We start from the raw sequence: 112,158 nt of genomic DNA on the forward strand, positions 1-112,158 counted from the left end.
CACATTGGAGCCAGGTCACGATGTGGTTGACATATTCAAAGAAACAATGAAGGCTGCTGAGAGCCACTGCCCTGCATTTTTCCTCACTTCCATGGTTATTAGGATAAAATTTCTTCAAGTGCTGATATGTAAACAAAGTATTGGGATTACTGAACTAGTCAAGTAAAAACATTGGATAGAAAAACAGAGTTAATGTTTCAGAACAATAACCTTTCATGACTTTTTAACTGATAAATTAGAAAGTCCTTGTGATCAGCAAAACCAAGGTGTGACAGTTACATCAAGGTCCCAATAGAAACAACAGATGTCCAAGTTTAACATGTAAATTGACATGCAAAGCATCATGCCACTGTTTTTCCTTTTGTTACACAACTTCACAAGAAACTACTGAGTACTAAAGCATAAAAACAGGGTCTTTGGCTCATCGAGTCCATGCTATACTATTAATCTGTCTAGTCCCATCAATCCTCTCTTGGACTATTGCCCTCCGTACCCCACCCATCCATGTACCTATCCAAACTTCTCTTAAATATTGCAGTCAAACCCACATCTATCACTTCTGCTGGTAACTCATTCCACATTTGCACCACCTTCTAAGAGAAGTAGTTCCCCTTAAATAGTTCACCTTTCACCCATTACTTATGAACTCTAGTTCTAGTCTTACCCAACCTCAGTGGGAAAAGTCTGCTTGCATTCATCCTATCTATACCCTTCATAATTTTGCATACCTCTATCAAATCTTCCCCACCCCTCCGTTCATCTATATATCTACTTTCCAGGTAATACATCCTCAACCTATTCAAATACCAACATCTTGTAAAGTTTCTCTGTACTTTTTCAATCTTATCGATAATCTTTTCTGTAGACAGATCACCAGAACTGTGCACAATACTCCAAATTAGGCCTAACTGATTTGCATACAACTTCAACATTCATTACATCCCAATTCCTGTACTCCATACTCTGAATTATAAAGGCTAATGTTCTATAACATGAGGAAATCTGCAAATGTTGGAAATTCAGTGCTTCTCCCTATAGATGTTGCCTGGCCTGCTGCGTTCCACCAGCATTTTCAATGTACCATAAGTTCTCTTTATGAATATATCTACCTGTGATGTCACTTTCAAGAAATTTTGGATTTATATTTCCCGATCTCTTTGTTTTATTGCATCCCTCAGTGCTCTGCCATTCAGTGTGTAAGTCCTACCCTACATTGTTCTCACCCTTGTCTGTGTAAAATTCCAGCTGCCATTTTTCGGTTAATTTTTCCAGTTGGTCCAGATCTCGCTGCAAGTTTTGATAACCTTCATTGCTGTCTTGTGCATCCCCAGTCTTGGTGTCATCCACAAAATTGCTGATCCAGTTTACTACATTATCATCCAGATCATAAATATAGACAACAAACAACAATGGCCCTAGGATCAACCCGTGCAGCACACTACTAGTCATACAAACTCTGTACTCTCAATATTTCACTTTTGAATGTCTCCCACTTGCAAGAAAACAACCTATCCTGATATACACCTGCAAAGTCCTTTCTGATGCCATCAAAGCTGGCCTTGCTCCAACTTGGAATCTCAACATGAGGAACAGTCCTACCCATCTCCATAAGTACCTTGAAGCTAGTGGAACTTTGATCACTATTGCCCTATACACACTTATATCACCTGCCCTGTCTCAGTCCCCAGTAGGAGGCCTCTAGTTGGGACCTCTATATATCGATTAAGGAAACTTTCCTGAACACGTTTGACATACTCAAACTCATCCTGTTCTTACTTTGGAAGATATAGGAGTTGTGGTAGGAACATACACAATGCATTTTGTGCACAAGAATGTGTGCTTGATTTTTGCCATTTCCTTTGATTAGTGATAAGAGTAAAGCATACAATTTAATGTAAATATTTTGTGAGCATTATTAATCACTGTGAAAAGCTGGTTCAGCAATTGTTGCATGGTGTCCAGAGCTCAAAAGTCAGAAAGGATTTGTGTTGTGTCCAGAACTTATATTGATAAGATATTATTTTAAAGTTATCTATAATCTACTATTTAATTGCAACAAGAACTTGTCGTAATGAAGTCGTCCGGCTTGTCTTCCAACTAGGGACAAAGGCAAGTCAGAACAAGCAAAGCCATAACGACATGTTTCAGAAACAGGTTGGTTGTGATTGCAAATTTGCATAAAGGCTTTGTTGACTTCTAAGTAATAATTTGTTCTTTGGATTTTATAAGACTTTACTGGAATTGGTTTTTTGCTGAAAATAGTTTTACTAATGTAAAAGTACAGCTAATAGAAATATTCTTCTGCTCAAAATTGTGGATAAGTTATGTTAAAAGTATTAGAATATCTTTTTTTAAATGGCTGAGAATAAACTAAGTATTTATGTTTGTCATTAAATAATAAGTTTCCTTCAAACAAAAACTTGTGCTTTTTTTTAAAACAACGAGGTCAGTTTTATTCCATTTGCAAGCTCTGTTTGGAAGCTCTGCCACACAACTGAGAAGGTTAGAACTTAGGTGCACCAAACTATAGGAACTTACAGTTAAACTCAATTGTTATTCCACAAATTAGCTAAAAGGGATTTGGATAGACAAGGGATAGAAGGATCTGGACCATATGTGGGCAAAAGGGATAAGGATAGGCATGATGATTGACAGGTGCTGTGTATTTCTGTTATTCTATAATTTGCTAGTCACAAAAGCTGTTCACAGTACAAGTTTAAAATAATCCTTTTTCTTCCTTTTAACTAATATATTTGGAAGATCATATTCATGCACAGGTAAAATTCAGCCTAATTCAGTACACTCCAAGTATGATCTCAGCTGCACAATAACCTTTTACTAAATCTGCCTCTAAGTTGAATATTTGAAAAAAATATATAAAATAAGATGTCTCCACTGATGTCAAAGGAAAATTAAATCATGTTCATCATTGATGTAGTGATGGAGCAATTCTTGACAATCACTGTTTAGCTTTATACATTAAAAAAATCCTTGAATGAAGTAAGGAATACTTTCTTTCTTCTTGGTGTATCCACTCATATTTTGTTTAGTAAGTTTTTGCTTTTGAAAATATTTCCTGGACTTTTCTGAATATTATCATGTTGAGAGTACAGTATTTTAGAAACAAATATCAAATACCACAGTGTTCAAGTATATTTTGCTTGTATTGAATTTTAACACGCATTTTCATGATATTTAAATTAGCATGCATTACCTTGTAATTCTTCACATATATTTCAATATACAGATGCTTATTTGAGAATGCTGTTCTTGGACAACAGTTCAGCATTCAACATCATGATTGCTTCCAATTTCGACAAGAATCTCAGAGACCTCAGCCTTCACCCTGCTGACTGCAGCTGGATCCTGGACTTCCTGTCAGATTGCCGGCAGGTAGTAAGAATGGGCTCCCTCACCTCTGCGCCTCTGACCCTCAACACAGGTGCCCCTCAGGGTTGTGTCCTGAGCCCTCTCCTTTACTCTCTTTATACCCATGATTGTGTTACTACACACAGCTCCAATCTGCTAACTAAATTTGCTGACGATACTACATTGACTGGCCTTATCTCAAGTAATAACTAGGCAGCCTACAGAGAAGAAGTCATCACCCTGGCACAGTGGTGTAAAGAAAACAACCTCTCCCTCAATGTCGCAAAAACAAAGGAGCTGGTTGTGGACTACAGGAGGAATAGAGACAGGCTAACCCCTATTAACATCAATGGACCTGGGGTTGAGAGGGTAAACAGCTTTAAGTCCCTTGGATCTCACATAGTCTGTGCATACAGGCTGTGTGGTGAAAAAAGCACATCAGCGCTTCTTTCACCTCAGACGGTTGAGGGAGTTTGGCATAAGCCCCCAAATCCTAAGAACTTTCTACAGGGGCACAATTGAGAGCGTCTTGACTGGCTGTATCACTGCCTGGTATGGGAACTGTACTTCCCTCAATCGCAGGACTCTGCAGAGAGTGGTGCGGACAGCCTAGCACATTTGTAAATGTGAACTTCCCAATATTCAGGATACTTACAAAGACAAGTATGTAAAAAAGCCTGAAGGACCATTGGGGACCCGAGTTAACCCAACCACAAACTGTTCCAGCTGCTACCATTCAGGAAATGGTACTTCAGCATAAAAGCTAGGACCGACAGTTTCTTCCACCAGGATGTCAGACTGATTAATTCACGCTGATACAATTGCGTTTCTATGTTATGTTGACAGTTCTGTTGTACATACTATTTATTATAATTTACTATAAATTGCATATTGTGCATTTAGACGAAGATATAACATAAAGATTTTACTCCTTATGTATGTGAATGATGTAAGTAATAAAGTCAATTCAATTCAATTCAGTTCAATTCAATTCAATTCAACCTTAAGCTCTAAAATAGACTTTTTGTCAGTTACATTTAAACTTGATACAATTTCAGTTCATTGATTTGTTTTTAATCACATTGCTTTGCCATTTTCATTTCCAAAGTTTAAACAACTACTACTGTCAGTGAAGGCTGCTCTTGACAACAGATTATCTAGGGTGTTGGTCTATTCAATTTGCAAAGCAGGAATACAGATGAACAGTTATAAGCCTTCAAATTTCAAACCAAAGGATTGGTTTCCAGTTCATAATACTGATATTGAGTGATAAATTTTTTATTTTGCTTGAGTCCCTTCAAGAAATGTTTAAGGAATTTGAATGATGGCACTTTCTGTGACTCAGTGGCCAGGTACACATTCTCACAGGGTAGTTACAACATTATTTTTCTGGCACTAAAGAATGTTTGCACTTTAATGTCTTAACCAGCTTACACCAACTAATCACTGAATTTTTAGAGCATAATAGTCAACTATTTGGGCCATCATATCTGTATGAGCATGCTACTAGAGCAATCCTATAGTCCCACCCACTGGCCTTTTTGTCTGTGTTATGTATTTGGCCAATTCCCTTTTGATGGTTACATGGAAGCTACCTCCAACACATCTGCAGAAAATGCATTCCAGATTCCAACTGCACGCTGCACAGAAAACATTTTCCCTACATTTCCTTCATTTTATTCCCATTTATTTATATTGATGACTTCTTCATCCAAAGGCAACAATTGCTCACTGTTTCTTCTGTACAGAATCTTCATAATTTTGTCTACTTCAATCAACTCTCCCCTCAGTCTTCTCAACACCAAAGTAGTATTGGTGTAAAACTTTTCTGAGCCATCTCTAATGCTGTCACATCCTGCCAATAATCTAGCATTCATAACAGAACACAATTATCTAGTTGAGGTGGGCCAGTTTTTACTAATAATTGGATTAATGATCTTTTTTGTAGGAACTACATTTAGAGAGAAAAATTATAAGTTATCTAATGTGTTTTGAGTTTTAAAGAGAACAGGGACACATGTTGCTCTTTCATGAGTCTTAGGTAAATAATGCATTAATTGGGGCAAAATGAGTGTCTTGATGCTTAACAGTATAAAAGTTTTCAAGATTTTCAAAGAGATTTTTCATGGTGCTCAAGATAAAAGCAGGACCTTAGGGGTGGGGAGAGCCAGCTCTGGATAATTAAGGAAATAAGAGGAGGCATCAAACTAGAAGTCCATGCAGAGAAAGTTGCCAAGAGTAGTGGGAAACCTTTAAAAAGCAACAAAGAACCACTAAGCAAACAATAAGGAAAGAGAAATTTGATTATGAAATTAAAACAACACAAATTATAAAAATACAATAATATAAGTCATCATAAATATAATTATAAAAGAGTGGCTAAAGAGTGACCCTTGGAAGATGGGAAGGGAGAATTAATATTGGGTTATATGGAAATAGTCGAGGCCTTAAATGACTATTTTTGTTGGTCTTCACTGTGGAGGACAAGTCTAACATGCCAAACAGAGATATTGTAGATGAAATGGAAGGTGAGAACTTTGATACAATCACTGTCCCAAAGGAGTTAGTGATGACCAAACTAGTGAGCCTTAAGACAGACAAGATACTTGGTCCTGTTGGGATCCAAACCATGGTAGGAAAGAAGTGACAGAAGTTATAGTAGATGTATTTATGATAATTTACCAGGGTAGGTCCCAAAAGTTTGGAAGACAGTGAATATGAAGCCACTGTTTGAAAAAGGAATTAGGTAGGTTGGCCAGCTAACTTAATGTCTGTAGTCAGGAAAATGCTTGAAGCTGCCATTAATTAAGCAATAATGAGACATCAGGATAGAAGTGAACTGACTTGCTGGAGCTTTGTGAGTATATAATGAGCACAGTGGATAGAGGGGAACAGGACGATGTTGAATTCTTGGATTTCCAGAAGGCGTCCAATAAGGTTCTCCACAAATGACTTAGCAATAAAGTAAGGATGCATGGATTTGGGGGTAAAGTGTTAGCATGCATAGAGGATTAGTTAACCAATAGAAGGCAGAAAGTTGGGATAAATTGTGATGCTCTAGTCAGCTGCCAGTCATGAGTGGATTGTCACAGTTGTTGGCGCTGGGCCCATAACTGTTCATGATATAAATTAACAATTTTGAGAGAAAACTAAGTTTGCTGATGACACTAAATTGGGTGGGAAAGCAAAATGTGCAGAGGATTTGGGAGAGTATTTAGACAGATATGGATAGGTTAAGTGAGTGGGCAAGGGTCTGACAGATGGAGTACAATGATGGTATGTGCAAAGTCATCCACTTTGGAAGAAAAATAGAAAAAATATTCTTTAAACTGTGAAAGATTGCAGCATGCTGTTGTTCCAAAGAACTTGGGAGTGCTTGTGCACAAGTTGCAAAAAGTTGGTTGGCAGGAGCAGCAGATTATCAAAAAGTCATAGGGATTGCTCCAGGAATTGAATTTAAGAACAGGGAGGTTATTCTGCAACTGCACAGGGTTCAGGGTGAAGCTAAACCTGGAGCACTGGCTGCAAATTTAGTCTCCTTGCTTGAGAAAACAAATACTGGCTTTGGAGGCAGTGGAGAAAATGTTTATCAGGTTGAATCTGGGTGAAAAGGGGTTTAGCCAATGAAGAGGGACTGGGTCACATGAGACTATATTTGCTGGAATTCAGAAGAATGAGAGTAAGTCTTATAGAAACATCCAAAACTATAAAAGGAATATCCTAACCATCATCTATTGTATTTTCTTACAAAAATGGTTAGGTTATGGATTCGATCAACAAGTGTGCAGACTGAGAGTTCTCTATTAGCCTTCCTGGTAGTTAAAAGTCAAATATTTTGCAAAAGTCTTCCACCACTTAATAACTAGAATGAACTATCTACGTGTGAATGAATGGTGAGGTTATATGCAAGAGGTACTCTTGTATAAAATGAAATCTAAATTCAGGTGAAGACACTGAGGGATTCAGTTTTAACAGCAGGAGTGCCGCTTCTCATGTAAAATGGTCAGTAATTCAAAATGAGAGAGCTTTTAAACTGAACCATTATTCCCCTGTGACAGTTTTTAGGTAGGAATGTTACTATCTATAAAGATGCTTAATTATGAAAATGATCTGCAGCAAGCAAATGGGAGGTCAATTTGCATTGCTCAAAGCATGACCTTGAAATGTATCAGTACTTTACTAGACTGGAGTGCCGCTGTTAGCTTATTGGAGTCTGGCCTGATAGATTGCCTCAACCTTCCCGGCCTGACTTGTCTGCCAGCTGGTGGTTGTGTGGCAGCCAACTATCTTCTCACTCTTGCAGTGCCAGAAATCTGCAGTGATGAAGTACACTAATCAAGTCTAATACTCGATGTACTCTGAGTGGCCACATTATTAAGTATAGCTGTACACCTGCTGGTTAATGTAAATATCCAAATCAGACTGTCATGTGGCAGCAACTCATGCATAAAAGCTTGCAGACATGGTCAAGGGGTTGTTGTCATTCTGACCAAACATCAGAATGGAGAAGAAATGTGCTCTAAATGACTTGAACCATGGAATGATTGCTGCTGCCAGTTAATGAGAGAAGTCAGAGGGAAATGGCTAGACTGGTTCAAGCTGATGGGATGGTGACAGTCGCTCAAATGTTTTACAATAGTGGTGTGCAGAAGAACATCTCTGAACACTCAACACGTCGAACCTTGAAGTGGATGGATTAAGCAGCAGAAGATTGCATTGTATTCCACTCAGGTACCTAATTAAGTGGACAAGGTGTACATGTGTGCTATCTAAAATAAGTAACAAGGTGAGGTCAGGAAGTCTGATTGTTCTTTTTTAAATCCCAGGCATGTTGAGGCAAATATTATCCCTATGACATCAATGCCATACGACCCTGATTTTCCAGTAACTCCATTTCACTTTTGTCAGATGAACCACGTGGATAATAGAGGTACATAGTCCCATAAATATCAGAGTATTTGAAGGATCTCTTTGATCATTTCATTTCAATTGAAATGTTCAAATAATTAAGTGATCTGCATAATGGATAATAATACTGTTAAAAACAAGTCTTCCAGTAATTCTATAACACAGGAATCAGTAATCGTTGCTTTGTAAAAATTATATATATATTTGAGTGTTTCATACGAATGTGTTGAAACACCATCAATAAATTTATCTTTATAATTTGCGCTTTAAAATGCACGCCTTGTTCAGTGACGCTAATGATATAAATAAATCGTTTGTTTTGATGAGTTATAATTCATTGTGCATTATTCTACATATGCCTCCACGTTCACAACTTCCTGTTGGGAAAATCGCAAGAGCGACTTCGTTTGCAAGGTGGCGATCAGCGGGACGCTGCTGGATGAGTCCCGGCCGCCGCCGCCGCCGCCGCCCCCGAGAGCGACAACCGCGCGCAGCGCCAGCCGCTCGCCCGGCGCACGCGGGTAATTGACAGCCCAAGCAGCTGCGCGAGACCTGCCCTCCAAACATCTCGAGTTTCGGCTGCCCGCCGGCGTCGAGTCGCGGCTCTCGCGATATCTGGCCGCTGAGAGACCTGCGCACTGAGGGTAGCGGCCGCCATAGAGCCGGGCTGGTATTTTCGAACAGATTTTTTTTATATTGAAACCAATTTCATGGTGGAGGGTCCCGCCGCCTCTTTGCTGAAGGGGTCGGTTCGAGCCGAGCCTTAGGCCGGCTATCCATTCTAACGGGAGGCGGGTAGTTGCAGCTTATACTTTCATCAGGACCTCCCCACCCCCTGCCCCCTCTTTTTTTTCCTCTCTTCCCCTGTAAGTGAGTCCTATGTGAAAGAAGCCATCAGCCAACATGTCAAACCTGGGCAAAGCTGTGACGAAGAAAGACACCAAGATGAGGATACGAGCCTTTCCTGTAAGTAAGGAGCCGACCAGCGCGACTTAACCCACCGAGGCACTAGCCTCGCCGCAGAGCAGACAGAGAAGTTTCAAATCGAGGGCCCGGGCTTTGCGGATGTCAACATAGCAGCAGGCCCCTTGTCGTTTGATTAATATTCATGGATGGCTGTTAAATGTGACGATGTCTTCATTAGAGAGTATGGAGTATTTGAATTTGTTTGTTATTACTTAATTATACTTCCTCCGTCTGCCATCCAACCTACCCAAAAACAAAAATGAAAATCAAGTAATTTTATTTGCCTTGTCTGTGACAGATTTTTGGGACAATAGGATGTTGCTAGTGATTCAAGACCCTGACAAGGGAGGCTTACAGCATAGTATTTTTTTAAATTTTAAGTGTTACTACTTAGGGTATTTTATGTATGAAGTTAGTGGAATGTTGTCTGTTTACGTTGTTTTCAGTGTAGTTGAAAGACCCTTACCTTTAACGGATGATGTGTAACAAGGATCAATCAGCTCGCTACTAAGTATTCCAACTTGCTGCCATATTTGCATTTTAGTTACAGTGTAAAAATTCAAATGGTGGTACCTTATTTGACCTTGGGCTCGTTCACTTTGGCGATTTGGTTCTCTAACATCTACATTATAAGCAAATAAAAAGGTGTGTATAATATTTCTATCATTTGTAGTGCAGACAGTCAAAATACATTTCATATTTTTAAATATTACAAAATATAGACTTTAGGTTGAAATCTTAAATATTGTAGTTTTATATCATGTGTTACTACAATAAGGTTCGCAGTAATTCATTAAACTTTTTACCTAATGCAGATTATAGAACACACTATTCCCTGATTTCACCTTTTTCATCAATTCAGAAATGTAGTAAATTGAACATGCAAAATAAACTGGATATTGTGGTAAATGCACTTCAGTTGTGACATTAGATGGGAAATCCTTTCATTGATGTTTGCACGTGCAGATGTTTTTCAAGCTGCTTTTACTACTTGTATCCTGTTATTCTGAGTTGGGTTTGAGGGTTGTGCAGCTGAACGATAGACCTGTCAGTGGAAGGTGGTGGGTGGTGACAGTGTTTAAGGGAGAATTTGAATATATACATTTTCAAAACAAATGCACTAAGTACTGTTGATCATGTAGATATATCAAAATAAAAATGCTTGCTATTCTTGAAAATAGCATCAGATATAATTTCCCTGTTCCATTGTCTTTTGAAGGATGCTATACTGCATCCATTAGCGAATAGATTACCATTATCTAATCTACAGGGATATAGTTACCCAAGTACAAATACTGGTAGTAAATGCACTGGGAATATGAGACTTTTAAAGCATGGTTTCTCTCTAAAATTGGTCATCTGCTGTTTTCATTTGTGTATGAGAGATTTTCTTCTGATTTTTATGGGGAAATACATTGTGTAAAATCAGTACAAGAGATTCTGCAGACGGTGGATATCTTGAGCAGCCCACACAAAATTTCTGGAAGGGTCTCAGCTCAAAATATCATCCCTTTCTTCCTCTCCAAAGATGCTATCTGGCTTTCTGAGTGCTTCCAGCATTTTGTGTGTTTTGTGTAAAAATCAAATTGTTTTGAATGCATTGAATTTTCTGGTAGTCTCAGCTCTAGTTCTCAGCATCTCATGGTGTATTCCATAGATTCATTTCTGTTTGGGTGAATAAATGCATGGTGTGCTCTAATTAAAGACCAATTCTTTGTTCTAGGCACTTCAAACATGGAGGCATCATACCTGCCCTTGCTAACCCATAAAGAATATTATTTATTTATTTTATTTAGAGACACAGCACACTAATGGGCCCAATAAACCTGTACTGCTCAATTGCACCCATGTGGCAAATTAACCTACTAACCGTATGTTTTTGGAATGTGGGAGGAAGCTGGAGCACCTGTGGGAAACGCATGGTCTCAAGGAGAATTTACAAATTCCTTGCATACATAAGAGATCACTTTTCTAAAATTTATCTTGCTCCTTGTATGATAAGTCAATCATAACAGTGATTTAATCTGGTGAACCCTCATTGCCTTAATAATAAGTTTGCCCTACTTATTTAGGTAAATGTTGCATGTACAACATTATAACAAAACAATTCAGCTTAGTAGTACGTCCTTCCGGCCCAATAAGCCTGTCCTGCCCAATTGTACCCAGTGGCAAATTACCTGACCATCAGTATGTCTTTCAAATGTGGGGAAACCCTCACAGTGACAAGAACATACAAACTTCTTACAGAAAGTGGTGGTCAATAAGAGATCACTTTCCTTCTAAAATATAGCTAACTAGATAAACCCAATCATACCAGTGACTTAGAAAAAGAGACAACTTGCCCCACAAATCTCCTTTCAATTGACCCTTCTTAGTATTAGGCATTTTGATCCTGATGAAAATACCAGCTGTTTCCTCTACACCTCTTGTAACCTTATAAGCTTTTATTTGATCTCCTGTAAGTCTCCACCCCTCCAGAGAAAACTGAGTTTATGTAACCTTTCCTCTATTCCAGGGAACATGCAATTAAATATTTTCTGCACCTCTTATAATGGGACAACCAGAATTGGATGCAGTTCTCTTGATGTGGACTCACTCAAGTTTTATACTAGATGTGATTTCAGCAAAGCCCTCCATATTTGGAGGAAGGTCTCCCTAACTATGTACTTAAGTCCTGTTGATCAAAAGAAAGTAACCAGATATATAGGCCTAATTGATATATCTGCATGTTATATTTTTGTAATTTGTATACTAGGGTGTTTGGTCACTGAGAGCAAGAGTAGTTTTGAAACTTTTAACATTTCAAAACAGGAAGAAATGTACTTTTTTTTCTGCCAAAGGGGTAAAGTTCACACTTGTTCATTGTATTGCAGATGTCATGTTCTCGCCATTTATTTAAACTGTCCAAATCTCTGAAGCCTCACAGTTACCACTGCCATCCTGCTTTCTGGTATCCTCAAGCTTGGATGTTTTACACTTGATTCCCTCATTCAATTGTGTATAATTCATCTGGTCACTGCCTTCTAACAAAAAAGTTTATTCCTATTGCTTTCTGTTTATTAACCAATACTCATAGTGTGTTACTCTGGAGCACTCTGTGCTCCAGCATGATTTCTTAATTTATGGAGCAAAAACAATCATCCTAGGAAATTAGCTGGCTAGTGGTACGGTGGCATCCACACCGGACTTCAAGGCGACTGGTCGGATTCGAATCCGGCCGGTTCCTTTTATGCTTTCCAGCTTTATGCTTGGTTTAGCAATCCAGCAACTCTGTCTCATTTAAAAAGAACACAGACAAAACGCTGAAGAAGTGGCAAGGTTGCTGCTTGATGCCCCACAAGACATGGAAAGGAGCCACAGCATCCTAGGATATTACCCATTAAGCACAATTTTGCAAAAGAAAATGGCTGGACATCATGCATTGAGATTTTTTATGCAGTAAATTCCCCTGCTGGAAAAGCGGCCAGCGACTTGTAGAGAAACGTAGCTTTCTAAATTAGACCTATTTCTCAAAGAACTGGTGTTGTTAATAGTTCAAATTGAGAAGTTGTGATCTCTTGAATTGAAGGCTTTCTGTAAGTCCAAATACATAATGTAATTCACCTTTTATTTGTTCTGATCGTTACAACCTTAAATTCCATTAGATTAATCAAACATGCTTTCTCTTTCAAAAATCTGATTCTGCATCTGTTATCTTTAAGATGCCCTGTTACCACTTAATTAAGCTCTAGCATTTACCTTAACAATTGATAGTACATTAACTGGTCATTAGTTTGCTGCTATCTCTCAAAATAGTTTTATCAACAGAGTTTGTATTGATTATCCTCCATATAACTAATAGTGCCCTTTAATAAGAAGTGGAGCAAACTCTTACTTACACAATCAATTTTATGATGGAGCAGATAAGAGATTTCAGCTAATAAATGATTGTGCTTCAGAGTTTAACTGGCACCATCAGTAGATGTACATCATCATTGCACAACATTTAAAAAACTCTAGTTTTACATATTTGGAGATTTTTATTTCTCTTTTTAAAAAGTTGCTTTCCATTGACTATTTTCTGTATTAATATAAGTTTTAATCAACTAAATTCCAGAAATTCCCTTAGTAGCTGAATATTAGCTATAAAGGGCCAACCATATTATGCACGAATGGTGATAGATTATTTTCATGAAAAGTCTTCTGAAATGTGTTCCTGTTTTGTGCTGGAATGAATCATTTGCTATACTACCAATTTTGGGAATATTTATTTGCTCACAAACTAACAATATGAAATTAGTGCATTTTCTTATCCAAAGTAGTTAATTTTTGTGATAATTGTGCAGGTATTCAAGTACTTGATTTCATCTCAAAGAAAGTTTGTTTCTTTAATGCATCTGCAAAATTTGTCTATTTCGGATTCCGATAGTTTTATTTGCAGAGTATATTTTAATATAGAAAAACTGTCCTGAACAAAAAACATTGAAACGTGTTTTTGTAGCAGCGCACACAAATGCTGGAGGAATTCAGCAGGTCAGGCACCATCTGTGAAGATGAATAAACAATTGATGTTTCAGGGCGAGACCCTTCTTCAGGACTGGAAAGGAAGGGGGAAGATGCCAGAATCAAAAGGAAAATAGCAGAAGATGATGGGTGAAACTGATAGGGGTGGAGAAGATAAAGGGCTAGAGAGAAGGAATCTGACCATGGGGGGAGGGGAAGGGTATGAAAGGGAGGAAGTAGGCAGATGAGAAGAGGCAAGAGGCCAGAATGGGTAGAAGAAGACGGAAGGGGGAGGGATTATTTTTTTGTTACTTGAAGGAGAAATTGGTTGGAGGCTGCCCAGAATGAGTATGAAGTGTTGTTCTTCCACCCTGAGAGTGGTCTCGTGTGGCACAATAGGAGGCCATGGACTGACATGTTGGAATGGGAATTAAAATGGTTGGCCACTAGGAAAGTCTGCTTTTGGTGCACAGAGCAGAAGTGCTCAACAAAGGGTCCCCCAATTTATGACGGGGTCTCACAGGAGGCCGCACAGGAGCACCTGACATGATAGATGACCCCGGCATAGTCGCAGGTAATGGATGGTTTGGGGCCCTGAATAGAAGTGAGGAACAAGGGGAATAAGCAGGTGTAGCACTTTAGACACTTGAAGAGATAAGTGGCAGGAGGGAGATTAGTGGGGAGGGACGAATGAACAAGAGAATCATAGATGGAGCGATTCCTGCAGAAAACGGAGAGTGGGAGTGGTAAAGATGTGTTTGGTAGATGTTGCCTGACTTGCTGAGTTCCTCGAGCATTTGTGTGTCTTGCTTTGGATTTCAGTATCTGCAGAATTTCGTGTTCATTTTTGTAGCAACTTGAGCAAGTTTTTGTTTTGTATTTCATAAAGGACCTAATAGTTGCACTTCAGTGTTGACATTTGAGTCAGCATTGAGCAGTAATGTGAAATGTTGATTTAGTAACAGAAATCTGCAGTGTCAGACTATAAGTATGAGATTATTTTGCATAGGGGAGTTTATAGTCATTTACTGTACCCTTAATATTTTATACAGTACTGTTCAAAAGTCTTAGGCACCCCAGATATTTTATAAATTTTGTTTTAGATGTTTATTTTTTACCTTTTGCAGTAGTGTCAGTGGAAATGGGCATATTTTAAAACGTCCAAACATTCTTTTTTCCAAAAAATTAAACGTTACTAATAATTTTTTGTATTTTGTTAAAGAAAGTGATATTTTAAGTAATAGATAACTTACCAAATAAAAATGATTGCTTTGTAGGTGTATAGCTCAGTGCATGATTAAACAAAGGTAACAAACAGGATGCAAATGATCAATAGCATAATGAATTGAATGAACTAAACTGATTAGCAGAAAAGAGTGTAGAAGGAATCAAGCTGAGCGAAGTACAGCCAAACTAAAAGGTGCAAGTATGGCAGATGTGACAATTTAACCTTTATATCATAAATTCTTAAACTATGGCAAGAGTGAGCATAGCAATAAGACAACTGGTTGTCATCTTGCATTAGCAAAGTCTCTCCCAAGCAGAAATTTTTTGGCAGATAGAAATTTCAAGATCCACTGTCCAAGCTTTTCTGAAGAAGCACAAAGAAAAGGGTAAGGTTGAAGACCAGAAACGCAGTGATTGGGCAAGGAAACTAAGTGCAACAGACGAGAGATACATTGAACTGACATTTCTTCTGAATTGGAAGAAGTCTGGCACTGCTATCACCTCTGAAATCTCAGAAATGACTGGAACCCATGTGCACCTCTCTACTGTCTGGAGAAGTCTTGTCAGAAGAGGTCTTCATAGAAGAATTGCTGCCAAATAGCCATTCCTCCGAAGTGGAAATGATGCACAAAGACACAAGGGCTGGGGTGTTGAATGATGGCTGCAACTGCTCTGGGCTGACAAGTCAAAATTTGAAATTTCTGTAGAAGAGCTGGAAAGCACTATGTGGATGAGTTTCTGCAGCCAACAGTGAAGTACAATGAAAGTTCCCTGCAATTTTGGGGCTGCATTTCTGCAAATGGATTTGGTGATCTGGTCGGAATTATGGGATCCTCAATGCTGAGAAGTATAAGCAGATTCTCATCCATCACATACTACCATCAGGCAGATGTTCAATTGGTCCTACCTTCATTCTGCAGCAGGATAATGATCCCAAACACACAGCCAGGGTCATAGAGAACTATCTTCAGTGAAAAGAAAAGTAAGGAGTTTTGCAACAGATGGTATAGCTTCCACAGACCCCCAGACCTTAGCATCATCGAGGCTCTCTGGGATTACCTGATGAGACAGAAGCAAGTGAGGCAGCTAAAGTCTGCAGAACAACTGTGACAAAGTTTCTAAGATGCTTGGAGCAATCTACTAGCACTTTTCCCCCCATAAAACTGCATGATAGTGTACCCACAAACAAGAGGAAATCTTCAGAGCCTGAAATCTGATCAACACACAAAATGCTTAGGGAACTCAGCAGGCCAGGCAGCATCTAGGAAAAGAGTACAGTCGATGTTTTGGGCTGAAACCTTTTTGTAGGACAGTGTACCTATGGCAGTTTTAAAGGCAAAGGGTGGTCACGCCAAATATTGACTTAGATTGTTACTAGTCCTTATAGTAAATTTTGCTAGAAACTTTTCATTCATTACTTTTGATAGCACAGAATTTTTTGTGGTTAAGACTTTTGCACAGTCCTGTACAGTTGGAAGAAATTTGTATTCATTAACTGATATTCAATAATGCAATTGAAATTTTGCATTTTGGGGAGAGAAAAGCATGGATCTGAGAATGTTTCTGCATAGAGTTTTTGAAAATTAGAAGCATAGTGCTTCTAATTCATATCATTTAATTTGTGTACACTTTTCAACTTGCATTATTTCCTCAATAATAATTAAACTCTGACCTGAATATTTCCTTTGGAATTTCAAGCAGTGATAGATTTTGAAATCACAAGGTGTAACTGCATAATCAAAGATCACTTGCCATTGAAACAGCAGGCCTCTACTTGCCTCAAGTGATCAGGAAAATGATCACCTGACAATGGGTGTGTATCTGTACATACATGTACTAATTAAATAGAAAAATAATTGGCCCTGAGGTTTAACGTCATAAGTGCAAATATGTGGATAGCAAATCAGAGGATGATGAAACTTAGGTGTGCACATCAAGATTTTGTGTAGACTAATTGATTTAAAAAGTTGGAACATCTTGCAAAGAAGCTATAATACATGATGTATAGATTCAAATTTGGTGTAAAGAAGTGTTCCCATATAAGAGGGGTACATTAATGGGTAAGCCCCCCCCACGTTACTAGAATATGGGTCATATTGTGATTTTGGTTTTTTTTCCCCCTCGTAATGTGAGACTGCATCTGTGCACCTGTAAGAAACATTGAAAGGAAATGTGTTGATTTATTTACTATTTCCCCTCATAAGTTCTAAGAACTTATGTTGTATCTCATTTTTTTAAGGAGTGACATGAATTCCCATAACCCAAATGGTCATAACATGGGGGTCATTGGAATGCATACATCTTTATGAGTTTTTTGCACACCAAAACCCAAGGTATAAGTTTGTAAGTTGCACTGTCCATACAAGACCTTTCCTCATCAATAAAGGAAAAAAAGAACAAAATGCTGTATACATAGATCACAGTTTACTATAAGGAGTAGTAACAATGTAAGCTTTTCTATTCCACTCTACAATTCTCACCTCTCTTCACCTCTTTCTTCATTTCTAATTACTAGCTTTCTCAAATTGATTATTATTGCGGTCAAACAGGCTAACCCTATTGAAATCTCCGGAGTGATGAGTAGTGCCAGCTTGGGGACTTCAGCCACTCCAAAGCTTGAGTTTATTCAACCAGATGCACTAAGTGAGGCTTGCAACAAGAGGGTACAAATAATACAGAGTGAAATAGGGGATAATTTACTTGATTTGCATTTAATTTTGTTCATTGTATTAAGGATTTAAAACTCTGCTATTGGTTTGCAGAAGGCTTAGGAAAAGTGGGACAATCTTCCCAAGTTATATGGATTGTATAAATTTGGGGATGCAGCTGTACATTATTCAAATTGGATAGTTCTTTTACATCTTGAATGCAAAACAATGGTATTACTGCAAAACATTACTTGAGGTTTTCAATGTGATTCTGGGACCCTCATTACTGGGGAAAAAAGAGCTGTGGGAAAACTGGAGCATAAATTTGTCTGTCGTGACTCATTATTACATTTTAAAGAATAGCTCAAACAATTTTAACATTTTTCGTTAGGTCGGAGCTTAGAAGTCAGAGGGAGATGGAAGAATTTCCCACAAATGCCTAAGAATCTCTTGTGTTGTTATTACTGTTGTATGACTAATTGTGAATGACTACTTGATTGCAATAGTTGTTTCTAATATTGCAAATGGAAGGAAACAGCAAATGATTAGTCATGCTGTATGAAAAGGAGTTCACCACTATCTCATTTTATTTGTGGGTTTATTCAAGACAAGATACTGTAATGTTCTCTTTTCTATGCTTGAGAAATTTTTTTAGATGTCGAATTTATTTTATTGCATCCATCTCACAACATGAAGGAAAAATCTTTATGTTGAGTCTCCATTGTAATCTACAAGCAATAAAGAAGGAAAGTATGGGAGGATATTGCCCAAACAGTAAGATTTTATTCATACCTGTTGTATACATGTATGTACAGTTAGATATGCAATCAGATCAATGTGTATTGATAAATCTGATGGCTTAGTGAAAGAAGATGGCCTGTTGGTCCTGGCCTAAATGCTGTAGTATTGTTTGTCAGATGAAAGCAGCTGAAACAGTTTGTGTTTGGGGTGACAGTTTCCCTGATGATCGATCCTCCAGGCCCTTTTTGTGCACCTGCTGCTGTAAATGTCCTGACTGAAAAAAGGAAAGGTCACATCCACAGATTCGCTGGGCTATCCGCACCACACTCTGCAATGCCCTGCGAATGAGGGTAGTACAGTTTCCGTACCAGGCAGTGACACCGCAGTCAGGATCCTCTCCAAGGTGCCTCTAAAGAAAACCTTTGGATTTGGGGACTCATGCCAGACTTCTTCAGCTGTCTGAGGTGAAAGAGACATTGTTGTGCTTTTGTCACCACACAGCTGATAGATATAGTCCAGATGAGATCTTCGGTGATGTGTATACTGAGGAAATTGAAACTACTCACCCCTCAACTACAGTCCTATTGATGTCAATAGGAGCTAACCTGTCTCCATTCCTCCTATGTTGTTTTGACATTGAGGGAGTGGTTGTTTTCTTGGCACCACTGTGTCAGGGCATTGACTTCTCTGTAGGCTGTTTCATCATTGTTGGAAATGAGGCCTATTAATGTGTCATCTGCAAATTTGATCAGATTACGGGATGTTCATGCTAGTTGGTGCCATTGTTTTCCATTAGATATTCTTGGAATTTTTGTGCAAAGTTGCTGATCAGTATTTTTTATATTGTGTTGAAGGCAGTTGAAATTTACTACTTCATGAGATGGCTGACAATACTGGCATTTATTGTTTATCCCTAATTGCCTAGATGTAAGAATTTACTTAAGAATTGACCACATTAGTGAGCCTTTAGTTGCTTATAAACAAGTCTGGGTTGGAGGACAGAATTCCTTCCTTAAAGGGCAGTAGTTTAAATTGATCTTTTTCATGGCAAACGTGTTCGCTGTTTCTGAGATTTAAATACTGAAAATGCTGGAAATACACAGAAGGTCAGGTTACATCTTTGGGAAAGCAGAGTTAGCATTTCAGGTTGAAGGTGCCATAGAAGCTAGAAAGGGGACCATATCTTGTTAAGCTGTGTTGAGGGTGGAGAAGTGGAGTGAAGTTGGAGTTGTTTAGGCTAAAGTCAAACCAGGGACAAAAGATTATAAACATTTGATGAGTGAGACCGTTGTCAAAATAATGGATTTGTGAAACGCAGAGCAAGAAAGATGCCTGGAAATTCAGATAAGTTTGTCTTCAATTACCAATGGGTGAGGAAAGAGAAGGGTCTGAGCAGAATAAACAAGGTAAGCCAATTTCACAGATGGGTAACTGACAGACTCAGTAAATTGCAGTTACTGAGACTGGAGTAATCTGGGATTAAAACTAAATTCCTATGGTTGTGAGGGGGAATGAAAGGAAATATGACACAAATATCAATATTCTTAATGGTGGAGTTTTAAAGAATTAGAGAGGAATATAACTTAAATAGATTTTAAAGTTGTAACCATTAAAAAGCTGTATGTAGCTTTTTTATACTTCTAATGAAAATAGAATGCTACTGCAATACATTGGGTAAGTTGTTCAATGAAATCTGGAACTTCATTATGGAGAAAGAGTAGGCTGTTGAAGAAAACTAGGGTAGGGATTTGTCTGTATTTACATAGTGTTACATTTTGAAGACATGCTCAAGTAACTGACATTTTTTGTAAGGACAGAATTCTAGGACCCAGAAACAACAAGAATTTGACCATTTAAAATAAGGTAAATTGTGGAGAAAGGACAGTTATGAGTTGGTTATTGTATGACAGAATTGAACAGAGTGTTTGTCTTTGGATATTATAGATTTGGGAGGAGCTGTCATGCACATAACAGCAGTGTATTTTGTAGCTATAACATATTGGAATCCCAGTACTGCTAATAAGGGATGAATTAATGCTTTGGGTCATGGTTGGGATATCAGTCAAGGAGATTGCTTAGTTTTAAACAAAGCTGAGATTTCTTATTGTTGCTGGAGCTGTAATCATTCAAGTAAGTGGAAAGAATTCCTTCGCACACCTTTCTGAATCTTGGAAAGGTTTTGGGAAGTCAGGAGTTGCAGGGAAAATTTCATGGGAGAGTGGAATTCCTCTGAACTAGCATATATTTAGGCTGACATGGACCATATGGAAAAAGAACTGAATCTGGTCCTAGAAAATGCAGCTTTTGATTTGCTTTGCTCGTCATAGTATTTCTGTGGGTTGTTGGTCCTGTTAACTTTCTGGTGAATGTTGACCTCTGAGGCTGTTGATAGTGAGGATTCAGAGATGGTAATGGCGTTTAATGTGGTTGGACACTGTTCAAGATGGTCAGTGCTTCGTATCAGGAATGTTGCATGCCACTTGTGCTCATACCTGAATGTCATCTGGGTCATAGAGTCATACTGCATTGAAAAATTGTCCACTCAGGTCACCACATGCATGCTGACCAGAGATACTTGGACTACGGCCTTCAATGATTAGGTGATTACATATTCATTTAGACACTTCTTAAATGCTGTTATGAATCAGCTTCTATCTCTCTAACAATGTATTTCAGGTATTTATCATTCACTGGGTAAGGAAAGGTCCCCTCAAATTATCTCTAAAATTTCTAGCACATTTCCTTAAAACTATGTCTAGTTTCATTCACCTCTAATAAAGGCAGAAGATTTTTGGCTAAAGGCAAGACTATCTAGTCTATACCCCTCATAGTTTTATATACCTTAATCATGTCCCCACTTTACCCCCTCTGTTCCAGGGAAATCTATTCTATCATAACTAAAATGCTCCTTTCCAGGCATCATTCTAATGAATGCCTTCCAGTGCTGTGATTTCCTTTCTAAAGCTTGGTGACCAGAATTGAATGCAATACTCCAGCTAACATCTGACCAGTATTTTATAAAGTTAGAGCGCAATTTTTGCTCTTGTATTCAATGCCCAGTAAATGAAGGCCAGCATCCCTGCAGTAGCACATTCAAGGATCTTTAACCTCCCACATCAAGCTATCTCTGTTCCTCATTATTCCCAAAGACCTTTCTGCATATAATTGTAAATTGATTCTTACTGAGGAGTTCTGAATGGAACTGAACATGGTATAATCATCAGCAAGCCTCCTCTTCTGACCTTACACTAGTGAAATTTAAGAGACTACTAGACAGGTATATGGAGGAATTTAAGGTGGGCGGTTATATATGAGGCAGGGTTTGAAGGTCGGCACAACATTGTGGGCCAAAGGGCCTGTAATGTGCTGTACTATTCTATGTTCTATGTAAGAAACAAAATCGTTGATGAGGCAGCTGCCCTGATGATCTCTTGATATGATGTCCTGAGGCTGAAATGGATGAACTCCATCAACAGCATTCATTCCTTGAGTGAGATATGATTCCACTGAGTTTATTTCTAGGATTACTTTGACTTGCATTGTCAAACATCATCTTGGAATCAAGTTCAGTTACTCTTATCCCATCTCTTGATTGTATCTTTTCAGCCCATGTGATATCTGGAATGGAGTAGTCCTGATAAAGCCCAAAATGAGCTTCAGTAAGCAGACTTTTGTTGATTAAGTCATTGACACCCTCCTCACCTTAATTAAAAGTAGACTGCTAATTCAGCAATTGGATTTACCTTTTTTTGTGAAGTGGACAAACCTGGGTAATTTTGAGCTTGTAGTAAGGTGTCAGTTTTGTAAATGTGGAACAACTTGGACAGGGATACAGCTTAATCTGGGACGCAGGCTTTAAATACTTTAAGAGGATGGAGGTGTTTCGGGACCTCTTTGTATTAGTTATTTAGTTCTGCACCCTTCATGATGTGATATAGCAGGATTGCAGAACTTTAATCTACTGAATCCTGGTAAGGTTGTAAATGTCTGGGTTATGTGATGTTTTGCATTCTATTTTGAATCTGAATTTCAACATTGAACTTTATGGTACCTTGAATAATTCTACTAAAAGTATTCAAAAACATTGTTTTTTTGTGATGTAAAAGCATAGTGGTGTTCCTGAACCCAAATGTTCTTTTTGCATCAGATATTTCAAGCTTCCCTGACTTGAAACACATTTTATTTTTCAATATTTTTATTGATTTCTTACAAAAAATAGAGTACAGGAGGATATATATCTCAATTACAATATATTTGAATCACACTTGTAATCTCATTACCCCATATTCATGTAAATTAAATTGAATCGTAATATTGAAAAGTAATAATTTTATTATACAAACAAAATCTAAACCCATTACCAAGAAAAGCTGTTTGGTAAAGAAAGAAAAACTGGAAAAAAATCCTTATCATATAGTAAGACATAGTATTAACCAACATCTGTACTTGATAACAAATCAAAGATTTGTTATCAAGAAATAATTCAAAAAAGGTCCCCACAATGTTAGAAAGTCTTGTCTTGATTCAGAAGTTGAACAATGAATCTTCTCTAAATTTAACCATGACATAACATTGCTTAGCCATTGAGCATGAGATGGCGGGGAAACGTCCTTCCACCTAAGCAACATGCCCTCCTAGCTATAAGAGAAATAAAAGCCAAAATGTGTAAATCAGGTGTCTCCAAGATAATATCTTTTTCTCCAACAATACTGAATAAGGCAGTCAAAGGGTTTGGTTTAAAATTTTCTTTAAAAAGTACAGAAAAAGTTTTAAATACTTCCAGTATTTTTCAAGACTCTGGCATGTCCAGAACATATGAATTAATGAAGCCTGTCCATTGTTACATCTGTCACAATAGGGAGATATATCCGAATAAAAACGACACAGCTTATCTTTAGTCATGTGGGCCCTGTGGACCACTTTAAATTGTAGGAGGGAGTGACGGGCACATAATGATGAGGTATTAACCAATTTAAAAATTTCATTAGCAAACACGAGGAAATCTGCAGATGCTGGAAATTCAAACAACACACACAAAATGCTGATGGAACACAGCAGGCCAGGCAGCATCTATAGGGAGAAGTGCTGTCGACGTTTCGGACGTCCTGATGAAGGGTCTCGGCCCGAAACGTTGACAGCGCTTCTCCCTGTAGATGCTGCCTGGCCTGCTGTGTTCCACCAGCATTTTGTGTCTGTTGTTGTAAAAATTTCATTCCAAGTTTCAACAGAAATTGAAGACTGTAAATCTTGTTCCCAGAGAATTTTAATTTTGTCTAAAGGCACATTTCTCATTCCCAACAACATACTATAAATATTAGATATTGATCCATTATGAAATGGTTTCAAATTAAAAATTACATCTAATAAATCCTTATCAGGACTTTTAGAAAACTTATGTAATTGAGATCGCAGAAAGTCTCTAATTTGTAAATATTGAAAAAAGTGGGTTTTTGGTAAGCTTTATTTAGCTGACAACTGCTCAAACGAAAAGAGACTTCCTCCAACAAATAAATCCTGGAAAGCATTTAATATCCAGTCTATCCCAATATTTAAAAATTACATCAGTCATAGAAGGTTTAAAACAAAATAGAACACATTTGAATTGAGAAGCAGTGGTATATAATGTAATATGTTCAGTCATATTCTACTGGCAGTTATCTGTTGGTTATTGTAAAACGCCTGGCACTCCAGCAGTACTCACTCATGCTTTCATTTAAAGAGATTTGGAATTCAGTGGTGGTGCCAATTATGTTGGTGTTCCCCAAAACTACATTGAGACATTTTCTCTCACATGCCGGTTATTTGCATGTCGTGCAAGATCTGAGACTCCATTCACTTGAATAAGGACACTAAGTTAGGAATAGGAGGAAAACATTTTTAGCAATTATTTTTCTCTGATATTTCTATGACCATTTGTATTTTCAATTTCTTTAATTCTTGAACGTTTCTTTTGAATATTAACTTTTAATAATTTTTATCCCTATGTCGGAGATTTGAAAATTGTTACAATGCACAACAGTTTTGTCAGAGGCATAGCTGTAATCCCAAGATTGGCCTTTATGGAAAGACTAGACTTTACTCCAATTCTGGAAGTCCAGTGAGATCAGTTTTCTTTATCTGACCTGGGGAAATACAAGGACCATGAACAGCGGGTCAGATTAAGGAAGATCTTGTCTCAATTGTAGGCAGAATTTACATGACATTTGTAAAAACAAATGCCTTTGATCAGCAGTGTGAAATGATCAGTATAGGATTCACCAGCCATTGTTGCTTCCTTGACATTTAATTACATTGACTTTAATAATTCTGAAATTTAGGACTGGGAATTTTTGTGTTGGAGCTGACATCATGGTTCTAGTTTGGTGTTGGCGAAAAGACAAATTACTATCTAATAGTCTTTTTCTTCAGCATGCACCTGAAATTATGTTTCATGAAAACAGCCTTGCTTTCATGGATTAATGATTATAATACCAAAGTCCACTTGGTCACTTTATTAGGTACAGTTGTACGCTAGCTTATTAATGCAGGTATCTAATCAGCCACTCAAGTGGCAGCAGTTAAGTTCATAAGAGAATGCAGGCCTTGTCCAGAAGGTCATTTGTTCAGACTAAGCATCAGAATGGGGAAGAAATGTGATCTAAGTGACTTTGGCTGTGATATAGTTGTTGGTGCCAGATGGGGTGGTTCGAGTATCTCAGAAACTGCTGATCTCCTAGGATTTTCAACCGTAATGGTCTCTAGAGTTTACAGAGAATGGTGCAAGAAACAAAACATCTATTGAGTACCGATCACAGTAAAACTCCAGTAATCTACCTTTTGATTTTTTTTTCTGAAATTCCAATAATCAGCAACTGGCTCATCTTGTTTTGGTTTCTGTATTCCCCTTGCACTCACAGGGGCCATCACATACAGCTCTTCCTTTTAAATTCGCCTTGGAGTCATGTATTTGCTACTTTTCAATATGTTCCAGGAACCAAGCTGCCATGCTCTTCATGAACTTGCTTGGTTCACTGGAAAGTACATCATGCTACTGCGTAAGGTGTTAACAGAAGTGAATTAAAATGCGTTGTTGTATTAACAGGAGTATTATTTAATAGATTAGAAAATCTGCTAGTCCAGTGCAACCAAATTCTTAAGTGTTTTTCTGCAGAGATTTCAAGGAATCAAGATTGAACAGAATCCTCCCCATGGAAGACTAAATTGTATGCTGTCTGTTGCATAGTCTGTGACTACAATGTGGTCTGGTCTCAAATTTCCTAATAATCTTTTATGCAGAACCTTTATTTAAAAACCTCGTTAAAGCATAGACAAAATTGATATTGCTGGCACTTTAAGTCCTTGCATCCTCCCCAATCAGAAACATAAGTTTTCATCTAACATTTAACTTCATTAACAATGGTAGATTCCGCAAAGCTAACAGTACTCATGCTCTTTTATGAGCCTTTCTAAATGTATTTGCAAAGGTATTTTCCTGTACTATTTCTTTACTACTTGTAGTGGGTTTTTTTGCCCAGATTCTCTTGATCATTTGTTACTTTTGATAATTTTAATCTGCATTTTTACTCTCCTTGCATTTGTCCAAACCTTGTTGATTCTCTTTTAGGATAGACAGTGTTAATGATATGAGCATTTAGTATAGAGCTCTAATTTACCCTAAGCCCTGTGGTGTATCGATCAATTTCAAAGTCCATTTCAGAGTTGACCACGTTGTTTGGATGCAGCTCCTTAAGTTCCAACTGCATAAGTGGCATCTTTCCTTCCTGAAGGGTGCAAATGAAGGTGATGAATTTTAACAACAATCTGTCATTAATACTGTGCTCTGGAAGTGGTGAGGATTAACAAGTACCTGGGGTGCACCTGGATGACAGACTCGGGTGGAGCCCCATAACAGAGGCTATGTACAAGAAGGTCCAGAAACGTGTCTACTTCCTGAGGAGATCCTTTGGAGTATGCAGGCTTCTCCATCACATGTTCTACCAGTCTGTTGTTGCCAGTATGATCTTCTGTTCGGTGGTGTGCTGGGACAATGGTGTCAACATGGTTGATGCCAACAGGCTCACTGATTAGAAAGGCTGGCTCTGTGGTAGGAGTCAAACTGGACACTCTGGAGACTGTGTTGGAGCAAAGGACCCCATGGAAAATTGTGTCAGTGCTGGACAATGTTTCTCACCCCCTGCGTGCCACCTTGGCTGAACAGAGAAGCACTTTAATAGACTAAGGCAAGTGCACTGCTCCAAAGAGTGCTATATGAGGTCATTCTTGCCCTTGGCCATTAGGTTCAAAAATGAGTCAACCTGCAGCCAGGGAAGTGATGACACCCTTTTATTTTTTTTTATTTCTTCTCTTCCAATATTTGTATATCCATGCATTTGTAATGCTACTGTAACACTGTAATTTCCTTTGGGATCAATAAAATATCATCTTAACTCCAGGTTTAATTACTTGAATGTAAGTTCTCCAGCTGCTATGGTGGGACTAAAAATTCTCTGTGCTGGTTGTCTAAGTCTTGGATATTAGTCCTATAACTTCACCACTGTACTACCATGCAGGTTGTCTCTTGTGCACAACATCCATTGGTAATTTCTTTGGGAATATTTTTGAATGTTTTCTCATGAAACGTAAAAGCTTAAAAATCCATCAATCATTCAAAAATGAATATGTTTATGAATGTGATAAACCAAAAGCATAAGTGCAAATAAAATGTTGTAATTTTGCTGCAGTTTCAAAGTTAAAAGCAACTTTATTATCAAGGTACATATATGTCACCATATACTACCTTGAGATTGTGGGCATTTACAGTGGATACAAAGAAGCACAATCAGTGAAAAACTACACAAAATAGGATGGGTAAACAATCAATATGTAAAAGACATTGTGCGAATACAAAAAGAAACTAACTATAATAAGTAACAAATAATATTGAGAACCTGTGCTGTAGTGTCCTGAAAGTGAGTCCATAGATTGTGGAATCTGGTCCGTGTCAAGGTGAGTGAAGTTATCCTAGCTTCTAAACCATGGGTGCACAGTCTCCTTTGAAATTGATGGGGTTTGGTATTCTGGAGTTGGGTTTGGTATTCTGGAGTCTGATTAGGCACAGGATCAGAATTGTAATTTCATCAGGACAATGATGGAGCCAACTATTAGATGAGCCTTTGGAATCTGCCAGTAAGGTTTCAGGCATCCATGTTCACAGTGCATACAGTGAATTACATTTAAAAGGCTGACTGGTGCAATTCACCCCACTATTTCTAATTGGCACCAAAACTGCATGTTTTGTTTCAATCAGATTACAGTTTGAATTCTATTTAACTTAAGGTGATTGACATGCTAAGAGCTCATTACCTTGACAATGGTATGATTTAATTTGCATCTTGTGGTATTATCCATATCTACCTGGTCTTGATAATTCTCTCATCATCTCTTCATTCCATTAAAACCATCATTCACTTATAGTGTAAATCTAGATACTGTCTTTTGGAAAGATAGATTCTTTATTGCTCCCAAAAGAAATTACAGTGTCACAGTAGCATTACAAGTGTAGATATATAAATATTAGAAGAGAAGCAGAAAGAATAAAAAAATAAGTTGCCACAACAATCTAGCAGGAGGGTGTCATCACTTCCCTGGCTATATGTGGACTTGTTATAGAGCCTAATGGCCGAGGGTAAGAATGTCCTCATAGCGTTCTTGGAGCAGCCCAGTTGTTTTAGTCTATTACTAAAAGTGCTCCTCTATTCAGCCAAGGTAGCACGCATCTGTGTTGATGCCATTGCCCCAGCACACCACCGCAAAGAAGATTGTACTGAAGGCGACAGACTGGTAGAACATGTGAAGGAGAGGCCTGCATACTCCAAAGGACCTCAGTCTACTCAGGAAGTAGAGGCAACTCTTGTCCTCCTCCTACACAGCCTTTTACACAGATTTGCTCCACTCAAATCTGTCATCCAGGTGCAACCCAGGTACTTGTAGGTCCTCACCACATCCACATTGTCACTACCAATAGTAATGAGGAGCAAATCAGGCTTACTCTTCCTAATGTCCATCACCACCTCATTTGTCTTACTAATGTTGAGAGATGTAGTTGATTCAGCTTGTACCATATGACAAAATCCTGCACCAGGTCCCTGTATTCATCCTCCTGTCCTCCCTTTATACATTAATTATTGCTGAATCATCAGAGAATTTCTGCAGATGACATGCCTCAGTGTTGTATTTAAAGTCTGAGGTATACAGGGTAAACAGAATGTGGGGCCCTAGTGCTGATGTCAACTTTAGGAGTAATGGAATGAGATAGTCAATTAGGAAATAACAAGACACAGATGAGGGTTTCATTCAAATGTAAAGTAAGAGTTAGGAGTTTTTGAAGTGTTAACAGGCAATGTTAAGAGTGTGGATATGCAGTTTTTAGATCATGTATGAGATCCTTGCATTATTGAACAGGGCAAATGTCCATGCAGAAGTACAGTACTGTGCAAAGTCTTGGGCACATGTAAAAAAAATCTGTAAAGCGATGATGCTTTCAAAAGTTATGAAATATTTCTAAATATCACAAAAACACTTTCTGAAAAGCAGTCAAATCAATATTCAGTGTGAGCATCCTTTGCCTTTTAAACTGCATCAATTCTGTTAAGTACACTTTTTTTTCATTTTAAAGAAAGCCCTTAACTCTGAATGGAGTCATCAGGATGCCGTTGTGACAGTGAGTTTTAGCATGCTTTCTTATTTTTACGAGGCAGAGTTGCTCGCTCGATGCTCAACCCAGCACGGATGGAAAGCGTGCAAGGGAGCCGGCTGGATTCGAACTCAGGAGCCTCCACTCTGAAGTCTGGTGCTGATGCCACCAGCCAGCCACTTTTGTTCAGTTTTATAATAAATTTGGCAGGTAGATGATTCCAAGCATCTTGGAGAACTTGCCATAGTTCCTCTGCAAACGTTGTCTCACTTGCTACTGTCTCCAGGTAATCCCAGACAGACTTGATGTTGAGGTTATGGCCTTATGGAGGCCATAATTTGTTGTAGAACTCCTTGTTCTTTTCACTGAAGATATGACTTTGACTTTGGCTGTGTTTAGGGTCATCGTCCTGCTGCATAATGAGATTGGGACTCATCAGATGTTTCCCTGATGGTTGTGTGATGGATTAGAATCTGCTTGTACCTTTTCTACAGTGAAGATCCCATTTAATTTTGACCAGATCACCAATTCCATTTGCAGAAATACAACCCCAAACTTGCAGGGAACCTCCACTGTGCTTCACTGTTGGCTGCAGTCAGTTATCCTTCTGATCTCTATCTCTGCAGATAAACTGACTCCTGTTTCAGCCAAAATTTTCAAATTTTAACTTGCCAGTCCAGAGCACTAGCTGCTATTGTTCAACACGTCAGTCCTTGTTTTTGTGCATAGGTTTGTCTCTTGGCTTTGTTTCCATTTTGGAGGAAAGACTTTTTTGGCAGCTGTTCTTCAATGAAGACCACTTCTGACTCCACTTCTCCAGACAGAGTGGTATATATGTGTTCCAGTGGTTTCTGTGAGTTCAGAGCTGATATCCGTGCTTGACTTCTTCCAATTGAGAAGGGACATCAGTTTGTATCTCTTATCAATTTCTATGGCTGCCCACTGTGGTTCTAGTCCTCAGCCTTGCCTGGTTCTTTGTACTTCTTCAGAAGAGCTTAGATAGCACAACTAGAAACTCCTGTCTGCCATGAAATTTCTGCTTGGATGCAGGTACACACCTTGTGTCTTCTTGTTATGTTTGCTTTTGTCATGGTTTAAAAGTTGATGATTTCAAGGTTAAACCGTCACATATGTCACACTCTCATCTTTTAGTTTTGTTGTCCTTCACCTAGTTTGATTACTTCTACACCCGTTTTTGTTTCAATTCATTTGTTTAATTCATTCAACTCATTATGTCATTCATGGTTAGCATCCTGTTTGTTACCATTGTTTAATCATGGACTGGTCTATGTGCCTATAAAGTAATCAAGTTTTTATTTGAAAAAGGTCTATTACTTGGTGTGTTAACGATATAAAAAAAATCTCTTAACATGTCAGTATTTGGAAAATGAATGTTTGGAAATCTAAAATTTGCTCTTTTCTACTGACACTAATGTAGAAGACAAAAATAAATATCTGAAACAAAATTTATATGAACAATCTGAAGTGCCTAAGACTGTACAGTACTGTAGCTCTTTGCATTTTGTCCCTTATTTCATCCATCATTGGCAGTTTTTATGGGAATATTTCAAGGAGGCTTCATCTCATATTCTCTGTTGCTATTTGTTTTTGATTTCGTGCACAATTTGTTGTTGTTTGCATGTTGGTTGTTTGTCCATCCTGTTGGATGTGGTCATTCATTGCTTCTGTTGGGTGCATTGTATTTACTGGGAATGCCTGCAATAAAATGAATCTTTGGATTGTATGTGGTGACATATATTTGGTGATAATAAAAGTACTTTGAATTTTGACAAAATTATATGAAGTTTTGGATTGGTACTAGAGGGCTAGAGTCATAAGTTCAAGATTTTGAAGGGAACTGAAGAAAATAGTTTATCTGGCTTGTTGATGTTCAGTTGAAGAAAAATTCGGCTTTTTCAACTTGGAACACTGAACAGATCGTCTGAGCCTCTAAGTTGTATAGACATTGTGTAGGGGTGAGTGTGTAGGCCTTCGTTAGTCTCGATAGACCATGGATTTGCACCTTGGAGTTTCCAGGGTGCAAGCCTGGGCAAGTTTTTTTTTATGGAAGACCGGCAGTTGCCTAAACTGCAAGTCTCCCCATTCCAAGGGAAGGGCATTAGGACCCATGCAGCTTGGCACCGGTGTCGTCACAGAGCGATGTGTGGTTAAGTGCCTTGCTCAAGGACAAACATGCAGCCTCAGCCAAGGCTCGAACTAGCGACCTTCAGATAACTAGACAAACGCCTTAACCAATTGGCCATGCGCCAACACTTGTAGGTAGGAAGTAGTTCTAAAATAGAGATAAAATCCTATTCTTTTTCAGACCCCAGATAGAACAGTATCTGAGTGAGGTTAAAAAGTCCTTGTATGTTTAATTCTCGATTCATTCATTCCTTTTCATTGTTTGTTATGCCATTCATTTCAACTGTTGAAGGTGATTAATTGCAGGGTATTTAAAATTATTAAAAATTATAAGTAAAATTAATCAAGTTACTTTCGAACATCATGCTAACTGGCATTTTAGTCAACTGCTCTGGTCACTGTATATTTCTGCAGAATTGAACAATTATCCATTGTTCAGTGGTGTAGGCTGCGTTGCTAGTGAATGAGCTATTTTTACTTTGGAAGGTTGTCAGTATTGAGCATTTTCTGACCCAGTGGAACTTTTCTACGTTATTGTTAAGTGGAAATGTTGTTCTGCAGTTTCACTGAATTAGGCTTTGCGATTGAATTTTGGTGTCATTTACATTTTATTAAAGCAAGCCAGTTATCTAATACAATATTTTTTTGATTTGTCAATGATTTTCTTTTCATGTGTCTTAAAATGTTAGGTAGTTTAATAATGTGGAAGTCTAAATGCTGCCTGGTAAAATGTTAGCTGCTTTGACAAAGCTGCTACAGTCACTGATTGTAGAATTCCTCAACTAAGGTAATGAAAGCTCAACAATAACAGTAATTTTGCAGTTATGTATGGGCCTGACCAAATGAGGATAATGCATTTTCTTTTGTGATGGACATTAGTGAATAAAATGACTTTTTTTAACCACGATCCTACAATTTTGACGAGCATTTTATTTTAAAATTCCAGAACTTGTTTAATATATGCAAATTTAAATTTTATTGCCAGGATGGAGTTTGAACATAGTTGGATCAAAGGTTTAGTGCTCTGACTACTTAGTCATGTAACTTAACCATCCTGTATGTGCTCTGTACTATGAATGAATTTTCATAAAATTTCAGTTTTTGTAATTAGATAAATTAATATTTGAAAAATGGGTGAAAGTGCTTCAGAGATGTTGCATTTTTAGAATTACACAAAGATTTCTTGAAATTTAGTCTTTGCTGGGGCATAAAATCACAGATTTGAGATACTTTACATGCTTGTAGATATCTCGTATGCAATAGGCAGACACTGAGTTTATCTTTTCTCAGCTTGAAGGATTTTTATTAGTTTGGTTATGGCTGAGTATACTTTTTCTGCTTGGCACACATAGTCATAGAGGAATACAGCACAGAAGCAGGCCCTTCAGCCCATCTAATCCATGCTGAAGCCATTTAAACTGCTTACTCCCATCAGCCTGCGCTGGGGCCATAGCCCTCTATATCCTGACTATCCATGTATCCAAACTTCCCTTAAACATTAAATAATCGTGTAGGAAGTAGAGGTAGAGGAAGTTGCCGTACTTTCTTCTGACAGGTCATTTGAAGTAATAACACGAAGGAATTTAAAGTTGCTGACCCTCTACACCTCTGGTTCCTTGATGAGGACTGGTTCATGGACCTTTGGTTTCCTCCTCCCCAAGTCAGTAATGAGCTCCTTGGTCTTGCTGACATTAAGTAAGAGGTTGTTATGGTAGCACTCAGATTTTCAATCTCTCTCCTCTGCTGATATTTCACCACCTTTGATTCAGCCTACAACAGTGATGTCAAATTGAATATGACATTGGAGCTGTCCTTAATCACACAGTCATAAGTATTAAGTGAATAGAGCAGGGGTTAATAACACAACCTTGTGTTGCACCTGTGCTGATGGAGATCGTGGAGATGTTGTTGCCAATCCGAACTGACTGGGCCTGCAAGTGAGGAAATCAAGGATCCAGTTGCACAAGGAGATCTTGAGGACAAGGTCTTCAAGCTTATTGATTAGCTGAATGTTGAGTTGTAATCGAGAAAGAACATCTTGATGAATGCATCTTTGGTGTCCAGATGTTCTAAGAATGAGTGAAGAGCCAATGAGGTGGCATCTGCTGTGGACCTGTTACTTCAGTAGGCAAATTGTAGTGGATCCATGTCACTTCTCGGACAGGAATTTTGTGTCCTCACCAACCTCACCAACTTACACTGTGGGGGTAAGTGCTACTGGACAATAGTCATTGATGCAGGTTACCAGGTTACCTTGAGCACCACTATAATTGAAGCCTGTTTGAAGCAGGTGGGCACCTCAGACTGCCAAAGCAGGTGGTTAAATATCTCAGTGAACACTCTAGCCAGTTGATCAAGTACTGAAGACCTGTACTGATCAATTGCCTGGAGTGTTCATGAGATGTTTAACCTCTTGCTTCAGCAATCTCAGGTTCCCACCTGCTTTAAGCAGGTTTCAATTATACTGATGCCTGAGGAGAACATGGTAACCTGCCTCAACAACTATCATGTACAAGACCATAAGATAGTAAGATATAGGAGCGGAAGTAGGCCATTCAGCATATTGAGCCTGCTCCATTCAGTAGTCATGAGCTGATCCAATTCTTCCAGTCATCTCCACTTCCCTGCCTTCTTCCCATACCCCTTGTGCCTTAGCTAATCAGGAACCCATCTATCTCTGCCTTAAATGAACCCAATGACTTGTCCTCCACAGCCACTCATGGCAGCAAATTCCACTGATTTACCACCCTTTGACTAAAATAACTTCTCCGTATCTCAGTTCTAAATGGACGTCCTTCAATCCCAAAGTCTTGTAGCACTTTACATCAGGGATTCTTATCCTGGGGTCCATGGGCTCTTTAGTTAATAGTCAGGCTTATTGAAACAAACACAGTTGGGAACTGCTGACTTGCATTACAATGATGAAGTGTTTTGAGAGGTTGGTGATGAAACATTATCAGCTCCTGTCTAGAAGTGACTTGGATCCACTCCAATTTGCCTACTGAAGCAACAGGTCCACAGTAGATGCCATCTTATTGGTTCTTCACTCAACCGTGGAATTCTGGACAGCGAAGATCCATACATCAGGGTGCTCTTTATCGATTACAGCTCAGCATTCAATACAATCATTCCCTCAAAACTAATCAATAAGCTTCAAGACAGCCTCAATTCAACCTCCATAACTATTTTCCCATTTTACTGTCTTATTTTCTAAATTTAATATATTGAAGTAGGATTTTTTGAGCTAATCTACAAAACATTGTTCGTCATGTTAAATCAAAAAAAATTCCAAAATCTGTTAATTTACAAAAAATCAAAAACCAAAAATTGAGGCTGTGAAAGTGTTCATCCCCATTGTAATTACTGCGCTTACTTTCAGGTCCGATGCTGTATATTTCCTTACCAACTCACCCAATTTGATGATGTAGAAAATCAGGAGATCATATTTTTAAATAAATTCATAAGGATAAATAACCTACACCAAATGGTGGAGGAAGTCAGCAGGCCAGGAAGCATCTATGGAAAAGAGTACAGTTGACATTTTGTGTCGAGATCCTTCAGCAGGACCCATCTCTCCAAAAAAGTCCAACAGTATAGTAGATTTTCAACAGACCAAACCAAAATGTAGACAAAAGAACATTCAAAGCAAGTCAGGGAAATGATAATAGAGAAGTGCAAATCTGGGAAAGGGAACAGGACCATCTCAAAGGCATTGGACATACCTCTGAGCTCAGTGCAGTCCATCTTGTGGAAAAATATGAAGCCACAGCCACACTGCCTGGGTCAGGCCATCCCTCTAAACTTGGTCACAGGAGAAGAATGACACTTGTAAGAGGCTGCTGTATTGCCAACAGTTACTCTGAGTGAGCTGCAGAAGTCAGTGGCTGTGATTGGAGATGAAGTTTATGACTCCACAATTTCTAAGACTTTGCACAAAAAGGTTATTTATGGAAGAGTGGCAAGGAGGAAGCCCTGGCTGAAAAAAACACATACTTGCCCGTAAATAATTTGCAAAACGTCACTTAAAAGATACTGTAAAGATGTGGAAGAAGGTCTTGTGGTCAGATGAGAATAAAGTGGAACTTTTTGGTCTCAACACTAAGCAGTACTTGTGGCACAGCTCTAATACTGCATATCAGCTATATAACACCGTCCTTTTGGTAAAGTTTGGTGGAGGTAGCATCGTGCTTGGATGATTTTCAGCAACAGGGAATGGAAATCTGGTCAGGATTAATTGAAAGGTGAATACTACTAAATACAGAAAGATCCTGCTAGCCTCGGCCAGGAAGCTTAAACTAGGGAGGAAGTTTGTCTTTCAGCAGGACAATGTCCCAAGGCACACTGCTTGAGCAATCTTGAAGTGGACTCAAATGAAAAATATTCATGCCCTTGGGTGGCCCAGTCAGAGTCCTGACCTTAACCCAATTGAACATATTTTGGCAAGACCTCAAGATTACTGCCCACTGTCGCTCCCCAACTATCCTAGCTTGGGCAATTTTACAAGAAGGAATGGGCTATTCTAGCTGCATCATGTTGTGCAAAGCTGATGGAGACTTAACCAAAAAGACTACTGGCTGTAAAAGCTGAGATGGTTCAGCTAAGTACTGAGCATAGGGGGATGAATACTTTTGAACTGCTGACATTTCAGTTTTGAAATTTTAGTTTTTCATGCATTACAATTTTCCATTTTTTGGGGGCTCTACTGTGGTGGGGGAAGCATGTGATTCACAAATAAAAATTCTCATTTGAATAGATAAAAATCCCTGGTTGTAATACTAATGTATGTGAACAAAGGGTTTGGGGCTGAATACTTTTACAAGGCACTTGTACTTGATTTGTTTTTTCGAAATACATTCTTCCTCTTAAGGTAAGGATGCTGATTTCATTGCTGTTTAGACTAAAGACCAGAAATGTTTGCTTAATCATTTGGGAAGATGAAATAAGATGCTAATTTCTGACTGCCTTTGCTCGTTTGCTCTTCTTCAAGAATTTCCATGAATGATTAAATAGCCTTTGTTTTTAAGTATGATGCTAAAAGTATGAAAGAAAGTTATTGTAAATATTTATTAGATGCACAATTATTGACAGTTTCAGAGTCTGAGGCTGGAAGTGTGGCATCCAAGATATAATTTCTCAGTTTTAAATTGCATCCTTATTTACTGGCTAATTAGTTTGAAACTCATTTGAAACCCATGATTGTGAATATGAGTAAGAAATGAAGGAAGATGTCAAATATCATTTTTGCCAAATGTAATGATTAATACTTAAATGTGAAAACTGTCCCAAGTTTCCACTGTACCTATTATTTTGAATTATTGTTTTGATTTTACTTAGATATTCATTTACTGGGGAGATGAAGAAAATGAAATTTTGCAGTGTGTGTTAATTAGAATTGGTCTGTAAGATAGAAAAATGTAGGTTAGGAAAGATTTGCACATGAATGTGTATTTCAGAAATGTGTGACAATATTAACCTGTAAAGTTATAGAAACTGAAAAACTGACATAATGACAAACATTGTAGAATGAAACTTTGAATTTTTAAGTAAAAGCTGGGATATAAATGTGGATCATTGGGTTAGAAGAAGTAAAACATGGAGTGAGGACTTTTGGAGAGGTAGCTTCATTATTTTTCCATAAACAATGCCTGGAAATTTGACATTCATTCAGGTGAAAAAAACATTATTTCAGTGCCTATAGCACAAGTGGAAGCTATGCTTGTTCAATTCAGAACTCCTACTAAATCTAAATACATCTTTGTGCACCTGGGTCTTGGATTTCCTTAAAAACACACCTCAGATAGTCAGGATGCACAGCCTCTCTTCCCATCATTCTGTACATGGGTGCCTCTTGGGGCTGTGTGCTGAGCCCAATGCTGTACACTCTGCTCGCACATGACTGCATGTCAAACACATGAGTAATCACATTGTCAAGTTTACTGATGACACAACACTGGTGGAGCTCATCACCAAGAACGGTGAGATGGCGTACAGAGAAGATATGGAAGAGCTTGAGACCTGGGCTACGCCCACACTAGACCGGATAATTTTGAAAACACCGGTTTCGTGTAAAAATGATAGGTGTCCACACCAGGCATTTTTGAAAATACCTCCGTCCACATTAAAGTGAGTATTTGGGTGAATCTCCTCCTACTGGGCATGCGCAAGACACATCTACAGAAAACAAGCAACATGTTTGGTGTCGAATCTTGCCGTGAAAGACTTGGTGGACATTTGTCCAGTTGCAGAGTAGAGAAACTTAAAAGGAAATTGCCAAAACGACAGATAGCTGTTGGCTCTTGCGCAGGAGGACTTAAAATTTAAAAAATAACAAGTAGTGGACCATATGGAGGCAACCAACAGGGAGTTCACGGACAGTATGACCCGGCTGACGACAAACATTGAAAAACTGACAAACTCTGTTGCATTAATAAAGCACCTTGTTAAATATATAAAATGTGTCTGCATCAGTGTTTTCTTGTAATTCCATACAATGTTACATTAGGCTGTTATACATCTATTGTCAGAGAAGTACTTGCATAAATAGGTAAACCTCCTTCATACAAGCAAAGACAAAAAACAGGGCAAAGTGAGTATACTTATTTATTCAGTAAGTTATGGGTCAAAGTATTTGGTGAGTACATTTCTAATTCTTCTGACTTCAGTCTTGTTGCCGTCTGCTCTGAAATTGTTAGGTTGTATGGGGAGTTGCATTCAAGGAAACAATGAAATGCCACCATCTGTTCATGACGTGACGGCGTTTTCAGAAATCTTCACTTACCCCGTCCACACAGATCTGCCCAATTGGTGTCTTCAAATTTACACACTCTGGAGGGCGTTTTAGAAAAGCTCAGTTTTTGGGGGAGGAAACCGCCGTTTCAGTGTGGATGGAGGGTCAAAACGACGAGAAAAGGCTTCGGTTACAGATCTATCCGGTCTAGTGTGGACGTAGCCCTAGTGTCAGGTAACTAGTCTCTTTATAAATGTCTACAAGACAAAGGAGGTGGTTATGGACTTCAAGAGAACTCACCCCCTTTTTATGTTGGTGGTAGCGAAGTAGAAATTATGAGCGGTTTCAAACTCCCGGGCGTGCATATCTCCCGCAAACTCATGATCCCAGAACACATTCTACATGTTCAGGAAAGCTCATCAGCACCTCTCCTTTCTGAGGAGGACAGAGAGCTGGACTATGAACATCCTTATTGCATCCTTCAATGAATCAGAATCAGGTTTCGTGAAATTTGTTGTTTTACAGCAGCAGTACATTGCAATGTATAATTTTTAAAAATGCAGATTACAACTCAGAAATCTGTCTTCTCAAGGTGGCCATAAAATACAGAAAAATCATGGAAGTGGTTGAGGCTCCTCTCCCACATGAAAAAGAAAAAGAAACAAAACTCGTAAACCCCAGCCCTCCTCCCCCGCCAACCTCTTCCTTGCACAGAAACTAACAGATCGCCCACCTGGACATGGCAGCTAAAACATCAAACTCATAACCCTCAAGATCATTTTGTGCAAAAAAAAACACAGTATATGCCCTACCCGAATCGGTAACAAGAAAGAAAACACAGAAAAGCTGAAAGAGACCAATATAAACTGCAGTCCACACTGATGATCACATCTCGGAATTTCGCAAACCTCCTCCATCAGCATCGAGAAGAGCAACAGCTCGAAATCACTCCTGCAGGGCCTTAACCTGACACTGACTTCTTTGGGGAGTGACCTCTGACCCAACAGTTTCCCATAGGGAATGACCTCCAACCTAAATTGTTGAGATCGACCCAGTCTCCTCTGCATTTGCCTTCTTGATGTTTCAATCTCTGCTTCAATCAGCAAGAAATGTGATCGATCATGGCTCCGAACCCAGATTCCGGTCTTATGTTCAGGGTAGGTTATGCTTGTGGTCCTCTCCTTTAATTTCTTGGCAAACGTCAGAGCCCTAGGTTACTTACTTGATTGAATGCCAAGCTGCAAGTCATAGGCTCCAACAGTTTCTAAAATGCAACTAACATTAAAAAAAAGTAAAAGGTGTAGAGAAGGTGAAATAGTTGACTATCTGGATGATGTCGCCTGAGAAATCATTGTTCACTGGCACCCTTGTGACTGGAAGTAGTGTAAAAGGAGCAAAAAAAGTGTTAGTGTGCATGAGTTCATTGTCCATTCAGAAATCTGGCAGAAGGGGAAAAAGCTATTCCTGAAACTTTGTGTGTCTTTGGGCTCCTGTACCTTCTCCTTAATAGTATTAATGAGAAGAGGGCATATCCTCGGGGATTTGGTCCTAAATGGTGGATGCCGCTTTTTTGAGGCATCACCTTTTGAAAATGTCCTTAATGCTGAGGAGTCTAGTGCCCATGATGCACAATAAAGAGCATCGTAACATATTTCATCACTGCATGGTACGGAAACTGCATTGCAGTGGATAGGAAGGCTAAACTGTCCAGCATATCAACAGCACCAGCTTGCCCACCATCAAGGACATGTATAGAAAGGTGCCAGATAAAGGACAATTACATCATGAAGGATCCTACCTATCCTGCTTATGGATTGTTCCTCTCATTCTCATCAGGGAGGCCGCTATGACATAGCATCCATGCCAGGACCATCTGAATCAAAAACAGTTACTTTCCCCAAGCAATAAAGCTGATCAATGCCCCCAACCCCCACGATACCTCCACTCCTTTATCATTTCCTGTCAGTCATCTTATGCACAGCTAGTCCTGTGTCCAGCATCACTTTATGTACGTACAATTAATCTGTGTATATAAGCTATTTTGTGTATATTATTTTTTATTATTGTTTTCTATCTTTTGTGCTGCATTTGATCTAGAGTAACAATTATTTCATTTTCCTTTCATTTTCCTTTACACTTGTGGATTGGGAATGACATTAAATGTTAAACAATCCTGAACTATTCTCACTGTACACACTTGCATCTTCCACTCTTTCAGGCAGATGCAAAAATTTGTTTAAAGGTATTATTCTCTTCATCAACCACCACTGTCTTGCATACTGAAAGTTTTCAAGTCATGCAGATAAAATTTTTGATTCAGAGCTCCATTTATTTTTCAATTTAGTCTGGAGTAGTAATGTGAAAATATTTGTGAATTAATAAAGGATTTCTTTGTTATAAAGGGCATGCAGCAAGGATTCTTTGTCAGCTTTGTTCAGATTCTACCATCAACACATTTTCTCTGCTATTTCAGTATTTTGGTGCGACTCTTTCATTTGTGACTCGGTGGTCTGGCCTACTGTCTCCCAGTCAATCCCTATTACAGAATTTTCCTACTTAGGAGATCCCAATTACGCCTTTTTTTTTAACTCTTTTTTTCCTCTGCACAACCTGAAAACCAAACAAGGCAGTGATTCACTTGCATTTGGTGTTCACAATATGGCCTCTTTTACTTTGGAGAATTGAAACACTGGACTTCTGTATTGTAAACACCTGCATTCAGTCATCAGGGATGACTCATTTTCTGATCGCCTGCCATATTTTAATTATCCATCCTTTTACCATTCTGACCTATCTGTAGCTTTTGACATGAACTTGAAGAATTGTATCTTGTCTTTTTGGATCCACGTGAGCAAGGCTATGACTTGCTCATTATCCAAAGTTGCAATGTAAGGAAACTCACTTTCTCTGTCTGAATCAGAGGTAGCCATTTCAACTGTAAATCATCTATTTGTGATATCGTCTTAGTTTGTCTCTCCCTGTTTACACAGGAGGAGTTAAAAAACAGTTTTTATATTCTTTGGTTTGTATTCTCACCCTCTGTCATCAGCTTTTGTTCCAATTTTTAATCCCTCTGACTGCCGTTTATCTAAATGACTGGATGATTTTAACATTTTATTCCCCTATACCGGGGGTCGGCAACCCGCGGCTCCGGAGCCAGATGCGGCTCTTTTACATCTGTGCTGCGGCTCCCTGTTGCTTTGGGAAATAATTGGTCAGTATTTAATTAAAATGTATTTTATGTTAGTTTGTTAGTTTTTGAAATGTAATTCTAAATTTGAAGATTATGGTGATCTTGTACAATCTAAATAAGACGTTGTGGCGACATTGGAACCGGCTCACAATTAGCCAGCGTTCAGGCTAAGGGAGATAGCCTACGGGGGTTTGTGAGTACGTGTCTTTTGCAGCATCCGCGCCCACAGGGGGGCGGGTTGAGGGAAGCTTAAAAGCAAGGCTGTTTAGTTCGAATAAAGCTATCTTTGACTGCAGTTTACTGACTGCGTGTAGCACACCGCTACAACGTGTTTTTATCGCTGGCTGTCCAGAGGGGAGGTGCTGAAACGCTTTGTCGCGTGTCTGGAAGAAGTGAAAACTTTCCTGGGCAGCAAAGGGCTCACCTTTCCTGAGCTGGAACAGCCAGAGTGGCTGGAAAAGCTACACTTCATGGTAGACATGACAGCGCACCTGAACACAGCTCTTTAGGGGAAAGGACGTACAGCCCTACACATGTTGGAGGATGTTTTGGCATTCGAGCGCAAGTTGACAGTGCTTGCCAGAGATCTACAGAAAGGCACATTGTCTCACTTCCCCAATTTGAGAGAGTTCAAACAAGATCACGACATGATAAATTCGGAGTATTTACATTCTGCAATCATTGCAATGCAAACATCGTTTGGGAAACGCTTCTGTGAGTTCAGAGAGGAAAAAAAACACATTATCCTTCCCGGTCACTCCCCTAAGCATCGATCCATCCCTACTGAATACGACTGCATTGTCAGGTGCGAGTCAACCTGACCAAGTATGATAAATATTTTAATTGCCTATTATTTTATGTATATTCATATGTTTTCATTGTTCAGTGAAATAGTCCTTTTATTTTTCAGGTTGACAGCTGGCTGACGTTATTTTTGGTTTGCTGCTGGTGGCAAATTTAAGTTTGGCGTTTTTCATAAATACAAGAAGGACTCAAATAGACATTGAGTATTTTACTTAAAAGTAACCTTCAACCCAACGTCTTTTTTTCGGAGTTCAAAATGTTTTTGTTGCATGCAGAAATGTAATTTCGTTTTCTCTGCAGGAGTTCATCAATTTCATAAATGCAACACATTATAGTTTGTTTATACATAGCATAAAGGCAAAAAAAAACGTTGTATGCAGTGTTATTTCATTTTAAATGTCAAACGGGTTTTGCGGCTCCCGGTGTTTTCTTTTCTGTGGGAAACGGGTCCAAGTGGCTCTTTCAGTGGTAAAGGTTGCTGACCCCTGCCCTATACCATCTTGGCTTTGCCAAATGAGAGGGATTACCATATATCTCACATCTTGTCTTCAACATGTGACTAGCTTGCAACGTCTTTTCAAGTTCTGGGCAAGCGATTTTTCAGCTTGAAACATTAAATATTTTTCTTTCCATGGATGCTGCATAACCTGTTGAGTAATTTAGCACATTGTTTTTCACATTTTTAACATTGACTTTATTTTTTATTTTCCTTTAACATTAATTTTGGAAAAATTGTTAAGATTTGTTATCAAGCCAACTGACTGAATATTATAGCAAATGCTATATTAACTTCAACATAAAAATTTTAAAGACTAGAACATTTCTGTTTTTACTTGCACTTTTACAAAAATACAAAATTTCGGATCACCATGTTATTGAGTAAATTATCTATATGTGGTTCAATAAGCAAAGTGATTAAGCAAAACTGATATGTGAAGTTTCATCTGACAGAATAAGCAGTTATCAATTTTAGATTAAAGACAATTTAGAAAATTTTCTTCCTGCTTAGAGAGATTCTGCTCCCAACTGGGTTACCTCTATTGGCTCATCGGACACCTACAGAATATATATACAATATGGGGAGAACAGTGTAGGTACATAAGAATAACTGATAGTTTAATCCTTTAAGCATTTTGCAACTTGATGGCAAAAGGTAAACTTAATGAGAAGTGATCTGATTAAGCTATTGAAAATGACAAAATTGGGTTCATTATAGATTTTATTCTGAAGAATTCTGAAGATGTGTGCCTTTGACTCTCAGATATTGTTCAGTAAGTTTTCTGTGAAACTCCTTGGAATGTTTTGTTATATTAGAGGCTATAAAATTGCAAGCTTTTTGATGTTTAATATATTTGTGCGTTTTGAACTGATTAAACAAATAGACTTCATGTATTGTGCTATAGTCTGGGATGTTGCAGTAGATGTTTGCATGTGATTCTATAATTTGTTTTGTTCACCTATCATTGTTGGTGGTTGAATTTTAGACATTTTGCACAGTCTACTAATAACATCAATTTTTAATGTATTCTCGAGCTTAATTGTTTTTACTCAATGTGAAAAATTCTCTTCTAGTGATGTATTATATATCTTCAAAAAAACTACCAAAATATACTGGTAAACTGCTAATGACAATTCCACCATTCTCTGCCAACACACCACCACCATCACCACACCACTCTGGTAATGGTGAATGATCCCTGACTAGTAGAAAAGTCTTCAAAATAAGTCATTTTTTTCTGTTTTGTTCAATTTTTGGAAATAAGCAATTATCTGAGAGATTTTTGAAATTAGTAACTTTGTGTATTCTTTCTTACAGATGACTATGGATGAAAAGTATGTAAATAGTATCTGGGATCTATTGAAGAATGCCATTCAAGAGATTCAGCGCAAAAATAATAGTGGGCTCAGCTTTGAAGAACTCTATAGGAATGCATATACAATGGTATTGCATAAACATGGTGAGAAATTATATACTGGACTAAGAGAGGTTGTAACTGAACATCTGATCAATAAGGTACGTGTGTCAGGTATTTGAAGAGGGGTAAAAATGAGGAATTTAAGTAAACAAAGGTGCGGCTATTGCGTAAAGCAACACACTTAAAATGCTGGTGGAACGCAGTAGGCCAGGCAGCATCTATAGGAAGAAGTACAGTCGACGTTTTGGGCCGAGACCCTTTGTCAGTCTCAGTCCGAAACGTCGACTGTACTTCTTCCTATAGATGCTGCCTGGCCTGCTGCTTTCCACGAGCATTTTGTATGTTGCTTGAATTTCCAGCATCTGCCGATTTCCTCGTGTTTTCTCATGTTTGTGATGATGTGTAAAGGTTGAGTTCACTTTAGATACATTGTATGAATAGTACTGTCCATAAATTAAGAATAATTTTAGTGCACATTATGCCTATTATGTCTTGGATGTAATGTTGAATTTCTTCAGGCAGATTTTGATATTATCTTTGAAGCATTTCCATTGCTCACCAAGGACTTGCTGACCGTCCTTCAATAGGAAGTAATGGATTTGTTTGAAGAGACATGAGTTAAGCATCTGAAGAACATGACCTGTCTGTTGAAGTTGCTGTTCATGTTGGCCTCCTCCAGTGTATAGTGCACCTGTCCTTCCAGCTGATCCTCAAAATCTTTCAAAAGGTTCTTTGGTGGTATTGTTCCAGGGTTTTCAGGTGTCTAATGTAGGTGGTGAATGATTCAGCTCCATACAGTAATGTAGGAAAGACGACTGCTTTATACACCAGAAGGTTAGGACATGTAGATAACAGTCTTCAAAGACTTTTTCTTTAATCTTGCATAGACTGCACTAACACTACTCAGGTAGTGGTTGATCTCTGAGTCGATCTCTGCTGCCAAGGTGGGGAAAGTCATTAACATTTTCAAGGGCGATATCATCAACTTTTATGGAGGGCTGGATAAATTTCTGTTTGGGTGGTTGGTGATAATAGGACCTGAGCCTTTTTTGTATTCAAAACAAGTCCCAAAGCCCTATATGCAATGACAAAGGCATTAGGATACGCTGGATTTTTTTTCCTGTTGTCCATTCTATACACGATTGGAATTCCCTGTGACTGGTCTTGGCCTTGAGGTGAAGAATGGCAGCAATAGGATGGATACAGTGATAGAGCTCTGTTTGACTTCTGTCCTGACATTGAAGGGTTGTGGTGTAGCAGAACTATTGCTGATTACTGTGGCTGGCATGCCATGATGCAGTAGCCTCAGTATTCATAAGTACTTGTCAAGACAGCCATGTCCTGATATATGCCAGAGAGTTTAACAGTCTAAAGCATCAAATGCCTCTGTCACTTCTATGAACATTAAGTACAAGGGTTTTTTTTCTGTAATTGGTGTGTTGTGAAAATCATGTCGTGCTGGGAAGACATCGCACTCAATTGATGCGCCTGGAGGAAATCTGTTCAAGAGGGAGCTGTGCTTCATGAGAATGACCTCTACTGTGTCGCAGAGAGCAAGTGGCAGCTGCGAAAGGAGAGACTGAATAACCAAGAGACCTAACCATTAGCCGCAATACCAAATACTCGCGTACACCAAATATATACCATGTATACTCCATACCAAATATGCAGTTTAGTTGCATGTATGCCTTTGCTAATCACAAACGTATGGATGATCTCTACAAGTTATTCTGCTTTCTTAGCAGCTGCAAGGTCCTTTTTGAATATAATCATGACTTAGGCTTCCTTTTTGTAAACATGAGGACATTTTAATGTTAATTTGAGCAGTTATTCTCAGACTTCACACAAGAAAAAACAAGTGGTCAAATTAAAGTTGGGTGCTAATCCTTCCTTGGCCAAGTCAAAGGCAATGGGATCAAGTATTCATTGTGAAATTGAATTGCCGTGCTCTTACTTTGTAGCAAATACCAGGAAGAATCTTCTGTTTCAACAGTTGATTTGTACGAATACAGATTACGGGTTACTAAGTTTGCTGGTCTTGTTGGCAAAGTGTTTATGTTAACTTGGTCTTGAATCAGTAATACAATAAGGAGCATTGAAGTTAAAGTGTATAGTCCACAATTAGTCTATCTTAGATTACATAATGCATTGGAAACACCTAACAAATTTGTTGCTTTAATAATTAAAATTCCAGGAAATGAAAGTAGAAGCAGTAGTACTCCCATCGTTACCTTTTCTGCGCTGGTCCTAAATCATTTGGTTTGCTTGTTATTTATAAATATCATCAGTCTGTATCTTGAGTGTACTTGGTTATTACAAACCCCATTTCCAGAAAAGTTGCAATAAAAACAAAAATCTGTGATATGTTAATTCACGTGAATCTTTATTTAACTGACAAAAGTACAAAGAAAAGATTTTCAATGGTTTTACTGACCAACTTAATTGTATTTTGTAAATATACACAAATTTAGAATTTGATGGCTGCAACACAATAAAAGTTGGGACAGAGTTAAAATAAGATTGAAAAGTGCACAGAATATTCAAGTAACACCAGTTTGGAAGACTCCACATTAAGCAGGCTAATTGGTAGCAGGTGAGGTATCATGACTGGGTATAAAAGTAGCATCCATCAAAGGCTCAATCTTTGCAAGCAAGGATGGGTCGTGGCTTACCCCTTTGTGCCAAAATTTGTGAGAATTGTTGGTCAGTTCAAAAGGAACATTTCCCAATGCAAGATTGCAGAGAATTTAAATCTTTCAACATCTACAGTACATAATATTGTGAAAAGATTCAGAGAATTCAGAGACATCTCAGTGCGTAAAGGGCAAAGTCGGAAACCACTGTTGAATGCGCGTGATCTTCGAGCCCTCAGGTGGCACTGCCTAAGAAACCGTCATGCTACTGTGACAATTATAGCCACCTGGCCACTCCTATCTCCTATTGACAATGTATGGCACATCATGAAGAGGAGAATCAGACAACGGAGATCACGGACTGCTGAGCAGCTGAAGTCTTATATCAAGCAAGAATGGACAAAATTTCCAATTGCAAATCTTCTACAATTAGTATCCTTAGTTCCAAAACGATTAAAAAGTGTTATTAAAAAGAAAGGTGATTTAACACAATGGTAAACATGCCTCTGTCCCAACTTTTGTTAGGTGTGTTGCAGCCATCAAATTCTAAATTTGTGTATATTTACAAAATACAATTAAGTTGGTCAGTAAAACTATTGAAAATCTTTTCTTTGTACTTTTGTCAGTTAAATGAAGGTTCACATGAATTAACATATCACAGATTTTTGTTTTTATTGTATTTTGGAAAATATCCCAACTTTTCTGGAAATGGGGTTTGTAATTCTTTACAACTTTCTGCGATACAGCAGCAAATTGCAAGTATTCACCACAACAAGAATTTTAATCTCATCTGTGTTAAAAGCAAACACTTTATTTTGAGACTCTGAACCATGGTTCTAGAATCCTAGACTGGAAAACACCAATTCCACATCTCTCTCATTACGCCCTGCAAGGTTTTTGTACATGAGACACCTTGTATTCTGTTCCTGAGAGTATTAGTTTGGTTTGCTTAATCTAGTATAACAAATTGATCAACCCAGAAAACAACATGGCAAACTTTCAGTGCATGCCTTCCAATCCCAAATATATCCTTCCTTGGTTTGGGAGACCACATGTTTAGATGGTATTCTAGAAGCTGCTACGTATAGAGTTCCGCACAATTGGCACTCCGGTTCTCAATTTTTTTTGCCATGAAAGCAACTATACAATTTACCTTTCTAATTGCTTGTTAACCTGAACATTACCTTTGAGTGATATCTGTACAAGGGCACCCAGGTCCCTCTGGATGCAGTCTCTTGCTATTTATGAAAGAAATTCTACCTTTTATCTTTTCTAGCAAAGTGGATAGCCTCACACTTTTCAACATCATATTCAGTTTGCAATGTACTTACCTACTCAGTTAGCTAAATCCTTCTGAAGCCCCTCTGCATTCTTTTTAGAGCCCACAGTACCACCTAACTTTGTGCAATTTGGATACATTTCACCTGATGCCCATGTCCAGATTATTGATATAGATTGTGTAAAACTCTCCCCCCACCCCCCGGAAATTTTCATGATTTATTGTTTTACAACATTGAATCACAGTGGATTTAATTTGGCTTTTTCGACACTGATCAACAGTAAAAGACTATTTCGTCTCAAAGTAAAAACAGATCTCTACAAAGTGATCTAATTACAAATGTAAAACACAAAATAATTGTTTAAATATTCACCTCCTTTAATATGACACACCAAATCATCACTAGTGCAGCCACTGGTTTTAGAAATCACATATATAGTTAAATGGATATCAAATGGTGTGCATTCTAAGATTGTGAATTGTTTGTAGTAAAATATACCTGTATCTGGGAGGTCCAATTGTTGGTGAGTCAGTATCCTGGCAAAAACTACATCGTGAAGATGAAGGAACACTCCAAGCAACTCTGTGAAAAGATTATTGAAAAGCAAGTCAGGAGATGGATACAAGAAAATTTCCAAGTCACTGAATATCCCTTGGAGTAGTAAAGTCAATCATCAAGAAATGGGAAGAATATGGCACAGCTGTAATTCTGTCTAGAACAGGGCATCCTCAAAATCTGAGTGACTGTGCAAGAAGGAGACTAGTGAGGGAGGCCACTGAGACCTATGACAATTGTGGAGGAATTGTAAACTGCAGTGGCTGAGATGGGAAAAACTGCATACAACAACTTACCCTGGTGCAGTTTTATGGAGGGTGGCAAAGAGAAAGCCACTGGGGAGGGGGGGGGGGGGGGGATACTCATGTGAAATCTTGGCTAGAACTTGCCAGAAATGCTGAAGTCAGCTTCAAGAATGTTACATGGTCTGATGAAACCAAAATTGAGCTTTTTGGTCATCATACTAAATGCATCGTACATCAAAAACACCATCCCTACCGAGAAACATGGTGGTGGCCGCATCATGCTGTGAGGATGCTTCACTGCAGCAGGCCTTGGAAGGCTTGTGAGGGTAGAGGGAAACCTGATGCAGACAGCAAGAGAACTGTGACGTGGGAGAAAAAAATTGTTTTCCAACAAGACAATGACCTCAAGCATAAAGGCAAAGCTACACAGGAATAGTTTAAAAAATAACAAAGTTAATGTCCTGGAGTGGCCAAGTTGGAGTCCAGACCTCCATCCAATTGAGAATTTGTGGTTGAACTTGAAAAGAACTGTTCACTCATGATCCCCATGCAATCTGATAGAGCTTGAGCAGGTTTGTGGAGAAGAATGGGGAAAAAAGTTGTAGTGTCCAGAGGTGCAAAGCTGATTGAGACCTATCCACAAAGACTAAATGTGGTAATTGCTGCCAAAGGTGCATCTACTAAATACTGACTTGAAGAAGGTGAGTAATTATGCAGTCAATTATTGTTTAATAATTGTAATAAATTTAGATCAATTTGTAGACATCTCTTTTCACTTTGACATTAAAGTGTCTTTCTCTGTTGATTAATGTCAACAAAAGCCAAATTCAATCGCAAACTAGCTGATAATATAAAGCAGAATATTGTAAGTTTTTTCAGTTGTATAAAGAACAAAAGGGAGGTGAGAGTTGATATTGGACCACTGGAAAATGATGCTGGTGAGGTAGTAATGGGGGACAAAGACGTGGCAAATGAACTTAACAAGTGCTTTGCTTCAGTCTTTACTGTGGAAGACACTGTTTGCCAGAGGTCTGTGAGTGTCAGGAAGCAGGAGAGAGTGCCATTGCTATTACCAAGGGAAAAGTGCTAAGCAGACTCAAAGATCTTAAGGTGGATAAGTCATCTGGACCAGATGAATTGCATCCCAGAGTCCTGAAAGAGGTTGCTGAAGAGATAATGGATGCATTGGTCATGATATTTCAAGAATCACTCGATTCTGACATGGTCTCTGAGGACTGGAAAATTGCAAATGTGACTGGACTCTTTTAAGAAGGGAGGAAGATAGAAGAGAGGAAACTAAAGTCCAGTTAGCCTAACCTCAGTGGTTGGGAAGTGTTGGGGTCCATTATTAAGGACAAGGTTTTGGGGTACTTGGAGTCAAAGTCAGCATGGTTTCTGAAAATGGAAATCTTGTCTGCCATCTGTTAGAATTCCTCGAAGAAGTAACAAGCAGGGTGACAAAGGAGAGGCAATGGATGTCATTTACTTAGATTTTCAGAAGGCATTTGATAAGGTGCCTCAGATGAGGTTGCTTAACAAGATAAAATATATAACATTATAGGAAATATACTGCATGGATGGAGGGATGGCTGACAGGCAGGAGGCAGCAGGTAAAAGTAAAGGGAGCCTTTTCTGGTTGGCTGCCAGTGACTAGTGGTATTCCTCAGGGGTCAGTATTGGAACTGCTAATTTTCCCATCATTTGTCAATGATTTAGATAATGGAATTGATGGCTTCGTGGCAAAGTTTGCAGATGATACATAGATAGTAGGAGGGTTAGATAATGCTGAAGAAGCAATGATATTGAAGCAGGTCATGGACAAATTGGAAAAATGGGCAGAAAAATAGTAGCAGGTGGAATGCAGTATTGGGAAACTAATAATATGCATTTTGGTAAGAGGACAATAGTGCAGACTATCTAAATGGGGAGAAAATTCAAACATCAGAGGTGCAGAGAGACTTAGGAGTCCTTGTGCAAGTCTCCCAGAAGGTTAGTTCACAGATTGAGTCTATGATAAAGGTGGCAAATGCAATGTTGGGACTTATTTCATAAAGAATAGATTATAAAAACATGGAGATAGTGCTGAAGCTTCATAAGACATTAGTCAGGTTGCAGTATTGTCAACAGTTTTGGACCCCTTATCTCAGAAAGGATGTGTCATTGGAGAGAATCCAGAGGAGGTCCAGAGGATAATTCTGGGAATGAAGATGTTAACATATTTTGAGTGTTTGGCAGCTTTGGGCCTTTACTCACTGGAATTTAGAATGTGTAGGGGTCTCATTGAAACAATAGACAATAGGTGCAGAAGTAGACCATTCGGCCCCTCGAGTCTGCACCACCATTCTGAGATCATGGCTGATCATTCACTATCAATACCCAGTCCCTGCCTTGTCCCCATATCCCTTGATTCCCCTATCCATCAGATATCTATCCAGCTCCTTCTTGAAAGCATCCAGAGAATTGGCCTCCACCGTCTTCCGAGGCAGTGCATTCCACACCTCCACAACTCTCTGGGAGAAGAAGCTCTTCCTCAACTCTGTTTTAAATAACTGACCTCTTATTCTCAATCCATGCCCTCTGGTACTGGACTCTCCCAACATCTGGAACATATTTCCTGCCTCAATCCTATCAAATCCTTTAATTATCTTAAACGTTTCAATCAGATCCCCTCTCAATCTCCTCAATTCCAGCGTGTACAAGCCCAATCTCTCCAATCTCTGTGCGTAAGACAGCCCTGCCATCCCAGGAATCAACCTAGTGAATCTACGCTGCACTTCCTCAATTGCCAGAATGTCCTTCCTTAAACCTGGAGACCAAAACTGTACACAATATTCCAGGTGTGGTCTCACCAGGGCCCTGTACAAATGCAAAAGAACATCCTTGCTCTTGTATTCAATTCCCCTTGTAACAAAGGCCAACATTCCATTTGCCCTCTTCACTGCCTGTTGCACTTGCTCGTTCACCTTCATTGACTGGTGAACTAGGACTCCTAGGTCTCTTTGCATTTCTCCCTTACCTAACTCGACACCGTTCAGACAATACTCTGCCCTCTTGTTCCAGCTTCCAAAGTGGATAACTTCACATTTATTCACATTGAATGACATCTGCCAAGTATCTGCCCACTCACTCAGCCTATCCAAGTCACCCTGTATTCTCCTAACGTCCTCTTCGCATGTCACACTGCCACCCAGTTTAGTATCGTCAGCAAACTTGCTGATATAGTTTTCAATGCCCTACTGGATGTTGAAAGGACAAGATAAGGTGGATGTGGAGAGGGTATTTCCTTTGGTGAGGTTATCCAGAACTAGAGGGCACAGCCTCAAAATTGAGGGATGTTGTTTTAGAACAGAAGTAAGGAGGAAATTTTTTTAGCCAAAGAGCGGTGAATTTGTAGAGTGCTCTGCCACAAGCTGTGGTTGAGGCCAAGTCCATGGGTAAATTTGAAGCGGAAGTTGATAGATTCATGATTGGTTGGGGCATCAAGGGATATGCTGAGAGGGCAGATATATGGGGTTGTGGGATCAGGGATCCCATTGAAATGGTGGAGCAGACTGAATGGCCTAAATCTGCTATATCTAAAAGGTCTAAATCCATTGTGATTCAATGTTGTAAAGCAATAAAACGTGAAAGCTTCCATGGGGGAAGTGCCAGGGTGGGGGTGTGAATGCTTTTTATAGGCGTTGTATCTGAGGCCCAGTACGAATCTATTCCCATTTCCTGTGACTTGCTTGTTGCTACTAATTTTTTGTCCATTAACCAAACTGCAGGCCATTTCTGTACGTTTCCTCCAGTTGCCACCCACTACTTCCATAATAGAAACCAGCACTTTCCCTGTCATGATGCTAATTTATAGAAATGTAAATACTTAAAATTTTAATAAACTTGGCAAACTGGAACTCCTTATCCAGCCATGGTGTTTGTGTCTTTAAATATGACCAAGGCTAGCTGCTTCTGGTCTGGTTGTTTTAACATTAAAATGAAATGTTTCTTCTAAGCTGTGGCTCTTGGGTGATTTCTGCAGTAAATTTGGACTGCTGAAAAAAATGCAACTCAGATTTATCGCAAGCAATTTACTATTTTTTTTACCTTGATGTGTATTTGCAATATGTAAATAAGAATTGATTTCCTTTTGGTTATTTTGCAGTAGTTTTAACAAATGAAAGTTGCGTAAAATGTGTACTGATTATGTGCTTCTTTTACAGGTACGAGAAGATGTGTTGAACTCATTAAATAACAACTTCTTGCAGACCTTAAATCAGGCATGGAATGACCATCAGACAGCAATGGTGATGATAAGAGACATCCTCATGTACATGGTAGATATCCTTACTCATTCTTAAATGTAACATGTAACTTAGGATTTGGAAATGTTTCCCCTGTAGCGGTGTGCTACACGCAGCGCTAAAATTACGACACGGAGTCGGTAACTGCAGTCGAAGGAAAAAAACTTTATTCGAAAACTTCAGCCTCACTTTTAAGCCTCTGTCAACCGGCCCCCCATGGCGAAGAGGCTCCAAAGCTCTGTGCTCGCAAACCCCCGTAGGCTATCTAATTGTAAGTCGGTTCGGATACGCTAGGAAATGAGCCGCCACACCCCTTTCATAATCTTTTCTCATATCATCCAAGGAAGTTCTAGTCATGATTACTGACCTGTGAAACCTTACTAAAATCAATGTAGGCAACAGCCACAGGTCTATCTTCATTGATCACCTTTGTCACCACTTTTTTTTTAAAGTCTATCAAATTCAGAAGACATGACTTGCCCTTCATAAAGTCATGGTGGCTGTCCCTATTAAGGCCATGATTTTTCCAAATGCTTATCAATGCTATCCCTAAGAATCCTCTTCAGTAAATTCCCTACTACTAGTCACTGGTCTATAGGTCCCAGGAATATCCCTACTTCCCCCCTTGAGTAATGGAATAACATTAGTTTCATGCTAATCCACTGAGATGTTGCTTGTGGTTGGAGTGGACACAAAGATATTGGTTAAGGCCCCAATAATCTCATCTCTAGCTTTACTCTCTAACCTGGGATATATCCCATCGGACCATGGCGACTTAATGTTAGACCCAACATTACCTCCTTTATCTCAAAGTGCCCTAGCAAAAGCAAAGCAATGTACATCAAGAGCAAGAACATAACTGGGGAGAGGATAGGACCACTCAAAGATGAAGGGCGGAACATTTGCTTGGATGCGGAGTGTGCGGGTGAGGTCCTTAGTACTTACCAAGGAGAAGGATGTGCAGGATAGAGAGATCGTTGTTGAGCATATTGATATGCAAGGACATTTTGAGGTAAAGGAGGAGACTGTCTTGGGTGTCTTCAAAAGCATTAGGGTGGATAAGCCCCCAGGGCCTGATGGGATATACTATAGGTTATTGAGGGAGACAAGGGAAGAGATTGTTGTGGCCTTGATTATTATCTGTGTGTCCACTTAGCCACAGGTGAGATCCCAGATTAGCTGAAGTTGTTCCATTGTTCAAGAAAGGAACCAGGGTTTATCCTGAAAACTGTAGGCCAGAGAGTCTTATGTCAGTGGTAGGGAAGTTTCTGGAAAGAATTCTTAGGGATAGGATTTATGTGCATTTGGAAAACCATGGTCTAATTTGGGAGAGCCAGCATGACTTTGCGTGGGACAAGTTGTGTCTTTTTAACTTAATTGAGTTTTTTTGACAAGGTGACGAAGGTAATTGATGAAGGTAAAACCATGGATGTTATCTGCATAGATTTTAGTACAGCATTTGATAAGGTCCTTCTTTGGAGGCTCGTCCAGAAGATTAAAATGCTTGGGACACATGGTGAATTGGTGTTTGGATTCAGTACTGTCTTCTATGGGCATGTCAGAGAGTAGTGGTCTGAGGAACTTGTACTAACTAGAGGTCTGTGATAAGTGGCGTTCCGCAGGGATCTGTTGTGATGTATCTTAATGACCTGGATGGAAATGTTGATGGGTGGGTTAATAAATTCATAGATGATACGAAGATTGGTGGTGGTGTGGATAGCGTAGAAGACTGACAAACAATATATCAGATCAATTGCAGATATGTGTGGAGAAATGCCAGATGGAGTTTAACTAGCCAAATGTGAAGTATTGCACCTTGGTAGATCAAATTCAGAGACAGTCCACTGTTATGGGCAATAGTACTATAATAATACTATCCTTAATAGTATTGATGAGCAGAATGACCTTGGGCTCCAAGATCATCACTCCCTGGCTACACAGGGTGTTTGGGTGGTTAAGAAGGCATTTATGGCATTTTTACCCTTATTAGTTGAGGCACTGAGTTCAAAAGTCAGGAAGCTACCACTGCAGGTTTTTAAAATTCTAGTTGGGCTGCATCTGGAGTATTGCATACAGTTCTGGTCGCCCCATTATAGAAAGGATGTTGAAGTTTTCGAGAGAGTGCAGAGAGGTTTATCAGGATGTTGCCTGGATTACAGTGCATGTGCTGTAATGAGAGTTTGAATAAACTTGGGTTGTTTTCTCTGGAGTACAGAGGCTGAGGGAGATCTAACAAAGGCTTACAAGATTATGAGAACGAGATGCGAAGGTTATGTTTTTTTTAAACAGTGGGTGCTTAGAATGTGCTCACTGGGGTGGTGGTAAAGGCAGGATCATTGGACTTTTTTTAAGAAACATACTGTATAGATAAACACGTGAATGTGAGGAAAATGGAAGACTATAAAGGCAGAAGAAATTAGTTTAGTTAGCCATTTGATTGCTAATTTAATTGGTTCAGCACAACACTGTTGGCCAAAGGGTCTGTTCCTGCGCTGTGGTGCTCTGTTCTATAAGATCCAAAATTCAAATTCAAGATGGAAACATACAGTGAAATGCACCATTTGCATTAATAACCAATACACCTGAGGTTGTGCTGGGATCAGTCAACAAAGTGCTGACCTATTCTCCCCATTCAGTATAAATGAAAGAAGTATAAAAGAATAAAGTATAAAGAGTATAAAAAAATTTCTAAAAACACAAAATGCTGGCAGAACTCAGCAGGCCAGACAGCATCTATGGGAGGAGGTAGTGACAATGTTTCGGGCCGAAACCCTTCATCAGGAGTGATGAAGTGGAATTTCATTCTTTTTGAAAGCGTCTTCGCTTTATGAAATTTTTTACATGTTCTTATATTTGGGCTAATGTTTATAATAGAAAAATAGTGGAGTTTTTAAGGATTATGTTTGGAGACTGCATTTTTTTACATCAATAAACAAGTAACATAGATTGAGAAGGGAAATGGTCCAATGGTAGAGTCTAACCAAGTATAACTTAATCCATAAACCATAAGTTTACAAGGCAAGAAAAGCAGGAAATACTTTCAAGTACAAGTTAACAAAAAGGTATTTGAGAGAAAGAAAGGATTTTCCTTGCATAACTTAGCAAATTCTGGATTTTAATGTCATATTGCTGGTACATCACTCAGCAATTGTCCATAATTTTTTAAAAACTTTCATACAAATCCATCTTCTTTGATATCACCCAAGGAGAAATCAAGACCAAACGCACACTTCAGGTGAAACAGTGAAAGGTTCTGTGTAATAGGGCCAGGATGTACCAATATAGTAACGTTCAATTTTCAAGTCACATGTTCTATCTTCATCATATTTATGAATTCCTATGTTCACATTCTGCTCAAATTACTAGTTTATTGTTGTACTTCTGTTGGCCTTTTAATCTATTATATCAAGTATAATTACAGTGTAACAAGCTTAGACTGATACCTGCCACTGCTGAGAAAATAGAAATATATCTTGGCAAGCTTGATCAAAGTTAAGTGCAGACTCCTTTAAAGATTGATTATAATTCAGAGCAACTTTTAAAAGAAATTGATATATTTCATCCCTATGTATTGAACATTGCAGCATTCAACTCTATCAATACATTATATTCCACCATATTTAAATTGGCAATATTGATTATGGTGGACAACAGAAAGTTACGATCTACAGGTCACCATGCTTTGTGCAGAAACAGATTACATGCATGTTTAATTTAAAAAAAGCTTACTTTTTGTAAAGAGTTATCAAACAGTTGCCATTAGTTTTAGGCATATTCAGGCTGGCCAGTGTAGAACTAAACAAACATCATACTACCACTCTGAAAATGTGTGTTCCGCTATTTATGTTTTGCTCCTCAAAAAAAGTATGTTGAATGATGAAATGGCATGGAACAGTATAGAAACAAAGGATGGATTCAGGGATATTAGAAATGATTGTATCAGAGTAGCTGGATATGAGGGAGTGATGGAACATCTGGCCTGCAGCTAGAGTACCATAGCAAAAGTGGGTTCACCTGGAGTAGACAGCTGCATATTACTTTCTCAGTCCTGCTGCTGTTTATTTTGAAAGATCCACTTTAGTGAAAAGCACTTGGACTTTGCTTTTTGGGGGTTTCTAGTCACCTCTCAATTGATTTGTGGTGTTTAACAACCTGAAATTAAAAGTTGAGGTTAATGTCTTATGTACAGTTGTAAGAAAAATTTTGTGAATCCTTTGCAATTACCCTGTTTTCTGCATTAATTGCTCAAATGAGGTTTAAGTCACAATAATAGACACATAATCTGCCTAAACTAATAACACAAACAAGTATATTTTTCATGTCTTTATTGAACACTGTTTAATCATTCACAGTCCAAGCTGGAAAAAGTATGTGAACCCTTGTATATAATAACTTGAATAATCTCCTCCAGCAACCATAACCTCCACCAAATGTTTCTTGTAGCTGCTGATCAGACTTGCACAACAGCAAGAAGGAATTGAGACCATTTCTGTATACAAAACTATTTCAGTTTGTCATTATTATTGAACAGCTCTGCAAGTCATGCTGCAGCATCTCAATTGGATTAAGGTCTGGACTGTGACTTGGCCATTCCAAACTATGAATTTCTTCCTTTTAAACCATTCTTTTGTTGATTTACTCTTCTGTTTTGCATCGTTGTTTTGTTGCATCACCCAACTTCTATTAAGTTTCAAATGATGGACTGCTATCCTGTAAAATATCTTGACACAATTTTGAATTCATTCTTCCCTCAACGACTGCAGTCTGTCTAGGTCTGAGGCAGCAAAGCAACCCCAAACTATGATGCTCCTTCGACCATGCTTCACAGTTGGGATAAGGGTTTGGTGTTGGTGTGTAGTGTCCTTTTTCTTCCAAACATAGTGTGCATTTCTGCTAAGAAGTTCAACTTTTGTATCATCTGTCCACAGAACATTGTCCCAGAAGCGTTGTGGAACATCCAGGTGGACTTTTGCTAATTTGAGACATGCAACAATGTTGTTTTGGAGAGCAGTGGTTTCCTCAATGACGTTCTTCCATGTACATCATTCTTGTTCAGTGTTTTACTTACAGTGGAAACATGAACAGAGACTTTAGCAAGTTGTAGAGATTTCTGCAAGTTGTTTGCTGTTGCCCTCGCGTTCGTTTTCACCTCCTTTAGCATTCATTGCATGTTGTGCTCTTGGTGTGATCTTTGCAGAATACCCTCTTGTAAGGAGAGTAGCATCAATACTGAATTTCCTTCATTTGTAGACAATTTCTCTTCCTGTGAACTGATGATCACTTGAGTATTTAGAAATGTTTTTGTAGCCTTTTCCAGCTTTACACATCTCTACAATTCTTCTAAAGGTTCTTTGAAAATTGTCTTGATCGAGGTATGGTGCTCAGAAACAGATCTTTTTAGCAAAGAGCAGGCTGTCAGTGACTTGACTTTTTTTTATATATAGGGCAGGGCAGCTCTACAACCTACATTTCTAATCTCACCTCATTGATTGGAACACCTGACTCCAAATAGCTTTTATAGAAGGTGTTACCCCAGAGGTTCACATATTTGAACCTAAACAATGATTGTTTAGTTTGATAAGAACTATAACAATTGTTTGTGTGTTATTAGGTTAGGCAGATTGTGTTTGTCTATTATTGTGACTTTGACGAAGATCAGATGACATTTTATGCAGAGAACAAGGTTACTGCAAAGAGTTTACAAACTTTATCTTGCAAGTGTATAAGTACATGTATGTGCAGTACAATGAAAAGCTGGCTTGCAGCAGCTTCGCAGGTGCATATCATTAAGCAACATTCACTGGGGAGAAAACAAACATAAATTACACACAATTTGTCTCAAGGTTTAACTAGCAGAATTATTTAAACTTGTGCAAGGAAAATCCTTCCCTGACTATATCAGTAATTTATTTGGAATGCTTATATGCAATTGCTTTACCACATAGCATAGAAGACTTAATATATTTCAGTTAGCGTCAGTTAAAATTTTATTACCTGTTTTTGAACACCAATCTTTTCTGCAAAGTTTATGCTAATTATACTGTCATAAGCCAGAGGCATTGTATAATAATAACACATGTTCTTGAAAATGACCTCAGAGTGGGTTATTTCTCCTTAGACTGGTGGCTGTGACCAGCAGTGTGTTGCAGGGGTCAGTGCTGGGTCCACCTTTACATTAATGATTTGAATGAGTATGTGGGTGGCATAATTAGTAAGCTTTCTGGTGACACTAAAATTGTCTTGATTAACTGTACCATTTGGCTGAGGAATGGCAGATGGAGTTTAATTCAGATAACTGCAAGGTATTAGATTTTGGTAAGGCAGACCAGGGTAGGACTTGCGCAGCAAGTTGTAAGCCCCTGGGGAGTTCTGTATAACAGCAATTTAAGAGTGAAAGTACACAGCTCTTTGAAAGTGGTGACTGAGAAGAGGTGGCCATATCCTCTGAGTAGAAACATTGGTAGTACTTATATTGAAAAAGGGCGATACATACATGGAATGAGCCATCAGGGAAGTGGTTGAGGTAGGTACAATTACAACATTTAAAAATTTTGAACAGGTATGTGGATAGGAAGGGTTTAGAGGGATAAGGACCAAAAGCAGGTAAACAGTAATATGAAAGGGTCTCGACCTGAAATGTCGACGTACTCTTTTCCATAGATGCTGCCTGGCCTGCTGAGTTCCTCCAGCAGCTTGTGTGTGTTGCTTGGATTTCCAGCATCTGCAGATTTTCTCTTGTTTGTAAATGGGAATATCTCGGTTGAGCGATATGGTCAGCAGGGATGAGTTATGCTGAAGGGACTGTTCTCCATGGTGTATAGCCCTATGACTCTAGGCTCTGATTTTCAGTGCCACTGGAAATCCAGCCAGCTATCGAATTGGAATCGAGAAGTGGCAAAACCTCACATTGGGTTCAACTTCTCTCCATTTACTCCTTCCCGTAGACACTGATACTATTTTATTTGCTTACAAATGATTCTTGGTCTCTATCTCCATCTCATCTGTATTGTTGTCAAAGCTCTGCTCCTGCTCTGTTTATCACCTTGAACTTTATTTTTAATGCCATCCTATTTAAGCTGCTCATGAGCATCAGGCATTAAATTTTTCTCAACACCTTTTGATTTATTTCTGCTTTTTCCCTCTAATTGCCAACTTAATTTATTTTCAAAGCATCCATGTTAAGTTCTTTGCATGTTGATTACAAACAGAAATATTTCCCTGATGTTTATGGTTTCCACAATATTTCCCCTAGTTAGAATTACTTCATTGACTAAAACAATTTTTTGAAGTCTTATTTCATCCATGTACTCAATATCAGTGCATGTTAATGTTAGCTCTTGATAGGTCAGGGTGTCAAGAGTTCAATTATGATGTCATCTGTAAAGAGTTTGTATATTCCTCCTCCTGAGTGCATACATGGGTTTCTTCTGAGTACACTGGTTTCTTCCCACATTCCAAAGGCATCCTGTTAGTAGGTTAATTGGTCATTGTAAATTGTCTTGTGATTTAGGCTAGTGTTGAAAGCATGCTGGGCAGCATGGTTCGTTGGGCCAGCAGCAGAACCTGTTCTGCTCTGTATCTCTGTAAGAAATAATAAAAATAGATTCCTTTTAGATGTAGTCACCATCTAGTATTCTGACCATTTACTCTGGACTCCCTCAATGTTGAAACATCTTTCCTAATTGAGATAATTGACTAAAGATGTTTCAAAATATGAATTGAATTTGGCAGGAGATTTACAGCTGCACAGCCCAAAATCTAAAATAGTTCTGTTTTAGCTTTAAATTTGCTAAATTTCGATCATCAATGGACCCCCACCATCCAGACCATGCTCTCTTCTTGCTACCACCATCAGGGGAAGATGTAAGAGCTTAGCTGCCACACCGCTCTGACATATTGGGAAATTATGTACTCGACGGGTTACAGCAGTGGTTTGCCTCTGCCTTCTGCTGGGTGAGTTTAAAGAGATCACCATCTCTTGTAGTAGATGACCAGGACATCTAAGTGCCTTGTCGTGCTCTTAGACCACCAGATTGAGGGAACAGTTATTACCCTACAACAATCAGACTCCTGAACTGACATGAATAACTTCACTTACCAGAGTCACAACTGATTTACAACCTACAGTGTAACTTTTCAAGTACTCTAAAGCAAATGTTCTTGATACTTAAAATTTTTGTTTGCACAATTTGTTAGCTTTTCGAGATTGTTTGTCAGTCTTTAGAATTTATGAAAAATCTATATTGTATTTTATTTTCCTGTAAGTACTAAAAGAAAATGAATCTCAAGGTAGTATATGGCAATGTGTATGTACTTTCATTAAAGTGAATCACAAGCTGCATAACAAGGAGCACTCAGTCCATTCTATTATCCTCATAATTTGTATTTGGTCTGTATTTAACCTATATTTTCCACTCTTTGCTCAAAGTTTCTGTGATATTTTCACTGAACAAAAATGCCTATCAATCTAATTTTTGAAAATGGCTATAGGCTGAACATCCAAGATGTTCTTTCAGAATATTTGAACTTTTACACTAACCTTTCCTAAAATTAAATATTGGTTTGAATTCCAAAAAGTGGTGTTTTTTATGTTGGTTCACTTCTCTTCAAGAATTAGCTTTTTGACTACTTAAAATGTAAAAACAAAATAGACCATTAAAGTTTTGACATGATTAGTCAAAAACTATGAAGAAATTAATGTTTTGTGGTATTTGTCTTTCAGCTAGAAATTTCTCGTTTTAAAAGATAAAATCTGAATAATACCCTGAGCTGAACTAGCAAAAAAAAACTAAATAAGTCAGTTGCTAATGCAAGTTGAGTACCCATTATCCAGAATACTTGGGACTGGATTTTGGAATAGATAATGAGATAGCTTAGGATCACCACCATTTCTAACTCTGAATTTATGTGCTACCATTATGCAGTCTTTGTCTCACACTTGTTCATCACACATACAATGGCAAGAAAAAAGTTTGAACTCTTTGCATTTACCTGGTTTTCTGCATTAATTACTCATAAAATGTGGTCTGATCGTCATCTGAGTCATAACAAAAGGCAAACACAATCTGCCTGAGCTAATAACACAAACAATTGTACTTCTGATAATACTGAGTACAATATTTAAACCATCAATCGTGGTTCAAAAATGTATGTGAACCTCTGGGGTAATGCCTTCAACAAAAGCTATTTGGAGACAAATGTTCCCTATAAAAAAGAAACAGAGGTTACTGATAGAGCCTGCTCTTCTCAAGAAAGTTCTGTTTATGTGCACCATGCCTCGATCAAAACAACTTTCAGAGGACCTTAGAAGAATCGTAGGGATGTAGGAAGCTGGAAAAGGCCACCAAAGCTTTTCTTAAGACCTGAGTGTTCATCAGTCCATAGTAAGAGAAACTGTCTACAATTGGCCGAAATTCAATACTCTTGCTGCTCTCCCTGGGACTGGGCATCCTGCAAAGATCACACCAAGAGCACAATGTGCATTGCTGAAGGATGTGGAAAAAGAACCCAAAGGTAATCGCAAAAGACCTGCAGAAATCTCTAGAACTTGCTAAAGTCTCTGTTCATGTGTCCACTATAAGAAAAATACAGACCAAAAATGGTGTTCATGAAGGTTACCACAAAGGAAACCGCTGCTCTCCAAAAAAAAATGCTACACATCTCAAGTTTGCAAAAGACCACCTGGATGTTCCACAACTCTTCTGGAACAATGTTCTGTGAACAGGTGAGACAAAAATGAACTTCTTGGCAGAAATACGCGCTGCTATGTTCAAAGAAAAAATGGCACCGCACACCAACACAAATACCCTCATCCCAACTGTGAAGCATAGTGAAAGGAGCATCATGGTTTGGAGCTGCTTTGCTGCCTCAGGGCTTGGACAGTTTGCAATAGTTGAGGGAACAATGAATTCAAAATTGTATCTATCTAGACAATGTCAGGAGAATGTCAGGGTAATGGTCATTACCTATAGCTTAATAGAAGTTGGATGATGCAACAAGACAATAATCTGAAACACGCGAGTAAATCAGCAAAAGAATGGTTTAAAAAGAAGAAAATTTGTGGTTTGGAGTGGCCAAGTCAGAGTCCAGATCTTAACCCAATTGAGATGCCATGGCATGATCTGAAGAGGTTTGTTGATCAGTACTTACAAACTGAAACAGTTTTGTATGCAGGGATGGTCTAAATTCCTCTTTGCTGTTGTGAAAGTCTGATCAGCAACTACAGGAAACATTTGGTGGAAGTTATGGCTGCTGAACGAGATTCTACCAGTTATTAAATACAAGGGTTCACATTCGATAAGGACGTGAAAATCCAATTGATTGTGTGATATTAGTTTAGGCAGATTGTTTCTCTATTATTGTGACTTGAATGAAGATCAGACCACATCTTATGAGTAATTAACGCAGAAAACCAGTTAACTGCAATGGGTTCACAAAGTTTTTTTCTTGCAACTGTTTGTGTGAATTTATTGTTTAAGATGGCGATACCAAAGATGAGCGACAGCTTAGTGGTAGATCATAAAGCTAGAGAATTCTCTAAAAGCATACAACATCTTTCATGAAGCAAATTGTGGTGAGGAAGCAGGTTGAGATGAACCTGGTTCAGGGGAGGAGCTGGTGTACTGGGGCATTCAGAGGCACAACGTGTTTGTGTTGGAGCTGTGCTTGAAACATCGACTGTACTCTTTTCCATAGATGCTTCCTGGCCTGCTGAGTTCCTCCAGCATTTTGTGCGTTGTGTGAACTGATCCAGCTGCTGTATGTTCCTGCCCCACTGGTGTAAAAACTGGGTACAGAGTCTTAGCTTGGGCCAACTCCAGCTGCTCTGGGAGCTGAGTCTGGTTGCTGTTGGCTTACTTCTATTGTTTGCACAATGTGTTTTCTCTTTCGCAGAGCTGTGGTTTTTGGTCTTTTTTGGGTTATTTGAGTTTCTTGCTTTGTGGTTGCCTACAAGCAGACAAATTTCAAGGTGTATAATTTATGCACTCTTTGATAATAAATGTGCTTTGAATCTTTGCATCTTGTATATGTTCCTAGCCATAAAAATAATTAAATACCTTTAATGTAATGAAATGATGTATGAAAGGTAACAAAAGCAGCTTGGCGGTATTGGGAGAATACCTGTATCAGCAGTTGAACAAAAATACACAATGGCAGGCTTTCAGTCCCCACCTACGATGCCATATTTTGATTAAAAGGTTACAGTACACTGTATTTGTATTTTATTTTTTCTTCAGGTTTTGTGTAAGGTACAGAAACAATCAGCATTATAGAATTGATCTGGTGTTAGATTATCATGAGTGACAATCCTTACAAACTTCTCAGTGAATTGCTCTGCTGCTTTGTGATCAGATGATTTATCTTTAACATTTTTTAAAAATCTTTAAAAAATTTAATGTTGTGCCTTTCTTAAATTTCTACAACCAGCCTGCTGAATATTCACAATTGTCTTCAATTTTCAGTTTGTCATGATAGATCTTTGCTTGTTTCATGATTAGCACACTATTAAGCAGCATATGTTCATGCTGACGCAAACAAATCAATTCTTTCAAAACACATTGGAGATCTTCATTTTCCACTTTATTGCAGTGTTTTTCTGTTTTTCATTAACTTCTCCATTACATATGTGAGCTCAGTTCTCAGAACTGTCTGTGATGCGCAGACACCTGTGTATCACTTGGGAACCTTCCCAGTGCCTTGTGGAATTTTGCTTTGTGACATCATGTCAGTGCTCAAAACAACTTTGAATTTCAGAGTTTTTCAGATTTTGGAATCTTTGATTAAGGAGTGCTCAACCTGTAATACCAAATATGCACATAATTAGATGTGTTCAACTTTTATTAAGTTTAATAAAACCACCAATAAACTCTCCCGCTTCACTCAACTAAACTTTGTTAATCTAATGTTTTTGTCACGTTGAGTACAATTTTCTGAGTTTTGCCTAAGCTAAGATTGTTTGAGAAGATATTTTGAAATACAAATTTTGTGTAAGCTCAAACATTTTGGTGTTGGAATGACCCTGCTGATGATCACATAAAACTGCTGTTTCTGTAGGCATCTGTAACTTTGAAACTATGACAAGCTCTGTGCATGGCGTAATCTAGTCTCAAATCTAGATGTTTGCATCTTATTTTGTTTATCTATAGATTGGTTCTCTTTAATTAAAATGTGAATGCTAATGTTAACTGAAATCTGAAATTGAAAACATCTTTTTCCCCAGAGTTGTATTTGTCTGTCAAGTTTAAATCATTATTAATTCCTCCTCCTCTTTTACTCTTCCTTAGGATAAGGAAGTTTCTTCAGCAGTTCCAGTAGTGCTTACATGTCAGCAGCCTGAAGCAGTGAAAATTGCCCTTTACCTTAGCAATAATTAGCTTGAAAACGGCTTGCTCCCTTGGGGCCCAGTCAAATTGTGTCCTTGTTATTTTTTTGAGATACAGGAGCACAAGTATTTGCCAGAGTTCCCTCCAAAGAGCAGCATAGTGTTTATTCATGTGTTTTATGATTACTTTGTTGCCTTGTTGGGCTTTTGCTTAATACTTTTGAGTTCACCTTGAATGAGACCACATAATGCTAGTATTACAATATTTGGTATGTGCAGAATAAGTTCTGTATTTTTTTTCTTGTTGTGTCAAGTATTGGACAGTAAATGTCATGCTCCAAATTTTATAGCATTGAAGTTCATTGCAAGGAAATGGGTGAGTCTGAACACATGGTGCGTTCTGCTTATTCTGAACAGCTCTTACAAAAGTGCTGTTCTTACAGAAATCTGCTTGTTTAAAATGTGTTCATTCAAATAACTATCACTTTGATTTCCTTTGCAGGATCGTGTATACGTGCAACAGAATAACGTAGAGAATGTTTACAACTTGGGGTTGATCATTTTCAGAGATCAAGTCGTACGTTATGGTTGCATTAGAGACCATCTACGTCAAACTCTCTTGGATATGATTGCACGTGAAAGAAAAGGAGAAGTGGTAGACAGGTATGTTGAGGCAACAATTCATTTTCCGATGCCAACAGTTCACTGCTCTCAAGAAGATACAAGATATTCTGCAGATACTGAAAATCTTGAGCAATGTGCTGGAGAAACTATGGAGGAAAATGAACAGTGGACCTTTTGGGCTGAGACCCTCCATCCAGATTTATGATTTAGATAGAGCCTCAATCCGAGAAAATGTTGCCTGACCTGCTGAGTTCTTCCGGTATTTTGTGCATGTTGTTCACAGCTCTTGAATACTAAACTCAGTTGCAAATGACCAATTTTACAAATTTAAAATTGAAAGTGTGGCCGAGAATATATGAAAATAACCAATTCTACACGTAACAAAGGTATTGAGTTCTTTACCAATGAGCAAGGGTGGGCACTGATCACTTAATGTTTTGGTGGGGAAAAGACAACAAACTGTGTAAATACAAAAAGAAAGAAATAAGAATAAATATGAAGAACACGAGATGAGTTCTTGAATGTGAGTCCATAGGTTGTAGGAACATCTCATTGGGGCAAGGGCCTGATGGGTAAGGGGTAATAACTATTCCTAAGCCTGGTGGTGAGAGTCCTGAGGCTCCTGTGCCACCTTCCTGATGGCAGCAGCAAGAAGAAAGCAAGAAAGTTGTATGCAGAAGTGCAATGAAATGAAAATATTAATTGCGGCAGTGTCAGAGGCACAAGCATTAGATACACAGTACAACATTCACAAGAAAAAAAATTAGTTCATTCAAATAACAATCACTTTAATTTTCTTTACAGGATTGTGTGTACAGGAAACAGAATAACTTCCAGAAAGTGAAGTGAGAAGTTGATAGGTGATGGGTGGAAAAGATGAAGGAGTGAAGGAGGAGGGACAGCAGAGGAAGGTGATAGGCAAGCAAGAAGTGAAAGGGTAAGAGGGGAGGTGGGAATGGAAGTAGAGGAGGGGGAGATGGAGAAATTACTAGAAGATAGGGAAATCGATGTCCATGCCATTACGTTGGAGGCTACCCAGACTGAATGACATGTTGCTCCTACTATGTGAGAGTGACCCCATTGTGGCAGTAGAGGAGATCATGGACTGACATGTTGGAATGAGAATGGCCAATGGAATTAAAATGGTTGGCCACCAGGAAATCTTGCTTGTTGTAAGCAGAGCAGAGGTGCTCAGCAAAAGGGTTCCCCAATCTATATTGGTGTCATCAATGTAGAGGAAGCTGCACCAGGAACCCAGAGGCAGTAGGTGACCCCAACAGACTCTCAGGTGAAGTGGTGTCTTACCTGTAAGGACTACTTGGGGCCCTGAATGGTGGAGAGGGATGAGGTGAATGGGCAAGGATAAGTGTCGTGGAAATCAGTGGGGAGGGATGAATGAACAAGGGAGTCATTAAGTGAATGATCCCTGCAGAAAGTGGAGTGTAGGTGGTAGGATCCCATTGAAGACAGTGGAAGTTGCAATGAATGATGTGCTGAATATGGAGGCACATGCGATGGTAGTTAGAGACAAGAGGAACTCCATCCCTGTTAAAGTGGCGGAAAGGTGGTGTGAGGGCAGATGTTTGGTAATGGAGATGATGTGGGTGAGAGCAGTATCTAATAGTAGATTAATGCTGTATCTGTAAAGTATCCTAAGTCAGTACGAGCATAATTTCAGGAGATCTCTGGAAGAATCTCTGAATCTCTTGGAAGGATCTCATTGATCTTAAAGTACAGTGAGGTCTTGTATTTAGTCACCTACTAATATTTTTGTGCTCAATTTCAACTTTAATATTTTGCGTGTGGACAGATTGTTGCATAGAATTATATATTTTCTAAGAGAGCACCTCTCAACTGATGAGAAAACATTCATACATTCCCTTTTTTGGGAATCCATATGCCCAAAACATTTTCCTTTTCCCACTGTATTGAGAGACGACTATCTTTGAAGACAACAGTGTATATTCAGGCAACTATTTTTGCTCTTTATGAGATGATTTTGAGTTTGAAGTAAATGGTTGCTATTCCCATAATTCCTAATGGATAACACCCACCTTATAAATCCTAACACATCCATTCAGATATTCTGCACTGATTTATTCATTACTGTTCATATTGCAATCAGTTATACTTAATCAGAGTTCTTGTTGGAAATTATATCCAATTTGTCAGTGTTAGCTATTGATCTGTACAATCGTGACAGCCTTAACAAGTTCTGGTGCATTTTCCGTCAGAGGGTGAAATTGAAAATTGATCAATGTTGCAAGCTGTTGATCAATTTACATGCTTTTCCATATAAAATGTTATACTTAGAAATCTCAATGAATTTGTTCTTGAATTCCAATGAATTGAGCAAAATTTATACTGCAGTACTAAAAAATTGTGCATGGTCTTTTAGGATCTAATTAAACTAGATACTTAACTGCTGTCAGAGTATGTAAAAGATCCAGTGGCACAATTTCAAAGCAAGTCTGGCGATTTATTTATTTCTTGGTCAGTATTTTTCCTCTAATCAACTACCATGGAGCAATACACCCCAGGAACAGGCCCTTCTACCTGCAATATCTGTACCAACTAATTGTTGAATTAAATTAATTTTAATCCCAAAATTGCATTTTAATAGTTATGGCAGTGACATGTGTAAGGGTGTCCTGTGAGAAAATTAGCTGTTACATTATTTTGTATCATTGCAGTATGTAACTGTACTAAATTTGCTATATAGAGCTTTTAGACATTTGAAAGTCATGAGGCCATAATACAATTAATTATTGCATGATTATTTATCCGGTATTCTTCAGTCTAATTAGTTTAAATAGTCATGGTATCATCACAGTATCATTTAATGGTTTGATAAAACTTCCCTCTTCCTTAAAAAAAGAGCATTGTTTGTTTATATTTTGATTATTATTTCTTATTTCTGCCAGAGGTGCAATTCGAAATGCTTGCCAAATGTTGATGATTCTTGGCCTAGAAGGTCGTTCCGTATATGAGGAAGATTTTGAAGCTCCATTTTTAGAAATGTCTGCTGAATTCTTCCAGGTATCAATTTTAAATGTTTTCTAAGGTTACGTTTTTAATTGCCTTTCTTTTAATAAAGCAATGCATAATTGTTTGAATACAATTCTTTCTCAGACTTAATTGACAATCATTAAAATGGCCCAATGTTTCTCTTTGCACAGATGGAAAGCCAGAAATTCTTAGCAGAAAATAGTGCATCTGTGTACATTAAGAAAGTGGAGGCAAGGATTAATGAAGAAATAGAGCGAGTTATGCACTGTCTTGATAAATCTACAGAAGAACCAATTGTGAAGGTGGTGGAGAGGGAATTAATTTCTAAACACATGAAGACTATAGTGGAAATGGAAAACTCAGGCCTAGTCCATATGTTAAAAAATGGAAAAACAGAAGGTAATTCAAAAGTTCTTTGATTTAAACTACATCAAGTACCTGCAGTTCTGCGGAAAGTGCGTATTTATATATTTCAGGCATTCCTATATTTAGAGTATCTTGTTTGCTGTTACTGTTATCTGAATGGAGATAATGTACAGTAGAATTTCTTATCTTAATGCAATGTGCAATTCATTTTGTTGTCAGTTTGGATTTAAGACTAACTTTGGTGCCATGTTCACAAACTTTCTGAATGTCCCAACCTACAGTTCTTTATTTGAAGGAGCAAAAGTGAATGTAATTTTGCTTTTAGTCTGAAAATGGAGAAAAAATGCAACAAGATGTTAAGAGGGAAATCAGAAAGGAAAAGACAGGGTCAGATGGATCCGGCAGATAAGGTTAAGGAAAATTCCAAGAGGATAGAGGATGGCCAGAGCACCTTTTCCTTGAGCCACAGAAGATGTGTGAGATTTTCGATGAATTATTTCTCCTCTGTTCTTTGAGGAGAAAATTAGGGCTGCACGAGATAAGGAAAACAAGTGGACATATATTGGAGAACAATCATATTACCAGGAAGGAAGTTTTTGTAGCCTTGTGATGCCTTAAGGTGAAAAATTTTCTAGGGTCTGATAGACTGCACTCTCACTTTTTGTGAGAAGGTAGAGAGGAAAAGGTGGAGACCCTTGTGAAAATATTTGCTTCACTTTTAGATGCTGGTGAATTTCCCAAAGGCTGGTAGATGACTAATGTTGCATTGTTTAAAAGGTTGCAGGGACAAGCCAGGGAACTACAGGCTGGTCAGCCTGACATCCATGGTGGGGATGTTACTGGAGGGAATTTGAGGGCCAGGATCTGGATAGTCTGATTAGGAGGAGGCAGTGTGCCGTTGTGTGTAGGAAGTCATATTTGATGAAGCTTTTAGAAATTTTGAAGTGTTCTAGTCACATTGTACTGTATACAACAATATTGACTGCCAGCATGTCAAGGGAATTCTTCACTCCCAGTAGAGTACTGCAGTAGATTTGTATTAAAAACACTTTGTTGCTTAAATCGTAAATCGCTACTAGTATCTCATAAGAACTCGTGATTGGCACAGGGAACTGAGCATTGCTGTTCAATATGGTTTAAATTGGCTTTTTGAAAATATATTCAGTCACCTCTGGTTCATGTGGCTAGAAATTTGAAATAATTTTACTTTTAATGTCTTCTATAAACAGCTTTGTCAATATTATGCTTTTCATAACCGTTAATACTCTTGACGATATGGCAAAAGTTCCATTTTGTAAACAGATTTTAATTGTATTCTGATGTAGCAACTAAATCATAACTTGTCTCAACTATTGTTTTATAATGGGTTTATTTAGGACAGAAGATCGCACCTTAAAAACCTCCCCCCCCACCCCAAAGAAAAAATCTAAAATGAACTAAAATAATGTTTTTAAATAACAACATTGTTGGTTTTGTCATACTTTTGAGTCCCTAACTGGTGCCTGACTTGTGTAATCTCAGATTTTGAAGCTGTTACCAATTAGATGTATGGAGTTTTCATTGAATTGTGGTTTCTATATAAAAAAAACTATTGAAGATTTAAGCTGCTTGTAATGTAATAAATTTGTAGTTATGAGACATAAAATATAACTTTGATTATTGGACTCCTGTGTAGAAGCCATAAAGTACGTTTATACAGCAGCATGGAGATGATTCGTACCCAGTAATAGTAAGAAGCAGAAACTTTTTGTTTGCAGCTTTAAACAAAATATTAATATAGAGTAAGTCAAAGTTGGTCCTTATTCCCAGAACTTCTGGATTCTATTCAGCTTGTTCCAACTAATGAATGACTTGGCACAGTCACACGATCTAGACATAAAGAGGAAAGTTGACCTAATTTACAGATGTAACCCAGACTTGGTGTGTAGCATTAAACACACTCCTAACATTCCTATGAATGTGCTCAAATGCTTTTTAACATGATATTTTTTTCCATTTTTGTTTTGATGCAATTGAGTATTATGATGCAAACAAAATCAAACTTGATTTTCATTTCGCATTTTCCCCTCCCCCTCCTACTTTCAAATCTCTTGCTATCTTTCTTTTCAGTTAGTCCTGACGAAGGGTCTCAGCCTGAAACGTTGACAATGCTTCACCCTATAGATGCTGCCTGTCCTGCTGCGTTCCACCAGCATTTTGTGTGTGTTGCTTGAATTTCCAGCGTCTGCAGATTTCCTCGTGTTAGATTTCATTTCGCATTTTTCCCTCCCCCTCCTACTTTCAAATCTCTTGCTATCTTTCTTTTCAGTTAGTCCTGACAAAGGGTCTCTGCCCGAAACGTCAACAGTGCTTCTTATAGGTGCTGCCTGGCCTGCTGTGTTCCACCAGCATTTTGTGTGTGTGTTCCAAGATGTAAAATATTGCTACCCATTCTTGCCCCAGTGTGTACCTTTTATGAAGTGGTCTGCATAGTGATTAAAGTACTGGACTCCAAAGCTGATTAAAGTGTGACTGTGGACATCTAGCAGACTCCCAAGTTTCAGTAGAATTTTGTTTGTCAATACAGAGTTAAATTTCTAACATTACAAGTTGATCTTAATAGCTTTAATTAAAATAAAATCCATTCTCTGAAGCACTAGGAAGGTCAGCATTAATTACCCATCCCTTATTACACTTGATAAGGTGCAGTAAAGTACGTTGTTGAGTAGTTGCAGTGCATTTGGGTAGAGAGTTCCCAGAATTAGACTCAGTAACTGTAAGGAATTGATGATGTATTTTGAAGTCAGGAATGTGTGATGTTTCTGCACTCGGTTTTGTGACATCTACTTTGTAGAAAACAAACGTGGACTATTTTAGCCGTTTACCTGAAACTAATAATACCAAGTTGATGACAAATTTATTGAATGCCACCTAATGTCAGTGATTTAAAATATTTCAGTGTTCATTCAGTTCTCAGGATTATTCACAACTGCAGAGTTAAAAGTAACCACTAGAAAGTTTGGTGATTATATTCAAATGAAATATTGTCAGTTAATTGTTTATAGTTTAATGCCAAAATGTTGGTCTGTATCTCAAAATGTAATTTATATTGTGTACTGTCTACAAAGTGCATGAGGAATCTGGTACAAATAGTCTATTCTGTTTCAGATCTAGCTTGCATGTACAAGCTTTTCAGTCGTGTGCCAAATGGATTGAAAACTATGTGTGAGTGTATGAGTTCCTACTTGAGAGAACAGGGCAAAGCACTGGTGTCTGAAGAAGGAGAAGGCAAGAACCCAGTGGACTATATCCAGGTAAGTATTTGACATTTTGTCATCATTGCTGAAAACATCTGAAAGAACACTACAGCTAGTAATCTTGTTTAAAATGCACAAGTAAATGGATCAATTTTCAGCAATCTATACAGATTAATTCATATTTTTTCAATTTTTGGATATGTAAGTAATGTAAAACTGCTTCAGGGGAGCATTCTAGATTACAACATAGATGTTGCCTTGAAAATGCTTATTGTGGGGAAAAATTGACATATTTCAAACTGTATCACTTTAGTGGGCATATTATTCTGAATTAGTTTGGGATTAGAAATAAATTTGGTGTAAACTCTTGTTTCTCCTTTGTACACTCAGCCTAATCTGACCCTTCTTTCCCTGTCAAAAATTTGGGAACTAGTTTCTCAGACTTCCAAATTTTTTCAAAGTTCACAATCGCTTTGAAGTGTACAGTAGGCCCTCCTTATCTGCGGGTTCCATGTGTGCGGATTCGACCATCATCAGTTAGTCAAACATTTGTCTTACTATATAGTATATATTTTACCTTTCTATGCATATAAAACACTTAAGATTAATTAAACCACTGCTTTGCTTAGTAATAATTGTAGCTTTCATTGGGGCAGGACTTTTCACATGCTCCATTATTCTCACTTTATCCTTTAAAATTGTTACGATCATTGACCAACTGTAGCCTAACGCTTTTCCAGTGACTGATGGCGTTTCATTTCTTTCCAATCACTTTATTATTTCCACTTTATTTTCAATCGTGATCGTTTTCCATCAACGGAACAGAAACTCTGCGGATTCAACAGCAGCCGCGGGTGGTGGGTCTGAGCTCCCCAGGTCCTAAAGTCCCCCCGCACTGAGACAGGTTAAATAAGGGACTTGAGCATCCACGTTTTTTGGTATCCGTTGGGGGGGTGGGGGTCCCAGAACCAATCCACCACGGATAAGGAAGGCCGACTGTACAAATCAGCTATACCTAATCTTGGATTTTTGTGGTTAAAGAAGTCTCCTTTAAAGAAGGCTGCTCTCCTAAATTACTACTTTTACAAATTAAGACATTTACATTTATGTATTGCAGGGGTCACCAAACGTGGACCGGTTTAATATTGACAATATTCTTGCGGACCGGCTGACGGGGGGGGGGATGTTAATCACGACCGGAATATAGGTGATAGGTCAACTATAAGTCACTTATAAGTGACTAATACACTCAATTTTGTTTCTAAAAGGGTTTATCTAACGATAATACTAAACACATAGTGCATATTTTCCTTGTGTGAACATATAAAATCATTGCGACACACCAGCAAGAGGACAAGGCAAGGGCCGGAGGTCCCTATACCAGGGCTGCGATGGTTGCAGTCTGGAGAGAGCGACTGACTGAGCCAGGAGTGGGACAGGGCGCGTGCCTGCACCCCCTTGTAGGGAGGTAGGATCTATTGGCCAACAAAAGTTTGGCTTGAGGGATGACTTTCAGTCGATCGCAGTGAGGTAGCTGCTCTGCTACTTACGAAACGCTGAGCCCAATTATTTTAGCACCAAGTTCCCCATGAATATTCGGTGTGCTGAACAGGTTTAGAGGTGGCGCCCATCTGTCCGCGCTGCAGTGCAGTAGCATCGGCACCTCTTGCAGGCCGGTTACCTGAGACCAACCAGTGATCCCTGGTGCGAGTGTGTCACTGCATTTAGGCAACTGATGACCTCGGGTGGGTAATGACTTCGTGTGTGCGTATTGATCGTGCGTGCATTCAAGTTCCAACAGTGAGCGTGACAGGGAATGAGGAAAGATGCGGCTGACATATCGTTCCATATCACTGAATCATAATGTTTCCTCGTGGCCCGGTAGCACATGCTTTGCGGCCTGGTGGTTGGGGACCACTGATGTATTGTAGCTCAGTAAGTTGAACAGACAAAATTAAGAAAGACGCTAAGAAACTTTCGGAAGGATGTGGATTTGCAAATGAGTTCCATCTAACTGAATGTAAAGTATTTCCTTTGGGTATAAATCCTTGTATTTGGAGAAAACAAGAGTGTAAATGGGGGCAAAGACATAATTGGATCTTGAAATAAAGATTCACAAGTTATAGTCAAATAGGTTAATAAAGCTGTAAATAACTGCTAATAATGTGTTCGGATTCATTTCTGGGAATGAAATATTTTATTTAAGGAGTTTGTTCGGATTCTCAGTTAAACTATACTGAGCAGAATTCTGTTGTCCTGTTTGAGAAGAAAAGTACAGAAGTACATAGATCAACAGAAAAAATGCAAGGGTAATATGTGCACTGACCAAGTACAACTATCATTGCAAGGGGTACAAAAGAGAGACTGGTGAGCTAATGGAGGTCTATTCATTTAAAGCGTGTTTATGTAAAAGTTGCATTAACTGCAGCATTATGTATAATTTTGCTGTACAGCTCTTAATTGTACAAGAGCTGTAATAGTTGACATTTGGTGTTCAATTTGGTGAATGACTTTGCTTGAATGTATTGTCATTTTAGGAGATTTATTGGTTCTGAAAATGGAAGGTTTATTGAAATTGTGATGTGTAGAATTGTCCTACAGATTATTTATACTTCTGTTTTCACTTGAACAGGGTCTTTTGGATCTCAAGGGCAGATTTGATCGTTTTCTTCAAGATTCATTCAATAATGACCGTCTTTTTAAACAGACCATTGCTGGTGACTTTGAATATTTTCTTAATCTTAACTCCAGATCTCCAGAATATTTGTCACTATTTATTGATGACAAACTTAAAAAAGGAGTAAAAGGTGTAAGTATTTTTCTCTTGAAATTCTCATATAAAGTATTTTCAAGAGCACATTGGTCTGCGATGAATGTGCACAAATTGCAGTGACAAAAATAAATGATTTACATGGGAGACCAGATGAGAGAGGATTATTTTCTATTAGACCAGCAAAGGTCCAAAGTATTTGTTAGTTTCTTTTAAATAAACTTTGGTGGGTGTCTAGAATTGTTACACCAGGGGCAAAGGCATTTGAGGTTCTTAGATATATACAATATGCAGAAAATAGAGGAGAGACCATGTGCATGCAGAAGGTATCAATGTGATTAGGCATCATTAGCTTAACTAGTTTGGCATAGCATCATGGTATTTGTTTATAAATACCTTAACCTTTGTGCAGTTTTGGTATTCATTGGGAATTAGTGCCTGTGAAGACACATTAAATCTCTCATTTCACTTTTCTATCTTATTTTATATAGCCAGTAATATCGACATTGTGCTGCTTGAAAACATAGTAGGCTTGTATTTAAAAAGCCAAACAAAGTGGACAGATACTTAGCCTGTTTTACATAGGTGCAGTAGAGTAAAGTGGACTGATTTAAATCAGTATGTTTTAATTCTCTGAAGCTATGTTGATAAGTCTTTGGAGTAGAGTAAATTGGGGATAGAATCTGTCAGGGTGTGGTAAGTAAATATTGATAATGGAAAACTACCCAGGCCACAGTGGTCCATATCACAAATTTCTGTGCTGTATCACTTAGTGATATCAACTATGCAGGTTTTTAAACAATGTACGTATGACTCTTAAGAGCATTTCAAGTCTTCTGCATCACCTGAATGGGGAATAAGAACATTTCAGATATAATGTCAGTCTTCAGACTTGAAATAGTTTTGCCAAAAGTAGTTTTATTGAGTGTACATGTTTTATACAACCAGTAAGCACAATATATAGGATATCCTTGGAATCTGGATAAATTAACATGCTATTTTTGTTTCTTTATGTTGAATTTTATGTATTGAAATCAAATGTTACACTGTAGATAGTTAATTAATCTCACCCTCAAGATTACATTTTTTTAAACAGTTGCATTTGCCACCAAACATTTTGCTGAACCATTTCAGGTTGTTCATCCCAGGGTTGGAATTTTCTTCAAAAAAGCTTTGTTTTGCATAAGCAAGAGCTTCTGTGACTCTGCCGACTCTTTAATTTTTGTATACTTTATTAGCATACAACATAGAACAGAACAGCACAGAAACAGTTCCTTTGGCCCATTTTGATGTGCTGAACTAATTAAGCTAAAGATGCTTAATCACAGCTGCCTGCACATAATTTAAATGCCTCGTGTATCTGTATCCACCATCACCCCTAACGGCACTCCAGGTACCCACCAGTTACTGTTTTTTATATATAGAAAAAACTTGCCCCACATATCTCCTTTTGAACTTTACCCCTCTCATCTTAAATACACACCCTTGTGGTATTTGACATTTAGACTCTGGGGGCAGGGTTGGTGTGGGTGAAGAGAGCAGCTGTCTACTCTGTCCTTCTCTGAGTACAATGCTCTCCTTGGAGTTTTGATCTTTGGGTTGGTAATATAATTGATGTTGGCGTGTGGCCAAGTGGTTAAGGCGTTGGTCTCGTGATCTAGGTTGCTAGTTTGAGCCTCAGCTAAGGCAGCGTGTTGTGTCCTTGAGCAAGGCACTTAACCACACATTGCTCTACGACGACACCGGTGCCAAGCTGTATCAGCTCTTGCCCCTCCCTTGGACAACATCGGTGGCGTGGAAAGGGGAGACTTGCAGCTTGGGCAACTGCCAGTCTCCCATGCAAACCCTGCCCAGGCCTGCGCCCTGGAAACTTTACAAATCCATGGTCTCTCAATGCTAACAAATGCCTATTAATATAATTGGCAGATTTGTATTTTACATTTTCTCAACTTTAGCAAACTATCCAAATATAATAGTTAATTTTATAATTTTGTTAATGAATGAGCACACCTGCTCAATTGAAATCTCTCGACCACGAAACTGTCAAAAGTCTTTGAAGCTTCAGATAGTAGTAGAGCTTGCACCTAAAGTTATTAAAAATCTTCATTCAGAGAAATTAGAGAGTCTAATGTAGTAATGTTACTTCCAGTTTCAAATCAGTGTTACTGACACTGAACCATTATTAATGTTTTATATTGTTTTTAATTGGCTTCAATTAACTACTTACTACTAATGGATCATAATGCCAATGTCCAATTATCAGTTGAAGCCACAGAAGTATATCTTGTACTCTTATAATTGACCAAACTTACATACTAAATGCAAAGCAATTGCTGCAGGAAAATGTGATCAAGCTCAAGAGGTCACTATTGACCTCTAGTGGAGAGGACCAGTGCTGAGCTCATGTTAGGTGTAAAGAGATGAATACCAAAAGCCATGGATGAACCATGAGATCGGCAATTTGCTGACGGCCAGTTCAGAGACGTTCAAGTCTGGTGACTAAGGAAGTTACAAGAGGTCCAAGTACGATCTCTAGAAAGCCATCTCATGGGTGAAGTGGCAATACTGGATTAAACGCAAATTATAAAAGGATGCTCGACAGTTGTGGCAGGGCTTAAACACTATCGTTTATAAAGTTAAATGAAGCAACATGGGTGACAATGGGGCTTTGCTTCCAGATGGGTTTAATGCCTTCTATGCTCGATATGACCATCAAAACTTGAAGGAGCCATCATGAAATCTCATGGTCCCAATGATCCTGTGATTTCATTCTGATGCCAACATGCGAACAGCCTTCAGGAGGGTGAACCCACGAAAAGGATCTGGTCCAAGCAGGGTACCTGACCAGGTACTAAAAACCTGTGCTGTTCAACTGGCTGGGACGTTCACTGAGATTTTTAACCTCTCACTTTAGCAGTCTGAGGTACCCACCTGCTTCAAGCAGGCTTCAATAATACCTAAGAAGAACGTGGTAACCTGCCTATCATGCAGTAGCACTTGCATCCACAGTAATAAAGTGTTTTGAGAGGCTGGTGATGAAACTTATCAATTCCTGCCCAAGAAGCAACTTGGATCCACTCCAATTTGCCTACTGGAGCAACAGGTACACAGCAGATGCCTTCTCATTGGCTCTTAACTCAACCCTGGAACATCTGGACAGCAATGATACATACATTGGGATGCTCTTTATCAACTGTAGCTCAGCATTCAATACATTCATCCTCTCAAGCTAATGAATAAGCTTCAAGACTTTGGCCTTAATACCTCCTTGTGCAACTGGAATCTCGATTTCCTCACTTGCAGACCCCAGTCAATTCAGATTGGCAACATCTCCTCCATGATCTCCATCAGCACAATTGCACCATAAGGCTATGTGCTTTGCCCCCGCTCTACTCACTTCACACTTATGACTGTTGCTAAGCACAGCTTCAATGCCATATTCAAGTTTTCTGATGATACCACTGCTGTAGGCCGAATCTATGTGTAGTAGGGAAACTAGAAATCTGGCTGAGTGGTGACATAACAGCAACCTCTTAGTCAATGTAGCAAGACCAAGGAGCTGATTATTGACTTCAGGAGGAAACTAGATGTCCATTAGCCAATCTTCATTGGAGAGTCACAAAAGGAAAGGCTCAGCAAATTTAAATTCTAGAGTCATACAGCACAGAAACAAGCCTTTTGGCCCATCTAATCCATGTCAAAACAATTTAAACTGCCTACTCCCATCGACCTGCACTGGGGCCATAGCCCTCCATACCCCGAATATCGAAGTACCTATCCAAACTTCTCTTAGATGTTGAAAACAGGCTCTTATGCAGCACTTGTGCTTGATGTTCATTCCATACACTCATGACACTAAGTGCAGAGATTTAAACTTCTCACCTTTCATCTATGACCTCTGGTTGGAGAGCCACCCAGCCTCAGTAGAAAAAGCCTGCTTGCATTTACCCAATCTATACTCATAATTTTGTATACCTCTATCAAATCTTCTATATTCTGAAGAACACAGTGAGATACTATTCAATCTTTCCTTAATACTCAGGTCCTCCAGACTTGGCAACATCCTTTAAACTTTCTCTGTACTTTCAATCTTGTTTACATCTTTCCTGTAGGTAGGTAAGCAAGACTGCACACAATACTTCATTTTCTTATCCAACTTCAACAAATTCCTTGGTGTTCAGGGTCCAGCAGATAAGTGTAATTACAAAAAAGAACAGCAGCACCCCTACTTAGCAGTTTGTGAAGTGTCGGCATGATATCTAAAGCTTTGACAAACTTCTACACCTGTTGTGGAGAGTATATTAACCTACTGTATCACAGACTAGTATGAAAACACCAATCCCCTTGAATAGAAATTCCTACAAAATAATGGATATCACAGGTAAAGCCTTCCCTACCATTGTGCTTATCAGTATGAAATGTGGTTGCAAAAAAGCATTATCTATCCTCAAGAACCTTGATCACCCAGGACATGCTCTCTTCTTACTGCTGCTATCAGGAAGGTGGTACAAGAGCCTCGGGACTCACACCAGCAGGTTCAGGAAAAGTTATTACCCCTCAGTCTTCAGGTTCTTGAACCAGCTTTACTTGCCCTATCGTTTGAAATGTTCCCACAACCTATGGACGCACTTTCAATGTATCTTCATGTCATGTTCTCAATGCTATTGCTTATTTACTTATATTATTATTTCTTTCTTTTCTATATTTGCGCAGTTTGTCTTTTGCACACCGGTTGAATGTACAAGTTGGTGCATTCTTTCGTTTATTCATTTCTTGAGTATGCCTGCAAGAAAATGAATCTTGGGGTTACTTATGGTGACATGTACTTTGATAATATATTTACTTTGTATTTTGAATATTTACTGAACTGATAGCAAGCATAAATTCTTCAACTCAAAACGTAGCAAGATTTTTGGATAGAAATTGTTCTATAAATGTGTTTGTGAGCCACCATTTAAGAAAGTACTTAAGTTGACTAAATTCTTCTCAGCCTTTCAGCTGGGGACAGGTATTGATTATAACTGATGTTTCAATGACAAACTCTGGCATCTTCATGAAGAGATTTCATCGAAACATTGGTTATAAATGATGCTTGTACCCGGCTGGAAGCCTGAAAAAAGTTTATTTGTCATATACGCTGGGAAAGCACTAGATCCTTTTTCAAAATAAGTATTGGGAGTTTAGAAATGAAAATTGCTATCTTTGTTTGCTTCTATCTGCATTCTAGTAAGGTCCGCTGGAAATTTTGTGTGGAGTCCACATCCACCTTCTGTTACTCGCATAATATAAATAAAATCAACATTCCACTTGAAATTTGTTCAGCCAGTGGAATTCATATTGAACTGCTCACTCAAAGGAAGCAAGTAATGAGCTTTCATTTTAAATGTTGAAATGCCAACCACCTTACAGATCTGTATTAAAGGGCAATATTTTTAAGTAATTAAGTGCCTTGTGTTGACATATAATTCATAGATGCTTCTCGAATACTTATTCTGTGCCTCTTACACCAACATGATTCACAAGTGTCTCTTTTTGTTTAAGTTGACAGAACAGGAAGTGGAGACCATCTTGGACAAGGCTATGGTTCTGTTCCGATTCATGCAGGAGAAGGATGTGTTTGAAAGATATTATAAGCAACATTTAGCTAGAAGGCTCCTTACTAACAAAAGTGTATCTGATGACTCTGAGAAAAATATGATCTCAAAACTTAAGGTGAAGAATTAAATTGTCTAACATGAGTTGTGGTTACATTAATTCTGTTCTTGCCTGAGAAATGTTCATTCTGCCTGAAAATGAAGTATGATTTTTATTCCAGATCACAGCATCTGCAGTCTCTTGTCTCCAAAATCCATTTGCCTAATTATCACTCAGTCTACTCTCTTTCAATGGGGGGGGGGGGGGGGGGGGTGAATGAAAAGAAGTATGGTCAATTGTGGTATCAAATGACATTTAGTCTTTAATGATGACAGCATCTCCCAAATCTGTATCCTCTGCCATAGTGGAAGGCCAGAAAAATTGTGCATGTGAAGGCCAGCTTCTGTGAGTTCTCCACCTGAGTTGCATGCCACCCTGAATACAAAATTTATCACTGTCGGTTCATTGATAAGGTCTGAATCTTGGAATTCCCCGGCCAACAGCACTGTAGGGAATATCTTCATAACCAATTAAGAATGCTTAGTGAATATTGGCCAAGCCAGCTTGCATCCTCTAAAATGAGTTGATAAAAATGCCTTCTCCATTGACAAGACATCTCCCAAGTTTTACGAACTGTGTTTAGAAAATGCAGTATGAAAAGGGAAAATAGTTTAATGCATGCAAGAATCATGTAGTAATTAAAATATTTGGCTAATGAGCAAAACATCCGTAACATTTGAGGGAATATTTAAAATGATATATTGCCCAATTGGAGAAGAGTTCCTTTGCTTTTGAAAGCAGTGACCTGGTTTCCTTTCATAAAATATGTATTGAAAACTTAACTTAAATCGTGTTTTTCCTTCAGACGGAGTGTGGCTGCCAGTTCACATCCAAGCTGGAGGGAATGTTCCGAGACATGAGTATCTCAAATACAACAATGGATGAATTCCGGCAGCATTTACAAACTACAGGGGTGAGGAGGTGTTTTAATTAAATACTTGGTGAAGTTGGGAGAATGTGAGCTGTTCCAATTAATTTAAAAGTTTCAAATTTGGATTTGTTATCCTTTAGCTGTTGAACCCTTGTTTTGTAATGTAGGATTAATAGAAATTATATTGTAAGTGCAACTTATTTTTGAATTTTATTATCTTAGTCGACCTTTCTCACTAGTACCTTACCAAACTCGTTTCTTTTCAAGAATATAATTATCATTACGCATGGTTTCTGCATTAATGATTTCCCTAACAGTTTAAATGTCTGTAATGACGTACAGATTAGCTTCAGAATTATATTTTGTTTATTAATGTAATAATTATATTTTGCATGTAGAAACATGTAACAATTCTCTTGGTCTTTTTTTATACTTCAGGTTTCTCTAGGAGGTGTTGACTTGACCGTAAGAGTTCTCACCACAGGTTATTGGCCAACTCAGTCTGCCACACCAAAATGTAACATCCCCCCAGCACCACGACATGCATTTGAAGTTTTTAGAAGGTAAAGCTTTACCATGGAGCATAAAACAGTACAGAGCAAGAACATGTGCTCAGTCCATGATAACTGTGACCACCATGCCAGTCTAACTAAACTCATCTGCCCACACAAGGTTCATATCCCCCTCTGTTCCCTACCTGTCCAAATGCCACTTATTGTATCATCTTCCACCATGTCACCTGGCAGTGTGTTCCAGCTGTCTCTCTCAGCCCTCTAGTATTTGATATTTCACGCCAGGGAGCAGAAGAAACTTAACTGTCTACACTATCTGTTCTTCTCTTAATTGTATGTACTTCTGTCAGGTTGCCTCTCAATTTTCAACACTCCTGAGAAACAATCCAAGTTCATCCATGCTCTCCTTGTTGAGAACACTATCCAAGCCAGGTCACACCCTGGTGAACCTCTTTTGCATCCTCTCCTAAGTCTCTGCATCCTTTACTCAACTGAATTTTTAGATACTTTTAAAGAGAGCATTTTTTTGTTCCAAGGTATGATGGCTTTGTTGTGCTTTTAATATTGAAATAACATGAGATTTTATGGTTATCAGTTCTAAGGTCAAAATTAAAAGTTAGATAAATCAAATAATTACCTGGTCATGGAGCATTCTTGTGATTTTTCAAAAATTATTACCATAGTTTAGAATGTAGAATTACAAAATTTTAACTTAGTGTTTTGTAACAGAATTATGGCCTGATGTGTTTTGTTAATTTCATTCAATTGTATTTATAAAATTACTTGATTCTGAATAATATATAAGCCTTACTCCAATATAACTTTGTTCTTGGATAAATAAGACAGTGGAAATGATCAGAAGAAAATTTTCAGTAACGTATCTACTTTAAGTCAAAATTGATAAAGCTTAAAATTTCCAAAAAATTAGTAAAATCACTTTAGTTCATTTGGCTCATAAATTCATTTTAGTTAAGTTTAGAAGTGCATTTAGAAGACTTCTGTAACTTAGTGCTAAGCAAGCTTTCCATAAATTTGCTATCAGTTTGATCTGGCAATTGCAGCTTAAATTCTCAGCATTCCTAATGTATCAACATTTTGGATTGATGAAGATGTTTCATTTCAACTCAAAAATTGTAATCTTCTGAAGAAATATTTGCAGTCATCAAAACAAGATAGAAAGCCTACATTGTTAAGCAAGTGTTAATAGTCATACGACAGTACAGTGCAGTGCCTATTTAGCAATAGTTTGCCACAAACAGACTAAGTTTTTTTAGTGACCTCTGCTGTGTTGTTTCAATTTTTGAACGCAACCATGCAGAAGTATTTTTAAAATTTTGTCTTTATTTATTTCAACCTATAGCTTTTCGGGGTTTTTAAACTGCTGATTATTTTTTGCTTTCACCATAGATTCTATTTGGCAAAGCACAGTGGTCGACAGCTCACGCTTCAACATCACATGGGTTCGGCAGATTTAAATGCTACTTTCTATGGACCTGTGAAAAAGGCAAGTGCTTCTTATTGACAAAGCATTCTCTACCAGTAACAAGACCATACATAATTTCAGTAAATGAAGGAAATAACGGCTATTGATTTTTCATTGTGTAAACTTTCTGAGAAATTGGAAGCAAGAATGCATATATTGCTAGGGCAGGGGTGGGCAAACTTTTTGACTTGTGGGCCACAAAGGGTTCTAAAATTTGACAGGGGGGCCGGACCAGGAGCAGATGGACGGAGTGTTTTGGTAATACACCTCATAAGAGAAAATAAAATATCATGGGATATGTAGAAAACATGTGCTTTAATTTCAATTGAAAATGAACAAATGCATTACAACAAAATATCTGTCTTTGAAGTCCCATGGTATTTAGCTATTTATTGAAATGACTTTTAAAACACTGAAAATTAAATGAACAAAATACAGCTTTTTTTAATAGTAACAGTTATTATTTTAAAGCACTGAAAATTCTGTTATCCTTCAAGATATTATCATCATCACTCTCCTCCTGCCTGTCTTTATTTCAAAAACGGTAGGAGATGCAGGTCTACTTGTCCTGCTCCTTCTTATTCAATTGTCCCCTGTGCCAAAACTCAACAACGACCAGCACAAGAACAGAACAGTGATAGCGCACCAGTATGCGGAACGTGTTATTTGATCTGGAGCGCATTTTTTATTTTGAGAACGAACGTGCACCTGCGCACTACTCATGTCCATCATTTAACAGAAATGACATGTAACATGTAAGGCTTATTGAAAAATATATTTTCAAATGCATTTTTTACATAACACAACGAAGAAACTTATTTTTAATTTCAGTGGGAACAGTGTTGTTGGTCTCCATTTTTAGCCAGCGCATCTAAGTCTGGATTTAGTTTTGTTGTGGCAATTCTCAGGATGGATCTGAGGTGTTGGTCAGTTAACTTGGATCTGTGGCTGGCTTTGTTGATGTTCATGACGCTGAACGCCTGTTCACACAAATAGGTTGAGCCGAACAAAGAGTAAAGCGCAAATGTGGAGTAATACGCTGCACCTCAACAAAGGTCAATGTATATAGAGTGCGTCATCTATTGGGAAAACACCAGAATTGCGGGGAAAAAATGTTAACAAGGTTTATTAATATAATTTCATCAAGTTCTGCGGGCCGGATTAAAAAGCTTAACGGGCCGCATATGTCCCCCGGGCCGTAGTTTGCCCATGCCTGTGCTAGGGTCTTGTTTTTGTATTTGCAATTCAGTCATTTAATTTAGATTGAACTCTGAAAACTGAGTGTACAGAAAACCCTATAGAACTTAATTTGTATCTCACTAGAACCCACAAGAGATGACCCGTATTAGTTTTAATAATGAATAGTAAGCCAACTTGAAGTGTGTATAGTACCTTGAGACAGATGGATTCATAGTAAACAGAAAAATTTAAATAATTGGTAAATGATAAAAAATCAGGAGGAACTGTTCAGAGTTTCCAATGACTCAATTTTTCTGAAATGTGCCAAAGCAATAACAATGGCTAGTTAAAGGCAACAAAAAAACTATGTATAAAATATATTGGCAAAATGTAAAGCTGATCCTGATGTCAGTCATGTAAAATTAGGAGTAAAAGCTACAAAAGTGAGGCACATTAAGAAGAAAGTTACAAGGGATAACAAATCAAAATATATTATAGTTGTGGAAGGAAAATGAATGTCCAAGGTCAACGTGGACCCATTGAAAACTGTCTTGCCAGTTTCCAGTGGAAGAATAGTGAACCAATGAAATAACACTGAATCGAGGATGGAAACTCAACCTGATTAAAATAACAATAACAGCAGTGGAGAATTTGGCACAAATGCCTAAAATGTTTAGAGACTGGAATTAATTCTACTTAGTTTTGAAGGAAGTAGGTAAGTCCATTGTATATGCATGGTCCATAATCTTTTAGGGTTCTGATTCAAAAATGGTTCCTGTACTTCACTTTTATAGATAATTGGGGAATTAAAGACCAGGTAACCTAGCATATGTTGCCTGGGGTTTATAATTAGTAGTAGACAAAACCTAAGAGCAAGATCATCAATATCTAGTCTGGTGTTTTGGCTTTCTCCGCAATCTATCATTTTCTGAGGAAAAATGCCTAATTTATGTTTGAATATATTTTCTGACTAGCTTCAACAGCTTTTGGTCTTGAGAAAATTGAACAGGTACATCACTCTCTCAGAGAAATTTCTCCTTATTTCATTCTTTAATATTCTTTGACTGGTATTAGATTCTCCAAACCATCAGGAGCATCCTTCCTACATCTACTGTTGAAAATGAGCTGTACAAACTGTTTGTTGTATGTTGAATTCCTTGGCAACGGCATATCAGAGGATCTGTCTTAGGACCAGTGCATATAGTATTTGTCATCGCAAGGAAGGCACAGCCACGTCTCTACTTCCTTGGAAGTTGCATAGATTCCACTTGTCACCGAAAGCTTTGACTAAAGGCTGATTTATACTTGTGTGTACAGGCTACGCCATAGCGAGCATGCATTGGTGTGCGCCAACACAGTAGTTGGTGGTGGGGTTTCTATTCCACTGTCAGTTTCTTCGTGAGAGACGTGGATGAGGAAATGTATTTCAAACACTTTTGCATGTCAGCAGGTAGATTTGATGGTTTATCTATTTCATATTGGTGTACACACAGCCTACAAATATGGCATAGAAGAAGCAACTGGAAATGCATAGGAGGAAATGCGATGCTACCAAGCAGGCCAATCACAGTTGTTGTGGTCTGCGTCACCACGACGCGTGAGTAACTTTTCTGGAGAGGTGCATGTCACCCTACTGCGTAGGGTACAGCATAGGGTATGCAACACCTATGGCGTAATTGCGACGCACAAGTATAAATCAGCTTAACTTTTATGATGCACAGTGGAGAGTGTCCTAACTGGTGGTACCATGGCCTGGTATGGAAACACTGGTGCCCAGGAACTGAAAAGGCTACAGAAAGTATGGATACAGCCTGGTCTACCACAGCAACCACTCCCACCCCCCACCCCCCCCCCCCCCCCCCACTATTGAGTACACTTTCATGGAACACTGCCATAAGAAAACAGCATCCATCATCAAAGATCTCCCCTACTGTCCAGTCCATGCCCTCTTCTCGCTACTGTCATCGGATACGAGGTACAGAAGACTTGGATCCCACACAACCAGGTTCAGGAGCAGTTATTACTCCACAACATCGTGCTCCTGTTCAGGCATGGATAACTTACTTCACTACTACTTTGATTCTACGATCTACACTCACTTTCAAGGACTCTTTATCATTCATGTTCTCAGTATTATTTTATTTGCACAGTTTGTCTTTTACACATTGTTTTCATCTAGTTTGTTTTTTTTGTAAAATTCTATTGTATTTCCTTTTTTTCATGTAAATGCTTGCAAGAAAATCTATCTCGTAGTGTGTGTGTGTATATTTATAATACTTTGAAATTTTGAACTTTAACTCTGGACTCTCACAATTTGCAGGTATGTTGTCAGTTAGGATGCCACTTAAGTGCTGGTCCCAGTGCAGTTCTTCTAATATGTTAACACCAAGGAACTCCCTGCCACCCCCAGGTCTCATCACATATAAAGCACCAGTAGTGTTATACTGTTTACTTTTTAACCTGTGCCGTAAATGTACCTTATGTTGATTGTCACTCTTCTGGAATATATCTGATTACATGTTAATTTATTTGTGATATTACTTTCTGTTGCCTGTGAGTTATATGCACTTTGGTCCAGAGGAATGTTCTTTCTTTTCGTGGTATACATGCATATGGTTGAATGACATTAAACTTGAACTTGGAATTTAAAGCTATTGACCCTCTCCACCTCGGTTCTCCTGATGAGGACTGGCTTACAGACCTCCTACTTCTTCCTCTTGTAGTTAATAATCATCTCTTTGGTTTTGCTGATGTTGAGTATGAGGTTGTTGTGGCACCACTCAATCAGGTTTTCAGTCTCCCTCCTACACGCAACCTGCATGGTTTCATTTGGTCTGGTTACGGTTCAGTTGACCAATGTTTCACAACATGAACAAGCATACTCATCTATAATTGCAGAATTATTGTAATAAATTTCTCTAGTTTATGGACTTTTGCTGTGATCCTCTAAAGCCCCATACAGTTAATTGTATTTAATCCATATTTCAAACAGCAGAGGTCTGAAAATGGAACCTTGTGGAACACCACTAATCGCTGACCTCCAGCCAGAAAATGATCAGTTGACCATTGCCTTCTGCCTTCAATAGGCAAAGAACTTCTGAACCCAACAGCCAAATCACCATGTATCCCATGCATCTTAATCTTGTGAATGAGCCTACCATGAGAGACCTTGTCAGGGCCTTATTAAAATCCATGTCAACAAGATCCACTGTCTTACTTTCATGATCACATTCATAATTTCTTTGAGGAACTTAGTCAGCTTAGTTTTGCCCCATACAAAGCCATACTGTCCCTACTCAGACCAAGCTTTGGCAACTACTTATAAATGCTATCCCTAAGAATCCTCCCTGATGATTTACCCATCTTTAATGTGAACTTCACTAGTCTAGAATTTCCAGGATTATCTCTCTCTTCGTTCTTGAACAAAGGAACTCGCCTGTAGCTAGAGGTCTTAGAGGACACTCTATCCTGGGATATATCCTGTTAGACCCTGGAGATCTTTGGGGCAAGTATTTTCTCTGAATATTTTCTCATCATATGGAACAGGCTGACACAGGAGGTAATCATGGAAGGTATATTTTCAACATTCAAAAAAAAAACATTTGGGCAGGTTCACAGGAAAAGTTAAGAGGGTTAAATGCAGACAGTCTCTGTGGAGATTAGCTTAGATAGGTATCTCAGTCGGTATGGGTGAGCTGGGCTGAAGGGCCTGTTCCTCTGAAATTTTTTAACTGGCTTCAAAATTGGCTGAGTGGTGATTTCTGAGACCGAGGACAAAGATATTGAGCAGAAACAGAAATAGCTAGTGCTATGTGGTGGCATTGCAAGTAACTTCACCTGAAGTGGTAGAGACACTGTTAACAATGAGGCAAGTCTCTGGACCTGAAAGATGTAAGTAATTTTTAAGTAGTAAGAAACTCGAGTTATAAAGGTCCAAAAACTTGGGAAATAGGAGTAGTGGAGAGCAGGTAAAGGAATTTAAAAAAAAATGCTTCTTGACAGTCATTCTATATTATGAAACTTTCTGGCACAACAATTTAGCATGTGTGTTTTGATCTTGAAAGGAGCGCAACAGATTTAACAAAATGTATTAGAATTTCTAGGGATTTAATAGCGTAATTTATTCTCGTCTGTTTTAAGTTCTAATTGGATGATCTTGAATTTGCCTACATCAAAATCCATTTGCCAAAGCTTGGCTTTTCAGGCTTTCCTGAGAAATTAATAGATTAAAATATTCATGACTTTTTTTTTTAAAAGAGTAGAGGGCAAGAAATTATTTTTGCTGGTTGTGGAGGCAAGCATTGGGCAACTGAACCAAGTTTTTCAGGAGTGAATTTGAGGAAATGCTTCCAGATGTAAAGGATGGTAGAAGTTTGAAATGTTCAGCACTCTTTGTGTGGCCTTCTACCATGGCAACACAAGTGCAGGCTGAGCACCTGCTTTGCTGCGCATCTGTGCTCTCTGCACAATGGCTATCTTGAGGATATATCATCAGCCCTCCCCACAGCATCCTGCCTGTCCTTAAGCACTTCCACTGCCAAGCTGAGGCCAAACACAAGCTGCAGAAACAGCGTTTCATGTTCTACTCAGGCATTCTCCAACTAAATGGCATAAACATTGAATTCTCCAATTTCAGATAATCCACATCTGTTCCTTTTTCTCTTCATCAACTGACCATCCCTTTGCCTCCATAGATGCTGTTTGATCTGCTGAGTTCCTCCAGCAAGTTACTTTTCTTGTTATAATATTACGCCTGTCTTTCAAAGAATGCAATGAATTTGTTTTCCCTGATTTGGAATCTTAAAGAGCATTGTTTTACATCATTTACATTTAAAATCAAATACTGAACTGGAGCTTCATTTTAATGAGAAAGATGTTGAAGTTCAAAGCCCAATTTTATGCCACTTGTAAGTGTTCAATGTTTCATTATCCTAGAATAACCTGCTATTTGCTGACAGTTTTGCATCATTATATTTCTCACAAAGGCTTCACTTTTTACCCCCAAACAGGAAGATGGCTCAGAGGTTGGAGTAGGTGGAGCTCAAGTAACTGGTTCAAATACCAGAAAGCACATATTACAAGTATCCACCTTCCAGATGACTATATTAATGTTATTCAACAACAGAGAAAAATATACATTTGAGGTGAGTGGGATATGATATAATGTGCAAATTAATGCGAATTATATTAGACAGAATAAATTCTTGCTGTAGATGAGCTAATGTAGATGAAGTTTTCATAGCAAGATACTTGAGTAATAACTAATAGCTGTTCAGCTCTTGCTGTGTGCTTCAGATTATTGATATGTTTGCTTTTAAAAAGTGTTTCAGTAAAGGCTGATTATACTGTACATTATGAATGTTTATCAATAGAAAAAGATTTGCCAGGCTGGTAAGTGAAACAGACAGAATGAGTGTCTAGGCTGTTAGACATGAAGCAAAATTGGTCGAAATTGCTTTTGTAGAAAAATACTGAAGTATTTTTTATATAATAACTGCTTTTACATAACTCTTGAACAAAAGGGTTAACCACACTCACTTGCCCATCATTAAACTGTTCCCACAACCAATGATCTCACTTCAAGGACTCTATCTTTTTGTTTCATGATCTTATTATTTATTGCTATTTATTTATATTTGCATTTGTGCAGTTTGTTATCTTCTGCACGCTAGTTGACCTTTGTTGATCCTGTTATAGTTAATATTCTACAGATTTGCTGAGTATGCCCACAGTAAAATGAATCTCAGGATTGTAGGGTTATATATGGTGACAAATACAGTGGATTTAATTTGTCTGATCAACAGAAAAAGACTCTTTCGTGTCAAAATGAAAACAGATCTCTATGAAGTGATCTAAATTAATTACAAATATTAAACACAAAATAATTGCATAAATATTCATGCTCTTTATGTGACATACCAAATCATCACTAGTGTAGCCAATTGGTTTTAGAAGTTACATAATTGGTTAAATGGAGATATGCTTTTGGAGACCTGTTTGCAGTCAAGGTGTTTCAATTGATTGTAGTAAAAATATATCTATCTGGAAGGTCCAACTGCTACTGGCATAAACTACACCTTGAAGACAAAAGAACAGTCCAAGCAACTCCACAAAAAGGTTATTGAAAAGCACATATCAGGAAGTGGATACAAGAAAATTTCCAAGTCACTGAATATTCCTTGGAGTACAGTAAAATCAATCATCAAGAAATAAAAGAATATGCACAACTGTAAATCTGCCTAGAGCAGGCTGTTCTCAAAAACTGAGTGACCATACAAGAAGGGAACTAGTGAGGAAGGCCACCAAGAGACCTATGACAACTCTAGAGGAGTTAAAGGCTTCATTGGCTGAGATGGGAGAGACTGTGCATACAGAAACTGTAGCCCAAGTGCTTCACCAGTCTCAGCTTTATGGGAGAGTGGCAAAGAGAAAGCAACTGTTGGAAAATAACTCACATTAAATCTTGGCTAGAGTTTGCCAGAAGGTACGTAGAAGACCGAAGTCAGCTGGAAGAAGGTTCTATGGCCTAATGAAACCAAATTGAGCTTTTTGGTCAGCAGACTAAACGCTATGTTGAGCGTAAGCCAAACATCACACATCATCAAAAACACACCATCCCTACTGTGATACATGGTGGTTGCATCAGGTTACGGGGATGCTTCATTGCAGCGGGTCTTGAAAGGCTTGTAAAAGTAGAGGGTAAAATGAATGCCGCGAAATCCTGGAGCAGTCTGCGAGAGAACTGTGACTTGGGAGAAAACTTGTTTTCCAACAAGACAATAACCCCAAGCATAAAGCCAACAAAGTTAATGTCCTGGAGTGGCCAAGTCAGAGTCCAGACCTGAATTCAATTGAAAATTTGATGCTGGACTCCAAAAGCGTTGTTCACTCCCAATCCCCATGCAATCTGACAGAGCTTGAGCAGTTTTGTAAAGAAGAATGGGGAAAAGTTGCTGTGTCCAGATGTGCAAAGTTGATAGAGACCTTTCCACACAGACTCAGAGCTATAATTGCTGCCAAAGGTGCATCTACTAAATACTGACATGAAGGGGGTGAGTAATTTGCAAACAATTATCTTGTGTTTAATAACTCTAATAAATTTAGATCAGTTTGTAGATTTTTTTCATTTTGCCACAAAAGAGTCTTTTTCTGTTGATCAGTGTCCAAAAAAATGTCAAATCAAATCTTCTGTGATTCAATGTTGTAAAACAATAGAACATGAAAACTTCGAAGGGGGGGCTGAGTACTTTTTATAGGCACTGTATGTACTTGGATAATAAATTTTACTTTGAAATTTGTTATCAGTACTTGTAGCCTGCAATAAAATAAATATAGTTTTGGAAACTGCTTACAACGCTATTAAAAATTAGATGTCATTCTAAGAAACTATGGAGTTAGATTAAAAAATAAGCGAAATGTCAAGGAAGAACAAATAGGATGAGCTAGAGCTGATTAAGGGCAAATGTGGTGATAGAACATTTAAATGAGAATGTGTAAGGAACTGTAAAAGGTTAAAAACCATATCGACTGGTATCTGCTGTCCCAACAAATTAAGGCAGGTGCTGCTGTTTCTCTTATTATTGGTAACTCTTCATGATTGTTGTTTTATTTCTTCACATATTCCCCTATTTTTACTATGCAATGCTATCACTTTTGTTATTATTTGTTCTTGCCTTCAAGCTACTATGCTTTCATTCTTTTCTATCATTCTTTTCAACTTTCTACTCTATGCTACTCTACCTTGGTGCTTGTTTAAAGCCTTTTATCTCTCTAAATATTAGATATATTAGTTTTTCCTCTTTGCTAAGGTGCTCATTTCCAGCACCTACTGTGTTTGGGTTTTATCAATTACAATTCTTCCAAGCTGTCCAAAAATTTCTTCATGGGAGTGTTGAATTTCTGTCTTTTTTTAACTAAATTACAAGCTACAAGCAGAATCACAAAGATAGTTGGGAGGTGGTTGAGGTACTTCATCTCACTTCAGTTTTGTATTCTCTTTTACACTTGTTCTTTATTCACTTAAACTTTATGGCCATGGGTCAAGAATCAAAATAGCCTAAGTACTCAGTGATTTTTCTGAAAGTAATAACATGTAGATTGAAAGATCTGAGTATTTAATAATGAAGTCCAATTGTTAATATATTTTTAAAGTATAATTTTATTTCCAGGAAATCCAACAGGAAACGGATATTCCTGAAAGAGAATTGGTCAGAGCTCTTCAGTCATTAGCATGTGGCAAACCTACGCAACGTGTCCTTAGCAAAGAACCCAAATCGAAGGAAATTGAGCCTGGTCATGTATTTATAGTGAATGATCAGTTTACATCAAAATTACACAGAGTTAAAATCCAAACAGGTTTGTTGTCTTAAATTTGTTGGTAATTTTTTATACTCTTAATAATTAATTAGTGTGCAAATGCTAATATTGATTACTTATTTTGGAGAGCCAATTTGAGTCCTTGTCCTCTGATTAGTTTTTCTGTAGTTAGATTTGGATTTATTTATCACAAGTATATTGAAACACAATGAAATGTTTCATTTGTGTTAACATCCAACACTCCTAAGAATGTGCTGAGGTAGCCCGCAAGTGTCACCACACACTCTCGTGCCCATGTAGCGTGCCCACAGTGCTCAGCAGAACAACCAAGAACACAGCGAAACAGAACATGCCAAGCAACAAAAGTGAAACAAGCCCCATTCCTCAATCCCAGGCACATACATAGTCCTCTAACCCCAGGATAGGTCCATCTTTGGCCTCCAGCAAAGTCGTAGATTTAGAGGTCCTCTTCAGTGTCAGTTCATTTCTCACGCATATTCAATTACTGCAGGAAAATTATCGGAATTGTGGCTGGGTGGAAGGCTTGTATTTTATCTTAATTCCACATTCATACACTTGCTAATTGTACAGCAATATACCATACGATTGTGCCTGCAATCATGTTTAATTAAAGTTAATGTGTGGGGGGAAACATTGCAGAACAATTTCAAATAAAACAGGAGCACATCTCCTTTATTTTTAAGATTACGCATTCTACTGGCATCTGAAGGATAAATTGAGCAGCTCCAAACCTGAGGAATGTGTACAGACTCCAAAGCTTCTATACATTCCAGTTTATTCAGTCTATAATCACAAATGGTTCTGGGAGAATGTAACCAACAAAAATATAAGTCACTTGATAAACAAGGTTTAGGAGCTGACCACCTTTTCTGCATGCTATGTTGCGGATCACTGGAAAATGCATTACAAATATACTGCCTCTGAGATTCATGCTGTCATGATTAAATGCACCTTTTGGTTAGGAGGTGCATTAAATTGTTAATTTGCTTTCAAATGAATTCTGTGGTCTTTTTGCGAGAATCTGATTTTTGCTGATACTTGATGCAATGCTGACAAAATGGGTGGAATAGATTTCAGTCCAGAAGAGATGGGGGCAGATTAGGGCATTCAGACCATATTTTCTCAACCCGACTTTGCACTAATTTAATTTAACTACGTGTGTGTCTGTGTCTGTATATGTCTGTAATATGTGTATATTTACTGTAATTCATGTTTTTCTATTATGCATTACATTGCATGGCTGTCGCAAAGGCAACAAATTTCACTACATTTCAGATTCAGTTCATTGTCATTTAGAAACCACAAATGCAATGCAGTTGAAAAATGAGACAACGTTCCCCCAGAATGATATCACAAAAGCATATGACGAAACAGACTACACCAGAAAATCCACGTAACGTTTGGCAATCCCCAATCCAGATGATATGCCGGTGATATTAAATCTGATTCATTCTCCTTCCTTCTTCCCATAACCTTTCATGCTCTTATTAATCAAGAACCTATTAGTCTCCTGCTTAAATGTATCCAATGACCTGGTCTCGCAGGGCCGACTGTGGCAGTGAATTCACAGATTCACCACACTCTGGCAAAAGAAATTCCTTCGCATCGCCATTCTGTTAGACTGTTTTTGGTAACATTTTTTGTTCTTTCTACTTCTCTTCTAATATTTGTACTTGTCCACTTGTAGTGCTACTGTGGCACTGTAATTTCATTTGGGATCAATAAAGTATCTATTCCGGTCTTCTCAAAATAAGTGCTAACATTGCATTTGCCTTACTCACCATCAACTCAACCTGCAAGTTAAGGAATCTTGCATGAGGACTCCCAATTCTGTTTGCAGCTCAGATTTTTGAATTTTATACGAGTTTAGAAAATAGTCTATGCTTTTGTAAAACAGTGATTATAGTTAGGGTATGATTATGCAATTTTGAAAGTCCAAAATCAAATTTGTTTTAAAAAGAAAGCTCTGGAGAAACTCGGTCATTGAACTGGGAAACAGGCCCTTCAGTCCAATTAGCTGATACCAGTTAAGCTACTTTCTTTTGCACATGTTTCACCTATTTACCTCCTAATCTTTTCCTATCTATGTACCTGCCAAAAATTAAAGTTATTGTATCATGGACTACACACACATCAAATTAAGAAGTTCTCAGAAGAGCCCAAGTGGTTAGATCATACCAACAATAAGAGAAAGAAACTCAGATTCCCAGGACACATCATACGTAAAGATGAACTAGAAAAACTCATACTCGCTGGAAAGATCGAGGCGAGCAAACCTAAAGGAAGACCTCGGCTTATGTACATCAAAGGCCTAGATAGGTGGCTTCACATCAAGGAAATGGAAGTCATTCAAAGCATAAGGGATATATCTGTATGGAAAGCCATGGTCACCAACATCCGCATCGGATATAGTACCTAGACAGACAGACAGACAGACGCCTACCTCAACGACTTCCCAAGATTCTGGAGAGGTGACCGATGACTAGAAGACAGAAGTCAGGAAACCATAGGCTATTTGGTTAAGCATCTATCATTGGAAAAAGTTCTAGATTCAAGTCACAACAGAAAAAAGTAGTATGACAATCAAGCAGAGTCAATGGTTTTATGAAACAAAAAACGTTCTTGAAAGAGTTAAGAAATATGAAGGAGAAAGGAAAACTAGAAGATATAATAGATATGGATTTCCAGAAGACATTTGAAAGTGCCATATAATTGTTTCTGCACAAGATAGCGGGAGAGTTAACTTCGTGGAGTTGGAGTTAATCAGTTCTGATCTTCAGTTAATTGTAATGTACATTAGTAACCCAGATGAAATCTCCTAAGCACACTATAAACTTTTGTAAGACAAAATATTAAATTATTCTCTTGAGGTGGGGGAGGAAGAGTGAAAAAGCAAATTTTAATTAATTGAACTGAATGAGGTTGTAGATGTAACTGTTCAACAAGATCTGGAGGTCCTATGACATGAAATATAAACATTTGGTATGTGTTTATATCAAGTAATTAGGAGGGAAAAGGGAAGGGACATGGTGTGCAAAACTGGGGAAATCTTAATGCCACTTTGAGACCACTACTTCGTTACTGTTTGCAGTTTTGACCTTCACATTTTAAAAATTTAGTTGCATTGTAGGCAGTCCACAAAGTTGATTTCTGAAATGAAGGAATTCACCTGAGGAGAAAATTTGAGAGCTTAGTGTGTGTTAGTAAGGGTGTCAAACGATATGTGAGCAAGGCAAGAGAATGACATTGAAAAGGAAAATAAATAAGCCACAATCAAATGATTAATAGCCAACTCAATTGACTGAATGACCTAATTCTGCTGCTATCACAAACGAGAACATCTGCAGATGCTAGAAATCCAAGCAACACACAGAAAATGCTGGAGGAACACAGCAGGCCAGGTAGCATCTGTGGTGTGCAGTTCCAAAACATCGACTGTACTCTTTTCCTGCTGAGTTGTTTGTGTTGCTGTCATTCTGCTCCTATGTGTTCATTGGAGTTTAGAAGGATAAGATGATTTTTATTGAAACATTCAAAATTCTGAGTGGATTGACAGTAGATAATGAGAAAAATATCCTATTAAAGGAGCATCTAAAATTGGAGGGAAAGTTAATTATGGTTAAGGGATTTTCTGTTTAGCAGATGATGAGGAATTTCTTTTTTCAGGGGCGTAAATCTCCAGAATTTACAAAGTGCTATAAAAGCAATATTTAAATAAATATATATAGGTGTTGATTGATATTTGAACCACAAGGCAGTCAAGGGGTATGGGGAAAGAATGGTAAATAGTACTGAAGTAAAGCTTGTATTATCCATGACCTTATGAAATGGTGGAGCAGGATCAAGAGGCCATTTCTTCTATTCTTGTTGCCATTTCTTGTGTTCTTATTTGGTTAGTAGCCAAATTATCATCTGTTTCTAATCAATAGAAATTAAATCTACTTTGTTAGACTTTTTGCATTCTATCAGCTATTGGTCCATTTTAAAGTAAGTTATATAAGAAAATAGTTGGAGGAGTTAGCCACTTAGTCCCTCAAGCCTGCCCTACCATTCAGTGTGGTTATGGCTGATCTCCCCCAAGCCATACAGTATCTCCTCTTTTGTGCCAATTCCCCAATGCCCTCATTTCTCTGATCTTTCAAAAATTTAACTATTTCCTCTTCAAGTACAGCCCTCTGGAATAGAGAATTGAAATTTATTATTTCCTTAAAGGAATGTCAAATTTACTACAGATTGATGTAGTTGATATCCGTGTGTTGTGAATTAGAGGTATAATTTGATACTTAATGCTTAAATTTGGCTAATGGATTTAACTTTCAGTTGCTGCCAAACAAGGAGAGTCTGATCCAGAAAGAAAAGAAACCCGGCAGAAAGTTGATGATGACAGGAAGCATGAAATTGAGGCTGCCATTGTACGCATCATGAAATCCAGGAAGAAGATGCAACATAATGTTCTGGTGGCTGAGGTGCAAGAAATTTAAATTTTACCTTTTAAAAATGCAATTTTTGTAAAGTGGTTTCTGCGTACATTTAATGTATTCATTAATGTCAGATTTCAAGATTGATAGAATTAGTAAACCAGTAATTAAATTAGTGGGCATGTGATGAAAACTATGGGACTGTATTACTGGGATACAGGATTTTCACACACTGGAGTGAAAGCCAGATATTGAAACATTTTCAACAATTTCAATGTTTATTGTAGTGGATTACATTAAATATTTTTAAATATTAAAAGTATTAATTTTTTTAACCTTTTCTCCTTTCCATTCATAGGTGACCCAGCAGTTGAAAGCTCGCTTCTTACCAAGTCCAGTGGTAATCAAAAAAAGAATTGAGGGACTTATTGAGAGAGAATATTTGGCACGAACACCTGAGGATCGTAAAGTATACACTTATGTAGCATAAGATGAATTCAACCAGTTTATCTTCTGGACTTTATAATCGCATGAACTGAGAAGTTCATTTTAAAAATATTAAGAAGACCTTCTCCAAATAAATTGCAGTAAGTGTACTAGGTTATTCAGATCAAGCCCTTATTTCCTGTGATAATTTTTGAACAAAATGGACCTAACTTCTGGTTGCTCGCCATTTTGCCCTTGTAGAGATCACCCTTAAGAGTTCCTCGGGAAAATGTGAATGTGTTTTCATTTTGTTTTCAGTACTGTAAAAAAAAAAGAAATAAAATCTAGAAAACGTGAAATACCATCAATAAAAATAAAGCAATTGTTCAAATTTCATTTTCCCTGATTCTCAATGTTTATGTCAAAGAATTTTTCTGAGTGTTTGGCACCTCTGTGCTTGTAAGGATTGGGTGTATAAAGCTGGTTAAATGAACTGCAGCTGCCTCACATATTGCCTTGCTTTTGCAATATTCTGCTAGGAAGAAGGCTTTAAACCCCTAAATTGTGTGCACATTTTTTAAAATTGCAAAAAATGTGCTTTTTAACATGCTGTATTTTACCATTGAATGCAATTTATTGCAGGAAATATTTTCAGTGGAAATCTTTGTATGGGGTCCCATTAAATTGCCTGTATCATCACTAACATGATATACTAATAGTTTCTTCATTGTGTCGATGGCAAGTGCAGTCCATGCCCAGTTACTTCTAAAGTTGAAGTTTTATATTAGTGTGTATAAAATGTATAATATTTTTTTTTGCTGTTGTACTCACTGCTAATAGTAGCTTGTACAGGGCATTGTTTTCATCACATTACTTGTAGACGGGAATTCAAAATAAAAATATTAGTAAAATAGATAAAATCTGCATTGTACACAAGATGTATACAGTCATAATATCTATTGGATGATATCTTAGTATTCATGTGAAATGAAACATTGAGATAGATGTGACAATGCATGGAAACAGCATTTTTTTTATATAATGGGAGCTTTAAAGAATAACTCTTATTTAGTTATATTTGTGGATAAGCTGAAAGTTTGTTTCTAGTTTGTTTTAATTTGTCTGTATCAAACAAAGCATGACTGTCTCAGTTAAAAGCACCCCACCTTCTAGTCAAGAAATATCATTTTCTTTCAGGGATGGTACTGGTTAATTACAGCAGATTTATTTTCACAGCATTGAAAATGACATATACCTGTGGGATACCATGATCTGATTCATAGGCTATCTCTAAACTGCAACAGAAAATCAATTCGTGATATTAATTAGCAGCAGTAATTTTTTATATGTATAATATATTGAGTGGAAACAATTTAACTACCAAATAAATGTTTCCTGGGTAATCTACTGAAAATAAATGATAGGGTAGTGGGGCTGAGGAGCTACCTCAATAACCCACAGTTTCTCTTGAGACTTTTCAGTGTATCCACAATTAAATTAGAGTTGGTCTTTGAAAGCCCCAACCAGTGCTATAAATGGAGTGAAAATGGATGCAAGTGATCCCTTCTGGGATGAAATTTTTAATTAAAGTTTACTGAACTTTTGGGGACACTTAATATATACATAACTATCATAATTTATGTTTAAAAGGTTGATCTTAATGGGTTACTGATTTTTTTTCTAAGTTCTGAGGTTTGTTATTAGAGGTAAATGTCAGATTGTTTGCTGTACTGCTTTTTAAGGTCATACTACGATCAATCCAGTTCAGCCAGCGTCTTTGTTATGATGCCAACCAATGGAATACACATTAAAGATTCTACACTAAGTACAGCGTTGAATGTTTTGATGTGACTAATAGGAAAATATAACATAAATGAAGTCCACTTAAATAAATGCCTAGACTGGATAAATTGTTTATACAGACTTCAACTTTTTAGGTGCTTCAGCCTGCTATTTTCCACTATACATTTTTTTAAATTAAGTTATCCTGGTATAGATATACAGAATTCTTTTCATACGAGGTCATTTCTAGTGGAATTTTCTTATTGTCATTGTCGCTAAATCTGGAATTAGCAAAGTTCAGTATATGTAAAATAGAAATTTGATGTAATAGAAGTCACTTCTCTTAAAATATGACACTTTTATGTTCATCTTCATTACACCTTTAGAGACGAGTCATCTTTAGCAACCTGTTGAATCTCACTAAATTCCAAGAAACTGCATTGAATAAGTACACTATTACCAATAATGTGGAATACATGTTATATTGTTAAGATTATTTGACTTATAAATTTCCATGGTGCAGGTTTAGAATTTTTAAAACAGACAGCAGTCGCCTACCAAGCCCTGGTGCATCCAGATTGTATTCTTCCTCTGTTGCATTTATAAACAATAGCAAGGTTGACGGTGACATGCCAGATTTCTTCAGCCTCCTGAGAAGTGAAGGCACTTGAACTTTCTTGCCCATGGCACCATCATGGTTGGACAGGACAGACTCTATTGTTTACTCCTGTAACTTGAGACTCTCAAACCTCTCAACCTCAGTTTATGTAAACAGGAGCATGGGTACCACCTCTGCCCCCTTTCTGAAATTGATAACTAGCTCTTGTTTTTTCTGGCATCGAGGGAAAGATTATTGTCATGACACCATGTCACTAGGCTCTATAACTTTCCTGTGCACAGATGTATTATTATTTTAGATGGAACCTACTATGGTAGTATCAGGGGCAGACTTGTAGATAGAGCTAGAACAGAATATGGCCATGTAGTCTTGAGCGTACAAGGAACTGTAGGGGGCAGAGGACGCAGCCTTGTGGGCTGCCAGTGTTGAAAATAATCGTGGTGGAGGATTAGAGTTCGGGATGTTAATGAACGGTTGGGCTTAGAAGAATCGAGTGGATTCATGGAGACTTTTACTGGTGCTATTTATTGTTAAATGAAAATTTTTATTTTGTCAGAATCATATTTGTGTTTGCACTCTCTGGGTTATTAGCTCTCACCTCTGATCCATTAAGATAGCCTGGTAATGATCAATCCCCTGCAAATCTAGTAACTATTTTTTCATGTGTTTATCTTCAGCCATCTTTGTTTTAGGCTATACTGTGCTGTTGCTTGTTCTACTGAAATATTTTTGTAAATAACTAACTCATGCAATCAGTACAAACTGATGGTATGGAATTACCAAGCATCTTCAAACTTCTGCATTACACATGGGCTCTGAAAATCTAATGATGCAAACATGATTGTCAGTGACACTGAAAATTACTTCAGCAAATGAAGAAATTTTATCCTAAATATTTACAGAATGGATGACCCAGAATGTAAGTACTTTAAAACAATTCATTATTACATTTATATAAAAATGTCAATTACCCATATAGTGCATAAAATAAAAATTCTGTTCATAGAAGCCCATTTAAGTATTTCAAAACTGTAGGTTGTCACTAAAATTCTTACAGTATTTTTATCTTAGTGCTTTGAGGCAGAACTACTTAAAATGTGCAATTGCCTTTTAATAACTTGATTTGTTTGTAAATTGTAGAGTTGCTAGAAATTATATACACTATTTTAATTTATTTGAATTATTAAGAACGTGTAAATAAAATAATTCTCACCAAGCTGGTTAGTCAACATGTTGTATCACGATGTATAACTCTGTACTTCCAAATGCACTCAGCACTTGTATGCTGAAGTAATTTATTAAGTTTGCATCAAATGCAAATCTTATTTTGCCAGGAGCAAATTTTTTTTATTATTCTTGTTCTGCAAAGTAGTATGTTGTATTTGTTGTGCAATATAATGCTTTCTAACCCTGTTTTTAGAACACCTAGCCTATCTCTACTCAAAATTCTTGTCCACTACTTTCATCCCGTTCAGGAATAAATGACATTATTCATTTTCCTGATTGAGATTTATTCATATATTTAAGGTATGCACTTACTGTAAACTCATGTTTTCTAATCAAAAATATTCCAAATTTTATTATTCCATATTATGAAATTAATTGATTTCATGTGGAAGCCGAGGTCAAGTACATTGTATGGAGAATAAATGAAAAATAATCAAGCATATTCAAGAAATTTTGAATTTCAAGTTGGGTAAATATTTTGGAAGTTGTGTTTGAAATTCTGTATAATTCTAATATATAAACAAAGTAAAAATGTTGTTTAATTTATTGACTGGCACTGCTTGAGCCTTATAGGATGAGTTCACTTTGCCTGAGGTGTTGCATTTCAGCTGCTTAAATGATTAGTTTGGTAATTAATAACTGGTAAGGCTTGTCTTTTTTAATCAGTTATTCATAGAGGAAAATGAAATGCAAGTGTGGTTGTGACAAGCCATGGAAGGCACAAGTTGTTTAATCATGGAGTTTGTTCCTTTTTTTTATAAATACGGAAATATGCATAGCTATTGGCATATACAGTTGATTCCAGTTAATTAGGTCACAGCGGGACCAGTACTTTATGGCCCAATTAAGCGGCTGCCCTAATTACCCGAAATTTCATAGAAATAGCTAAACAGGTATCAAAAAGACAAACTTTAACTGGGTAACAAATTCTGTTATTTATTTGAAATACAGAACCAATTAGAACACTAGCAATAATACTACAGTACTATAAAACTGTAATAGTTTCCTATAGTTATTGACAGCAATTATGCTGTTGTTTTCGTTTGACTGTAAATGAACAAAATCAGAGCACTTGGTGTTGAAATTGCTACACTTCTGTACATTTAGGGAATAAAGAAACATAGGGATAGTGTGGGGGAAAACGAACTGAAGATATTGATGATTGCAAGATGAGGTGGCTAAGTGACCTAGTCCTACTTAGAAATCTTATGTACCAGCCATAATCTGCCAATTTGTGCTTTAGTTAACTTTGCAAAATTTAAAACTTTGATAGCATTTCTAATCACTTGCACTACTGGTTTATGTACTAACTACAGGTGAAATCATAAAAAAAAGACAAATAAACTGCATCTATGAGTTCTGTAATCTTTCATATTTAGATAATCTTTTATTTACCCGAGAGTATAGATAATTCCACATTTCTCCACATTTTGTCTGCTTGTTTAGCCTATTTAAATCCTTTTTTAACCTGTCAGGTTGTTTGTAACTTACATTCCTATTTATTTTAGTGTTATTACCTTATCAGTCTTAACTTCAGCAACTTCATCCAAGTCACACAGATCATAAAAAAAGATGAGCTCTGGCACAAAAGTCAGAACCACCCGCTATCTAGAAGAAGGACCAATTTATGCCTATTCTCTATTCCATATTGGCCTCCCAATTTCTATTTCTGCTAATGCTGCCTCATACAAAATGAACTTTCATTTCAAGTAACAAACTTCAATGCTTTCTGGAAACCTTAATCTAAGCACATCCACTGCTTTCTCTTTATTAAATGTGCATAATACTACCTTAGCCAGAGTGGATCCAGTATCAGCCATGATGGAACGGTGTGTTGTGTTGGAAAATAAGTGGTTCTTTGAGTCTCAACAGTAGAGGCCTGGACACACACAGTTTTAATAATAAGGAATTTATTTACAAGGGGAAGTCGGGTCAACACAAGCAACTACATTATTCTAACAAAGTTTAGGGTTAACACGTGTGGGGAAGGTCGGGTCGGCTGTACAATACACAGAAAGAGGTGTGGGGACAGGGTACAGTTACACATACAAAGAACAAGGGAAAAGCACTACAACAGCTATCTCCCTTGACCTTAGATAGCTGCGGCTCCCTTACCAGGACAAACGATAGACCTTCCCAAACATAAATCAATGCGCTTACCTGCAATGAGGTGGTCTGTAAGAGAGAGCGAACCAGGCACATGTCTCACCTTTTATAGCATGGGGCTGGGCGAGATAATCCAATTAAGGTGACCAATAATTTAGGTGTGCATTTATGCATTGATTAGTTGGGGGGGGGGGGGGGGGACCAAATGTTGATTGGCGTGTGGTGTGTCCTCCGACCAGCCAGGTGGCAGTGCATCTGTCACGTGCCCGGTATCTCTGGATACACGGTGGAGCAGACACAATGTGCTGAATGGTCTAATCCTACTCCTATGTCTTGTAGCTAATCTAAATGCATTGTAAGCAGTTCAGAGAAGATTTACTGGCCGGATATCATTAGAAGTTGGATTGTCTTGGCATTACAGATTGGGCAGGTTAGACTAATATCAGCTGGAATTTACAAAAGTGAGCGCTGAATTGATTGTAATCTATGAAGCCCAGAGGGCTCGTGATACTGTGGATAATGAGATGATATTTCCACTAGTGCAAGCAGCTGGAACTAGGATTCATTGTTTTAAAATAAGGATACCCTTTACAAATAGCCATAAATACAATCGTTTTGTTTCTGATTACCACGAGTTTTTGGCAATCCTTGATTAAAGGTTGGTGGAAGTAGAGTCTTTGAATATTAAGGCAGAGACAAATGGATTCTTCATAAATAATATGATGAAAGAGTATAAGAACATATCATAAGAAATAGGAGCAGGAGTAGGCACCTGGCCTGTTGAACCTGCTCTGCCATTCAATAAGATCATGGCTGATCTTGCCATGGATTCATCTCCACCTACCTGCCTTTTCCCCATAACCTTTAATCCCCCCCCCTATTATGCAAAAGTTTATCCAACTTTGACTTAAATATATTTACTGAGGTAGCCTCCACTGCTTCATTAGGCAGAGAATTCCACAGATACACCACCCTCTGGAGAAAAGCAGTTCCTCCATTTCTGCCCTAAATCTACTCCTCTGAATCTTGAGGCTGTGTCCACTAGTTCTAGTCTCATCTACCAGTGGAAACAACTTTCCTGCTTCTATCTTGTGGATCCCTTTCATAATTTTTTGTTTCTAAAAGATCTCTCATAATACATACTGTGACATCCATGTTACCATGTATTTATCTATCTCCTATGCATTGTTAAGAATCAGTCGAAATTAGCAATACCCTGATTTTTTTTCCTTGCTTTATTAACTATTAAGAGCAGCACTAGGTATTCTTGATTTTCCAGAAAAGAGACTATTTCTGAGGATACAAAGATGGACATGACTGACAGATGGATTTCACTGCAATTAAGTTTATTTTGTGGCAACAATATAGATGAATTGAAGAACCCTTTAATTAAAACCCCAGAAGCATGAAAGTATTCAGGTGTATTTTTGTCTTTCAATGAAGGATTGTATGTAAGACTGAGGAAGTTTTGCTGCATAATCCTTGTTAGATATGGTACCAGTGATTGTGTGTTCCGTATGGGTCATCATATCTTAAAACTCTTTTCCTCCTTGGGGATGCTGTTCAACCTTCTGAGTTCCACTTGCTGAAGATTCCAGTACTGCAGTTCCTATATCTTAGAACATGTTGGGAATGGATGAGAGCAGCATAGATATATCTTAGCCTCATAATAGGGCTCCATGTGTTATATAATGAAAAGGGATTACATATTCTGCCCTTGTGTTCTCAACATTAGAGATCTGATTAATATGGATCCAGCTAGTCAGAGTCCTTGGATAAATCAGGGAATCTTATCTGTAGCATGCTCACGCTATTTGATCATGTTATGAATTTACCAAAATGCAAGTAGTCGAATCACGGAACAGATTTTAAGGCATCCCAAATATTGAAATATACTCATTTGATGTACAATGAAGGACCTGTCTGTCTTGAGTTGGATAGACTTTTTTTAACCAGTAACAAAATTCAAGTTGCCTAGTCGAAATACAAATTTAAAATTCAAAAATAAAATGAGTGTGAGGTGTGGCACTTTGGGAGGACACACCAGGGTAGAATTTATATGATGAGCAGTAGGGCATTGATAACTAAGGTAGAACAGAGGGATCTGGGGATACAGATCCATAAATCCCAGCAAGTGGCATCACAGGTAAATGGTCACAGAGTCATAGAGAAGTACAGCACCAGAAAAGATCTTTCGGCCCATTAATCCATGCCAAAACCATTTAGACTGCATACTCCTATTGACCTGCATTGGGAATATAGCCCTCCGTGCCCCTATTATCAATGAACTTATCCAAATTTCTCTTAAACATTGAAATTGAGCTCACATGCACCACTTGTACTGACAGCTCATTCCACACTCTCATAACCCTCTGAGTGAAGATACCCCTCATGTTCTCCTTAAACTTTTCACCTTTCACCTTTAACTCATGAACTCTGATTGTAGTCCCACCCAAGCACAGTGAAAAACCCTATTCATTCCCCTCATAATTTTGTATATCTCTGTCAAATGTCTGTCTTCTACAGTCTAAAGAATACAGTCCTAACCTATTCAATCTTTCCTTATAATTCTAGTCCTCTAAACCTGGCAACATCCTTGTAAGTTTTCCCTACTCTTTCAAACTCATTTATATCTTTCCTCTAGGTGAGTGAGCAATACTCCACAAGCTGGGGTTCACCAATGTCTTACACAATTTCAACATAACATCCTATGTCCCATACTCAATACATTGATTTATGAAGACCAATGTGCCAAAAGTTTTCTTTACAACCCTACCTACCAGTGATGCCACTTTCAAAGGTTCTTTTTATTGTCAAAGTATGCATGTATGGTACAATGTCTACTCTAGATTGCTATTAAATACAGAAAAATCATGGGTGTTGATGAAAGGAAAAAAATATCAACTCCCTCCCCCGCTGCATGAAAAGAACAAACAAAACTCACAAACCTTAAAACTTCCCTCCCCCGTAGCTGAAAATAGCCACAATAACAGACACAGATTCCCTACACATAACAATCACCGATCCCCGATGCCTTCACTCACAGAAAAGAACAGAGATGGTAGCACCAAACCCCCAACAAAAACTAACAGATCGTCCACCCACCAATTGGCCGCAAGAAAGAAAACACTGAAAAACTGAAGGAAACCAATATGCAGTCCAGACCAATAATCATATAAATCGTAGAATATGGGAAACATTTTTTACATTTGCATGGGAGGAGAACAGCTGCATAAACTCAGTCCTTCTGTAAAGAATGACCGCCGACCTGTGTCTGAACATCGCTGATACTGCTGCTGACAGTCTCTGTTGAGATTCATCTTTGACCCCTGCCACATTCACCTTGATGCTTCAATCTTCCTTGCTACTTTGAGATGGAGTCATTCATGACCCTACACCTCGTCTCTTGGCTTCTCCATGAGTCAGCTTGTGGTCTTGGACCTTTTCAGCCCCACACATCTAATCTCCACAAAGCAGCTCTCCAGACACAACATAGCGTTGGTTCCTTCAATCAAGTTCCAAACTGTACAAATATAGTTCAATTAATTATGGACCTGTATTCCCAGATCCCTTTGTTCCACCACAGTCCTCAGTGCCGTACTGTTCACTAGGTAAGACCTACCCTGGTTGGTCTTAGTGGAGTGCAAAACTTCACACTTGTCTGCATTGAATTCCATCTGCCATTTTTCCAGCTGATGCAGATCTCTACAAACCATGATAGCCTTCCTCACTGACCACTGCATCCCCAGTCTTGATGTAAAGAGAGCTTTAGACACATGGTCCTTTATTAACCAATTATTGAGTATAGGAGTTGGGATGTTATGTTGAAGTTGGATTAGATGTTGGTAAGTCCTAATTTGGAATAGTGTGTGCTATTTTGGTCACCTATCTACTGGAAAGATACCAATAAGAGGAAAGGGTGTAGAGAAAATTTACAAAGCTGTTGCTGGATGAAGACCTAAGTTAGAGGGAAAGACTGTCTAGGTTAAGACTTAATTCCCTAGAGCATAGGAGAATGAGGGGAAATTTGATAGAGGCACGCATAATTACAAGGGGTATAAGTAGCGTAAATGCAAGCGGACTTTTTCCACTGAGGTTGGGTGAGACTAAGACTAGAGGTCATGGGTTAAGTGAAATGTTCAAAGGGAAACTTCACTTAGAGGGTGGATAGAGTGTGAAATGAACTGCCACCAGAACTGGTGGATAGAGGTTCAACATTTAAGAGAAATTTAGATAGGTAGTCAGATGGCTGTGGTCTGGGAGGGTGCAGGTTGATAGGACAAGACAGATTAATAATTCAGATGAGACGGACCAAAGGCCCTGTTTCTCTACTGTAGTGTTCTATGAATCTATGCCTGTTCCTACAGTTGCATCCCAATAAGGTTACTTTCAGCTCCAAGAGATTATTGTAAGTGCTACTTAGATTTCACATTTCTTTTGAGGGTGTCATTCTGAAATGGAAAGCCAGATGTTTGTTCACAATGCCTTACTTGCTAGGCATCTAAATAACATTCTGTTTAAACCCTATATTTCTTAATGGCATGGAAGCTATTTGGCCCATTGATTCTGTGCAGTTCATGGAGCAATCGCGTTCCCCACTATCTTGTAACCTATTTTCCCACATTCCCATCAACTTTGTGGATTTTACCATTCACCTATAATGGAGTCAACTGTTCCACTAACCATCTTTACCTGCTATGTGGAATAGTCAGTTTGCAATATTTCAATCTATCAATCTTCTTCTCACTGTATTAACTACCAAATCATCAGCTTCTTCGAGTCTCGATCTCATATCCTTCCAACTTTGGAAAAATCAGACTGGATGATGATGGAAATGTAAAGGATATTGGTTGTGTTTTTAAGCATTTAACGATAATGAATTTTATTTTTTTTTTTTTTGTTTTGGGGTCAACAGTTTACAAATGCTTCCAGATTAATAAATACAAAATCAGTTCCTGCTGGCAAAATTTGAAGGTGCATCTTTCACTGGAGGGGCTTCTCCCTGTCCTCTTGCCTCTCCATCTTGCTGTTGGAGTCAAGAATTCTTTGGGCTAGCAAGATTAACTCTCCATTTCTGAAAAAAGGAAGTATAGAAACAGGAAAGGGGTTGGGTAGATGACCAGGTCAACAGATCTAACTCAGTGGTTGGTTGCACTAATATTCAAAGAAGATCCAATCAATAGTATTATAGTGGTCAAACAGAGGTGCTAGTGAGGTAAATCAAAGAAAATGGTAGAAGTACTCAGCAGGTCAGTTATTATCTAAGAAAAAGTCAGTTAACATTCCAAGTTGGTTTAAGATGGCACTGGTGAAACACAGTGACACCTTACTGGCAGCAAAGAAATCTATTAACTACTGAATTAATCACACTTATTTTGGATGATTACTGCAATCAATAATCTGTAACTTCCCTTTTGGAGTTGAGCTTTTGAACTGCCTGTGCAACCTGGCGTTTCTGTGGCAAGTCTCAGGTGCAGGATGGATGCGCAGTGAAGTGAATTGGCCAAATCAGGGTGGCGAAGCTTGGGCCCGAGAGCAAGGAATGAGCCAATGTTTGGTAATTGCTGGAGAGGACTTGGAGCCAATAAGAAATGGCAGATCTAAGGCAGAGTTGAGATGGTGTAGCCCAAGACCAAGAAGAAGGAATGAGCCTATATTTGACCAATTTAACCACCGGGCCAGATTGGAAAGGTCAGCTTGTTTGGGCTGGAGTGTTCAGCTCACTTCTCTGCGAGATTTACTTGTCTTTGTGCTGTACCATTTGAGGTGATGACTGGCTTTGTGACTGTGAACTCACTTTATTTCCATGATTTGCTTTTGCACACTGGATGTTCGGTCTTTTTTAGTGGGTTGTATTGGGTTTCTATTTGGCTGCCTGTAAGGAGACAAATCTCAAGGTTGTATATAGTATACATATTTTGATAATGTATTTTGAACTTGGACTAGTGAGGGGAAAGAAGTGTGTTAACATACATGTTGAAATGGGTGCCCTGTTTTCAGATAGTAAAGGCAATATATAGTTGAAAAGTAGAAAAAACTAATCTTGACTGTGAATGGAAATGCATGAGCACTCGTGAAATTAAACTCGCTATTTCAAAGTCCATATTTGCTTGCCCCTGCAACCCAGCTACTAGATATTGTTAATGAACTAGAAATTGATAGCACAGAAGAAAGTCATTAAGCCCATATTAGCCCATCATATTCCATCTTCATTATATTTATAGGCAGTGAATTTCAAATTTCAAATACCTTTGTGTGAAACTTTTTCTATTTCTCTCATAAAGGCACCTCAACTTTGTGGGGGTGGGGGGTGGAGAAAACATTAATTAAATCTCCTGTGTACCTGTTTACTTTGGGGCTGGTGTTCTCTTTGCAACTATATATTTTTGTAAATTAAAATTCCCTAACATCTTGTAAATCTTGACTGAACTTTCTCTGGGTTCTGAACACAATTTAACTAGAGTTTAACACCCTAATCTACTTGTAGCCTGAATAAAGTTTCAGAATCAGGTGTAGTATCACTAGCATATGAAATTTGTTTTGCAGCAGCAGTATATTGCAATACAATAATAATAAATAAATTATAATTTATAATAAGTATTAAATGAATTGTGCAGAAAGAGGGAAAAAGTGAGGTGTTGTCATGGATTCTTAGTCCATTCAGGTTTGTGACTTCCCCTCCCGAAGTCCACAATCTGTTCCTTGGTCTTAGTGAGGTTGAATGCAAGGTTCCAGTTGTGACACCACTCAACCGCTGATCTATCTCACTCCTGTATGCATCCTCAACACCAATGAAATAGTTGTTGGCAGATTTATAGATGACATTTGAGCTGTGCCTGGCCACACAGTTGTGGGTGTAGAGTGGAGCAGAGTTAGTAGGCTAATCATGCATCCTCGATGTGCTAGTGTTGAAAGCAAAGAGGAAATGTTCCCTGTAAGGAAGTCAATAGTTGGTGCGTGCCCTAGTAGGCAAGGCATCAGACTAGTAACCTGAAGGTCACTGGTTCCAGCCTCAGCTGAGGCAGCGTGAGCAAGGCACTTAACAACACATTGCTCTGCGACGTCACTGGTGCCAAGCTGCATGGGTCCTAGTGCCCTTCCCTTGGATAACATTGGTGGCCTTTGGCAACAGCTTTGGCAACTGCCAGTCTCCCATACAACCCTGCCCAGGCCTGCGCCCTGGAAACTCCAGGCGTAGATCCATGGTCTCTCGAGACCGACGGATGCCACCACCACATGTGTGAAGGAAGTCAAGAATCCATTTGCAGAGGGAGGTGCAGATGTTCAGGATTTGGAGCTTGTTGATCATATATAAGGACATGACTGTGTTGAATTCTGAGCAGTAATCAATAACAACAGACTGACATGGGTATTACTATTGTACAGCTGGGCCAAGGCCCAGTAGAGAGACTGTGATTGCATCTGCTGTAGACCTACTGTGGCATAATCAAATTGCAGTGGGTTCAGGTCCTTGCTTAGGCAGTAGTTGATTCTAGCCATGACCAACCTCTCAAAGCATTTCTTCACAGAAGATACATGGGTAATGGTCTCAAGACAGCTGACTCTGCTCTTCTTGGGCCCTGGTAGAATTTTTGCCTCCTTGAAGCAGGTGGGAACTTCCGACTAACTCAGTGAGAGATTGAAGATAACCTTGAAAATTCCCGCCAGTTGATTGGCACAGCTTTTCCTAATCCTACTAAGTACACCAAGGCCTGACGCCTTGCAACAGTTCACCCTCTTGGAAAAATATTCTGATATTGGCCTTCGAGACAGATGGCAGTCACCGGGTGCTGCAGGGATTCGCGTAGATGTAGTTCTATTCTTACTTTCAAAACGCATCAAAGACGTTGAACTCATCTGGGAGTGAAGCATCAGCCATTCATAATGTTAGGTTTCGCTTTGTAGGACGTAATGACCTGTAAACTCTCATCCGATTCCATCAAACCTCAATCGGAATTGTTTTTTCCCACTTAAAATAACCTTCGGCATGTCGTACCTGGATTTGTATAGTTAAGGCTCACCGGTCTTGAATGCTAATATGTCATGCCCTCAGTAGACTACGAAATTCCTGGTTCATCCACGGCTTTTGATTTGGGTATGTCTAGTACGTTCTCGTATGCGAGCACATATCCACAAGGGTCTTGATGAAGTTGGTGACAACTGTGGCATATTCAGATTCGAAGATGAGCCCTCGAATATTGTCCTGGATACAGAACCATTCTAACTATTCCATCCTTTGCCTTGGCTAATGAAGGGCATTGTCCATTTTAAACTACCAGGTCCAACTGTCAAAATCTTGACTAAAATCCTTGTGAACAACATTAAATATTCTATTCTCAACGGCTACAAGTGACCACTGGGTCCTTTTATTATTTCAGGTTGC

The 112,158-nt window shown here is 38.2% G+C and overlaps 1 protein-coding gene across 2 annotated transcripts; it reads left to right on the forward strand.

The window, feature by feature from the left end:
* The first annotated feature begins 8,896 nt into the window (after positions 1–8,896).
* On the forward strand, positions 8,897–98,437 carry cul3b (cullin 3b). Of its 2 annotated transcripts, XM_059947496.1 has the most exons (16): positions 8,897–9,243; positions 43,699–43,896; positions 52,714–52,827; positions 65,619–65,779; positions 68,665–68,779; positions 68,920–69,148; positions 72,263–72,408; positions 74,984–75,160; positions 80,663–80,833; positions 81,621–81,728; positions 82,125–82,249; positions 83,606–83,706; positions 89,874–90,004; positions 93,029–93,215; positions 97,518–97,663; positions 97,974–98,437. In XM_059947496.1, exons 1-16 carry the CDS (start codon positions 9,181–9,183, stop codon positions 98,103–98,105), a joined length of 2,304 nt encoding a protein of 767 aa, XP_059803479.1. In that variant the 5' UTR covers positions 8,897–9,180; the 3' UTR covers positions 98,106–98,437. The 2 variants fall into 2 exon arrangements, with proteins under 2 accessions (XP_059803479.1, XP_059803488.1); XM_059947505.1 differs by lacking the exons at positions 8,897–9,243; positions 43,699–43,896; positions 52,714–52,827 and adding an exon at positions 65,337–65,492.
* The last annotated feature ends 13,721 nt before the right edge of the window (positions 98,438–112,158 follow it).

This window comes from Hypanus sabinus, chromosome 2 (genome assembly GCF_030144855.1).
Source record: "Hypanus sabinus isolate sHypSab1 chromosome 2, sHypSab1.hap1, whole genome shotgun sequence".
NCBI classification, from domain to species: Eukaryota; Metazoa; Chordata; class Chondrichthyes; order Myliobatiformes; family Dasyatidae; genus Hypanus; species Hypanus sabinus.

Coding starts and splice junctions, on each gene's coding strand:
- cul3b (XM_059947496.1), top strand. CDS start 9,181: ATGTCAAACCTGGGCAAAGCTGTGACGAAGAAAGACACCAAGATGAGG. Junction 75,161..80,662: donor TTAAAAAAGGAGTAAAAGGT/GTAAGTATTTTT, acceptor TTTTTGTTTAAG/TTGACAGAACAGGAAGTGGA. Junction 82,250..83,605: donor GCATTTGAAGTTTTTAGAAG/GTAAAGCTTTAC, acceptor CTTTCACCATAG/ATTCTATTTGGCAAAGCACA.